We start from the raw sequence: 121,896 nt of genomic DNA on the forward strand, positions 1-121,896 counted from the left end.
TTTCTAGATATACTATCATGTCATCTGGAAACAGGGACAATTTGACTTCCTCTTTTCCTAATTGAATACCCTTGATTTCCTTCTCCTGCCTAATTGCCCTGGCCAGAACTTCCAACACTATGTTGAATAGAAGTGGCAAGAGAGGGCATCCATGTCTTGTGCCAGTTTTCAAAGGGAATGCTTCCAGTTTTTGCCCATTCAGTATGATATTGGCTGTGGGTTTGTCATAAATAGCTCTTATTATTTTGAGATACGTCCCATCAATTCCTAATTTATTGAGAGTTTTTAGCATGAAGGGTTGTTGAATTTTGTCAAAGGCCTTTTCTGCATCTATTGAGATAATCATGTGGTTTTTGTCTTTGGTTCTGTTTATATGCTGGATTACATTTATTGATTTGCGTATATTGAACCAGCCTTGCATCCCAGGGATGAAGCCCACTTGATCATGGTGGATAAGCTTTTTGATGTGCTGCTGGATTCTGTTTGCCAGTATTTTATTGAGGATTTTTGCATCAATGTTCATCAAGGATATTGGTCTAAAATTCTCTTTTTTTGTTGTGTCTCTGCCTGGCTTTGGTATCAGGATGATGCTGGCCTCATAAAATGAGTTAGGGTGGATTCCCTCTTTTTCTATTGATTGGAATAGTTTCAGAAGGAATGGTACCAGCTCCTCCTTGTACCTCTGGTAGAATTCGGCTGTGAATCCATCTGGTCCTGGACTTTTTTTGGTTGGTAAGCTATTGATTATTGCCATAATTTCAGCTCCTGTTATTGGTCTATTCAGAGATTGAAATTCTTCTTGGTTTAGTCTTGGGAGGGTGTATGTGTTGAGGAATTTATCCATTTCTTCTAGATTTTCTAGTTTATTTGCGTAGAGGTGTTTGTAATATTCTCTGATGGTAGTTTGTATTTCTGTGGGATCGGTGGTGATATCCCCTTTATCATTTTTTATTGCATCTATTTGATTCTTCTCTCTTTTTTTCTTTATTAATCTTGCTAGCGGTCTATCAATTTTGTTGATCCTTTCAAAAAACCAGCTCCTGGATTCATTTATTTTTTGAAGGGTTTTTTATGTCTCTATTTCCTTCAGTTCTGCTCTGATTTTAGTTATTTCTTGCCTTCTGCTAGCTTTTGAATGTGTTTGCTCTTGCTTTTCTAGTTCTTTTAATTGTGATGTTAGGGTGTCAATTTTGGATCTTTCCTGCTTTCTCTTGTGGGCATTTAGTGCTATAAATTTCCCTCTACACACTGCTTTGAATGCATCCCAGAGATTCTGGTATGTTGTGTCTTGGTTCTCGTTGGTTTCAATGAACATCTTTATTTCTGCCTTCATTTCGTTATGTACCCAGTAGTCATTCAGGAGCAGGTTGTTCAGTTTCCACGTAGTTGAGCGGTTTTGAGTGAGATTCTTAATCCTGAGTTCTAGCTTGATTGCACTGTGATCTGAGAGACAGTTTGTTACAATTTCTGTTCTTTTACATTTATTGAGGAGAGCTTTACTTCCAAGGATATGGTCAATTTTGGAATAGATGTGGTGTGGTGCTGAAAAAAATGTATATTCTGTTGATTTGGGGTGGAGAGTTCTGTAGATGTCTATTAGGTCTGCTTGGTGCAGAGCTGAGTTCAATTCCTGGGTATCCTTGTTGACTTTCTGTCTCGTTGATCTGTCTAATGTTGACAGTGGGGTGTTAAAGTCTCCCATTATTAATGTGTGGGAGTCTAAGTCTCTTTGTAGGTCACTCAGGACTTGCTTTATGAATCTGGGTGCTCCTGTATTGGGTGCATATATATTTAGGATAGTTAGCTCTTCTTGTTGAATTGATCCCTTTACCATTATGTAATGGCCTTCTTTGTCTCTTTTGATCTTTGTTGGTTTAAAGTCTGTTTTATCAGAGACTAGGATTGCAACCCCTGCCTTTTTTTGTTTTCCATTTGCTTGGTAGATCTTCCTCCATCCTTTTATTTTGAGCCTATGTGTGTCTCTGCACGTGAGATGGGTTTCCTGAATACAGCACACTGATGGGTCTTGACTCTTTATCCAATTTGCCAGTCTGTGTCTTTTAATTGGAGCATTTAGTCCATTTACATTTAAAGTTAATATTGTTATGTGTGAATTTGATCCTGTCATTATGATGTTAGCTCGATGTTTTGCTAGTTAGTTGATGCAGTCTCTTCCTAGTCTCAATGGTCTTTACATTTCGGTATGATTTTGCAGTGGCTGGTACTGGTTGTGCCTTTCCATGTTTAGTGCTTCCTTCAAGAGCTCTTTTAGGGCAGGCCTGGTGGTGACAAAATCTCTCAGCATTTGCTTGTCTGTAAAGTATTTTATTTCTCCTTCACTTACGAAGCTTAGTTTGGCAGGATATGAAATTCTGGGTTGAAAATTCTTTTCTTTAAGAATGTTGAATATTGGCCCCCACTCTCTTCTGGCTTGTACGGTTTCTGCTGAGAGATCTGCTGTTAGTCTGATGGGCTTCCCTTTGATGGTAACCCGTCCTTTCTCTCTGGCTGCCCTTAACATTTTTTCCTTCATTTCAACTTTGGTGAATCTGACAATTATGTGTCTTGGAGTTGCTCTTCTCGAAGAGTATCTTTGTGGCGTTCTCTGTATTTCCTGAATCTGAATGTTGGCCTGCCTTGCTAGATTGGGGAAGTTCTCCTGGATAATATCCTGCAGAGTGTTTTCCAACTTGTTTCCATTCTCCCCATCACTTTCAGGTACACCAATCAGACGTAGATTTGGTCTTTTCACATAGTCCCATATTTCTTGGAGGCTTTGCTCGTTTCTGTTTATTCTTTTTTCTCTAAACTTCCCTTCTCGCTTCATTTCATTCATTTCATCTTCCAGGGCTGATACCCTTTCTTCCATTTGATCGCATCGGCTCCTGAGGCTTCTGCATTCTTCACGTAGTTCTCGAGCCTTGGTTTTCAGCTCCATCAGCTCCTTTAAGCACTTCTCTGTATTGGTTATTCTAGTTATACATTCTTCTAAATTTTTTTCAAAGTTTTCAACTTCTTTGCCTTTGGATTGAATATCCTCCCGTAGCTAGGAGTAATTTGATCGTCTGAAGCCTTCTTCTCTCAGCTCGTCAAAGTCATTCTCCGTCCAGCTTTGTTCTGTTGCTGGTGAGGAACTGCGTTCCTTTGGAGGAGGAGAGGTACTCTGGTTTTTAGAGTTTCCAGTTTTTCTGCTCTGTTTTTTCCCCATCTTTGTGGTTTTATCTACTTTTGGTCTTTGATGATGTTGATGTACAGATGGGTTTTTGGTGTGGATGTCCTTTCTGTTAGTTTTCCTTCTAACAGACAGAACCCTCAGCTGCAGGTCTGTTGGAGTACCTGGCCGGCCGTGTGAGGTGTCAGTCTGCCCCTGCTGGGGGGTGCCTCCCAGTTAGGCTGCTCGGGGGTCAGGGGTCAGGGACCCACTTGAGGAGGCAGTCAGCCCGTTCTCAGATCTCCAGCTGCATGCTGGGAGAACCACTGCTCCCCTCACAGCTGTCAGACAGGGACATTTAAGTCTGCAGAGGTTACTGCTGTCTTTTGGTTTGTCTGTGCCCTGCCCCCAGAGGTGGAGCCTACAGAGGCAGGCAGGCCTCCTTGAGCTGTGGTGGGCTCCACCCAGTTCAAGCTTCCAGGCTGCTTTGTTTACCTAAGCGAGCCTGGACAATGGCGGGCGCCCCTCCCCCAGCCTCGCTGCCGACTTGCTGTTTGATCTCAGACTGCTGTGCTAGCAATCAGCGAGACTCCGTGGGCATAGGACCCTCTGAGCCAGGTGCGGGCTATACTCTCCTGGGGCACCGTTTCCTAAGCCTTTCGGAAAAGCACAGTATTTGGGTGGGAGTGGCCCGAATTTCCAGGCGCAGTCTGTCACCCCTGGAAGGGGAACTCCCTGACCCCTTGTGCTTCCCAAGTGAGGCAATGCCTCTCCCCTGCTTCGGCTGGCGCACGGTGCGCTCTCCCACTGACCTGCGCCCACTGTCTGGCACCCCCTAGTGAGATGAGCACGGTACCTCAGATGGAAATGCAGAAATCACCCGTCTTCTGCGTTGCTCGCGCTGGGAGCTGTAGACGGGAGCTGTTCCTATTCGGCCATCTTGGCTCCTCCCCCCAATAGGGCTTATTTTTATAGCTGTTGTAAATATTTTGTTCTTGAACTTTTCTTTCAGATGGCTCATTCTTAGCATGGAAACATGCTCCTAATTGTGTATGTGAATTTGGTATAATGCCACTTTACTGAATTTTTTTATTAATTCTCAAGATTTTTAGTGTATTATTTAGTTATACTATATAAAAAATCATATGATCTGTGATCAGAGACAATCTGACTTTCTCCTTTTTCATTTCGATGTCTTTTATTTCTTTCTCTTGCAAAATGGTCAGGCTGAGAATTCCAGTACTCTGTTGAATTAAAGTGGTAAAAGTAGACATCATTGTCTTGTTCCAGATCTTATAGGAAAAGCTTTCCTATTTTCCTGTTCAGTGTGATATCAGCTAATGAATTTCATATTTTGCCTTAATTCTTTTCAGCTAGATACCATCTATACCTAATTTGTTCTGTTGTTTTAATCACAAAGTTATGTTAGATTTTTTCCAAATACTTTTTTTGCATCTAGAATAAAAAGTAAAGCTGGCTAGCAGTAAAAACACATTAAAAAGTAAACACTCTCTAAACTATAAATTATAAAACACTTATAAACAAAGTAAAACGTGAAAAATTTGAGAAGTATTTTTGCTCATGAGTTATAAAACATATTGTTAAAGTGGCTTTGCCACTCAAGGGAATCTACAGATGCAATGCAAACTATAAGATGCCAAATGACTTTTTTTTCATGAAATAGGAAAAACAGGCCAAAAATTAATAGAAAAGAAAAGAAAAACTCTCCAAATAGCCAAAGTAATCCTATGAGAAAAGAACAAAGCTAAAAGCATCAAAGTACCTGACTTTAAAATATCCTACAAAGCTATAAGAAGCAAAACGTCATGATACTGGCGTAGAAAACAGACACATAGACCAAAGTATGAGTGATCTCAATAATAAATTCAGAAACCTTGGGCCAAGTAATTTTTAAGTTGTTTAGAATACACATTTAAGAAACAACAATCTTTTCAATGAATGGTGTTAGGAAAATTGATTATTTAAATGAATATAACTAGATGCCAGCTGGTTATAAAAAATGTAAATAAGAACTCAAAAGCATAGGCAGCAAAAGCAAATGGAGGCAAGTGAATTTAACAGAATCTAAAAAAATTACATAGCAAAAATAAATTAACAGAGTAGAGACAACTTACAGTGTGGGAGGATATATTTGCAAGATATACATATGACAAGGGATAATCACACAAAATAGATAACAAACACAAAAGCAAAAACAACACAGATTTTAGTAATACATGAGAGACCTTAAGTGAAATTTCTCCAAAGGAGACATACAAATGGCCAAGTACATGCAAAGATGGACAACACTCTTATTTATTAGAAAAATGCAAATTAAAGCCACAAGAAGATACCAAACTACTCCAGTTTAGATGGATATAATCAGAAATAATACACAAATACCTTCCTGCCACTTTCAAGAGGAGGTATTGTGACATACCTCTGGGCCTATTGTTTAGGTGATATGACTCTCCTCTTCTGCCTGGAAACTGCCCACAAGGGCCATTGTGCCATAGTTAGGCATAGCCCCAAAGTTACGGGACATTTCTGCCAGGAACTTGCCTAAAAAGAGAATATTGGAATATTTCTGCCTCAGCATTTAGGTTATATGGCTGTCATGTCTGTTTCATTACCACAGAGTAAATTTTGACATATGCCTTGACACAGCTCACAGGCATGATAATGACCCATATGTGGACCCCACAAATAGGAGTTAATTTGACTTTTGTAACTTGCTTTAGAAACATGAATGATGTCTTAGATCTCTTTCTGGTAAAAAGGTCACAGAAGATTATAGCAGCCTCAGATATTTTATAAAGCCCATGACTTGTACAGAGAGTGTCTTAGCAGAACCCAGAAGGATGAAATTGTAAGTTTCACATGCACACCCACCTTAAAGTAAGGCCTGTCATATCTCATGTATGTGAAGCCAATTGTCACTCATGAAAACAGGACATGTGTGGTATTGCAAATCTCACCTCCGGTATATTCTACCAGTGTGAATGTGATACAAATATTTGCAAGCATCTGTGTGGTTTGACCCTCTAGATTGGTTTCAGCCCACATATGGGATTGTGATCTCTACCTGGGCCAACTTCTAGATGATATGACTCTCCTCCCTTGGGTGTTCTCTCAGGATTGTGACATATCACTGGATGTAAAACCCAGGTGATGTTACAAATTCTAGATGATGTGACCATCCTGCCTTTGTCATTCTCTAAGGATTGTGAAATATTACCAAATCTAACACCCAGGTGCTGTTACATTCTTGCCTGGGCCATTTCCACAGACATCGTTGTAACATATCACTGTGTCCACCACTTAGGAAATGTAACTCTCCTCTCTGGAAAGGACCCTGAACACAGCAGGTGGTAGTAATACATTGCTAGGCCCAGGCACACAAATGGCGGTACTCTTTTGCCAGGGCTATGTTTCAAACAGGGCATTGTGACATATCTTTTGGCGTATGACTGAAGTGATGTGACTCAAAGCTTGGTCCTCACCCACATAAGACATTATGGCATAAAAGTTGAACCTACACCAAGGTGATGTAACTCTTTCACCTTGATTCTGTCCTAGGGGAGCCTTCCAACATATCTCAGGACCCAACACCTGGGTGATGTGGTCCTTCTACCTGGTTTCTGTCCATGTCTTATACTATGACATATACCTAAAGAAGAATCTGGGTGATAAGACTCTCCTTTTCTGCCTGAGTCCTGCCTAATGGGGACATTGGGACACATCTCTGAGGCCATAACCCAACTGATATGACCCTCTTTCCCTGCCTGGGCCTTTAAAATGGTGGAATTTTGTGACATATTGCTGAGCACAGCATTTAGGTCATGTGACTCTCTTGTTTTTATCTGAACCGTGCCCACAAAGAAAAATTTTGATGTTTTGCACACAGAGGATGTTACACTTCTGCTATGACACTGAATCAACAGGGAATTATTGCACACTGGTGGGCACAGCACACTGATGATGCTACTGTCCTGCCTGTGCCAGAGCCACAGAGAGTACTTTGACATCTCTTCATCCCATTCTGTAGGTGTTTTAGCTCTTATCCCTTGGCTAATTTTTCCTACATGTGAAACTGAGTCACACTGTTGGATCCAGCACCCAGTTAATGTCCACTTGGCCACCTTCAAACCACACTGAGATGGAAACTCGGCTTTTGTGCAGTCCAGCGGTACAGAGAAACAGTAACTCAAAGTCTTGGGTTGGGGTTGCTTGTGCCCAGAGACCACAGCATACCACCTCCTCCGGTATCCTAGTGTGGGAAGGAGGATCAGAACACATGTGCATCAAGCACCCAGTGCCCAGCAATCACTAACACAGGCAGCAGGGAGATGAGGCAGAAAGGGTGAGAAAAGTAGCAGTTGGAATGTGTGTGTGTGCAGAAAAGCTACTAACCCTCTTATTTCAACCACAGTTAGCTCACTGCAAGCAACAGAAATCCACTCTGGGCCACCTAAGCCAAAAGGAAGATAAACTGAAGAACCAGAACACAGAAAGGGAAGAAGGGGGATGGTGGCAGAAGTTACTTTGAGGGAGAGATGAATCTTTTCCAAACATTTTATCTCTGCCTGTTACTTAATCTAGATTGGGTTCTTTGGGAAGAGGGTACGACTGGCCAGGGGAGACCAGGATACCATGAGTGGTAGCTTCCAGGCATCTGTCTACCAACACATGGGAAGGAAGCATGTCCCTCAAAGAAAGCCAGGATGCTGGCACCAGAAAAAAGGTGAAGGATGCTGAGCATGGAGAGGACAGAGATGGCTCTTCTCTCTCTGGGACTGTATCTTGTCACCTGTAAAATGGGGAAAACTGGCTACATTGTGAAAATGTAATGAGATAAAACATCACAGTGTGGCTTATGGGAAGTCCCTAATATATAATAATTTTAAATAATTGTAGCTAAATAATTTTAGCTTATCATCTTAATTTTTGATTCAGCTCTCTCTGAATTTTACATCCTAGCACAGATCAATGATCTTGCAAGTCCAACCACACCATTTTGCAGTTCTGAACCTCTGCCTAAAGAAAGCAGTGGATCTTTATACGTTTGACACATCCGTTCCCTCTAGAGTAATAAAAAATAAACCTAGTTTTGCATAAGTCTTTTTCTGTAGGCTGGGTCTCTGGAGGAAGTGAACCCCATGGACAATCCATCTGAAGTCAAGGTTAATAGGGCCATGATACTAAAGATGTGGTATTAAAGATCTCCCTCTGGTACTGCATTCTTTATCATGCATGGCCAATTTCCCACTAAGGAAGATATTGCAGCCAGAGCAATTTTATCCCAAAAGCATGTCATTTTGTTTTTATTCCCACTGACAAGCACATACCTCTTTAAAAATAAATAAATAAAATAAATAAATAGATAAATAAATAGTAAATAAATAAATAAAAAAGAAAGAAAGTGACTATTGGTCAAAGTTACATTTTGCCCACACACTTTTCAACTCTTGGGATTTTATATTCCAGTCTGGATATGGGCATTAACCAAGACTTTGCCAAATTACATGTTTTTGCTTAGTTTTGACATCTTCTTTCCATCAAACTAGATATTTCTGTGGCTTTGCAATTTTTCTGCACCAAAAGCATGAAATTTGACCAGTTACTTTCTGATAGAGTTATGGAAAGATGAAACTGTGGCAGATTACAAGTTTCAAAATCCATCTCTGGTTAATTTGTTTGAAATAATTGACTATAGGATATGGTAGATATCAATTATATGACAAACATTTTAGGTTTTGTTTAATGTTAAAATTAAAGTGATAATGCTGGCCTTAGCATATTAATTAATGACTTTGGTTTTCATCCTAAGAACAAAGGGAACACATTAATCTTTGGCAGAAGATAAAGTGACCAGATTTGTGTTTTAACAGGTCTCTGTAGCTATTGAAAATGGACTGGAGAAGATGAGTTGGAGTAAGAAGAGACTAACAGAATCAGATAAAAATGTGCCATGTTACTATGAGCAGGAGATGAGGCAGCCTCAACCAATATGGTGCAGAGAGAAGAAAATCGCTTGAGAGAATGGATTAAACTGGGTGGTTAGCACAGATAGAGCTGAATCAAAAATTAAGGTAGTAAGCTAAATAATTTTACAAGCAAAAAGGCAGAGCTGCATTCACAATTGGTCTCTTCAGACTGAATATTACAGTCAAATTATAACAATTGGTGTTGCAATCACTTCCTTTGTGTTTGTACCCAAGGTTAAGAACGTCAGCATCCAGAGGCCCAAATTCTTAATGTTTTTAGAAGATAAAGTTTATTCAAGGTAGACTATCTGTGTTGAATAATTTAGCCTTCTACAAATTTCAAGAAAATATCTGTTGTCCTTCTTCTCCACCACAGACACACTTTAATTGAACATTAAGCATATTTATTAGAGAAACATTCTCCTTGTGCTTTTTCTCCCAAGATAGATGATGGTCTTATTCAGAGTTATAAGTGTCAGAATAAAGAATGCCCATGAGGTTGAATTGCACGGTGTTACAGTAAAGTGAAATAAACATTCTCAAAAACATGATTATGACTTACAAACAAACAAAAACCAACAAACCACTTTCTGTCGAGGAATTATGCTTTTGGGACAGAAACTTCCCTTTAAATTTGAACAGCTGCATGCAGATAAAGAATATGAAAAAGGCGCAACACACCGATTATGAAAACATGACTACACTTTAAGAGGACACAGACTTTTTCCCATCCATCTTAAATCTCAGAAGCTCTAGACCGAGACAGGAATGAGTGCTCTTGTTGCTAAAATCACTCTGATTTGCTTCTTGTTAAACAATTCACTCAGCAACATTACAGATTAGCACACACAAAAAAATTCTTTGTAGGTGAAAAATTATTTGGAAAAGGACACCTTATTAGCCACGCTATCTACTTACAAATAAAAGCCGATTTTTGGCTCTAATCAATGAAAAGAAGTGTAATTGGAGGATATCTGGGGCTTACTAACTTGATTTTAGGCTAGGGGGTCCCAGAACCAGGGAGCTCCTGAAGAGGGCCAGGTCATAGGAACTACCCGATCTGAGCTTCTCCTCAGTCTGAGATGTACCATGGCCACTGCTTGCCTCATGTTTACAGGACTCAGATTCTTCAGGGAAAGTTGAGCCCAAGTGGTAGAGTCTTCTTCCCCAGCTGTGTTCTCACCTCCCAAAGCCCCACACAATGGAAAATCCCTCAGGAGGAGGCAGTCACAGAGAGAAGTGGAGGCCAGGAGGCCTCCAAATGATCAGTGTCATACAGGGCTCCTGTCCACTCTACGGCCACCTCTCAAGTTGTTCTTTCCTAGGTTCATTCTTAAATTTTATAGACTTATCCAAAACAGGTATGAATTCAGATCCTACCAATTTAATATTACAAGAACTCACCCAGGGAAAGGAACGGAGTTTATCAGTAATGTTGAAAAAGGAAAAGGAAGTTTTTAATAAATAAAAGGTATCAATAAAATGGAAGACTGTTTAACTACTTAATTAATTGTTTGGTGACCCAGATGAATTTAATGATAGTCAAACCATCTAAGTAGGTGAGCTACTGGGGCTGAAATTTTGGCTTTCTCTCTCTCTCTGTCTCTTTTTCCTTTTTTTTTTTTTAGAGAGGGTCTTGCTCTGTCATCCAGGCTGGAGTGCAGTGACATGATCAAAGCTCACTGCAGCCTCCAAATCTCAGGCTCCAGCAATCCTCTCATCTCATCCTCTCAGATAGTCGGGACTACAGGTACATGCCACCTTATCTGCAATTTTTTAATTTTTAACTTTTGTAGAGACAGGGGCTCGTTATGTTGTCCCGGCTCAAACTTCTAGCCTCAAGGTATCTTTCCATCAAAGCCACCCATAGTGCTGGGATTACTGGCATGAGCCCCTGTGCCTGGCCTTTCTTTGTTAAAATTTGCCTCTAAGTGGCAGACCTTGAAGTGTATTTCTAAACTGCTGTGAACAATTAAGTTTTATTTAAAAAAAAAAAAGTAAGAAGGGACCCGATTATTCAGACCTTGCACTAATTCAGGCTTTCCTTCCTACCAACCAGCCCCTTTTAACATGGTCTCATGAGTGCGCATCTTCATCAATGTTTCAACAAAAATGACTACCTACATCTGCACAACAGTTTTCAAAATATTTTCAGGTTATAATTCTCTTATCTGGCCCCATCCACATCCTGCTGATTGGTCCATTTTACAGAGAGCCAATTGGTCTGTTTTACAGAGAGCTGATTGGTCCGTTTTGACAGGGTGCTGATTGGTGGGTTTACAATCCCTGAGCTAGACACAAAAGATCTCTACATCCCCACTAGATTAGCTAGATACAGAGTGTCAATTGGTGTATTTACAAATCCTGAGCTAGACACATAGTGCTGATTGGTGCATTTACAAACCTTGAGCTAGATAGAGTGCTGACTGGTACCTTCACAATCCCTTAGCTAGACATAAAGATTTTCCAAGTCCTCACCAGATTAGCTAGACACAGAGCTCTGATTGGTGCATTTACAAACCTTGAGCTAGACACAGAGTGTCGATGGGTGCATTCACAATCCCTTAGCTAGACAAAAAGATTCTCCAAATCCCCACCAGATTAGCTAGATACAGAGTGCCAACTGGTGCATCCACAAACAAACGCTGAGCTAGACACAGGGTGCTGACTGGTGTGTTCGCAAGCCTTGAGCTAGACACAGACTGCTGATTGGTGCACTCACAATCCCTTAGCTAGACACAAAGGTTCTCCAAGTCCCAACTAGACTCAGGAGCCCAGCTGGCCTCACCCAGGGCATCTTACACTGGAGCCAGAGGTGGAGCTGCCCACCAGTCCCTCACTATGCACCCACACTCCTCAGCCCTTGGGTGGTTGATGGGACCGGGCTCCATGGAATAGGGGGTGGTGCTCGTCAGGGGGGCTCAGGCCATGCAGGAGCCCATGGCAGTTGGGGGAGACTCAGGCATGGTGGGCTGCAGTCCCAAGCCCTGCCCCATGGGGAGACAGTTAAGGCCCAGTGAGAAATCGAGCACAGCACCGGTGGGTCAGCACTGTTGTGGGACCTGGTGTAACCTCCATAGCTGCTGTCCTGGGTACTAAGTCCCTCACTGCCCGGGGCTGGCAGGGCTGGCCGGCCACTCCAAGTGCGGGGAACACCAAGTCCACACCCACACAGAACTCTAGCTGGCCCACAAGCACTGCATGCAGCCCTGGCTCCCACCCATGCCTCTCCCTCCACACCTCCCTGCAAGCCAAGTGAGCCAGCTCCAGCCTTGGCCAGCCCAGAGAAGGGCACCAATGGTGCAGTGGCAGGCTGAAGAGCTCCACAAGCATGGCCAGAATGGGCACCAAGGCCGAGGAGGCACCAAGAGTGAGTGAGGGCTGCGAGGGCTGCCAGCATGCTGTCACCTCTCAATCCACCCTCTAAACAGACACCCCAACTGCTGTTGGGAATTTGTCTGATGACCGCTCTAGGTACTTCCTGCTGCATAGGGGCAATGAAGGGGCCCTGCAGTTGTAGTGTCCTCTAGAGAGGAGTTCTCTAGGCCAGTAAAAGTGCCAGAGCGTCAGTCCAGGGGTCCTCAGTAGAAGTTGTTAGTTGAACTCATTTGAGGTTCCATTTGTAAGGCCATCTGTAGCTTGATGTCCTCAATTCTAGAGGAAATAAATTTGACAAGGTTAAAAATACAGGGCCCAAAGTTGAGTAACAGCAAGATGGCTTCCATGGGACCTAGAAAGGGGAGAAGCCATGTTGCCCAAATCCAGAGGTTGGTATAAGAGTTTCAAAGGCGTTCTCTGATTTCAGAAGCCTTTTCCTGTAAATGCCAGGCAGAATCTCATACTATCCCTGACTGGTTAGTGTAAAAACAGCACTCTTCCCCTAAGAAGGTGCAGAGTCTTCCTTTCTCAGCAGTGAGGAGGTCTAGGCCTCAGCAGTTTTGGAGAGTTGCTGTTGCCAAAGAGTCTATTTGGGATTGTAAAGTAAGAATAGATTTCATATAAGGTGTAAGGAAGGGATCCAGTTTTACCTTTCTACATATGGCTAGCCAGCTTTCCCAGCACCAATTATTAAATAGGGAATCCTTTCCCCATTGCTTGTTTTTCTCAGGTTTTTCAAAGATCAGATAGTTGTAGATATGTGGCATTATTTCTGAGGGCTCTGTTCCGTTCCATTGATCTATATCTGTGATATGGTACCATTACCATGCTGTTTTGGTTTCTGTAGCCTTGTATACTTTGAAGTCAGGTAGCATGATGCCTCCAGCTTCGTTCTTTTGGCTTAGGATTGATTTGGCAATGTGGGCTCTTTTTTGGTTCCATATGAACTTTAAAGTAGTTTTTTCCAATTCTGTGAAGAAAGTCATTGGTAGCTTGATGGAGATGCCATTGAATCCATAAATTACCTTGGGCAATATGGCCATTTTCATGATATTGGTTTTTCCCACCCATGAGCATGGAATGTTTTTCCGTTTGTTTCTATCCTCTTATTTCATTGAGCAGTGGTTATAGTTCTCCTTGAAGAGGTCCTTCACGTCCCTGGTAAGTTGGATTCCCAAATATTTTATTCTCTTTGAAGCAACTGAGAATGGGAGTTCACTCATGATTTGGCTCTCTGTTGGTCTGTTATTGGTGTATAAGAATGTTTGTGATTTTTGTACATTGATTTTGTATCCCGAGACTTTGCAGAAGTTGCTTATCAGCTTAAGGAGATTTTGGGCTGAGACAGTCGGGATTTCTAGATATACAATCATGTCATCTGCAAACAGGGAAAATTTGATTTCCTGTTTTCCTAATTGAATACCCTTGATTTCCTTCTCCTGCCTAATTGCCCTGACCAGAACTTCCAACACTATGTTGAATAGGAGTGGTGAGAGAGGGCATCCCTGTCTTGTGCCAGTTTTCAAAGGGAATGCTTCCAGTTTTTGCCCATTCAGTATGACACTGGCTGTGGGTTTGTCATAGATAGCTCTTATTATTTTGAGATACGTCCCATCAATACCTAATTTATTGAGAGTTTTTAGCATGAAGGGTTGTTCAATTTTGTCAATGTCTTTTCTACATATATTGAGATATAATGCACTTTTTGTCTTTGGTTCTGTTTATATGCTAGATTAAAAATTAATTCAAGATGGATTAAAGACTTAAGTGTTAAACCTAAAACCATAGAAACCTTAGAAGAAAACCTAGGTATTACCATTCAGGACATAGGCATGGGCAGGGACTTCATGTCTAAAATACCAAGAGCAATGGCAACAAACGCCAAAATTGAAAAATGGGATCTAATTAAACTTAAAAGCTTCTGCACAGCAAAAGAAACTACCATCAGAGTGAACAGGCAACCTGCAAAATGGGAGAAAACTTTCACAACCTACTCATCTGACAAAGGGCTAACATCCAGAATCTACAATGAACTCGAACAAATTTACAAGAAAAAAGCAAACAACCCCATCAAAAAGGGGGCAAAGGACATGAACAGACACTTCTCAAAAGAAGACATTTATGCAGCCAAAAGACAAACGAAAAAATGCTCATCGTTCCTGGTCATCAGAGAAATGCAAATCAAAACCGAAATGAGATACCATCTCACACCAGTTAGAGTGGCAATCATTAAAAAGTCAGGAAACAACAGGTGCTGGAGAGGATGTGGAGAAATAGGAACAATTTTACAGTGTTGGTGGGACTGTAAACTAGTTCAACCATTGTGGAAGTCAGTGTGGCGATTCCTCAGGGATCTAGAACTAGAAATACCATTTGACCCAGCCATCCCATTACTGGGTATATACCCAAAGGACTATAAATCATGCTGCTATAAAGACACATGCACACGTATGTTTATTGCAGCACTATTCACAATAGCAAAGACTGGAACCAACCCAAATGTCCAATAATGATAGACTGCATTAAGAAAATGTGGCACATATAAACCATGGAATACTGTGCAGCCATAAAGAATGATGAGTTCGTGTCCTTTGTAGGGACATGGATGAAATTGGAAATCATCATTCTCAGTAAACTATCGCAAGGACAAAAAACCAAACACCACATATTCTCACTCATAGATGGGAACTGAACAATGAGAACACATGGACACAGGAAGGGGAACATCACACTCTGGGGACTGTTGTGGGGTTGGGGGAGGGCGGAGGGGAGAGGGATTGTATTAGGAGATATACCTAAGGCTAAATGACGAGTTAATGGGTGCAGCACACCAGCATGGCACATGTATACATATGTAACTAACCTGCACATTGTGCACATGTACCCTAAAACTTACAGTATAATAATAATAAAAAATTTAAAAGAAATAGAAAAAGAAATTATCGGAAATAAAGAATATGTTTTTCTGCTTCAAAAAAAACAAGAATAGATATCGTTATTTCTTGCATACTGTCTGAGAAATCCTTTGAGAGTGTGTGGTAGTAGGATAACGAAGTAGATAAACTGGGTATTCCAGTTCCTGTAGCAGTAGCCATTCTTAACCCTATAAGAAGGGGTATCAGTGGTATGGCTCTGCACTGACAGACCTGAGCTTTGAGGGGTACCGATAAGGTCTGATTTCCTGGGGCAATGTTAATGTTGGGACTTAGAAAGACTAAGGTGTAGGTGCCTGTCAAGTTAGTGGGGAGGCAGATATAGGTCATTGTTCCACATAAGAAGAATATGCCTTGTCTGGGTAGACAGAACTTTGCTCTGGCTTTTAAAGGAATAGGGTACACTGCTTTTTTCTTTACTATTTCTTTCTCTCTCTTTCTCTCTTTGACTCCTTCTTTGTCTCTTCCCCTCTTTTTAAGTCCCTCTTTGACTTTCTGTGTCGGTCCTTCTTTCTCCCTAACTCCTTCTCTTTGTCTCTCTGCTTCTTCCTCTCTCTTTCTCTTTCTCTGACTTTCTTTTTCTCTCCTTCTTGCTGGTCTTTCCCTACCTCTGCCAGTTGCTTATGCTGCTGTTCTCCCCTCTTCTTCCCATTTTGATGGCTGTGGCCGTGTAAGAGTGCCACCTGCTTGTGTTTTTGCATTGCATATAATAACTCCATGATCTCCTTGTGGTATTTAATGGGGGTTCCCCCAGAGGTTAGGAACTCCATCTCTCCATATTGCAGCATGGGCATGCAGGATTAGATAAGCATATTTGCTCTCTGTATACACATTTATTCTTTTTCCCTTTCCCAGTTCTAAGGCTTGGTTAAGTGCCACCAGTTCTGCTAACTCGGCATTGGTCCCCAGGGAAAGAGGCTTACTTTCAAGTATGGATACATCACTAACTATGGCATAACCGGCCCTTCGTATCCTATTCTCCACAAATGAAATTCCATCGGTACGTAGGTTAAGGTCAGGATTAGTTAAGGGGACTTCTAAGAGATCATCTCAGGTGGCATAAGTCTGGACTACAATTTGTTGGCAGTCATGCTTGATTGGTTCCCCTTCCTCTGGGAGAAAAGTGTCAGGGTTGAGCGCCATGCACATGTGTATTTGAAGCACCAGTCCCTCAAGGAGTAATGCCTGGAATCTAAGTAGGTTGTTGTCTGATAGCCACAGACTTCCTTTGGCACCTAGTATGCCATTTACATCATGAGTAGTCCAGACACTGAGATCCTTTCCTTGTATTATTTTGATAGCCTCTGACACTAAGGTAGCCACTGCTGCAACTACCCTTAAGCAGTGAGGGCAGCCTTTTGCTACTACATCAATTTCCTTACTTAGGTATTCCACTGGTTGTGGGGTGGTCCCACGAGTCTCAGTAAGGACTCCAAGAGCTATCCTGGCTCTCTCTGTAAAGTATAAAGAGAAGTTTTTTCTGGTGGGAAGGCTTAAAGCTGGAGCTTGTACTAGGGCCTGCTTTAAGGTTTTGAAGGCTGTTTCTGCCTCTGGTTCCCATTCTACTAGATGAGCATTTGCCTTCTGGGTTTCCTTGATTAGAGTATAGAGGGGCCTGGCTATCTTATTGCATCTGGGGATCCATAGTCAGCAAAAGCCGGTAATTCCAAGGAACCCCGGCAAATGTTTTAACGTTTTAGGGTGAGGATAAGCCATTATACGCTGTATCCATTCCTTGCTGAGGGCCCTGGTCCCTCTGGCTAAGATTAGATCTGGATATTTGACCTGCTGTAGGCAAACCTGGGCCTTCGTCCTAGACAACTTGTACCCTTGATTAGCTAGAAAGTTCAAGAGATCTAGAGCAGCCTGCTGGCATGAGGCTTCCAAACCCATAGGCAAAGTAAATCATCCACATACCAAAGGACCAGAGTGCCTGGACTTGAGAAGTGGCCTAGATCTTGGGCCAGTGCCTGATCAAACAGGTGAGGGCTATCCCTAAACCCTTGGGGCAAGACCGTCCATGTTAAGTTGGGACATGTGGTCTGTGGGATCCTCAAAGGCAAAGAGGAACTGGGAGTCAGAGCACAGGAGAATACAGAAGAAGGCATCCTTGAGGTCCAGAACCATGAAACATTCTGCTCCCCCTGGTATTTGAGAGCTGGGTATAGGGGTTGGGTACAACTGGATATAGAGGAATTACTGCCTCATTGATGAGTCTAAGATCTTACACTAGTCTCCACTGACTGTTCGGTTTTTGTACTCCTAGAATTGGGGTGTTGCAGGGATGGCTGCATTTCCTTACTGAGCCTTGAGCTTTCAAATATTTAACAATATTCTGTAATCTTTTATTAGCGTCATGCCCTAAGGGATATTGTCTTTGATAAGGAAAAGTGGTGGGATCTTTCAACCTGATTTGGACTGTGTGGGCATTTTTTGCCCTTCCAAATTGTCCTTCCACTGCCCAGACTTAAGGGTTGATTCCCTCCTCAAGTAGAGGACAAAAAATGGGTAACTTGTTCCCCATATTCATGTAGATAATAGCTCCAGCCTTGGCTAATATATCCCTCCCTAATAAGGGTGTGGGACTTTCAGGCATAACAAGAAAGGCATGTGAAAAGAGCAAAGTTTCCCAATTCCAACTCAGGAGATGGGAGAAATACCTGTTAACAGGCTGTCCTAGGATTCCTTGGATGGTAATGGACCTTGAGGACAGTCATCCAGTACAGGAGATTAACACTGAGAAGGCCGTGCCAGTGTCCAGGAGTAAGTCAATTTCCGGGCCCTCAATAGTTAAACATACCCGGGGCTCAGTGAGGGTGATGACGAGCTGGCACTTGCCCCAGGCACCCTCAGTCCTGTTGTTGGATCATCTGGTTGGGGGCTTCTGACCCAGGAAACTTTTGTCCTCTGGGGCCGTGCACCTTCCAGTGATTGCCTCGGCATAGTGGACATGGATGAGGGGGCAGCCTGTTTCTCACTGGACAATCTTTTTTAAAGTGTCCTAGCAAGCCACACTGATAACAAGCCCTACTGGTGACTGACCTGCTCCATTTTCTGTCCTCTCTGAACCACCAAGGTTTGTTTATCTCAGGGCCAGGACTAAGGTTGCAGCCTCTCTCTGATCTTGCTTTTCCTTTTCGGTCTGTTCCTCTTGGTACCTATTATAGAACAACGAGGTTGCCAGGTTTCATAGTGCCTCTAGATTTTGTTCAGGGCCCAGGGCTTGCTTTTGGAGCTTTCTCCTGATATCTGTGGCTGATTGGGTATTAAATTTATCTTTTAGAATCAATTGACCCTTGAGGGATTCAGGTGAGAGGGGAGTATATATTCTTAAGGCCTCTCGTAGCCGCTAGAGGAAGGCAGAAGTATTTTCTTCCCTTCCCTGAGTTATGGTGGACATCATTGAATAATTCATGGGTTTTTTTCTAATTCTCCTTAGTCCCTCTAGAACACAGGTCAGCAGATGTTTACGACTCCAGTCCCCATGATCTGAGTCAAGGTCCCAGTGGGGATCCATACTGGGGATGGCTTGCTGACCAGTAGGGAATTTGTTCCTTTCTTCGTCTGTCATTCTGTCATTTACTGACTAAGATACCAGGTATCTCCAAACTCTCAGGCTGCAGCTAAAGCCACATTGTTTTCATTAAAGGCCAGGGTTTGATCTAAGGGTAGCATGACATCTCTTCAAGCAAGGTGAAAGGTTTGCCCTAGATCATGTAGGACATCTATGTACCTATCAGGATCATCTGAAAACTTCCCCAGGTCTGCCCTGATCTGCTTTAAATCAGAGAGGGAGAAGGGGACATGCACCCATGTTTGGCCAAATTTCCCTCCCCCTACAGCTTGAAGGGGACATAACCGATAGCCCAGAGGGGTTTGTGGTCCTTTGGAGATTTCTTTGCTTATTTCCTTCTGGGCAGGGGAGATTAGAGGAGGATTATCACCAATAGGAAGGGGAGCTATAGGGAGGCTAGGATATAGGGGTAAGCTGAGAGGTCCTCCTGTGGGATGTAAATTGTAAGCTTTGCATAGTTGTGTATTCTCCCTCAATGAAAAGAAAGCTTGGGCATAAGGTATTTCACGCCTTCCCTCTTACAGAAAAGGTCAAGCAACAGGATAGTACTGTAATTTCTATTTCCCCCAGGTGGCCATTTTTCCCCATCAGACAGAGAATATTGGGGCCAAGCCATAGTGCAGAAAAACATGAGCCAGCTCTTTTTCAGGGTTTATGGGTTAAATTGGTCCCAATGACTTAGGATGCATTTCAAGGGTGAGCCTGTTGATGCCTGAGTGTTTGCCACCTGAAAGACAAAACTGCCTGTGGTTTTGGCTTGTTTTGTTTCACTCCCTGCCCTAGAACCCACAATGGTCCCTGGACCCTGCTGATCAGAATACTTGCACTCACCAACGCAGCAGCAGAAACCACCCCTGCCCAAGAACCCACAATGCTCCCTGGACCCTGCTGGTCAGAATACTTGTGCTCACCGATGCAGCAGCAGAAACACTAGTTTTCCTCCCAGACCACATGGAGGACCAAGGAAGGTCGGTCCTTACCAACACGTTCTCAAAAACCTGCACCATTGCCTGTCCTCCTAGACCACAAAGAGGACTGACTGAGAAAAATCAGATTTAGTGGCCCCTACCGACACATTCTCAAAAACCTGTTAGAGTCCTAAGCATTCACCTGTTGGTATTGGGACTTTACCCCTGTACTATAAAGATGTTATGCCCCAAAAATGAAGTGGAGGGCCATACTCTGAGGGAGGGAGGGGATCTCCAGGGCTGGAAGAGTGACACCTTTTGTCCTCACTTACATGAATAGGAAGGATACAACTTCTGAGGCTCCCCATATCCTAGCTTCAGGAATAGCTTTGGTTAGGCCTATTAGTCTGAGAAGGAATCCTAAAATTCCAGGTAGTCCCCACTATGATGGGGCTTTGGGCAAAAATTATGTCTTTCCAATTGGTGAGCCTGGGTGCCTAAAGAAAGTAACAGAGTCCTGGAGTTTCTACTAGAAGTCATTCTTATAGGAGAAACTAGAAAAGCACCAGAGACAGGTAACAATTTTTAGAAGCAGGACTAACCTCAGAGAAGAGAGGCAAGAGGAAGTTTGTGTGGCAAGCATTTGGACCCAGGGGGCAAGGGTCAGGATAGATAAGATATATGGGTGAGTCTCCCTTGGGTGACATGCCTTTGAGAGTTCTGCTTATGGCTGCAGGGTCAACCAACATGTTGTCAGGATCCCAGAGCTGTGTGGCTTTCCTCTCTGTTGACCCTCGGCTCAGCCCAGAAGTACAGGAACAGCAGAAGGTTGTTCTAGGCAGACCAACACTCCCAACTCCAAAGAGTTGGGGGTTGCTAGAGAGCCTTTTTCCAAAAAGCCTGACACCCGTGTCTTTAGTCTGGTGGCCGCACTAGTCGCTTTTGGCTGGCCGACAGGTGCCTGGTATTTAGACCCTGAATTCTAAGGAAAATAGGACACAATAGCAAGCAAAAGGTGTCCGATGGTAGTCACTGCTTGGTGACAGGCGATAGTCCCTTGGTGGTCGCCAAAATGTGTCTGGAATTGGTGGGTTCTTGGTCTCACTGACTTCAAGAATAAAGTCGTGGACACTGGCGGTGAGTGTTACAGCTCATAAAGGCAGCATGTCTGGAGTTTGTTCCTTCTGATATTCAGATGTATTTGGAGTTTCTTCCTTCTGGTGTCTTCTTGGTCTCGCTGGCTGAGGAGTGAAGCTGCAGACTTTTGCGGTGAGTGTTACAGCTCTTAAGGCAGCATGTCTGGAGTTGTTCATTCCTCCTGGTGGGTTCGTGGTCTCACTGGCTTCAGGAGTGAAGCTGCAGACCTTCTCAGTGAGTGTTACAGCTCATAAAGGCAGTGTGGGCCCAAAGAGTGAGCAGTAGCAAGATTTATTGCAAAGAGCAAAAGAACAAAGCTTCCACAGTGTGGAAGGGGACCAGAGCAGGTTGCCACTGCAGGCTCAGGCAGCCTACTTTTATCCTCTTATCTGGCCCCACCCACATCCTGCTGATTGGTCCATTTTAGAGAGAGCCAATTGCTCTGTTTTACAGAGAGCTGATTGGTCTGTTTTGACAGGTAATTGGTGCATTTACAATCCCTGATTGGTGCGTTTACAATCCCTGAGCTTGACACAAACCTTCTCCACCTCCCCACTAGGTTAGCTAGATACGGAGTGTCGATTGGTGTATTTGAAAACTCTGAGTTAGACACAGAGTGCTGATTGGTGTATTTACAAACCTTCAGCTAGATACAGAGTGCCTACCAGTGCATTCACAATCTCTTAGCTACACATTAGGATTCTCCAAGTCCCCACCAGATTAGCTAGACACAGAGCTCTGACTGGTGCATTTACAAACCTTGACCTAGACACGGAGTGCCCACTGGTGCATTCACAATCCCTTAGCTCCACATAAAGATTCTCCAAGTCCCCACCAGATTAGCTAGATACAGAGGGCCTGTTGGTGCATCCACAAACCCTGAGCTAGACACAGGGTGCTGATTGGTGTGTTCACAAACTTTGAGCTAGACACAGACTGCTGATTGGTGCACTTACAATCCCTTGGCTAGACACAAAGGTTCTCCAAGTCCCCACTAGACTCAGGAGCCCAGCTGGCCTCACCCAGTGGATTTCACACCAGGAGGCAGGTGGAGTGCCCGCCAGTCCCTCACCATGTGCCCGCACTCCTCAGCCCTTGGGCTGTCAATGGGACCAGGTGCCATGGAAGGCTCAGGCCAGGCAGGAACCCATGGTGGGGAGGGGGGGATGCAGGGGCGGGAGCCATTGTGGGGGGATGGGTCTGTGGGGACAGCGGCTTGGGGGGCGGGTTGGGGGGAAACTGGGGTGGCAGGTGGGGTAGGGACCACTGGGCGGGCGGGGGTAGGGGCCGGGAGACTCAGTCATGGCGGGCTGCAGGTCTGGAGCCCTGCCCCGCAGGGAGGCAGCTAAGGCCGGGCAAGAAATCCAGGGCAGTGCCGGTGGGCCAGCACTGCTGGGGGACCCGACGCACCCTCGCAGTGGCTGGCCTGGGTGCTAAGCCCCTCACTGCCTGGGGCTGGCAGGGCCGGCCGGAGGTTCCGAATGCGGGCCCGCCAAGCCCATGCCACCTGGAACTCTAGCTGGCCAGCAAGCACCCTGCGCAGCCCCAGTTTCCCCTTGTCCCCCCTCCCCCCTCCCCGCCCCCTGCCTCCTTCTCCATACTTACCCACAAGCGGAAGGAGCTGGCTCCAGCCTCGGCCAGCCCAGAGAAGGGCTTCCATGGTGCAGCGGCTGACTGAAGGGCTCCTCAAGTGCGGCCAGAATGAGCGCTGGGGTTGGGGAGGCACCGAGAGCGACCGAGGGCTGCGAGGGCTGCCAGCACGCTGTCACCTCTCACTAAGACAGAGATTCTCAAGTTTTTCCAGATCACAGCTCCCCTAGTAGCTCTGTAATTTTTTCATGGCACATACAGGTCAAAAGAAATACCCCAAAATTTGTTTATGAATTGGGTCCAAATAATTTACCAATTATTTATGTCCTGAAAACACCTTGGCCACTTCAGGAAAAAATAACACAGACGGACTGAAATAAAAATACATTTACTTTATTTTCAAATGATTACAATTTTTTTTTTTTTTTTTTTTGAGATGGAGTCTGGCTCTGTTGCCCAGGATGCAGTGCAGTTGTGTAATCTTGGCTCAGTGCAAGCTCCACCTCCCAGGTTCACACCATTTTCCTGCCTCAGCCTCCCGAGTGGCTGGGACCACAGGTACCCGCCACCACGCATGGCTTTTTTTTTTTTCCTGTATTTTTAGTGCAGACGGGGTTTCACCGTGTTGGCTAGGATGGTCTCGATCTCCTGACCTCATGATCCACCCACCTCGGCCTCCCAAAGGGCTGGGATTACAGGCATGAGCCACCACGCCCGGCCACAATTTCTTAGTAATGCAAGGTGTGTGCCTGTTGGGCACTGAACAGTTACTCAGACCTTGGACTCAGATTGGATACTGCCATTGTCATTTTCTATTTCACACTGATTTTTTTCACAATGCATCTTTTTTATCATAGCAACTATCTGAAACTCAGATAGTGTGCAAAACCATCGAAACCAGTGCTTTTGCACAGTATCTGACAGATGTTAATGAGTTTCCTTCAAAAGGCTAAACTGTCTTGCAGTGTTCCGATGTGTTCACTGAGGCACCTCAGAGAGCCTTAGCACACAATTTGAGAACCATGGCGTACAAGTCACCATGCTATTCCTAGATATGGCTGTTGTGGAGGAGTAATGCCTTCTAACCTCCCTGGCAGCCACTTCCTCTGTCCTTCCCAGGCTCCTGTGTCATGCCAGGAGGACAAAGCGCTGACGATTTGACCAGCAATTTCCCTGCTACCATTCCCCACTCAGGAGGAACCAAGCTTCCCAACATGAAGCAAAACCTAACCCATTTAAAAAGTAAAGTTGATGATGGTAGGCTCCTGCATGTTTCCTGAAATTACCTATATTCCTCTCATCCTGTGCTCACAGGCGTATGACATAGATAAGACTGAAAACTGGATTGGATTGTGAGGAAAGAACAAGTTTCCTCAGCTCCCAAGCATGTTCCATCAGAATACCAAAAACTATGTGTAAATCTTAAACAGCAGGGTGTGGAGGAGAATGCATTCAAATTAGAGTCTCCTGGGGAAGGAGATCTGAACCATCAGGCATCTGCAGAACTGCTTGGTGGCGAGGTAGTGTCGAGGCATTTCAGTGTGGTTAGTGCTACACATAGCCTCCATGCAGATGGGTGAGAAGCCTGATTGTCTTTGACTAAGACTGAATTTGGTTCCACTTCAAACTCTTATTCTACTGCACGGTAGAAGTGAAATAGCAGGCAGTTCAGGCTTTCCAATGATGTTACACAAAACAATGTGAAATTGCTGCTATTTGATCATTTCTAAACTATAAAAATCACAACTACATATGGCCCAGCTGATAATTTATCTCCATCACTCCCAGGGTTTGTGACAGTCATAATCACAGGGGCCACCTGGTTTCCATCACCACCCACTCTGTTGTGCCTCTGAGATGCCCTTGCTCTCCTATGCTCTCCATCATTGGTCCACAAAGACCTCATCTGCCTTAGCCCCATCAGTCAGGGCTTCCTGAGGCTGGAATGAATCATCTCAGCATTTCCCACATCTCCCTTGGGTGCTGCTATGAAAGGTCTGTGGCAGGAATGAGGCACAGTCCCTTTTCTCAGTGACATTTACCAACAGCCAAACTCTCATGGTCCCTAGTCTCTCTTCTCTCCCGCTCTCTGGAGTGAGAAGAACCATCTCTTCCAACTTTATTTACATCTTCCAAGTCAAATGCTTCTGGCATCAACTTAGTACCTGAACTGTAAGGGTCAGGGTTTTAAGCTCCTGCATCTCAAACCTTTGGTGTGGGAACAGGAAACATGAGTGTCTCTTTATAGTCCCCAGCATCCCTCCTTTTAGACAGCACATATCTCCCAGTGTAGCTCCAATGGAAGAAAGCCCTTGGGGTGAAACTAGTGAGGAAATCAGGACCCGCACATCACCTTGGTGTGCAGTGGGTGTCTGGCTCCTCTCATGCCTGGGTCTTGTCCAGGTGTGTGGGATGCACCTGACAGGGAAAGTCCTGACCTCAAATTTCCAAGCTGTGTAACCCTGGGCAAGCCACTGACCTCTCTCCAAACATCAGTTTCCTCGGGCCCTCAGAGTTAGAAAACATACTGCCAGCAGGACCAAGGCTCATCCTGTATGGTCAAATACAGTCAAGCAGAGAGAGAAAAGTCTTCCAGATTCAACAAAAATGCAACAACTTCCTGTTGCATTAGGAGTAGCAAGACTGGATGGCTTTCTAAAAGCTTAGAGATATTATTTTTGAAGCTATCTGTGTATACTTTATTCCCTTTCATATATCCCCTTCTGGCTGACCCAAATGAAAAAAGATATGAAACTCATTTCTGGCCCATCTCTTGCCTGATCAGATGGAATGTGTGGTGATACACCCATTTTTCCGCTCAGTTGTATTCCTGTTTACTCCTGTGAACACATGTTCTCTGTAATTGACAATAATTTTTTTCTTTGGGATATTTACCTTCATTTTATGGGCCAGCCCAGACTCTTGGGTGGATCCGTTTCCCACTGAATTACCAGAAAAGGGCATAATGTGATTGGGAGAACTACGTGGAAGAAAGCTCAGTTCCCAGGCCCTCACACAAGGGACTCTGTGCTCCCATCTATGTCAGAGCCTGGGGGCTGTGAGGAGATTGAAACGGAACATCCTGTCCCCTCCACCAACATTCTTTCCCCACCAAGCAGTGGCATTTTCTTTTCTGTTCTCACACAATTCAGACTAGGTGGAGTAGCCTGTACGGCATGACTGGAATGACCCTACTGAGCAGAAGTGTTCCCCTTCTCCCTTGCCAAAACTGTGGGCTGAGAGAGAGCCTGCCTGATAGCCCCCTGCTTTGGAGGTGTTTCTGTGGTGGTCCTTTTAAAAAGGTGTATTTGGGGCATGGGTTGAAACACCAAGGGGGCATGGGTTGAAACACCAAGCAAGTATAAATCACAGGCTTCACACACTTGGATTTTGGGAGGCAGGTCAGCTCCAAGCTGCAGCAGCTGAGAAAGAATACATAGGGGTCCTTGAGGACAGAGAGCTTTGTCGATGACCAGCCTTAGGGCATAGGAGAAAGAGAAAGGCTGGAGCAGCCACAACCACTTCTCTGTGCCCAGCAGTGTAGCCACCCACCTAACAATGCTCCAGCCATGCAGAATGGGCCTGCCTCCTCTCTGCCCTGTCCTGAGGATGGAGATAACTCTGACCTGGAGGTCCTAGGACTTCACTTCCTAAATGTGTGACCCTAGATAAGTTGCTTAACCTCTACCAGAACCTCAATTTCATCATCTGTAAAACAAGAATAATCAACCCACCTACCTCATAGGGTTGTTTTGATATTTAAATGAGACAAAGCCCATGTCTAAGGGTTTTCTGATTCGTAAAACATCACAGGCATATAAGGATTGTTCTCCTGACTTCTCCTAGGATCTTTTGAAAGAGACCTTCAATAAGAGACCTTCAGTAAGTTCTCTAAGTTCAACCTGTACTATGCAGAATCCTGGACAAAAGGCCATCTACCCTCTGCTTGAATCCTTTCTATTATGGGAAACTTACTACCTTCCTTTGAAGAAAAACTCACTACCACAAAGCCCTATGACTTGAGCTTCCTCTGGTTAAATCACAGCCATCTCACATGAGCTCCAGAGTAAATGGGAAGGCAGAACTTGACTCATCCAGCAATAGCAGAAAGATCATCATGTAGATTGGGTTGTTCAGCTATTTACAGATATTTGTGAAAAACCTGAAGTCAAAGTCATTCCTCTTCCCTTTTGAAGGTTAAGTGTGTTTGTTTTTGTTTTCATGACTGGAAATACATTAAAATTGGATTAGGAGCAATGTTCAGAAAAATTCACAGATGCTCAGTGCAGTGTATTCATTGTATAAACATGGAGTGAAATATTTGTCCCAAGACTATTTCACTTTGTCCCCTTAGAAAGATTTCCTGTGACTTGCATAAATGTGGAAGAAAGCTTCTTCATTTCTTTTTAGCCAGGATAGTTTGATGACATTTTCAAATGTCAGAGAGACTCCTAACTTAAATCTGACCTACAAAGGGCCACTGAGAAGAGTGATGTGTGCCCCCAAAGCGAAAAACTTTGTATAGTTTTAATTTCAGTACAGAGGTAAATCGGCTTTTGCTTTTGGATTTAAGATTTGGCAAGCACGTGAAATTAAATATCACTTAGGGGGACATTTTACAGTGGGAAGCTAGGAGATTATGAGTGTTAGTGCTTACAGTTTTAATCTGCAATTAGCATAAACATGCAAAGGTCACCCTAAAGAGATGCTTGCCCCTGTGATCTGTAGGGGTAGCTGTCAGAAGTAGAAAGAAATGGCACACAGTTTTGCAAACAAATGTGTGGTGAGAATTCAGATTTTCTTGTACATGTTGCATCTGTGGCCTAGAAGATATCAGACACATGGCCTAGCAGAAATCAAGGGTGAGAAATCACCAGCCCACAGAGAAGATATCACTAACCTTGAGGCTAACAGAAGTAAATGACAATTGTGGCAGCAGCTGTTGGTCACCAACTCGACAGTGATTACCTCCTTCTTCTTTGTTAACAGAAAATGATTTCTGTTCAGGAACTGAGCAGCAGGTAGTTTTTAGAATCTGGACTCCATTGAAGTTTCAAGGTGTAAACCTTGATTAGTCTGTGTCCAAAATTGTAGTTCTGTGCCCCTTGTTAGTGATTGGTTTAGGATGAGGCATGTGGCACAATTCTGGTCAATGAGAAGTCTGCTAGAGGTACTTCTAGAAGAGTTTTCCTTACTCTTAAAAAGGAAGAAACCAAAGAGACTTTCTGTTTCTGTCATTTGGATGTTGCTGGGAGATAATATGATGCTTGGAGCTGTTGTAGCCATTTTGCAACCATGAGGGGAGGACCCTGAGGCAAAGGCAACGTGCTTAGGGTAACAGAATAGGAACATTGACAAATCTCGACTCCTGTATTAGGTTGAGCTGCTAAACCAATCAATGCCAGTACTGCCTCTCTGTAGACTTATTACCTGGTCACTCAGAGATGAGACTACGGAGTCAGATTTTCTAGGTTCAAATTCCAACTTTACCACTTACCAGCTGTGTGAGTGTGACTTTGGACTTCTCTGTGTCTGATATTTATGATTTGTATACCTACCCTGTAGTATTCTTGTTATAATTAAATGAATTAATATGTGGAGAATGCTAGAACCATACCTGATCACTCAAACATTTAACATTTTTCATCATTTAAGTCATTTTGAGTTGCATCTTCTAGTTGTTGCTTTTGAAAGTATCCTATGAAACACAGCAACTTTCAGTTAATTTTTTTCCTGTCAAAAAGTTAGGAAACTAACAACAAAAAGACAAACCATCCCTTAAACAATGGAAAAAGGACTTGAGTGGATATTTTTCCAAAGAAGATAGATCATGGCCCACAAACACATGAAAACATGCTCAGCATCATTCATCATTAGGGAAATGCAAATAAAAATGAGGCACCACTGCACACCCATTAGGATGGCAATAATTTTTTAAAAAGAAAACAGAAAACAGCAAGTATTGGGGAGGATGTGGAGAAAATGGAATTTGTCTATTGCTGGTGGGAATGTAATATGGTTCAGCTACTGCAGGAAACAGTTGGTGGTTCCTCAGATGACTCAACACAGAATTATCACAAGACCCTGCAATTCCACTCCCAGCCGTCTGTACCCAAAAGAATTGAAAACAGGGATGCAAGTACATGCATACACATGTTGATAGCAGCACACTAGCCAAAAGGTGGAAGCAAACCACATGTCCATTGATGGATGAGTGGATAAATAAATTGTGATATATACATACAGTGGAATAACATTCAGCCATAATAAATTAGAAAAAAATGATGAGAAATGAGAAAAATATCCCATTTACAAAAGCAACCAACATCATAGAATACTCAGAATCAAACACAGAAGAAATACAAAATGGCCTAAGGACACGGAAGAAGACATGAAATGAAGGGAAACCTCACACATGTGAATGAGAAGTCTCAGGCCTGACAAGATATCAATTATTTCCCAGTCACCCTGTGAATTTAGTCAATCTTTGATTTTTTAACTTAGAAAACTGATTTTTAAATTCTACTCAAAGAATACATTTGTAAAAGTAACTAAATTAATTTTTTTAAAGGAGTCAGGTGTGGTGGTGTGAGCCTGTAGTCCCAGCTACTCTGGAGCCTGAGCTGAGATAGAAGGGTTGCTTGAGCCCAGAAGTTTAAGACCAGCCTGGACAACAGAGTGAGACCCCATTTAAAAAATTAAAGGGGATAGCTCTTACTAGATAGTAAGACATATTTTTAAATTACTCTAATTTAGGAATTTGATACCAACATAGGAATGAGAAAATTGATTACTGAACCATAAATCAGAATTTATCATATACTGATTGGTATTTGCAATCGGCAGGAAAAGGACAGATTAATTAAATAGTCTGGGAACAACTGCCTTGAAACTAATATACTAAAAGAAACTCCATGTGGATTAAATACAAAAATAAAACCACAATAGAACTCAAAGAAAATATAAGAAAATATTTTCCCATTTACCAGAACTCATCCACATGGTTCAATTCAACTGCAGGGGAGGTTTGAAAACGTGTGTGGTTTTTTGGGAGGCACTCACTGTTATTGTCATAGATACATAACCTATTTCTAGGGATGAGGGAAAGGACAAAACAAAGGATTGAAACTGAAGGGCTTTCTGCCTATCCTTATGTTTATCAAAAAATTCCAATACCCAAAATACACCATCCCACAGTTATAATTGGTTGCATAGGCAAAGCTTCTCTTTCTCGTTTGATGATCCTAATATATCTCTATAAGGACCACATCTTAGCTGATACTCCAGCTGCATATTGGAATTACATCTGTTCTCATTCTCATATTCATAATGAAGCTTGATTAATAAATTGCAAGGGCTAACTCTGGAGCTATTGGTTCAAAATTCCTTGCTAGTGAGGAAAACAAAAGAACAAATGTATTTTAAGAGTAGATCCACCATAATAACATGCTGATGGTCAAAACTGATCAGGTGGTCTGGATGAAGCCTCACACCTTCCTACACTTTGCAAAAGAAGTAGCAGGTAAGGAAGGACTAGCCTGAGCTCCTGTTCAGCCCTGGGGAGGAAGCAGGTATGGTGGAGCTGGCAATGTGGTCATTCCTGCTGTGCTCAGCCATTTTGCTTGAACTTGAAACAGAAGTGCTAAACTCATGGTGTGCAAGTTCATCCATCCTCTGCTTTTGTCCTCCTTGGAGGCTTTCAGTGGCACACATTGGGGGAAAAGAAAGGCGCTTGTTCTCTTCTCAGTTGTACAGGGCAGCTGATCAGTGTCTGCAAGAGTTCTTGAACAAAGAATATATTTCAGACCTTCTTATTGCTTGCTTACTTAATTTAACAGATGTCAGTTGTGACACACACATACGACTTTCTCCCTAGGCAATGGATTATGGCAAATTTCATTTTATGCCTGGCATGAAAGCCATGCAATATTGGGTATTGAAAGGGCTTTTTTTTGAGAGAGAGACAGAAAGAGGGGAAAAACCGTTCTGCCTTAAAATCCCTAATAACGCAAGAAAACCAATTTCCACAAAGGCATTGTCCTGGAAAGCTTTGTTGGTTTATGTTGCTACCTAATGGGAATGTGTCAGATTACACAAGGGCTGTTGTGTCAGGTCACACACCCTGTCACAATGAACACACTGGTGGTGTGTGGGTGGGAATGCAATTTATGGGGATGCCTGTGCCGGATGAGATGTTATCTTCACATTCTGTGTCTACTTCTAGTTATTTAACCTTGGGCAAGTCTCTCAACACCTCTTAACTCAAGGATCCTCACCTAAAGGAGGGTTCTGGATGCCAGCTTTGTGAGATTGTTGACAGAACTAGGAAAAGGTGTACTTAACTGGGCTAGGTGGCTCATGCCTGCAATCCCAATGCTTTAGGAGGCTGAAGCAGGAGGATCACTTGGGGCCAGGAGTTAGAGACCAGCCTGAGCAAGATGGCAATATCTCATTTCTTCAAAATAAAAATTAAAAAATTAGCTGGGTGTGGTGGTGTGAGCATGTATTATATGGCATACCTGGATAACAGAGGGACTCTGTCAGGAAAGAAAAGAAAAGAAAAAAGAGAAGAGAGGAGGAGGAAGGAAGGAGAGAAAGGAAGGAAGGGAGGGAGGGAGGGAGGGAGGGAGGGAAGGGAAGGGAAGGGAAGAAGGAAGGAAAGAAGGAAGGAAGGAAGGAATATATTTTAAACTGAGGCATAGCCCAGGGCTTGTCAACTCAGGGTCCTGTGAGTGGATGTAATAAAATCATGAAGCTCTACATATTTTGTTTTTCTTCTTTTGGTATAAGCTTCGGTTTCAGAGGTATGTTTTTTGACACAAGTAAAACTTCCAGCATGGAAATAAACTGCAGTCAATGGCTCCCCGGGAAGTTGGAGAGGTGATAGGAAACTGCATTGAACTGGACTGCATTGAACTGGTTTGACTGGCTGCATTGATAGGCTGCATTGAACTGGACAACACTTATCTGGTCTCAGGTGGATGACTACTGTCAGCCCAGAATGGCCAGGATGTGTGGCAAGATTTTTCTGTTTATCAAAATCGACCAACCACTTGGGATATACTGCTTGTAAATGGTTTTTATCCTGCTTGTAAATTTTTTAAACACTACAGGGGCTAAACAAATCATCCCTGGGGACCAAGTTCAGCTTGTGGATCTCAGCTTGCACTCTGCTGTTCATTGCTATAGTCTTGCAATTAGGTGGGTGCTAGGTGGGGAGCCTACTCTATCTGGGGTACTCTATATGTGGGGAAGGGGGGCTCAATGCTCCATGTCTGTGGGGAGGTTAGTGGGAATCTAGAGACAGAATCAGGATTGGGGACCTGAATTACTATGTTACTGGCCTGACGCCAGAGGCTCAGCCTGGTAGAGGTCTATGTAAGGCCTTCCCTGGTCGTCAATCCTCCTTCCTCGCCACCATGTCTTTCTCTCCTCTTCCTTGGGACAGCTCTCCCTGAAGCCTCCAGGCGTCCCTTGTGAGATCCCCCCAAGAGCTAAACAGTTCCTGGAGACCACTGAGAAGACTGCCAGAATGAGAGTCAGACTTGTGGATACACACTTGCTGTTTGGCCTTGAGCAGGAACCTCCATCCCTCTGAGTCTTTGTTTCCTCATTTGTAAAGTGAGGAGGAAGAGAAAAGCCTTTCCCAGCTTCGTCAGGATGGCACCTGGGTAGAGATCATAGAGATGATGCATGAGGCATGCTTTGTGAACTTGAAAGTGCTGAGCAGTACTTGGTCATTTTAAAACAATGACGTCTTTGAATAATTCTTAAATCCTGGTACAGAATTAAGAAAGGATCATCTATTCAATTAGTCAACTATTTGTTCCAGAAATATGTACTGAGCCTTCATTATGTGCCAGGTACTTCTAAGCAATGACTAAGACAGACATGGATTGCCTGTCGTGAAATGTCAATTCTAGAGTAGGAGGCAGAGAATACGGAAGAAAGGAGGGAAGGAGGAAGAAAGGAAAGGAGGATGTGAGAAGGAAAGGAAGAAAAGGAGGGAAGGACAGAAGAAATGAGGGAGGGAGGAGGAAACACAGGAAGGAGGGCAGAAGTGGAGGAGGGAGGGATGGAGTGAAGGAAAGAAGGCAGCTTAAAATTGGCCATGATGAGTATTTATACTACTAACATTGAAAAACCCAGTTTCTTCAGGGCTGATGATAGGTTGTGTCATTCCACCCATTCTGCACTGACCACCATTTGACTTTGCTACTAATAAATAAGCAAAATATATTTCCCCACCCCTTGATGTGGGGTTTGGCCATATCAGTTGCTTTGGCTGAAAGACTGAGATGAATGGGAGTGACAGGGAACTCGTTATGAGATTTCTGTTTTAAGGGCTTTCCACATTTGCCATTGTCATCTGCCATTGTTTGCCACCAGAGGAGAATGAGAGACACACACTCCAGAGCCAGCCTAGCTAAGCCCTGCCTAGGTCAGCCAAAAAGCAGCTGACCTGCAGACATGTGAGCAATTATAAATGATCATTGCTTTATCCTGCGGAGTCTTGAGGAGGTGTTTGCACAGCAACAGCTGAATGATGCAGGGCCTTACTGTGTGTCCCACAGTGTAGTTTGGCTTTTCCTCATTTGGTGTAAGTAGGGACTTCAATTACTTCTAAATGCTTTCCAAATGGTTGATTACTATTTATTTTGGTAGTACTGAAAGTGCCTTTGCAAAAATTGTATCCGTGAGAAAAATTATAACAGTAAGCTGAGCTAACTAGTTACACGTAGTTAGAGAGGCATGACTGGGGCAAGAGAGAGATCTTCCCCCTCCTACTAGGAATGTTAGGTGATGGTTTGAGAGCTATCACACTGTTTCTGAAAAAAACATACTTTGGGGGTCTAGGCATGGCGGTTCACACCTATAATCCCAACACTTTGGGAGGTGGAGACCAACAGAGAGCTTGACCCCAGGAATTCAAGGCCAGCCTAAGCAACAAGGCAAATCCTGTCTCTACAAAAAATACAGAAATTAGCCAGGTGTGGCAGCACACACCTGTAGTCCTGGCTACTCAGGAGGCTAAGGTGGGAGGATCAATTGAGCCCTGGAGGTTGAGGTTGCAGTGAACCATGATTGCCCCACTGCACGACATCTGGGGTGACTGAGTAAGACCTTGACTCAAAAGAAAAAGAAAAAAAAAAAAAGCTTTTGTTACCATAGGTAGTTAGGCAGACATGAGCAGGGAAGGAGATGGCCCTCTTCACCAGGAATGTCAGGCGACCATAAGGTGATAGTGAGGTGATTGTTAAACTGTCTCTAAAATAATAATTAGTTGCAGCTGGCACCAGGGAAAGTCAGTCTCCCAATAGATAGAAAACACCTGAAACTGATGATCAGCAGCTTCCTGATTAGAGCTCAGGAGTTGGGTGAGTGAACTCAAGCACGCACACTAAGAGGCAAAATGGTGGAATGAACTGGTATATGACCTTCCTTAGGGAATACTCAACCGGTAAGGGAAAAATGTTTCAAGGCAGCCTGCATACAACTTTAGTAAACACACTGCACATGTGGCCCCTACTAAGTGCTGGCAGGCCACTCAAAGGGAAGTATCAGGGGAGAAGGGCACAATCACCCCAGAAGCATAAAAACCCAAGTCAAAGGTCAAACCTTGCACTTGATCTCTCAAGTCACCCGCTTGCCCCTCTTCCAAGTCTACTTCACTTCCTTTCATTCTTGCTCTAAAACTTCTTAATAAACTTTCACTCCTTCCCTTAAACTTGCCTCAGTTTCTCCCTATGCCTTATTCCCTTTGGTTGAATTATTTCTTCTGAAGGAGGTAAGAATTGAGGTTGCTGCAGTCTTGTATGGATTCACCACTGCTAACAAGTAAAATGGTAAATTTTATGTTGTGTATATTTTATCACAATAAAAATTACCAAATAAGAGATAATTGGCTATTTAAACATAAATAATAACCATGTATTATTGGGGTTATGACTTATATAAATTGGAAAACAAACACAATAACATAAAGGCTGGTGGGGGAGAAATAGAAGTATACTCATCTAAGGATGTCATACCACATATGAAGAGGTATAATATCACTCAAAAGTATATTGTGATAAGAAAAGATGTATGCTACCACTAAAATAACAAAACAAAGAGTTATAGCTAATAACTCTATAAAGGAGATAAAATAGATCATAAAAATACTCAACTAATTCAAATCAATCCAGTTAATCTAAATTAATCCAATTAATCTAAAATAAGACAGAGAGGGAGGAAAAAAGGAACAAAGAACAGGTGGAACAAATAAGAAACAAATGCCAATGTGAAAGAGTGAAAGTTAGCCATTACAGATGAAAAGTTTAAATAAAAATAGTCCAAATAGCCCCATTAAAAGGCAGACTGTCAGACTGGATAAAAATGCAAGACAACTTTGTGCTGCCTGCAAGAGATGCACTTTAAAATATAAAGACACAAATGGGTTAAAAGTGAAAAAAAACATTTTTTTTTCTTGAGGCCAGTCTGTTAAACTCCTGCACTCAGGATCCACCTGCCTCAGCCTCCCAAAGTACTGGGATTACAGGCATGAGCCACGGGGCCTGGCCAAATAGTCTTATGTTTTGACAAGGGTATGCTATTGCTGACACTGGTCAAGAGGAAGCTGGAGGGGCTGAGCAGTTTTCTGAGAGACAAAACCCAACGCTGTGTGTGAGTTTTCAGCCATTACAAAGGCCTTATCACAGGGTTTGTTCCATGGGTGCTCCCCACCCAGCCTCGGTGCACAGAGCACACAGTATCCTAAGGGAGTTGTATCCAAGACTCAGTTCCCCCCGCACTTATGTTCTTACACATACCTGCATTCCCAGCCCAGATACTTCCTTGCAGAGGTCCCTGGATCAGGGGGGTCCTGGCAGAGGTCTTTCTTGGCTGCCTCTACTGGAGACCAGCTTTTTGAGGGTAACCTGAACAACATGCTTTTCTCTGTTCTTCTTCTTCTTGTTGTTCTTGTTGTTGTTGTTGTTGTTCTTCTTCTTCTTCTTCGTCTTCCTCTTCTCTTCTTCCCTCCCCCACGCCTCCCCCTCCCCCACCCCCCACTCCCCTCCCCTCCCCCTCCCATTCTTCCTCTTCCTCTTCTTCTTCTGGAGACGGAGTCTCATGCTGTCGCTTAGGATGGAGTGAAGTGGCGCGATCTCGGCTCACTGCAACAACCTCCACCTCCGTGGTTCTCAGTGTTAATTATCTTCCACTGCTAGCCGTCCCCAAACTCCCACCCTTCACCACAGGGTGCATAAATTCCCAGCAAGAACGAAATAGCAGGAGGCTCATGTTTGGCAGCCCCTCTCCCTAAGCCAGGAGATGATCACCCCCATACCCCAAACTCCCCTCCTCTGAGCTGCTCCATGGGGGAAAACATGGAACATTCTGGGAGCTGCCACTTATTCCTTTTTTGCTTCTTGCTTATACTACTGCACAAGTGAATAAAGTCTTGATGGTCTCTTTTTTTTTTTTTTCTTTTTCTTTTAAGTTTGGCCGTTTTCTTAACTGACCACGTTAAAACCTGGCAGCTCAGCTCTCTCTCCAGCTCAGCCCTTGACAGAGGCTTTATTAATATACTAAAAGAAGTCAATCTTAGAGTGAAAAATGTTACTGTAGTCATTTCATCATGACAAATTGGTCAGTTAATGAAAATGTGACAATCCTAAGTGTTTATGTACTTCATAACAATGCTTCAAAATTCGTGAGGCAAAAACTAATAGACTGCAAGGAGAAATAAACACATCCATAATTGTAGTTGGGAATTTCAATAATCCTTTCTCGATAATTAATAGAACAAGTAGACAGAAAATCAGCAAGGGTATAATAGATTTGAACAATACTATCAAACAACTCCTAATTGACATTTTTACAACACTCCATCCAATGGAGGCAGAATACATATTATTTTCAAGTACACATGGGCCATTTACAAAGACCAACTACATTCTGAGCCATAAAACCATTCTCAATATACGTAAAAAGATTCAAGTCATACAAATATGTTCTTTGACTACAGTGAAATTAAATTAGAAATCAATAGAAGAGGGATAACTGAAAAATACCCAAATATCTGGAAACTAAATAACATGCTTCTAAATAACTCATAGTTCAAAGAAGAAATCAAAAGGGAAATTACACAATATTCTGAAGTGAATGAAAATGACAATACAGTATATCAGAATGCATAGGATGCCACTAATATTTGGCACCTAATACTAATACTAATACTAATGGAACTGTATAACACCAAATACCTATTTTACCAAAAAAAAAAAAAAAAAATGATTCCAGACAATGACCTCAGGATCCACATCAAGAAATAAATAATAAAAACAAGAGTTCACATTAAACTCAAAGGAAGCAGACAGTAAGAAATAATAAAGATCAAAAGAGAAATCAATAAAATAGAAGACAAAAATAGAGAAAATCAACAAAAACAAAGTTGGTTTCTTGACAAGAAAAATAAAATGGAGCTGGGCACAGTGGCTCATGCCTGAAATCCCAACGCTTTGGAAGGCCAGGGCAGGTGGATCACCTGAGGTCAGGAGATCTAGATGAGCCTTACCAATATGGTGAAACACCATCTCTACTGAAAAATGCAAAAATTAGCTGGGCTTGGTGGTGCACACCTGTAATCCCGGCTACTCAGGATGTTGACGCAGGAGAATCGCCTGAACCCAGGAGGCAGAAGTTGCCCCATTGAGCCGAGATCGACCCAATGTACTGCAGCCTGGGCAACAAGACTGAATCTCCATCTCAGAAAGGAAAAACAAAAACAAAGCAAAAGAAAATGGATAAGTCTCAAGACAGACTGATTAGGAAAAAGGAGAGATCAAAATTTTTCATATTAGGAATGAGAGAATAGGTATCACTAGTTTCTAAGATATTAAAAAGTATAAAAAGGGAATATCACTTTTAAAATTTTATGCCCATAAATTTTACAATGGAAATGAAATTAACAAATTTCCTAAAACACATAAAATATCAAAGCTCAGTCACAAAGAAACAGATAATAGCCTTATATTAAAAAAAAAAATCAATATAGGGTGTGCACAGTGGCTCATGCCTGTAATCCCAACACACTGGGAGGCTGAGACAGGCGGATCATCTGAGGTCAGAAGTTCGAGACCAGCCTGAGTAACATGGCAAAACCCTGTCTCTACTAAAAATTCAAAAACAATTAGCTGGGCATGGTGGCACACACCTATAATCCCAGCTGCAAGGGAGACTGAGGCAGGAAAATTGCTTGAACCCAGGAGACAGAGGTTGCAGTGAGCTGAGATCGCACCACTGGGCTCCAGCCTAGGTGAGAGAGAGAGATTCCACCTCAGAAAATAAATAAATGTACAAATAAAAATAAATTTAAAAATTTTCAATTTGTAGTTAGAAATCTTCCCACAAAGGAAATTCGAGACCCAGATAGCTTTGCCAGCGAATTCTCCCAAATATTTAACGAAGAAATAATACCAATTCTATACAAACTATCCCAGAGAATTTATGAGATGGGGAATACTTGTAAGAGACCAGAATTACCATGACACAAAAACCTTACTAAGATGTAACAAAAAAGCAAACTATAGGCCAAGATCCTTCATGAATATAGAAGAAAAAAATTAAAATTTTAGCAAGCTGAGTTCAAAATATGTAAAAAGGATACAATATCATGATAAATTGGGATTTTACTTCCCAGGAATTCAGAATGATTTTACACTGAAAATAAATCAATACAATTCTCCATGTTAGCAAAGAGATAAATCACATGATCATCTCAAAAGACACAGAAAAAGCAGGTGATGAAAATCTAACATGTATTATTAAATAAAAACTTTCAGCAAACTAAGCATAGAAAAGCACTTCGTCAAACTGATAAAGGGCATCTGTGATGGTTAATACTGAGTGTTAACTTGACTAGCTTGAAGGATGCAAAGTATTGTTCCTGGGTGTGTCTGTGAGAGTGTTGCCAAAGGAGATTAACATTGGAGTCAGTAGACTGGGAGAGGCAGACCCACCCTCATTCTGGGTGGGCACAATCGAATCAGCGGCCAGCACAGCTAGTATAAAGCAGGCAGAAGAACATGGAAGAACTAGACTTGCTGAGTCTTCCGGCTTTCATCTTTCTCCTGTGCTGGATGCTTCCTGCCCTCAAGCATCGGAGTGCATGTTTTTCAGCTTTGGGAGTCTCAGGCTTAATGCCAGTGGTTTGCTAAGGGCTCTGAGGCCTTCGGCCACAGACTGAAGGTGGCACTGTTGGCTTCCCTACTTTTGAGGTTTTGGGGCTTGGACTGGCTTTCTTGCTCGTCAGCTTGTAGACGGCCTATCATGGGACTTCACCTTGTGATCAGGTGAGTCAGTACTCCTTAATAAACTCCCTTTCATACACACATCTCTCCTATTAGTTCTGCCCCTCTGGAGACTCTTGAATAATACAGCATCTATGAAAAATCTATAGCTAAAAACATACTTCATGATAAAAGACTGAATGCATTTCGTCTGTGATCAGGACTAAGACAAGGATGTCTGCTCTCACCACTTGTATTCAACCTTGTGCTGGAGATACTGGAACATATAATCAGACATGAAAAAAATGCATCCAGAATGGAAGAAATAAAACTGTCTTTATATATAGTCAACATGACCATCTATGTAGAAAATCTAACAGAAACACAAAAAAGTTAGAAGTAACAATTGGTTTTAGCTAAGGTTTTAGGATAAAATATCAATAAAAAATCAATTGTATTTCTACAGACTAGCAAAGAACAATCACAAGTTGAAATTTTAAAAATACTTTGAATAACGTAAAACTATGAAATACATAGGGATAAATCTGACATAAAATGTGAAAGACCTGTACACTATAAATTATAATACATTGCCAAGAGAAATTAAAGACCTATATAAATGGATAGATAGACCATGTTTATGTATTAAAAGACTCATTATTATGAATATGCCAATTATCTCCAAATTATGGTTTTGATGGACTCACAATCAAAACCCTAGCAGACATTTTATAGAAATTGACAAGCTGACTCTATGATTTATGTGGAAACGAAAAGGACCTATACTAGACAAAAGAATAAACAATTTGGGAAAAGAAGAACTAAGCAGATTAACACTATCTCACTTCAAGACTTATTACTAAGCTATGGTAACCAAAATAGTGGGTATTGACATCACAATAGACAAGGGATATCATTAAAAAATACAGAGAGCCCAGAAAGAGACCTACATATATATGGAGTGTGTGTGTGTCTGTGTGTGCATGTGTGTGTGTGTGTTTACAAAGTGCAAATGTAATTAAGTGGAGAAAGGACAGTCTTTTCAACAAATGGTGCTAGAATAATTGGTTACCATATGCAAAGTCCATACTTCACACTATACCTAGAAATGAACTGAAAAATGGGTCACAGGCCTAAGTTAGAAACCAAAAACGATAACATTTCTAAAAGAAAATCTTTGTGACTTTGCATTGGGCAAAGATTTCTTAGCTATAACACCAAAAGCATGATCCATAAAAGAAGAAACTGATAAATTGGATTTCATCAAAATTTAAAACTTCTGTTCTTCAGATGATGCTATTAAGAGAATGAGAAAACAAGCCAAACTGGGAGAAAATATTTGCACAGACTATGTCTGATAACAGCCTTCATCCAGAATGTTTAAGTACTCTCAAAACTGAGTTAGAAAAACAGTAAAACAGTGGGCAAAATACTTGAACAGACACTTCCACAAAGAAGATACAGGGATGCGAAATAAGCATATGAAAAGATGTTCAAAATCATTAGTAGTTAGGAAAATACAAATTAAAAGCACTATGTGCCTGCTAGAATAGCTAAATTTAAAAAGATTGACAATACCAAATGTTGTCAAGGAGGTGGAGGAATTGGAACTGATATACTGTTGGAAACAAAAAATGGAAAACTGTTTGGCAGTATCCTTAGGTTCTCATCACAGTATTGGGCACAGAGATCAGATGTTAAACCCCCAGAAGTTAAGCAGCCTTCTCATAAAAGTGGCAAAGTGTGTTGAGTGAGTTATGCTACAAATAAAGAAAATAGTCCTAAAAGGTTAATATGTTGGAGATGAAAAAGAATCAAGCTAGTTCAACATCTATATTGTCTTTAGATAAAAATGGCTATTGAGGGGGTGGGAAACGAATAAAATAGTAACTCAATTCCAAAAAAAAAAAAGTCAGACGTATTCCTGCTACATGATCCAGCACTTGCACATCCAAGAGAACTAAAAGCGTATCATAAAATGACTCATATATAAATGTTTATAGCAGCTTTATTTGTAAAAGTCCCACACTGAAAACAACCCAAATGTCCATAACAGGTAACTAGGTAAAGAAACGTTGGTGTATTCATACAAAAAAAAGAAGGGTCTATGGATACATATAACAACATGAATGAATGTTAAAGTAATTATGCTGAATAAAAGAAGCCACACCAAAACAAACTACTTATTGTATTATTAAATTTGTGTATGCCTCTAGAAAATTAAAACCAATCTGTGTGACAGAAAGGAGATCAGTGGTTGCCTGAGAAGAGGGTACATAGAGAGAGACAGGAAGGAGAGATTACAAAGGAGCACAAAGATACCTTTTGGGGTGATGTTTATGTTCACTGTATTGATCGGCTTCATGGGTATATACATACGTCAAAATTTATCCAATTGTACACTAGATATATATGCTGCTTATTTTATGTCACTTATACTTCAAAATGCTGTTAAAACCGTCACCAAATTAGGTATGGAAGGAATGTTCCTCAACAGAAAAAACAGAATATTTGACAAGCCCACAGCCAACATCATACCCGATGGTAAAAAGCAGAAAGCTTTCCTTCTGTGATCAGGAACAAGGGTGCCCACACTCACCACTTCTATTGTGCATAGTACTACAAGTGCTACCTAGAGCAGTTAGGCAAGAAAAAGAAATTAAAAATGTCCAAATCAGAAAGGAAGAAGCAAAATTGTCTCTGTAGATGACATGACCTTGTATATAGAAACTCCACCAAAAAACTGTTAGACCTAAAAAAAAATTCAGTAAAGTTTCAGAATACCAAAACCAACATTAAAAATGAATTGCACTTCTTTTATTATTATTATTATTATTATTATTATACTTTAAGTTTTAGGGTACATGTGCACAACGTGCAGGTTTGTTACATATGTATGCATGTGCCATGTTGGTGTGCTGCACCCATTAACTCCAACAATGATAGACTGGATTAAGAAAATGTGGCACATATACACCATGGAATAGTATGCAGCCATAAAAAATGATGAGTTCATGTCCTTTGTAGAGACGTGGATGAAGCTGGAAACCATCATTCTCAGCAAACTATCGCAAGGACAAAAACCCCAACACCACATCTGAAAAAGAAAGAAAGAAAACAATCCTACTTACAATAGCATCAAGCACAATAAAAATACTTAGGAATACATTTAATCAAGAAGTTTAAATATCAGTATATAAAACACTGAGAAAATAAATTGAAGATGACACAAATAAAAAGAAAGATATCACATGTTCATGTATCAGAATTAATATTATTAAAATGTCCATACTACCCAAGGTGATCTATAGGTTCATTGCAAACTCTATCAAAATTCCAATGGCAGCATTCTTCGCAGATAGAGAAAAAATAATTCTAAGATTCATACGGAACCACAAAAAAACCTGAACAGAGCAATCTTGACAAAGAAGAGCAAAGCTGGAGGCATCATATTTCCTGATTACAAACTACGTTACAAAGCTATATTAATCTAAAGATTATGGTACTGGCATAAAAACAAACACATAGACTAATAGAACATCATGAGTTTGAATGGTACAGGTCCTCTTTATGTGAATTTTCTTCTGTTTCTGCCACATCTGAGACAGCAAGGCCAATCCTCCTCTTCCTTCTCTTCCTCAGTTCTACCCAATAGGAAGACAAGGATCATGAAGACCTCTCTGCTTTGACTTAAGGAATAGTAAATATATTTTCTTTTCCTTATGATTTTCTTAATAAAACTGTCTTTTCTATAGTTTACTTTAGCGTAAGAATACAGTATATAATACATATACAACATACATGTTAATCAACTGTTTATGTTATTGGTAAGGCTACCGGTCAATAGTAGGCTATTAGTAGTTAAGTTTTTGGAGAATCAAGTTTTATGCAAGAGCTGGTCAAAGTGGAACACGCCTGTAGTCCTAGCTACTCAGGAGCCTCAGGCAGAAGGATCCCTAAAACCCAGTAATTCAAGGCCAATCTGGGCAACATAGTGAGACCCCATGTCTTAAGAAAAAGTTACATGCTGATTTGTGACTATGCAGGGGTCAGTGCTCAAATTCCATGCTGTTCAAGGGTCAACAGTATATTATATGCAGAATATATGAGAGTTGAACTCATCAAAACATACAGTACAATGGCAGTTGCCAGGGAATGGGGGTGGGGGAAATGGGTAGATTTTGACCAAAGGGCACAAACTTTCAGTTATAAGATGGGCAATTTCTGAGAATCTAATGTATAGCATGAGTGATAATGTATGTATTAATTAATTTGATTGTAGTAATTATACAATGTATTAGGTTGGTGCAACCTAATTGCATGTGCACAACTAATTGCACCAACCTAATTTAGGTATATCAAATAATTACATTGTACACCTTGAGTATATACAATCTTCATCCATTAAATAAACAAAAATAAAAATGGTCAGATGAGTTTAATAATTAAGGATCTGAAAGAGGGAAAAGTCAGTTAAAATTTTGCTTGTAGTTACAGAATAGAGCCAAATATGTGAAATTTCCTTGTTCAATTAAAAATCACTAAAAAACTAACACTAATATGAATGTATGCTAATTGAGCAATGGTTTTGTACAGTACGGTAATCTGCAAGTTCAAATGCTATGCAAGTATTCAAAAAACTATTGTGAAAATGTTTATAGTCTAATGCTAAGTGAGTAAAGGAGACTGAAAAATTGTGCCTGAACCTATGGGTGACAACTTTCCTTCTCACCATTAAAACTTGTTTCCAGCAATAATTTGTAATAAAATAGGAATGGAAACATTTTAAGGCTATTAATTTTTAATCAATGACTTAAAGACAGTCACTTTTTTTTTTTCTAAATGATTCAAAACCTAAACAGGTGGTATGGAGGAAAGCCCTGCACTTTTTGAAGAGTTTGAATAATCAGGCAATTGACCGCATCAAACAAATTAATCTCTAGGGAGAGGTTGAAAATCCCTCTTCCAAAATGCTTGAAACCAGAAGTGTTTCGGATTTGGTGGGTTTTTTTGTTTGTTTGTTTTTGATTTTGATTTTGGTTTTGGAATATTTGCATATATATATAATGAGATATCTGGGAGTGAGACCCAAATCTAAACATGGAATTCATTTATGTTTCATATATACCTTAGGCACACAGTTTGAAAGTAATTTTATACAACACTTTAAATAATTTTGTGTATGAAACAATGTTTTTGTACACTGAACCATCTGAAAGCAAAGGTTTCACTATCTCATGTTAGCACTGAAAAACTTTCAGATTCAGGGGCATTTTTGGATTTGGGATTTTTGTATTAGGATGCACATCCTGTACTGATTTTAAAAGAAGGCTTTCCTGGGAATGATGCAGCCCAATAGAAAAGGCAACTGCCATCAAAATCAAAAAGCTAGATTGAAATATTATCAGAATAAGTTGCCACATCACTGATTATTCACTAAAACACTTCTATTCAAAAGGCCCAATTTTTGTAGATTCCTGAAGTAGGACTTGACACCAGGTATCACAAATTTACAAACTTACCACTTCAGCGTTTTAAAACTTTCTTACCAGGATCCCTGGACTTCCGGGTGCCATGGCAACTCCAACTAGAAAAAAAAAAAAAAAAAAAAAAGAAAAGAAATTCCCCTCAGCTGGAAACTCTGTTCATGTCATTCCTGAGCCCCCCTAGGTGTCTAATGTAGATTATATAAGCTACAGTTGACAAATGCACTTTGCATTTGTTCCACAAACCCTGCTGAACACCCGTTTTGTAGGAGGTTCCACATGCTGGGCAAAGAAGAATGAATATAACACAGTCTCTGCCCTGGAAGAATTTACAAAGAAATAGTGGTACTACAGGTGCTGTGGAACAGCAAACAGTGTGTAAGTGTTAGCTTAATGGTATCTTTCTAACATCAAACTTTTTTATGTCTTCTGTTTTCACACTCTCATTGCAAAAAACTCAAATAATTCAGAAAAGAATAAAGAAGAAAATTTAAGACTCTTTGAAATCCTACCATCAAGTAATAAGCATTGCTAACATCTGATGAATATCTTTCTTAAGCAGTCATGTATTAAAAAAATGAGAATTATACTCTAAATGCTATTTTTATAAAATCAGTGCTATGTTTCAACATTCCTTTTCCTAATCAGGAGCATGCAGTAGATCTCATGAGATGTTGCATCTTTTTTTTAATGTGATGTCAGCTATTATCATTTATATGCATTGGCCTGACATAAAATTCTGCAGAATCTAACTCAGGCCACCTATGTTCATTCACCTCTACCTTATCTTGTAGGTGCTGCCTCTTGTCCCAGTGTGGAAGGAACCCTGACCTTGCAATTGAAAGGCCTTTCTTCTGGTGCTGACCATGTTCTGACTCTCGGCCATCCCTTAAACCTCCCTAAATTCCAATGTTCTCTTCCATAAAATGAGGGTTGTAAATATTTGCCCTGCCTGCCTTCTTCCTACCGGCTATTCCCTCTACCAAAAACTGGGCTAGTTGACCTCCAGGAATCTACAGGCCAGTGGGGGATACAGGTAAGAAAAAACAAAATTGCAAAACACTGTCAAGGGCTACCTCTACCCTAATACCCTAACAGTTTGTTCTCAACTCAGTATCTAGAGTGACTCCTTAAATACATAAATCAAATCTTGCCACTTGTATTAGTGTGTTCTCATGCTGCTAATAAAGACTGGATGATTTATAAAGAAACAGAGGTTTAATGGACTCACAGTTCCACCTGGCTGGGAAGGCCTCACAATCATGGTGGAAGGCAAAGGAGGAGCAAAGGCATTTCTTACATGGTGGCAGGCAAGACATTGTGTGCCGGGGAACTTCCCTTTATAAAACCATCATATCCCATGAGACTCATTCACTATCACGAGAACAGCATGGCAACCACCACCCACCCCCACCATGATTCAATTACCTCCCACCAGATCCCTCTCATGACATGTGGGGATTACGGAAGCTACATTTCAAGATGAGATTTAGGTGGAGACACAGACAAACAATATCAATACTGCTCTATTCAAAAATATTTCAGTGGCTAAGAACTCATTCGGAGTTAAAAACAATGTCCTCACTATGATCTCTGAGGGCCTTTGTGATCTGGCCACCCATTACCAATCTGTCCTCACTCCTGCCACTGTGTTCTTCCCTCACTCCACTTCAGCCACACCAAAAAATCAACAGACTTGCTGTTCCTGAAGATCACTAGGCATGCTTTTCCCTCAGACCCTATGCACTAGCTGTCCCCACTGTCTGCAATGCTCTTCCCCAAGATATCAGTATGATTTCCTACTTGACCTCTTTCAAGTATTTGCTCATTTGTAACTTTCTGAGTAAGGCCTGCTGCCACCATTCTATTTAAAATGGAAATCTCACTCTGCTGAAGCCATGTGGATCTCCCTTGCCACCTTGCTCTATTACTACTTGTTAACCTTGCATATGTGTCACTGCTTATTCTCCTTATCATCTTTCTCCTTCACTAGAACATACGCGCTATAAGGGCAAACATTTTCATATGCTTTGTTTCCTGATATTTCTGTCTAGAACAATGTCTAGTGTAGTAGATGCCAAACAAATGCTTGTTGAATTAACTGGATAGAGCTGAACAGAGAACGGGAGGTGGGAAGACTGCCTCATCACACAACTCTGGGGGCATCCTTCACATTGTAGTCCACGTGATGGCATCTCCTTGAATTGTGCAACTACACAGGCTTCACAGCTGTGCGGCAACCCCAACAACAACCATGGAAGTACTTTGTCAAAGAGTATGAATTATTAAATAAAAATATTTTTTCTAGTAATGAAAAAATGTGAAAACAAAAAAAGGAAAAAAAATCATCTCAAATTCTTCAACCTAGTGATAATATCTTCATTAATATTTGCTGAACATCCTTTGGACACTTCTGTACTGATATATATACGTACCAATCTTCATTTTGCATAAGTGACATCGTACCATAAATGCTATACTGATATCTACTTTTGTTTTTACCCAATAGTATGTTACAATCAGCTCTCTTTGTCAGTAAATACAAATCCATATCCTCTCTATAAACCAGGGGTCTGCAAATTAAGGCTCACAAGCCAATTCCACCTGGGTTTTTTTTTTTTTTTTTTTTTGTAAATAAACAAAGTTTTATCAGAACATGAATGTGCTGATTCCTTTATGTACTATCTATCACCATTTCTGGGCTACAATAGCAGAATTGATTATTTCTGACAGAAACTACATGGCCCACAAATCTACAATACTTACTATCTATTCTTTTCCAGAAAAGTTTGCCAGCCCTGCTTCATAGCTGACTATTAAATGGTATGAAAATACTCTATTTGAATTATTCCTCTATTAGAACATATTTAGCTTCTTCCAATTTTTGTTGATGAATACGTTGTATACACATCTTTCAACTCATGTCCAGTATATCACCTTAAGATAACTTCCCAGAAGTGGATTGGCTGGGCCAGACATGAACTCTATAAAGGTTCTTGATACACATGATTAAAATGTCCATGGCATGGAACCCTCATCTATTTCTGTGCTTTTGTATTTTCTGTGCGTATATCAGTTTTGTTTAGTTGGCTCAAGTAAAATTAGTTCCTTTCGTTCAGCTTGTATGAACTCAACTAAGGGTACCAGGAATTTCCATCCACAACCCAGCCAGGAGTTTGCCAGAGGCCAGGAGAGCTCCTGTCCAGGCAGCTCCAAAGAGGCCCGGGGTCCAGTGAGGAATGGAGAAGAGCAAGACTGAAAACTTAGAAGACAGCAGCCAGGGACTGATGCCAGATCCTTTGACCCTGTCAAAAGATCTGAACTCTGGCCCACATTTGTCCTTTTGACCCCATCAAGTTAACCAAGAGTTTAGCCATCCATGCTCCACACAACTGTAGCTTTTCTTCTTCTTCTGAGCACCTATAACTCTGTCTCATTAGGTTGCTCTGAATTTTGTTACTGATTATCTAGGAAATAAATACAACCAACTTTTTGCCTATTTCCCAATTGTTGCAGCTGGTAGAAATAATCAGCATAAAATAAAACTGACAACAGGTGATACCATACATGGCAACAGTGCTATTGATTAAAAATGGAAAGAAGGCTCACATCCTTTCAATAAAATTCATTCAAATTTTATTTTTTGTTTTGTTTTTACTTTTTATTTTGATAGCTTTAGGGGTACACGTGGTTTTTTGTTACATGGATGAATTGTGTAGTGGCGAAATGTGAAATTTTAGTGCACCCATCACCTGAGTAGTGTATATCGTACCCAAAATGTAGTTTTTAGCCCTCATGCCTCACCCACCTTCTCCCCCTTTTTGAGTCTCTGATGTCCATTGTAGAACTCTGAATGTCTTTGTGTCTTTATAGCTTAGCTCTCACTTGTAACTGAGAACACATGGTTTCTGGATCTCCATTCTTAAGTTACTTCATTTAGAATAATGGCCTCCAGTTACATCCAAGTTGCTGCAAAAGACATTTTCTTTTAGAAAGACATTTAGACTTGCAACATTTGATGTCAGGGAGATTTGGATTTGGAAAACAAAAGCAAAAATTGCAGTGGTTGAAACTAAATAAGGAAAAATTAATGTGATACAGAAAACTGATCAATGAATCTAATTTGTGTAAAACCAATGGAAATAAGGAAAGAATTGCAGTGAAAAGAAAGTTCAACGAAATAAAAATGAACACAGCAAACATGGAAACTGTCTTTGCTGCACGGTACAGAATACAATCAAGGGATTAAATTGGCTTGAGATTGTGCTGGAAAATATTTTCTTGATGAAAAGCCACCTATGTTGGGGATGAAATTTCTTTAAACCAACAGCTAGACAAATAACTTTCTACACATTATTGGACTTCTTTAGTCAATTTTTCACAAGAATGTTGGGGTCTCTGAAATCACTAAAGCCCCAGTAAAAAGGAAAATGGAATCTCCTATCAGTTGCTGTATGTAGAACCTCTTTTGTAAGCAAGTGGCAGCCAATGTTAACACTTCTCACACTGACCTTAACAGTTCTTAGAATATTAAAAAAATTCTGCACAGAAATTAAGTATTATGTACTTATTTCTAATAATTCCAAGGAGGTAAACATTATTGTACAATTTCAAAGTCTTTTTATAGTGCACATTTAATAGCAAATAAGAGAATATTTTACAGTTTGATTACATAATTTTACATGTGAGTTTTGTAGGGTTTATAGGCCATATTATTTTTTACCCATCTACTATACTTATTTAATAGGCTTCTGGAGAGGATTTTATAATGTTACACTAATTTGTCTTATTTTTATTAGAATACGCTTTTTATTGAAGATTTCCTATATCAAAGAAACAAAGGAGAAAAATAAAATACAAAAATTAGAAATCAGCCATAGCCTCTATGGAGTGCAGTCACCAATATGCCAATTCCAGAGGCAAAGTATTTTTGTTTTATTTATATTGTTATGGCTCATGTGGTGACTTCATTTAAAGACACTGTTCCCAAAGCTGAATTATGTATGAAAGCAAATACGGGAGACAGGAAGCAGGGAAGGAAAAGAGTAAAATCAAGAAAGCAACATCTCAAATACCATGAATGATCCCGTTACTTTTTCCCCCTCATCAGGACTGACTCAAGGCCAGGGCTGCAAAATACTGAGAAAGACCAATTAAAAACTAAACTGTCTGAAATGACTGTGGTCACACAGGTGAAATTTTGTTTTCTTAAGAGAAAAAAGAAATTTGTCAGCTTCTTGAGGGCAGAAATATTGTTGTAGATCTCTATGTTGCCGACACTTAGTAAAGAGCTAGTATAGTTCTTTTTGAATAAATGAATGGGTAAGAAAAAAATGATGCACAAATGAAAATATGTCATTATTTAAATACCTGGGACTTGTCTGTCTAGTCTTGCTCAGTGGTTCTCGGTGGTTCTCAACATTGACTGCACATTACAATCGTTTAGAGAGTTATTTTTTCTTCACTTTGTACTATGTATTATAAACAGAGAAGTACACATTTCTAGGGGAGCTTTTAGAAACCGCTAATGACCCCTATAATGGTTTAAATTTAAAATACTGACAATATTGGTGTTGTGGCAAAAATGTAGGACAACTGAACACTCACACATCACTGGTGGATGTGCGAAACAGTACAACTACTTTGAAAAATGGTTTGGTGGTTAGGCACAGTGGCTCGTGGCTGTAATCCCAGCACTGTGGTAGGCCGGAGAGGGTAGATTATGAGGTTAGGAGTTGGAGACCAGCCTGGCCAACATGGTGAAACCAACGCCTCTACTAAAAACACAAACATTACCTGGGCATGGTGGCATGTGCCTGTAATCCCAGCTATTCAGAAGACTGAGGCAGGAGAATTGCTTGAACCTGGGAGGCCGAGGTTGCAGTGAACCGAGATCACGCCATTGCACTCTAGTCTGGGAGAAAGAGCAAGACTCTGTCTTGGAAAAAAAGAAAAATGATTTGTAAGTTTCTTATAAAGTTAAACAGACACTTACCATAAGACTCAGCAATTCTACTCCTACACATTTACCCAAGAGAAATGAAAACATATCTCCACACAAAGACTTATATGAACGTACACAGAAGCTCTATTCATGACAGTCAACACGTGGAAACAGCCCAGATATCCATCAACAGGTGAATGGATAAACAAAATGTGGTACCTCCATACAATGAAATACTAATCAGTAGTGAAAAAGAATAAACTATGGACATATGTAACTATATGATGACTCCGAGCCAGACTGTTAGATTCTGTGTATACAAAATTCTCAAATAATCACCATTAATCTATAGTAACAAGCCAGATCAGGGGTTGCCTGAGGTGAAATGTGGGGTATTTGAAGATGATGGAAATATTGTATACTTGATTAGAGTGGTGTTTATACGGAGGATATATACTTGTCAAAACTCATTGAACTGTACACTTAAAATAAATGCATTTTGTTGTATGTAAATCACTACCTTTGAAAGATTGATTTAAGAAAAAAAAAAAAAAAACAAAAAACTATTGACACCCAGACTCCACCTCAGACCAATTAAATTAAAATCTCTAATGGAATCCAGACATTAGACCTTATTTAAAAGAGCTTCCTGAGTAGTCTGATGTGTAGGAAGAGTTGAGAACTAGTGGCCTTAACTTTAAGAGAATACTGGAGAGAAAATAAAACAACAAAATAATTTTTTAAAGAGTGACATGAAGGATCATGGATGATTTTTATTTTCTTCTTTAAGCTACTCTTTATTTTTGGATTTGTTTCCATCATGAATTACGTGCATAATTTTCAAAGACAGTGTTATTTTATTTATTTACCTATTCTACTCCTTTCATCCTCTCCAATTTTGCCCTCTCATTCATTTTGGTTCAGATAAGCCATTATCTGACATTCGTTCATCCAAAGCTGATTAGCCATCCTTTTATGCAAAGGACTGTTTTAGGAATTGAAGGTGCAAAAAAGAACAAATAAATCTACTCCAGGCAATCAAACGCATGGGCGACAAAGATGTACACATTTATTTTTAAAAGAACCTCCAAATATTACAGTAGCAACAAAGATGACAAGAGATAAGATTATGTTAATTTATTCTTGTGTGTTTCCAGAAAACAGTGTGGAAATTTCTTTAAAAACTTAAAATGCACCTAACATAGGACCTTGCTGTTCAATTCCTGGGTGTTTGCCCAGAAGAAATAAAAGCATACATCTACACAAAGACTTACACACTAATGTTAGTAGCAACTTTATTTGCAATAGCCCCAAACTTGAAATAGCCCAAATGCCCATCAGCATAAGAATGGAAGCACAAGTTGTGTAAAATCCTTATTATGAAATACTACTCAGCAATAAAAATGAAGAAACTATTGATACATGCAACAACACAGACAAATCTAAAAATCATTATGAGAAATGAAAGAAGTCACAGATCAAAGGGTATATACTGTATGATTCCATTTATATAAACTTCTAGAAAGCTTGAAGTAATTCACAGTGACAGAAAACAGATTATTAGTTGAGGGTGGGTTGGAGAATGAATTACAATGAGATGATGGGAATGTTTCTTATCTTCACTGTTGTGATGGTTTCACAGTTGTATACATATGTCAAAACTCAGCAAGGTGTACAATTTTAATATGTGCAGTTTATGTACTGCACATATTAAATAACAGCAATGAAGCTGTTAAAATTAAAAGGAGGAAGGAAGAAAAAGTGAAACCAACAAGGCTGTGAATGGGCCTGAATGAGACCCATGGCATCCAATTTGTATCCTTGCTAACAACAAAGAACCATTTCGTGGGTCTGGACTAGGGAGAAGAATCTGGTGACTTCCTAAACTTTAGAGTCTGTTACTAATAGGAGAAGCAGCCAGTGGAGAGGAGGACACTTGGGATGGGCCTTCTTTGAACCTTGAGAAGAACCTGCATGGATGACAGACATATCAAGAAAACATGGGGCAGAGTCCCAGCCCTTCCTTGTCTCATTGATTCTTTGGATTAAGCTAAAGTGATTTCAATCACTATTCAACAAACAAAAAGGTACCAAGACCTTTTAGTGGGGGAAAGAATTGTTTTTAATGATGCTGGGACCACTGAATATCCAAATGCAAAAGAAGGAAGACAAGACCCTACTTCATACTATATAAAACGTTAACTCAAGATGAATCAATAACCTAAATATAAAAGCTAAAACTATACCCCTTAGAAGAAACCATAGGTGTAAATCTTCTTGAAAGTGGATTTAGCAATAGATTATTACATATGACACCAAAAGCATGAAAACAAAAATAGATAAATTATATTTTGTCAAAATTTTAAAATTTTATGCATCAAAGCAAGGACATTACCAAGAAAGTAAAAATCCAGCCTACAAAATGGGTGAAAATAATTGCGAATCACATTTTTGATAAAGATCTGGTATTGAGAACATACATATAAACAACTTTTAACAACTCAACTACAAAAATACCTAACAATCCAATTTAAAAATGAGCAAAGGACTGAATAGGTATTTCTATAAAGAATATATACAAATGGCAAACAAACATGATTTACAAATGTTCAATATCATTAGTCATTAGGGAAATGCAAATAAAAGCCACAACAAAGTATCATTTCACAGCCTCTAGGATAGCCATACTTTTTTTAAACGGAAAATTAACAAGTGCTGGTGAGAAATTAGAACTTGTACATTGCTGGTTATAATGCAATATGGTTCGGCTGCTGTGGAAAGCAGTTTGGCAATCTCTCAAAGGATTAAACACAGAATTACCATGTGACCCCCCAAGTTCATTTCTGTGTATACACCCAGGAGAATTAAAAATCAGAACTCAACAAAAAATAATAGATGCTAGTGAGGTTGCAGAGAAAAGGGAACCCTTATACACCATTGGTGGAGCGTAAATTCATTCAACCCTTATGAAAAGCGGTATGGCAATTCCTCAAACAGCTAAAAGCGGAACTATCATTCCACCCAACAATCCTATTACTGGGTATATACCCAGAGGAATACAAATCATTCTGCCTTAAAGACAAATGCACACAAATGTTCATTGCAGCACTATTCACAATAGCAACAACAAGGAATCAACCTAAATGCCCATCAATGACAAATTGGATAAAGCAAATGCGGTACACATACACTATCAAATACTATGTAGCCATACGAAAAGAACAAGATCATGTCTTTTGCAGGAACGTGGATGGAGCTGGAAGCCATTATCCTCAGCAAACTAGTGCAGGAACAGAAAACCAAATACTGCATATTCTCACTTATAAGTGGGAGCTAAATGATGAGGACTTATGAATACAAAGAAGGAAACAACAGGCACTGAGGGGCACTTGAGGCAGGAGGGTGGGAGGAGAGAGAGGAGCAGAAAAGGTAACTGTTGGCTACTGGGTTTAACTCCTGGGTGACGAAATAATCTGTACAACAAACACTCCCATGACACGAGTTTATCTATGTAACACACCTTCACATGTGCCACCAAGCCTAAAATAAAAGTATTAAAAAAGAAGAAAATAGGGACTCATAAATAAGTACATGTGCACACATGTTTATAGCAGCACTATTTACAATAATCAAAAAGTAGAAACAACCCAAAAGTCCAGCAGGGGGAATGGATAAACATAATGTGATATATTCATAGAAAGGAATGTTATTCAACCATGAAAAGGAATGAAGTATTTGATACCTGCTACAATGTATGCTAAGTGAACAAAACATACTAAGTGAAAGCAGATAAAAGGTCACATACTGCATGATTCAATTTATACAACATATCCAGAAAAGGTAAGAGTGCACATTGGTGGTTTCCAATGATTGCAGTTGTAGTGGGATGGGGAAAAATTGCTTAAAGGTATTTTTACTTTGGCATGATGAAAACATTTTAGAACTAAGATAGAGGTGCTGTTTGTATGACATTATGAATCTACTTAGTGCTACTTTAAAATGGTTAATTTCATTATTTTAATTTCACCTCAACAAATTAATTTTTAAAAAGATTCTCCATATTCTAAACAAATCAGATCTGTTCTATGTAAACCACTGCCTTCTAAGAAAAGGGCATGGAGTGAGAAAGGATTGAAGTTTAAGTGACAGAGGAATTTAGGGTGGTAAACTGGGGGGCTCTGCAGTCAGACCCCTGACTCTGTAGCTAACTACCTCTGTGACATCAGCTAAGATATTTTATAGTATAAGTATTTGTGTTCTCACATACAAAAAATAAGAATAATATCTAACTTCACTAGGGTGTTGTAAGGATTAAATGAGGGGAGTTACTGAACGCAATTTCGTACAGAGCCTGCTGACACATGGTAAATTTTAGCTCAACCTATTCTAAGTAAATTTTTTTCTCCCTCAAATTTTAAGTTGCCCATTTCACATTATAGTCCTGGTTATAGCTTTTATAAAGCCCAGTCAAAAATATTTCTGTCTCTTGGATTAATTAAGAGCAAGGCTGACTAGAAGCCCCTAGAGCTTGTCTCCACCACAGATGCCAGAAAGACTAAAAAAACACGACATTTTAATGAGAGTAACTGAAGGAGAGTTCCAGAGAAACTCAGAGGAATAGCAGGAACCCTGATGAGCACAGAAACACGACATTTTAATGAGAGTAACTGAAGGAGAGTTCCAGAGAAACTCAGAGGAATAGCAGGAACCCTGATGAGCACAGAAACAGAACAGCCACAAAGAGAATGGAAGGAAATGCCAAGCCTTCACCACTCCATCCCCAAATTGAGATAAGCTAGGAACAAAGAGGAACTTCTTCATACAGTGAGGAGGTAAGCAAGAGAACACCAGCAACCCCGATCAACACCTTGGACATCCACAGACCTCACCATGGCAGAGGTGCCCTACGGTCCTCACAGGCACTACCTAAGCCCACCTGAAGGAGCTGTCTAGAGTTCACAAAGCTGTGCTCCCTTCAGAGAAGTAGCTAAAACTATGTTCTCCTCTGTGGCCCACATGTCTACTGTGCTATATACCATCTTGCAGCTAGACCTACAGCTGGAGTGTGTTGTGCTCAGGGTTCAAGTAGGCACAGGTCCCCTTCACCCCTGAGGCTAAACTGCCACCACAACACCCCCAGCCTAGTGACTGAACATCCCCAAGGTGAGCTATAAGCAGCTGTTACACACTTCTCCTGGGGCCAAGTGGAGGTGGAGCTGATCCACCTACTCTTCCCCTGACTCCTCAGGCCAGATCTGAAACAGTACCCTGTCTCCAAGAAAACAATACCTTAGTCACTTTGAGCAGTCATGCCTCCCTGTGCCTAAGTTTTAGCAGTGCCCTGTGTCCCAGAAAATGGTGTCTGGGCCACCTGGGGAATCAGTGCCCTGGCCAAGCTGAACTAAACTGCTGTAGTACCTTGCATCCCAGAGAAGCAAAACCGTGGCTGAACTGAGACAGTCAGACCTACAGGCCAGACAACTCTAGTATCCTAATTCCCTGGAGAGCTGGACTAGCCACCTAGAGCTGGAGCTGCTGAGACACCCCTCTCCCTAGAAAGTAAAATCATCACGGTGCTGTTTCCTGCCTAACACGGCCCAAAGGACAGCTGTGCTCCACTTGCTACTTGCTACTGCTACACCTGGCCTCAGGGTACTTGCTACTGCTACACCTGGCCTCAGAGAATCTGGAATACTGCTGACTCCACCATCACAATGTCTAGAGTCACTACTACTGCCACTACAACAACTACTACTACTACTACAACTACAACTACAACTACAACTACTACTACAACTACTTCTACGACAGCTACAACTACTACCACTACTACTACTACTACTACTACTACTACTACAATGGGACCCACATTGCCACTGATACCTATTGGCTTAGGTTCCCGAATTGCAGCACTACCCTGCCATCCCTAGGTCCAAACATCCAGAGCACCCCTTCTTCACCAGAGTTCGTCCAGTGCTGCTCCCTGGCCACTAGGGATAGAATCACAGCTGCAACCCAAATCCCTGTAAACAAGCTGCTAGGGGGTACCTCAGAGTCACACATCTTTGGGCAACCTGCATTCAACCTCACCACAGAGAATAAACAAGCACCCCAAGATCCAAGTGCCACAAACAGTTCATGAGACCTTGAGCCTAGGAACCTAGCACCATAGCCATTTGGAACACCTAAACCTGGAACCCAGCACTGCTATAGCTACTTAAAGGCCATGTCAGACTTGAATCCAGAAAGGATACTCTAGTCTAAATCTACCCAGTGTGTGGAAAATGAGAATGAAGAAAACCCCCAAAGCCTTTGATATGGAGGATATTAACAACTTATGCCACCATCACTACCACAGATTTTTATGGTCTAGGCAACTGAGGTACCCACAGCTACTGCTGATATTGAATGAAGCCAAAGAAGCTGCATGAGGCCATACCATTTCACCTATCTTGAAAAAGAGTCACTACAACCTTCTCAACTGGCACACTAAAACTCAGATGCACATGAAAGTCTTTCTCTACAAACGCAAGAGAAAAGCATCAAGTCACATTTAAGGGAATCTCCATTAGACTAGCAGTGGATTTCTCTGCAGAAATCTTACAGGCCAGGAGAAAATGAGATGATATAACTCAAAGTGCTAAAAAAAAAAAAAATCAGTCAAGAATGCTATTCCCAGCAAAGCAATCCTTCATAAATGAGGGAGAAATAAAGTCTGCGTAAGGCAAGCAAAAACTGAGGGAGTCCATCACTGCTAGATTGGCCTTACAAGAAATGGTTAAGGAAGTCCTACATCTGGAAGTAAAAAGATGTGTCACTATTTTTTTTTCTGTTTTTTTGTTTTGTTTTGTTTATTATTATTATTATTATTATTATTATAGAGACATAGACAAGTGTAAAGATCATTGGTAGAGCAGATATACAAAAAAAGGAATAATAATCAAATCTTATCACTATGGAAATGACCAAACTGCAATGATAAACAATGAGACAGAAATAAATGAACAAAGGATATACAAAACAACCAGAAAATAATTAACAAAATGACAGGAGTAAGTCCTCACCTGTCAGTAATACCTTGAATGTAAGGAGATTAAATTCCTCACATAAAAGACTTAGGCTAGCAGAATGGACGGAGAAAAAAAAAAAAATGACCCAACCGGATGCTGCCTACAAGTAACTGACTTCATCTGTAAAGACACTTGTGTGATTACATAGACTGAAAGTGAAGGAACAGAAAAAGATATTCCATGTGAACAAAAACCAAAAGTGAATTAGAGTAGCTATGCGTATCAGATGAAACAGACTTAAAGTCAAAAACTGTAAAAAGAGACCAAAAAGGTCATTATGTAATGATAAAGGGTCCAGTTGAACCAGAAGATATAACAATTGTGAATATATATTCACCCAACATCAGAGCACCCAGATATATAAAAACCAAATATTATTAAATCTAAAGGGTGAGACAGACTTCAATATAGTAATTGTTGGGGACTTCAACACTCACTCTCTGCATTAGACAGATATATATATACAGAAACCAACAAAGAAATGTTGAACAGGAAATGAATCTCAGACCAGACAGACCTAACAGACATTTCTAGAACATTTCATCCTATAGTTGCAGAATACACATGCTTTTCATCAGTAAATTCTGCACATGGAATGTTCTTGAGGATAGACCACATGTTCATCCACAAAATGAAGTTTCAACAAATTTAAATAAACTGAAAACATGGTAAGTATCTTCTCTTACCACAATGGAATAAAACTAGAAATTGATAACAAGAGTAACTTTTGAAATTATACAAATACATGGAAATTAAACAGCATGCTCCTGAATGAGAAGTAAGTCAATGAAAAAATTAAAAAGCTAATTTAAAAATTTCTGGAAACAGATGAAAATAGCAACATCTGAAAACCTACGCCATACAACAAAGCCATTTTAGGAGGGAAACTTACAGCAATAAATACCTATATCTGAAAAGTGGAAATAAAATTAAAAACCTAACAATGTATATCAAGGAACTAGAAAAGTAAGAGCAAACCATGACCAAAATTAGTAGAAGAAAAAAATAATGAAGATCAGAGCAGAAATAAAATGGGAGCTACAAAAATACAAAAGATCAACAAAAGAAAAAGTTGGTTTTGTGAAAAGATAAAATTTGCAAATGGTTAGCTACACAAACCAAGAATAAAAGAGAAAAACACCCAAATAAATAAAATCAGAAATGAAATAGGAGACTACCAGAGAAATATAAAGGATCATTAGAGACTATTCTGAACAACTATACACCGAAAAGTTAGAAAACCTAGCAGAAAGAAATAGACAAATTCCTGGACACATAAAACCTACCAAGATTGAACCAGTGAGAAATAGAAAACCTGGGCCGGGCGCGGTGGCTCATGGCTCTAATCCCAGCACTTTGAGAGGCCGAGGCGGGCGGATAATGAGGTCACGAAATCGAGACCTTCCTGGCTAACATGGTGAAACCGCATCTCTACTAAAACTACATAAAATTAGCTGGGCATCGTGACAGGTGCCTGTAGTCCCAGCTGCTCAGGAGGCTGAGGCAAGAGAATGGCATGAACCTGGGAGGAGGAGTTTGCAGTGAGCCAAGATCGCACCACTGCACTCCAGCCTGGGTGACAGAGAGAGACTCCGTCTCAAAGAAAGAAATAGAAAACCTGAACAGACCAATTATGAGTAACAAGACTGAATCTGTAATAAACAGCCTCTCATCAAATAACTGAGGAGCTGAGGGCTTCAATGCTGAATTACACCACAAATTTAAATCAATAATAGCAATTCTTCTCAAACCCTTCCAGAAAGTTGAAGAGGAGAGAATTCTTCAAAGTTCATTATTTCAGGTCAGCATTACTCTAATACCAAATCCAGACAAGGACACAACAAAAAAACAAAACTATAGACCAGTATCTCTGATTAACATAAACGCAAAAAACCTCAACCAAATACTAAGAAACTGAAACCAAATACTAAGCACATTAAAAAGATCATTCCCCATGACCTCAAGTGGGATTTATCCCAGAGATGCAAGGGATTCATCCCAATAGAGCAGATATACAAGGGAGAAAGGAAAAAGAATCAAACTTTGTCACCACAGGAAAATACTAAACTGCAATGATAAACAATAAGAAAGAAATCAACAAACGTTATACAAAACAACCAGAAAATAATTAACAAAATGACAGGATATTTCAACATATGCAAGCCACCTTAAATATGATACATCACATTGACAGAGTGAAGAACAAAAACCATTTGATCATCTCAATAGATGCAGAAAATGCATTTGATAAAATTCAACAGGACTTCATGATAAAAACTCTCCACAGGTCAGAGGTAAAAGGAATATATCTGAACACAATAAAGGCCATATATAACAAACCCACAACCAACATCACACTGAACAGGGAAAAATTCAAAGGTTTTCCTCTAACATATGGAACAGACAAAAATATCCACTTTCACAACTTTTATTCAGCATAGTACCAGAAGTTCTAGCCACAGCAATTAGGCAAGGGGGAAAAAAAAAGAGCATCCAAATTGGAAAGGAAGAAGTCAAATTGTCCCTGTTTGCAGATGACATTATCTTATACACACAAAACCCTTAAAACTCTACCAAAAAACTTTCAGAGGTGATAAATGAATTCTGTAAATTTGCAGTACACAAAATTAATATACAAAACCAGTAGAATTTCTGTGTACCAACAACAAGCCAGCAGGAAAAAATAATCAAGAAAGCGATCCCATTTACAATAGGTACAAAAAATAAAATAAAGTATCTGGGAATAAATTTAACCAATGAGATAAAAACCTCTACAAGGAAAACTATTAAAAAAACTTATGAAATAAATTAAAGATTACACAAAAAAGTAGAAAGACACCCCAACCTCATGTTCACAGGTTGGAAGAATTAATATTGTTAAAATAACCAATTCTGCCAAAAGTGATCTACAGATTTCATGCAATCCCCATGAAAATACCAAATACTTCTTCATAGAAATTAGAACAAAAAAAAACTCATAAAATTCTATGGAACCACAAAAGACTCCAAGCAGTGAAAGCGATCCTGAGTCAAAAGAATAAAGCTGAAGGCATCACACTAGCAAATTTCAAAATGTACTGCAAAACTGTAGGAGTAACCAAAACAGCATGGCGTGTTGAAGGGATCTCTGCACTCTCATGTTCATTGCAGTACTATTCACAATATCCAAGATTTGGAACCAACCTAAGTATCCATCAACAGATGAATGGATAAAGAAAATGTGGTACATCTACACAATGGAGTACGACTGAGCCATTAAAAAGGATGAGATCCTGTCATTTGCAGCAACATGAATGGAACCGAGGACATTATTTTAAGAGAAATAAACCAGGCACAGAAAGACAAATGTCGTTATTCTCACACATATGTGGGAGCCAAAATAGTTGATCTCATGGAGGTAAAGTGTAGAACAGTAGTTAACAGAGCCTATAGAGAGGGAGTGTTGGGGTTGGGGGAGGGGAATTAAGAGAGGTTGTTTACTGGATACAAAAATACAGTTAGAAGGAATAAGTTCTAGTGTTTGACAGCACAGGAGGGTGACTATAGTTAACAATAATTTATTGTGTAGTTCCAAATAGGTAGAAAATGCTCCCCACACAAAGAAATGATAAACATTTGAGGTGATGGATATCCCAATTACCCTGTTTTGATCACCACACATTGTATGGAAGTATGAGATTGTCAGAGATATCCCATAAATGTGTATAATTATTATGTATTAGTGAAAATATTTCTGTATTTTGATTTGGAGAGTCTGCTATCTATGAGATAGTATAAAAAGCAATGGCCCAGATGTAAAGTCTCAGTTTCTTATTGTATAAAAAGCAATGGCCCAGATGTAAAGTCTCAGTTTCTTATTTATCTAAATCCCAGGGTGTGCACATTTAAGAAAATCACACCTAAAACCTAGACATGTCAAGCACTTCAAAGGAGTTGATGAAGACTGAACAAAATCATATATATGAAGCAGCTCTGAAAACCCTAAAATCCTATACAAATATCAGGGAGTATGCATGTGATGAGAAGAATGGGATATGAAATCCTGCCTGCCACCTCCAGCATTCCATGAAGGAAAAACAGAAATTGTGCTTAGGGAATGCTGGCCTATGTACCATTATTTCACTCATTTGTTAGTGTTCTACTCATTCAAGGCCCTCTCAGAAAAAGGGAACTATTCTAGAAAATATCCTGAAGAGCCTAGCATAATGAGCTGCTTCCTACCACCAAAGAAGATACACAAAAGACTACATTTCAGGACACAGTCATTCACCAAACCATGGCTGCTCTGTACATAGACCACTTGTGAAGTTCTAGTTACTGAAATGTAAAGGCTACAGAAAACTTAGGTGGGTTTGAGTGGGAGGCAGGTGGGTAGATTTGTGGATGGGAAGCTAACCACATTGATGCGTTGCCCAATATAATCTCATAGTAACACTATAAAGTAGATATTAGTATCGTTGTTTTAAAAAGGAGGAAACCAAGACTCAGTGAGAAGCTCATCCAAGCTTACTCAGGAAGTATTTGGGGCTGGGATTTAAAGTTCACTCTTTATTGTGACATTCAAGTACCTAAGTGATCAGAGGCATTTAACAATGTTCGTAGGAGCATAGTTTGTAACAGCAGTCAACGAATCAACACAATTTACATTTAAAATTTTAAAATGAAGAATAAAATTCAATTGTCCCCCAGCAAGGGAAATAATAAGCCATAAAATATTCAACTGATACAACTAAAAAGCAGTGAAAATAAATACAACCTCCAAGTCAACACGGATGAGTCTAACAATGTGCCAAAAAAAAAAAAAAAATTCAGTATATGTTCTCTTAAAGTTCAAAATCTTGTGAAAAGAAACATTTTATTCAGTAGATGATTAAACCAAAATTCAATTTAGTGGTTTCTTCTTCTTGGGGAGGAAGAGGGTGTGATCAGGGAGGGCACTTTTTTTAATTAATGAAATTTTCTATTTCTCAAGCCAACTTGGGTATTTATTATTCTTTAAATAAATATTTTTATACTTTTGAGTGAATTTAATGTGAAATTTTAAAACACAAAGACACATACAAAAAGAATATGGGTATCAAATGCCTAAGGCTGTCTCTGGAACTTGATCTCAACATATTTTTTGATATTGATTTGTTATTATCATTCTTGCTTAAAGACGTAAAAGGTAGTAGTAAATTCCACAGCAGGAAAAGGAGCAATGACATGCCATACTTTTCTAAGAACCATGGGTAATACTATTTGTGAAGTTTGTCAAGTGAGTCAAAGGCATAGTTCTTCACTCCAGGAGGCAAACAGTGTTTCTGTCCTCACGATATCCACTCTGCCCCCTCCCACTGGAGCCTAGTCCCTCACCCTTGGCTTGCCTGCTCTTGGCCTTGGAACCCAGCTTTGCCTCTGTAGTCACTCCCTCCTGTCACTGATTTCTGGCCACAAGTCTTGGTTTTCAAACTTTTTGTTCCATCTATTTCAGCCCACTCATGAATTACTCTTGCCTGTGGACAGATGGCATTCCCAGGCACGGGCTTGGCAGGGAAAGATGAATTCGGTGAATTAAGCCAACGGAATCCTTTCTGAAAGTCATAATTGACCTGACAGGGCCGTTTCTATCCTAAATCCAGGGGTAGCTTGAGATGATATAATGAGAGCTCCACAACTGAGGCCATATTTCTCAAAGTATGTTACACTGGTCAGAATCACCTGGGGCACATGTTAAAAATGCAGATTACTGGGCCCATCCAGAGCATTAGCACAGGAGCATCTGAGAATGGGGCCCAGGATTTGGCCTCTGAAAAACACCCCTTATGATAGCTCTGATGCTCTTTGACTTCCCTGTAAAATTGGTATCCTGAGGAAACCTGCCCTATCAAATATTGAACTGATCTAAACATGGACACAACTTTGGATGCTGAGCATATGGGTTTGTGAAAGACACATCACCAACCAAAATGATGAGCAACCACCAAGTCATGTTCAGGGGGGGAAAAAAAAAGTGCAGGTCACGCTTTTCTCAATATAGCCATTTTACTGCTTAAACACTGTTCAGATTTTACTCACAGTGAAGCTGCTCCAACACTAGGTAGGGGATCAGCATAGGTAAAAACGAAGAGAAAATGTCCTCTGCCTTTTAAATTACCTCTCTCCATTCTTATTGGCCTAGTCAGATTTATGGAGGGTGTGAAGGAGGTGGGGAGAGTCATATCAAAATTTTTACACAAATGTAGAAGGGCAGAGGGGACATGTCCACTTAAACAGCTGGCCTGGTTGTATCATTATCAACTGCCTTTCTTCTGAAGTTTCATCTAAGATTGAGCCAGAACAGAGTGTGTGTCTATCCATTTTATTTTGGGCAAAGATAATAGATGTGATTAGAACCTTAGTGTATTTTTGCTAGATTTTTCTATAAAAAGATCTGATTGAGGATTATGAAACCTCCAGTTTTCCAAAGTGCTTAAAATGTTATACTATTGCTTCAAATTTATAAGGAGTGTTCATGACCTGATTATCCCAGTCATGCAAGTATTTCTTCTATTGTTAAAGACCTAGTGAACTGGTTGGTATCTTGAAGTTTCATGTGGAAAAAGGCACATTCCTGGCATACAGCATTAATGAAGGTGCACATAAGATACAAAGCCTTGTCTTGGGAAAACGAACTAGAGACTTTAACTAGAAAACTGTTTCAGATCAGTTAAAAATGTAAAATATAGCGACCATAGAGTTTAATTGTACAGTGGTAGTTTCAACTTCTGTACCAAGAGACAATTTTTTTTTTTTTTTTTGCATTTTCTTGGGATTGGCCCACAGCTACAGCCATATTGGACAGATGTTTTTAACTCTAAATGCAATGTTGAATTACCTATTATTTATTTGCTATGCAGATTGAATATTTTGCATGAGCATTCAAAAACATCTGTTCGTAGTTTGAACTTATGTCTATTGTTTTCTACTACAAAATGTACTGTCTAAAGATGGAAAGTCCTGTCTTTAATGAGTGGTAAGGAATTGCTCACAACCACCAGTTACATACAGAGACATACTACCCATGTTGGGAAGGGATAGATTACAGTTATCAAAATATGTACATGCTACTTTTCTCTCCCTTATGTTTCCCCACTTTCTCTATTGGCATCTTTGTGAAAGCAGGGTGGCATGCTGCCTTATCGTTGCTGCTCCTTATTACCCTCAACTGACAGCAAGGAAAGTAGGCAAGGCGATTAAGCAATGTGGCAGCCCATTTTTATCAGTTTACCTTTAAAAAAAGCCAAGAAAAATTTCGTGAAGAAGGGCTAGAGGTGCTTTATAACGAGGGAAGTGCTGTGGAGTATTTATTTTTAAGAGTCAATGACTTCCCTGCAAGACAGGTACTATCAATTTTGAAGTTATTTTGAATTAAAGGTAATCTGATTTTACATGAAGAAAAAACCAACATGCAGAATACACTCTTGGAGGTGACCAACCTTTTTAGAGCTGCTTGATTTCGCCATAACTTGAACTTTTTACAAAAAAGTGCTCAACTGTTATTTTTCAATTCCAAAGATTTTTGTGTTAATAATTTAATACGAAACTAGAAACAAGCTGGTGTAAAGCAACTATCTTAACGCATATGTAATCTAGTTTTGGGGTCTGAAAATACTGAAAACTTACTAGCTTCATCAGCTAGAACCAAATATTCTGGATAATCGGTAGTATGTATGTAACCACAGATATATGCAATCATAGATATATGCATATATAGACACATGTATACATATAGACACATATGCACATAAAAGAATTACCAATTTTTAGCCTATTATTGGACACTAAACATCACAATTTAATCTTTGGTGATGCACAAAGCACTGTTTGCTATCCTGCAGATCCTTGGAGTCAACTTTATGGTTATGAATCAGCAAGCTTACTAAGTAATGAAATACGAGAGTGTCTGAGGAGAGTTTCCTCTCCATTGGACTCAGCTTATAGAACTGAGTACCAACACTAGAGCTAGAAGAAGTGGTACTGATTTTTTTGATTGTATCCACATGAAGTACATGCAATATAAAAAATTTAAGCTCCATTAGGCAACTGCAATACCCCGAAATAAATGATCTAGAGACTAGGCCCAAAGTGTACAGTAGACAAAATGCTTCATAGCATCCAAAATGTGAGGGACCTTAGCCGTGAGATAGCAGAGTTGGATGTGTTCATCGGCATTCCTATTCCGCACTGCTGTGGATGCACCTCTTAAATTTATCTTTGTACCTACATTTGATTTTATGGGCTAACTCAGACAGATTAGTAAATTGAACTTTATACTTCTGCATTTTAAGAATTTAAGCTTGTTATACGAATTTAAACCTTGTTACACAGTTCCCACACAACTCCCCACCATTTTAGATTATTACATCAGAAAGCCAGAAACACTTTTGAAGAAAAAAAGTTTATTTTTATTCATTTATGCAAAGACAGTATCAGCAACAGGTAGCAGAAACATTTTTCTAAGTTCAGAATTAATTTTCCATTTTGAAAGGTTTAGGACTTAGTATCTCTTTTACCTTACGCTTTTAAATACTTCACTCCAACAAAGACAAAAATTTATTCCCTTACTTTTCCTTAAGGTCATATCGGAATAATCCGAATTAGCTCTTTAGAATATAGGTATCATTTATAGAAATCTGGAGATTTAATCACAGAATGATGTACATCAGAATGTTAAAGCACTAAAAAAACTATGGGTGATTTTTAATGGACAAATTCATGGTGCTTTTGATTTCTGAGGTGTAATAAAGCCCTCTTGAGAATTCTAAAGTTAAAATACTCTCTCCTTCAGATTCAGAATGAAAATTTTGAGAAATCATAGACCCCAGTGGGCATTACTAATATGGCCCATAGTAACTACATTAACTTAAGAGTCTCCATGTTTTAGGGAAGAAGCCATTGAAAGAAGGGCCAGAAAGCCACTTTAAACTCATGTCCATGGCAGATCAAATGATACTGATACAAATGTTTCCCTCAGAAAGGTATTATATCCCATTGCTACCATTCCACGGCTTGGCCCTTGAACTGCTCATACAGCTACTTCCATTCTTTACATCACCAGTCCTAAGAGCAAACTTCCTGAAAGACTAGTAAAAGAGGCTGGGAAAAAAAGACTGTGCGTATAGCAAAAGGGCTCTGGTGCTCTAGCTGTGTGGTCACAATATAAAATGAGGACACTACCTAATCTAGAAACAACGTTAACTTTAACTCTAGCAGATTCTTAAGATATACTTACTAAACAACTTTCGTGATTTAGAAATATCAAAACTACCTATTTTGTCTCCTCTGGACATATTTTATTTTACAAAATGAAATATAACAGGCTAAACAACAAAAATAAAAATCTATAGCAAGTAACTAATACTTCAATGTTTTTATAAAAGCAATTCCTGATTAATCTTTGAGTGACATAAAAAAGTTGCAGCGTTCTTTAATACCAGTTATTTTGCAAATTTCACATACAGCCATTAAGTTTAGCATTTCAAGGAACAAATTTTTTTTTTAATAAAAACGAAGAATGGTAACTCATTGAGAAGGTTATATACCTAGTAAAGTTTAGTTTGTCTCGGATTCTTTAAAAACGTAGGCCCAGAATTTTAGTTACCTAATTACTATCCCAATCGAATTGGATATATATATATATGGATTCTAGATAAAAGATAACATACTTTGAACAAACATTATGATTCACTGACTGGACTGTTTGCTTAGAATCTGTTTTACTGGGTTTGGATAAGAAGACTTCAATAAAGCTAATTATACATTGAGTTCCACTGATTAAAAATGCAGTTTTAAAAATTCTGCTTTTCAGGTAAATTTCTAGATAAATCATAAATGCAAAGCTCAATACTGAAATACTGTACTGTTCACAGGTACTTCTTGGAGAAGTGAAATGCTTGTGTTCGGACTATCAAAATTCTTAGCTTTCAAATCAGGTTTTAAAAACTTGTTTTTGAAAATCAGTATTTGCTTTTAAACACTTAAAATGCAAATTTCATTTTTTTAAAAATCCTTGCAGATAAATCTTAACATTCTTTCAGTCTCAATTATTTTTTACTTTAAACTATATATTAAACACAGAACCAGGTTCTAAATAAACATCTAAGGAAGAACAGTTTCAATGTAAGATAAAACTAGAGAGTCTAATAATACAACTTATACAGAAAGTTTCAGTGTGATTTACCAAAATTCAGAATTTCTGGAACAGTGGAAAACTTTTAGCTTAATATTCAAAACCACCAACTTCCCACAAAACTAGACAGCTGAGAGGATCAAACAGATTTAAATACTGTCAAACTTCTTCTGAAGCGATGCACTCTTTTATCCTGGAAAAGACAGAAATAGTCCTTTTATTTTACCGAAAATTTCTGATGACTACTATGGGTCTGAAAGTCGTCAAAACTTAAACCGTTTGTTTTGAGTTTAAACATTACAAATAATAAGAAAAAAAGATGATTCTTTTCAGGAAGCATATTTGAACACTGGGATGATAAATGTACCAAGATGGCTAGTTTTATTAAACAGTTAAAAAAGAAATCAATAATTAAAGAAAACAAATTCCAGTAAACTCAGAAATAACAGGACTTAAACTCAGTATCATTTTATGTACTTCTTAGTTAATAATTTTGCAGTGATGTCCCAAAGACAGCTGGTAGAAAATGTAATTGTAAAAAATCCTTTTTTTCACTAATTGAACTGCATTTAATAGCAACTACAGCTTGCGAACAGCTCTCCAATCTGAAAGTTCATGTTTTTAGATTAAAATATGTAAGTTTTGGCATTTAAAGACGTATCATTAACCTGTGAAGACATGCCATTCTTTAGAAAGGAAGATAAAACTTCAAAATACATGCAAAACTTTATTTTCACTCTATGTTGCCTACAGACATGCAAAGAGAAGTGAGAGGCCTTACAAGGAGGAATGGGAATGAGTAAACGAGTAATAACATTTCCTTTTCTACAAAGCTGTGCCCTTTTTTTAAGACTTCAGTTTCATTTTCAGCCTTCATTTTTAAGGCTTCAGTTTCATTTCAAGCCATAAAAGTGGCTTCTGGAAGTTACCTCATCTGTCAAAAGAGTGATAATCTATTTAGGTTAAAATCTAGAAAACTGGACACCAACATGTATCTTCAGAGGTCATGTAGGAAGCAAGATTGTGAAAGGGCTGGATAATTAAGACAATGAAGAGTGAAATCAGCTATGGAAATTGTAAATACATTCAAAAATATCTCAGGCATTCTAATTCAATATAACAACATGCAGTCAATCAAAATAGGTCTAGATGTTAGACAACTGCAGGATACCAACTTCTGATTCCTCTCCCAAATAAGCAGAAAACTCTGCAAGTTTCAAAGGGAGTCTTTTGTCTAACACCAGACTTGAGTTCTCAAGTTTCAAACTTGAGAACTCAAGTTTAAAAAAATATTTTCTGGGCCGGACATGGTGGCACACGCCTGTAATCCCAGCACTTCGGGAGGCTGAGGCAGGAGGATCACTTGAGCCCAGGAGTTGGGCACGGTGGCTCACGCCTGTAATCCCAGCACTTTGGGAGGCCAAGGCAGGCATGTCACAAGGTCAGAAGATCGAGACCATCCCGGCTAACAGGATGGAACCCCATCTTTACTAAAAACACAAAAAATTAGTTGGGCGTGGTGGCAGGTCCTTGTAGTCCCAGCTACTCGCGAGCCTGAGGCAGGAGAACGGCATGAACCTGGGAGGGAGCAGAGTTTGCAGTGAGCCAAGATCGCACCACTGCACTCCAGCCTGGGTGACAGAGTGGGACTCTATCTCAAAAACAAAAACAAACAAACAAAAAAAAACTTTTTAACTAGCTAAGTGTGGTGGTGCATGTCTGTAGTCCTAACTATTCGGGACGCTGAGGCAGAAGGATCCCTTGAGTGCAGGAGTTTGAGGTTGTAGTAAGCTGTGATTGCGACACTGCACTCCAGCCTGGATGACCAAATGAGGTCACCTCAAAAAAAAAACCAAAAAAACAAAACAAAACAAAAACACACGAAAGACTGTCTTCTGCTTTGAACATAATTTAAGTACTACTGCAGACACCAATGTAATCAGAACTTTGGGCAAGGTAAGCTGATGTACAATTCCAGTTCTTTCTTTTCTAAATTATACTATCTATGTAGAATGAAGCAACAAGAGAACAAATGTCAAATTTAAATATGTTTACTCCCTGTTGCAAAGATGTTAAGAACTTAATTCTGCTATGTGCCTCTACTCTTCTACATTATACAGATGATCCACAATACAACCTTTTAAAAAGTCTTAAGCTTCATCCCATATCCATTCACAGATGAAAAAAAGCTGGTTGTGTTTTAAGACACAAAGCGATGGTTAAACATTTTCTTTCTAATGTAAAGTGTGTAGCCAGTTTTGACAAATCCGGCAGTTCCACTAAAGGTTGAATATGACTTAGCAATTCCATTCCCAAGTATGTACGCAAGAGAAGCACGCACGTATGTCCACACAATAACTTGTACGTGAATGTTCACAGCATTATTTATAACAGCTAAAAAATGGAAATAATCCAAATGTCTTTAACAGATGAATGCATAAACAGAATAAAGTAATATCTACAAATGAAAAGAAATGATGAAGTTCTGATAAGTGCTAGAATACTGATGAACCTTACAAACATTATGCTGAGTGAAAACATCCAGTCACAAAATGCCACATCATTATGTGTGATTCCATATACAAGAAATGTCCGCCACAGGAAAATCCTTAGAGGAAAAAAGTAAATTAGTGGTTGCCTGGGGATACACAAGTTCTGGGAAAATAGCAGGTGACTGCTAAGGTAGTGGGGTGATTTTTGGGGTGATTTAAATATTCTAAAATTGATTGTGGACATGGTTGCACAACCTTGAATATACGAAAAAACAGTGAAGTGCACACTTTAAATACATAAATTGTATTACTGCTATTATTTCAATAAAATTGTTACTTAAAAAACACCTTCCCTTTATTAACCATAGTATTTTTCTCCCACTGGGCTGACCAGGTTAGTTCTTTTTCATATTTATAGACTTAAAACCACAAGAACCCAGAAACCTTTAGTCCTGTACCTTCTCATTCTAGACTTGTAAAAACTAGAACCTTAATAAAAGATTTGTCTATCCAACATGGATAGAAAGTGGGATCAGAAATCAGATCTTTCTGGAATTCAACTAGCCACATTCTCTTCCACTTCACCAACTCTGAATCAACCTTTCTTTCTTTCTACTGAACTTTTTACTGCTTCATTTTACCCCTTTTCTCCCTTCACACTGTTCAGGTGTATCATCTGAATAAACCATTTCTTTTCTTCTCTTTAGTCCAATACGCATGTATTAAGTTCTACTTTTCTTCTCTTTTTTTTATTTTTATTTTTTTTGAGAGAAAGGTCTCTCACTCTGTTGCCCAGGCTGGACTACAATGGCACGATCACGGCTCGGTGCAGCCTCAACTTTCCAGGCTCAAGCAATCCTCCTGCCTCAGACTCCTCTGGAGTAGTTGGGACTACAGGCATGTACTATCACAACTGGATGATTTTTGTATTTTTTTGTAGAGATGGTGTTTTGCCATGTTACCCAGGGTGGTCTCAAACTCCTGAGCTCAAGCAATCCACCCACCTCAGCCCCCAAGTGTTGGGATTACAGGCGTGAGCCACTGTACCCGGCCAAGATCTGCTTTCTGCATCTAAAATTTTCTTTTACTATTTGGTCATGGTAGTCAACTAACTCTCTTCTCTAGTAAACCCTTTCAATTACAAATTTCTGCTGCAGGGTTCTTCCCTAAATTCGACTACATATATATATCAAGGTTTGGCAGCAGAAAATATACTGCCAAGTAAAACCCACACTGGTTTATTGGGTTACAGTCAAATGCCAACAGTTCAATTAAATGCTCTAGGCCGAGCGCGGTGGCTCACGCCTGTAATCCCAGCACTTTGGGAGGCTGAGGCGGGCAGATCACGAGGTCAGGAGATAGAGAACATCCTGGCTAACATGGTGAAACCCCGTCTCTACTAAAAATAGAAAAAATTAGCTGGGCGTGGTGGTGGGCGCCTGTAGCCCCAGCTACTTGGAAGGCTGAGGCAGGAGAATGGCATTAAGTAAACCCACGAGGTTGAGCTTGCAGCTTGCAGTGAGCCTAGATGGTGCCACCGCACTCCAGCCTGGGTGACAGAACGAGACTCCGTCTCAAAAAAAAAAAAAAAAAAAAAAAAAATTCCTCTAAGAAATCTCAAAATACATGTACCACAAGGAAAACAGCTAACTTGAGAGGGAACAAGTGGGCTTTTTAATTATGCATACCATTCCTTTCATACCTTGAAGTAGTCATCTTGAGTAACAACAGAATTTATCAGTCTGCTCTCTGGATTAAACAGACAAGATACCACCATCTGTATGCTTCGGTCCACAGATTTCTGAAACACACAAGTTTTCAGTAATGTAAAGACAACTCGTTCTTTCACTCGCTCTTAATAAGGGTGTGTGTTTCTTTTATTTTGATGGTTTACTGAACATATTAGTTTATTTCTAAAGAAACGCAAAAAATGCTAAAAGAGGCTGGCAACAGTGGCTCACACCTGTAATGCCAGCATTTTGGGAGGCCGAGGCAGACAGATCACCTGAGATCAGGAGTTCAAGACCATCCTGGCCAACACGGCGAAACCCCTTCTCCACTAAAAAATACAAAAATTAGCTGGGTGGCGGGCGCCTGTAATTCCACCTATTCAGGAGGCTGAGGTAGGGAGAATTACTGGAACCGAGGAGACGGAAGTTGCAGTGAGCCGAGATCACACCACTGCACTCCCAGCCTGGGTGACACCGGAAGACCCTGTCTCAAAAAAAAAAAAAAAAAAAAAAATTCATAAAAATGTGATTTGTAATTCCTACCACATATCCTCAGTATGTAAGTTTTCTGACAAATCAAAGAATTATTTTAGAAACTTAGCGATACAATACTGGTTTAAAAAGCTCAGTTTGTTAAATCCCTAAGTGAACTCCAATGTTTCAAGAAAAAAAAAAAAAAAACAAAAATCAGGACAAAATCTGCCAATTACACTGTAAGAGTATGTTTTAATATTTATTCACTATTTAAAATCCAATATCAAATCAAGGAATTTACACTCCAATGGGATTTCTTGGGTATTATACCTATTACCAGTACATCAACTACTTCCACACTCCCACCTATTTAACAGAACATATGTGATGCAAGAGTGACAGTACTGTTATTACAGAAATTTGCAGTAATGATAAAAAACAGAAACAACGCTGTCTATTTCAGTATTTGAATAATTACTCCTGACTTCACCACTGTTGGAAACTTCTGCCACATATAATGTTATGGAGAGAATGCTTATTTAAATAATATTTTTCACTGCTTAAGATCAAAACTGTGGTAAAAGAAAAGGGACATATAATTCATACGAATTCTTCTTTTGAGTAGAATTCTAGAGGAAACCCTCCCATAGCATTCTTCCAAATCATATTAATACAGTATTTATTAAAGAATGGCTTTTGAAAATTAGTGGAACTGAAATACAGGAAACGACTGCTGAATCAGAACCTTTATGTATATACTGAATATTTGGGGTATCTGAAATTTCAACAACCTTCACATTAACTTCTGAGTATCGGTCCATTATTTAAGCTCCATGATTTATGGCTAACATCTTAAAATTTGGGCAAAAATTTTTGCTTCTCAAAAAAAGTTGTTAAAACTAGAAAAAAACACAAAATACATATTTTAAAAAAATTCAAAGTTAGATGTTTGCCTTCTGTGGGCCATTTCCAGAGGGTGTGGTAGCTTCATGAATTGAGCATTCATTTGGCACAACATCACCTCCTGTATCAACTTCTCCACAGTGATAGTTAAGAGCTGAATAAGGCCTATATTTAAAATAATGAAAGTGTAATTAAACAGATACACAGATACGTTTAAAAGCTACTTATTTATTCCTCAAAAAGGTGAGCTGGTATCAAAAGTTTCAACGTAGGTTGTGTTGAAACTCAATTGTGCTACTTCAGAAACCTTGTTTTAAACGAAAAGTCGAAATACATTAAGGCAGCCTTTGGTTTTAAAATCTCTTCCAGGCATCAACATAATCAGAGGTAGAAGGATTCTAAGAAACAAAGGTAGTACGGGAGTGTTTGAGAATTTTAACACTTATTATATCCTTCAAATATCCAGTCGTGATGTAAGACAGCAGCTCTGGTGTATTCGAGGTAATACTCTAATTCCTCTTTAAGAGGAATTAATAGCAAAACATTTTATTCCGATTCCTCTTTAAGAGAAATTAATAGCAAAACATTTCGGTTTCTCTTCAACAAATTTTTTATGGCTAGTAAAGCCAGAGGCATATTCTAGGCAGATACATGCCAATTCTAAAGCCAAGTTAATACTACCATTCCTGGATTATATGGTCTATCAACAAGTAACTGAACACTTATCATTATGTGGACCAGCTACTGTTTCAGCACACAAAAACCTGAGAGACAAAAAGGCACTGTTGCTCCCATGGGAGTTTACAATTGGGTTAAAGTAACAAAACATAAAACATTAATATAAAGAACCATTTAAAAATATCTATAGGCATATATGGCATAGAAAAATAAGTCAAGAAAGATGAGGAAGTATATGTTTCATTAATTTCACTTTACTCCATAACCCCTTTTGCTCCCCAACAGGCCACTGTGGTGGCATCTTAAAAAAAAAAAAAAAAAAAAAAAAGAAGGAAACCAAAACTATTAAAATATTCTTACACATTTTAAAACACTCATGAGATACACAATATTGAAGCACTTATCATGCTGGCTCCTTTGTTACTAAAATGAAAGAAACAGAGTAGAAAAAAGAAGTACTTTATGTTTCTAACCCCTGACGTTCTTGTTACCTTTTATATGTAAAACCTCGCCATTTTCCCAATTTTCTGGAGTTGGCATTGTGGAAATCTCAAGGATACGAGTTCTTTCAATTTATTACTTATCACCATAGATATGATTATGGGTCACAGATATAGTCACATCTATGAAAAGAGGCCCAGAGAACTACTATCATGAAGCAGCAAGCTAAAATAGAAATATAATTGGAATTCTGTGCTCTAAGAATGGGATGATAATTTTATTTCACTCTATCTCCCTAAACAATTGATGAAAGTCAGTCTGGATGTTTCAGCTATTTGACAGTGAAGATGAAAAACTACATGCTGAAATACAGAAGGGGACAATGAATCTCAGAAAACTGTTTCACAGAGAATCTCAGAAAACTGTTTTACAGAAAAGTTATCGCTAACTATATTCCTGTCACAATGTTAATCCATTACTTCTAAATAATACAGAGGGCTTCATTCTAGACCAATTGCAAGTGTTTTCCTAAATTTTAGGTACACTTCACTAGTTTAAAATGACACACTATTCAGGAAATTTGTATAAACAACTTAAAGGGCTCAACAGTATCTGAAAATAAATCATTTTACTCCCTCTTCAGTTACCTGATAATTATATACAGGCAACTGATACCCAGTGGTGACCTGACCTGGTGAATCTGGGTAAGATATGTCTGAAAGTAAGTTTACAGAAAGAATGAATACGGTAAAACATCTTTTTAAATTAGAAAGAAATATTATTCCCAAAATTTAAAAAAAAATGAAAAACTTTAAAATATTTGTTACTTTTCTAAATACAACAATGCGGAATTCTAAATGAATGAATCACTTTAGGAAGAAAGAAATATTCTCTATCAAGTGCTAAGCCCCTTTGGGTGGGGCAGGGGAACACACAAATGACAAAAGTAGTGACTATTTCACCAGGCAAAGTTTACCTAACTTACACTGTGTACTTACGCCCACCCAGAAGTTATTTCTTACGCTGCTGATAAGGCTCCATTAAGACAGATGTCAATGTAAGTTAAGTTAATACATTTGCTATTTCTTTGTCAATATACTTCCAGATAGTTTTGTTGTTTGACAATACTACACGGTAATATGTAGTTCTCCTACAGATGTTATGTTTTTTTCTGTACTTCATTTCAAAAAACTAAGGGCAGTATACAATCCAAAACTGGAGAAGGACAGTACAATGTCTTATATGTTTCAATAAATACTTATTGTTTGAAAACATACAGGAAGCAGCATACATGAATACACCCAGATTCAGTAACGGCTCACTGTAAATGTTAGAAACAAGTAGGGCTTTTTCTCTAGCCATTGTTCAGAGAAGAAAAAAGAAGAAGAGGTATAATCCTACACATTTCAAGTACATGCAGAATGTCAATAAATGAGAGACACTGAAGAACTATTTCACTACTATTTTGTTACTTTATTTTCCATCAAAGAAAATGTCTTTTCAACTAACACATAAAGAGAATGGACTAAGAAGAAAATAAACGTTATTTATCACCAATAAGTGATAGAGTATGTCAAATCCTACTTTAAATATCAAAGTAATCAGGATCGGAGAAATTACATGCCAGAAATTCACAGGATTTATAGGTATAGTAAACGACATCAGAAATCTATACATTCCAGAACCAGAATATACCCAGAAGTCAGCAGTTTATATGAGGTGGCATCTGGAAATCATTGCAAGTAAAGAAGAGCTAGATTAATCGCTATCCTTAAAGAATAAACTAGGCAGAAACATCAGAACAGCTGCTTTCTAATATTTTCGGAACTAGGTATAAGGGGGGAAAGAAGCTCAGGTGTTTTAGAGGTAATACTCTTTTTTATTCCTACTCTTATTTAAGAGTAATTAACAGCAAAACATTTCTGTTTCTCTTCAACAAGTTTTTTGTGGCTGGTAAAGCCAGAGGCAGACCCTAGGCAGATACACGCTAATTCTAAAGTAACATTAATACTATCTTTCTTAGATTACACAGTCTATCAACAAGTAACTGAACACTTATTATGTGGACCAGCCACTGCTTAAGCACACAAAAACCTGAGAGAGAAAAAGGCACTGTTGTGCCCATGGGAGACTGCAACTGGGTTAAAAAGAAAGTAACAAAATGTAACACATTAATATAAAGAACCATTTAAAAATACTTATAGGCATATATGATATGGAAAATAATCCAGAAAGAACAGGAAGTGCATGGTAGGCTAATTCACTTTACCCGAGGTACAACCTACCTCCTTTGCTCCGCAACAGGCCACTGCAGTGGCATCTTAAAAAAAAAAAAACAAAAAAAACAAAACAAAAAAAAAACAGGAAATCAAAATTACTCAAATATTCCTAAACATTTTCAAAAACACATGATATATATAATATTGAAGTACTTATACTGGCTCCTTTGTTATTATAATAAAAGACACGGAATGGAAAAAAGAAGTGCTTTATGGTTCTAATCCCTGATATTCTTGTTACTTCCACATATAAATATAAAACCTCACCTTTTCCCCAATTTTTTGGATTTGGCATTGTGGAAATCTCAAAGATGTTACTACTTTCAATTTATTATGACAGATATGATTATTGGTCATAGATAGAGTCCTATCTACTATGAAAAGAGAACCAGACAACAACTGTGGTGAAGCAGCCTGCTAAAATGAAACTATAATTTGAATTACGTGCTCTAAGAATTGGGTAATAATTTTATTCACTCTATATCCCTAAAAAATTCATGAAAGTCATTCTGGATGTTTCATTCAGCTATTTGACAGCAAAGATGAAAACTATATCCTGAAATATAGAAGGGCCAAATCTCAGAAAACTCTTCTACAGAAAAGTTATTGCCAAGTATAGTCCTGTCAAAATATTATTCCATTACTTCTAAGTAATACATAGGTCTTCATTCTAGACTTATTCTAAGTGTTTTCTTAAATTTTACCTATACTTCACTAGTTTAAAATGACAAACTATTCAGGAAATTTGTATCAACAACTTTAAGCCCTCGATAATATCTGAAAGCAAATATTTTACTCCTTACATTACTTGATAATTATATACAGGCAACTGATATCCAGTGGTGACCTGAATTGGTGAATTTGGATAAGCAGGAAATGCCTGAAAATAAAGGTTACAGAAAAAAATGAATACGGTAAACCGTTTTTTAAAATTAGAAAGAAATACAATTCCCAATATAACAAAAATATGAAAAACTTTGAAACAGTAATTGTTTTTCTACGTACAGCAATGCAGATTTCTAAATGACTGACTTTATGAAGAAATAAAAATTCTCTTGTCAAGTGCTACCCTTTGGGTGGGGAGGGGGAAGAGACAAATGACAAAAGAAGTGACTATTTCACCAGCCAAAGTTTACCTTATATATACCGGGTACTTATGCCCACCCAGAAGTTATTTCTTACACTGGTGATAAGGCTCCACTTAGACAGATTGCAATGTAAGTTAAATTAACACATTTGCTATCTCCCTGTAAAAATATTGCTAGACTGTTTTGTATTAGACAATATTATAGGGTAACATGTAGTTCTATAGATGTTATGGCTTTTATTGTACTTCATTCCGAAAAACTAAGTGCAGTCTATAATCCAATAGTGCAGAAGAGAAAGGATGTCTTGTATGTTTCAATAAATTCTTATTGTTTGAAAACATACAGGCAGCAGCATACATGAATACACCCAGATTCAGTAATGGCTCACAGTCAATGACACAAACAAGTAGGGCTTTTTTTCTAGCCACTGTTCAGAGAAGGAAAAAGAAGAGGTATACCATACATGTTTCAAGCACGTGGAAAATGTCAACAAATTAGAGACACTGCACAACTGGTTCACTATTATTTTGTTACTTTATTTTCCATCAAAGAATATGTCTTTTAAACTAACACATAAATAAAATAGACTAAGAAGAATACAAACGCTATTTATCAACAGTAAGTGATAGAGTATGTCAAATCCTACTTTAAATATCAATGTAAGCAGGATCAGAGAAATCAGATGCCAGAAGCTCACGCGATTTATATACATATATCAAACCACATCGGAAATCTACCCATTCCAGAACCAGAATATATCCAGAAGTCAGCAATTTACATGAGGAGGCATCTGGAAATCATTTCAAATAAAGAGTAGCTAGATGAACTGCTAAACTTACGGAAGAATAAAGTGGGCAGACACGTAAGGAGAGCTGCTTTCATGCACTTTAGGAACTGGTTATAAGGGGGGAAAGCAGCTCAGGTGGTTTAGAGGTAATACTCTTGTTTATTCCTATTCTTATTTAAGAGTAATTAACAGCAAAGCATTTCTGTTTCTCTTCTACAAATGTTCTATTGCTGGTAAAGCCAGAGGCAGATTCTACGCAGATACATACTAATTCTAAAGCCACGTGAATACTACCTTTCTTTGATTATATAGTCTATCACTATGTGGACCTGCCATTGCTTAAGCACATAAAAACCTGAGAGCAAAAAAGGCACTGTTGCTCCCATTGGAGTTTATAATCGGGTTAACAAGAAAGTAAAAAAACAAATAAATAAAACATTAATATAAAGAATCATTTAAACATATTTATAGGCACACATGACATGGAAAAAAATCAAGAATGAACAGGAAGTGTACGTTTGGCTAATTCACTTAATGTCAAGTACAACACAATCCCTTTGCTCTCCAACAGGCCACTATGGTGGCATCTTTAAAAAAAAACAAACAAACAAACAAAAAAAACGGACACCAAAACTATTAAAATATTCCTACACATTTTCAAAAACACATGAGAAACACAATATTGAAGTACTTATCCTGCTGTCTCCTTTTTCATTATAATAAAAGTAACACAATGGAAAACTTAAGTACTTTATGTTTTTAGTCCATGATGTTCTTGTTACTTTTATATATGAAACTTCACCTTTCTCCAAATTTTCTGGAGTTGGCAATGTGGAAACTTCAAAGATAGTAGCTCTTTCAGTTTATCACCATAGATATAATTATGGGTCATAGACATAGTCCTATCTATGAAAAGAGATCCAGAGAATTACCACCGTGAAACAGCCAGCTAAAATGAAAATATAATTGGAATTCTGTGCTCTAAAAAGTGGATCATAATTTTACTTCACTCTATCTCCCTAACAAAATTCAGCAAAGTCAACTTTGGATGTTTCATTCAGTTATTTGACAGCAAAGATGAAAACTACAATCCAGAAATGAAGAAGGGGACACCAAATCTCAGAAATCTGTTCTACAGAAAAGTTACTGCCAAGTAAAATATTACTTCATTACTTCTAAATAAGACAGAGGTCTTCATTCTACTCTAATTCTAAGTGTCGCCTTAAATTTTAGGTACACTTCACTAGTTTAAAATGACAAATTATTCAGGAAATTTGTATAAACAAGTTAAAGGCCTCTATAATATCGGAAAGCAAATCATTTTACTTCCTCTTACATTACCTGATAATTATATACAGGCGACTGATATCTAGTGATGACCTGAACTGGTGCATTTGGATAAGTACGATATGCCTGAAAATAAATTATACAGAAAGAATGAATTAATAAGGTAAAACTTTTTTTTAATTAGAAAGAAATATTCCCAGTAGAACAAAAATATGAAAAACATTGAAATACTAATTATTTTTCTATATACAACAATGCAGAATTGCATATGACTGACTGAGTTATGAAGAATGTATTATTCTCGGTCAAGTCCTACGGTTGGGCGTGGAGGGGGAACAGCAAATGACAAAAGAACTGGCTATTTCACCAGGCAAACTTAACCTTACTTATATTGTGTACTTATGCCCACCCAGAAGTTATTTCTTACACTGGTGATAAGGCTACATTAAGACAGAGTTCAATGTAAGTTAAATTAATACATTTGCTATTTCCCTGTAAAAATGCTTCCGGACTGATTTGTGTTTGACAATATTATAAGGTAATATGTAGTTCTACAGAATTTATGGCGTTTTCTGTACTTTATGTTGAAAAACTAAGTGCAGTATATAATCCAATACTGGAAAAGAGACAGTATAAAGTCTCATATGTTTCAATAAATACTAATTGTTTGAATACATATAGGTACGCAGCAGGCATGAATACACCCAGATTCGGTAATGGCTCACAGTAAATGTTAAAAGTAGGGCCTTTATTCTAGCCATTGTTCAGAGAAGGAAAAACAAGATGAGGTATACCGTATGTGTTTCAAGCACAGGGAAAACGTCAACAAATGAGAAACACTGAATAACTATTTCACTACTATTCTGTTACTTTATTTTCCATCAAAGAAAATGTCTTTTCAACTAAGATATAAATAAAATGAACTAAGAAGGAAATAAGCGTTATTTATCACCAATAAGTGACAGAATATGTCAAATCTACTTTAAATAGCAAAGTAACAAGGATCAGAGACACTACCCGCTAGAAACTGATGGGATTTACAGATATCTAAAACTATCAGAAATCTACCCATTCCAGAATCAGAATATATCCAGAAGTCAGCAATTTATATGCAGAGGCATCTGGAAATCATTTCAAATAAAGAATAGCTGGATTAATTGCTAAACTTAGAGAAGAATAAAGTAGGCAGACACATGAGAAGAACTGCTTTCAAATATTTTAGTTACATGGGGGAAAGCAGCTCAGGTGTTATAGAGGTAATGCTCTTTTTAATCCTACTCTTCTTTAAGAGTAATTAACAGAAAAACATTTCTGTTTCTCTTTATCAAATTTTTTATGCTTGGTAAATCCAGACGCAGATTCTAATCAGATACATGCTCTTCTAAAGCCAAATTAATACTACCGTTCTTAGGTAAAGCCACATTAGGACTACCTTTCTTACATTAAATAATCTACCAACAAGTAACTGAACACTTGTCATTACGTGGATAAGCCATTGCTTAAGCATACAAAACCTGAGAGAGAAAAAGGCACTGTTGCTGCCATGGCAGGTTAAAAAGAAAGTAACAAAACGTAACACATTAATATAAAGGATGATTTAAAATATTTATAGGCACATATGACACACAAAAAATCAAGAAAGAAGAGGAAGTATATGTTTCACTAATTCGCTTTACCAGAGGAACAACATAACTCCTTTGCGCCCCAACAGGCCAGTGCAGTGGAATCTTTTTTTTTTAAAAAGAAAAAGTAACCAAAATTATGTAAATACTCCTACACATTTTCAAAAACCCGTGAGTTACATAATATTGAAGTATTTATCATGATGGCTCCTTTGTTATAATGAAAGAAACAGAATAGAAAAAAAGAAGTACTTTAGGTTTCTAATCCCTGAAAGTTCTTGTTGTTACTTCTACATGGAAAACCTCAATCTTCCCAATTTTCTGGAAATAGAATTGTAGCATCCTCAAAGATATTAATTCTTTGTATTTGTTACCACACATATGATTACGGGTCATAGATAAGAGTTGTATCGTTGAAAACAGACCCAGAGAACTACTACCATGAAGCAGCAAGCTAAAATAAAAATACAATTGGAATTCTGTGCTCTAAGAATTGGGTAAAGCTTTTATTTCACTTTATATCTCTGCAAGATTCATGAAAGTCAGCCTGGATGTTTCAGCTCTTTGACAGCAAAGATAACAAAATACATGCTGAAACAAAGACGGAAACACAAATCTCAGAAATTGTTCTACACAAAAGTTATTGCTGAGTACACTCCTGTCAAAATCTTATTTCATCACTTCTAAGTAACACAGAGGTCCTCATTACACGAATTCTAAGTGATTTCTTAAATTTTAGGTACATTTCACTACTTTAAAATGACAAACTATTCAAGCAATTTGTATAAACAAGTTGAAGGCCTCAATAGTAGCTGAAGGTAAAACATTTTACTCCCTCTTCAATTACCTGATAATTATATACAGGCAACTGATATCCAGGGATGACGGAATTTATAGATATAAATTGATCTGGTGAATCTGGATAAGTAGAATAAGCCTGAAAATAAAGTTGACAGAAAGAATGGATTAATACGGTAAAACATTTTTTTTAATAGAAAGAAATATCATACCCAATATAACAAAAATATGAAAAACTTTGAAACAGTAATTGTTTTTCTACGTACAGCAATGCAGATTTCTAAATGACTGACTTTATGAAGAAATAAAAATTCTCTGTCAAGTGCTACCCTTTGGGTGCGGAGGGAGAAGAGACAAATGACAAAAGAAGTGACTATTTCACCAGCCAAAGTTTACCTTATATATACCGGGTACTTATGCCCACCCAGAAGTTATTTCTTACACTGGTGATAAGGCTCCACTTAGACAGATTGCAATGTAAGTTAAATTAACACATTTGCTATTTCTTTGGCAAAATACTTCTAGATTGTTTGGTATTTGACAACATTATAGGGTAATACTGTAGTTCTTCGACAGATGTTACGGCTTTCTCTATACTTCATTTCCACAAATTAAGGGCAGTATATAGCCGTAACTGGAAAAGAGACAGTATAACGTCTTCTACGTTTCAATAAATTCTTACTGATTAAAAACATACAGGTAGCAGCATTCATGAATATACCCAGATTCAGTAATGGCTCACCGTAAATGCTAGAAACACGTAGGGCTTTTCTTCTAGTCATTGCTCAGAGAAGGAAAAAAGAAGAAGAGGTGTACCCTACACGTTTCAACTACATGGAAAATGTCAACATATGAGAGACACTGAAGAACTATTTCACTACTATTTTGTTACTTTATTTTCCATCAAAGAAAAGGTGTTTTAAACACACACTGAAATAAGAGGAACGAAGAACAAAATAAATGTTATTTATCACCAGTAAGTGACAAACGATGTCAAATCTCACTTTAAACATCAAAGCAACCAGCATCAGAGAAATGACATGCCAGAAACTCACGGGATTTACAGATAGAGTAAAAGAGATCAGAAATCTACCCATCCCAGAACCAGAATATATCCAGCAGTCAGCAATTTATATGACGAGGCATCTGGAAAGCACTGCAAGTAAAGAATAGCTAGGTTAACCGCTAACCTTAGAGAACAATAAACTAGGCAGACACATAAGGAGAGCTGCTTCCAAATACTTTAGCAACTAGTTACATAGGGTGAAAAAGGAAGAGACAGGAAGAGATTTGTTCATGTGTCTAAAGAGGTCATTTCTGAGAGAAAGCCTTGCAAAGTATATAGAAGATTTTTAGCTCAAATAACCAACACTAAGAGTAAGAAATTTCTAACAAAAGTAACAAATTTCCCATTACTCACACTGTTTAAACAGGGATTCCATTGCCACTTACTATGGAAAGTGTAGATACAATTCCACAGACGCAAGGATGACTACAATAAACAAGAGAACAGGACCATAAGCACTTCTTACCTGAACATACTGAGTTATAGGATTCAGCGTGATTAGGGGCTGCAGGCAAGTTTCAGTGTTTGCATTCCTCCAGGTGTTCTGAAACTGTGGTGGAGGAGGAGGATTTAATACCAAAGGACGTGGCTGCACAAGACGAGCGCCTTTTTGAAAAGCAAGAAGAAAAAAGCCTATTTTTAGTTATTTGAAAAGCTACCCGGGTCAAAAAAGAACAATTTCTTTTCCTACTCACAGAACTTTTGTTTCCTGATTGCAGTGCCCAGCTTCAGCTTTTTACCCTGGAGATGTATCTGTGACTGAAAAGAGAACAGTAACAAAACTAGAATCCATTTTCAAGTCTTAGCTTCCAAGACTTGGGTAAACACCTAAAGCTTTCTAAGGTTCCTATCATCATAGACGATCAGTGACAACTACGCACCAAATTAAATGTTGTCATCATGAAGCCACCTTATTTACCCTTGCCACTCTAATCAGTGTCAAGAGGCATCAAGTGAAAGTTGATCAAAAACTTTTCATCACCCTGTCTCCAACCTTTCCTGTCTGTAGTTCATGAACCTAGGTGTGCACTCAAAAATAAACATGATCTATCAAGTTATGGGAGGTTACTCTGAGTTTGGATTTTGCACAGGAAGTCTAACTTTCTCAAAATTTTACACAAGTCTGAGTATATCACTAACACTAAACGTCGTATCAGTAAGATAAATAAGAGACTTTTCCATTGAATTACTTACCTCTACTATCTTCTGGACATCCACGTCATCAACAAATGAAACAAATCCATAGCTATAAAGGCAGACAAATGAAGCATAAAATCACCATCATACAGTACATGGTTCAGAACTTCTACTATTCTATATACAGACGTGATCATGACCAAAGATGAATAATATACCATGATAAGTATTTGCTAACATGCACATGACAGATCCTCTACAAATACTACTTTTTCTTAAGTAGAACTATGTCAAAATGTGCTAGGATTAGGGTACTGTGAAAACTTCACTGATTAACAAAGAATTCACATCTGTGAACCTGAATTTAACTTACTATCTAAGACAAGGTGGTTAAAATTAAAGATGCTGTGCAGTGTATGAAGAAAACAACTATTTGAGAAAACTGATTAACTCATCTGTATGAAATAAAAATTGCAGACATTTCAAAACAAACATTAGAAAAATGATTAAATAAAAGAACTGGTAATAACCTTTTATCCCCTACGTGAAAGAAATTAACACCGCAAACAGTTTCATTTATACAAGGGTCAGAATATCAGTTTTGAAGTCTTGTCTCATACCTATAGAACAGGGGACTAGAGTTCAGATATTTTTGATAAAATTACTCACCCTTTGGACACACCACTTCGATTTGTGATTATCTTCACGTCTTTCACTGAACCGTATCTACCAAAGCAGCTTCTGATCTCAGTTTCATCCGTCTATGGAACAGAATGGAACGTCAGAGTAAAAATTCAGCATTCAAAAATTTCAACTTTACTACAATTTTACTACCATGAGAGGGAAATTTCTTCCCCATTTATCCCCAAATGACCAGTAGCTCTTTGTCAAAGATATTTTTAGTACCTATGGTTCAAACCTGAAAGCAATTCTAAACCTCCATGAAGTACAAAAACACATTAAGTTTGTAACAGGGCCCAAATCCCACTGTTCATGATGTACTTTAAGGTAACAATGAGGTATGAATACAATACCCTATCATCAATTCCACCAACAAAAACAGTGTTTGGCATGATTTTGCCTTCTGGTAAAACCCAGCCTTGGCTAGCCGCAGCTGATGAAGACTGGGTGCTGGCCTCTCTGCAGATGGTTGAGTTGGGAGTCTCAGGATTTGCAGCAGACTGTAATTTGGAAAGTAGACATCATAATTACGTATGCAGGCAAAACCCATACACAATGTGAAATATCATTTTTGTATTTTAAGTATAATATATTTTATATAAGTTATTTTCATTGGAAATTAGTCACCAGTGCAGCTCAGTTCAGGCTCAGGATTTAAACTAATCAGAGGACATCAGCATGGAATTTTAACCAAAGGATATACTACTTTCTTAAACCTAGTGTCGCTCATCACCGTGTCTTGTATAATGCTGTGGAAGAATACTCATTCAGTATTTGTGAAAATACTCTGTGAAGTAGTTAAAAAAGACACCCAAAACTAGAAAGTTTAGATTTGTAAAAATTAAAGTTTTAAAATCATCCTGTTCTACATTCATAAGCAACTTTTCACTTTACTGAGTAGACTAAAGATAAACCTTAAAAAAAAAAAAAAGAAGCCGCACCAAAAACAAAATAAACCTCAATGTTTTAAACCAATTTCTTATAATCTTCTTCCCTAACGCTAGGGTGTTCAAAGCATCTTCTGAAATAACATTTTTCTTCCTGAGTAACACGAAATCAGTCCAAGTGATAATTCTAATTTTCACAGTGGCCTGATAGATATAAATGAGTGAATTCATTTTGTACGTATAAAGTGGTAAAAGTGGAAAAGTGGTATGCCAATGTAAGTTAGTGTCCTGTTATTTGAATTTATTTTCAGCAGATTTGTTTTCAAGTTTCTTTTCTGGCTCCACTATTTAGCTGACTTATTTTGAAAAAAAGTTTAATTAAGAACTAATCGAAACACCAGGAAACTATGACACATCATTAATTTAAAAATCACTGGTGAAGTGCTGTTGACTCTGAAAGCACAAAAAGCTGCCTAAGAGAAAGCTATTACACATACAGCTGTCTGAAAGAAAACAAAAGACGAAAGAAACTGTGTATCTTTTTGAACAACACAATAACCTTATAGTAGTAAGAAAGGAGTTCCTACTTTGTTAATTAGATGCTAGAAGTTACTGATTCTACACAGCTTTACTATACATGAAATCTAAATTGTGAAATCAACTGAAGCCGAGGTTACTGCACTTCTCTTTTCTTTCCTGCCTGTACTTGCTATTTTGGGTTTGTAACTAATGCCTAATGCTTTCCTTTAACAGCTTTATTTCATGACAGTGTTGTGGAAGAAAAATTTAAAACACTATTTTTAAGTTTTTCCTTTCTAAAAATGTCTTCCATTATTGTTTTTTCCAAATGACATTAAGCTGCATTATCTTGAACTATTAGGAACCTGATTAGATTTCCCTTCCCTATACACAATTCACCAATTCCTTCTCAGTTCATTCAGAAATCCCAAACAGAATAAAACAAAAGAAATTCTGAAATTCTTGTAGTTCTTCTCTTTTTCAATTCCCCCTTGATTTGTGGATGAACTTTGGCTATGTTTTTCTTTGATAAACAAGCTACATTACAGTATTGTCTCTGCACCATAGTGTTTGGATGTATTTTAATTTAGAAATCTAACATCTGGCAGAAACCTGTATCAGATTATGAGAGGTTATGGAAATGCACTGATTCTCAACTGGGCAAGATTTTTGAGCCCCAGGGGCATTTAGCGACGTTTAGAGATTGGCTGTCACAGCTAAGATGTATTCCTGCAATCTGATGGGCTGAAGCCCAGCCATGCTACTGCACATCCTACAATGCAAAGACAGCCTCCTACAATAAAGAATTATTTGGTGCCAAATTTGCAAAGGGTCTGGTTAAGAAACCTTGTGACAGTGACACAAGAATTGAAGAGGAAAATTCTTGTTTGGGAAGAACCTGATTTCCATTGCTCACGAAAGTGAATCTTTTCATGACCTCAGTTTCAGTTTCCTTGCTTCAAAACAAATGGCTGGAAAAGATCTCTGGCGCCTCTTCTGATTCTCATACTCATTTGGATACCCGAAACAACCGTAGTTTGGTAAAGAAGAAAAAAAAGGCATTTGGTTTTATAAGAAGTTTGACTTTAGCTTGGATCTTATAAACTGGCTGCCTGCTTAACTGGAATCGTACATATAAAATTCACCGAATCTCTTTAATAGAGTCATCATATTTTAAATTAAGGAAGTAATGATCATGTCCTAGTCCTCGGCCAGCGGGTGGCGATCAAAGCAAACAAAGTAAGCAATGTACTTCATTTTTTGCAATGTACTTCATTTTTGCCATGGCTCGATTAGCAGGGATTGTTCAATTCCCACTGTGTGTGTATTTATACATAATTATATAATGTATATGTAAGAATCCACAATCAACAGACAACCTTTGGTTACTTCTAAACTATGGCCAAAAATATAAATCAATGCTTAGGATAAGAAAAGTTTAAGTTTAAAGAAAGTGCCAACGTAACCGTCAATGGCATCCTGAAAACAAACTGCATTAAAGAAGTAATTTTCTTAATCATATCTTCAAGCGAGTTGTTGAATTTTGAAATGAGAAATGTTGGAATAGTAAACAGGAGTGAGCTTCAAGACCATCATATACACAACTCTCATTGCCACATAGAGCAAATACATTCCTTGTTACATGTGGACAACCAAGTGACGACGACAGCTAAAAGCTGCAAAAAAATTATCGTTATTTAAACTCCTGGGAGGTCAGCTCCTTTGCCAGTATTATCTAATTCAATTACTGTGTCAACATGTAAGCAAACTGGTATTTATATAAACTGACCAGGAAAAAGCCTATCATCTGTAGTCAGCAAAGTTACATTGGCAGCAAAAGAGGAGGAGCAAATAAAGAGAGTGATAAAATTTAGAAAATACGACGTGAAAATCAGAATGAAAACTTTAGTAAATCAAAGCGCAGATTCTCGGGGAGTGGTGCGTGGGGAGGATGAAATTCAAGCAATAAACAATCCTGGCAAAACAAAGCAAGAAAACACAAGAAAGCAAAAGTATATATGAGACCTGAAAAATGGGTTGTGGCCACAGATAATAAAAGAATGCTATGCCGAAACTCTGTTTTCAAAGAGGAAGAAAGTATTTCTCAAAGCATTTTACAAAGCTAAAAGCATATAAGCAACAAAGCCTCACCCAGATGATCCATCCCTGCCCTCAACACAAATGGGAAATTCCAGCAGTATATAAAGAGTCTAAGTTTATATTGGGAATGCAAGAATACTCAATTTGCAGGACACATTACTTTAATTCATCACTGAAAATCATTTGACAAAATACAGCACTCATTTTTAAATTTTTTTAAAACCCAAGTAAAATAGAGATAAAGGAATCTTCTTTTCGATCAATCTCATTCTACCCTATCATCAAGCTTACAAGTGAACTAGTTGAGTCAACTGAACTGAAAACAGGAATAAGGTAAGGGCACCAGGGCACCTCCTTATTACTCCTATATATTTTTTCCACTATGTATGACAAAAGTGAATACCAATACAAAGTCTTCTATGAATCAGTAAGAAAAATGAAATTAAAAACCTAATTTAAAAAGCTAAAGATCAATGATCAACTTCAATGATGATTTTAAAAAGTGGGCATCAACACAATGTAATATTTTCCAGCTATTAGGCTGACAATTTAAAAAATACTAGTAACTTTCACTGGAATGGGTGTGGAAAAGAGAGCGCTCTACACACCGTCAATGAGAAAATACCAATACGTGATTTACCAAGAGTACTGTGGAAAAGGTGCATCATGATTTGATAAGCGGGGATACTCACCAGTATACTAAAAAGGAGAAGTAGTTATAAAATCATTATAAAAGGGGCAAAGTGCTTTCACCTAGCTATTTCACTGATAGCAATTCATCTCAAGAAATTAATAGCAGAAGCGTGCCAAGATATTTACACAAAGATATTCATGGCATCGCTTTTTTTAAGACTGAGTCTCTCTTTGCTGCCTAGGCTGGAGTGCAGTGGCACAATCTCAGCTCACAGCAACCTGCGTCCCAGGATCAAGTGATTCTGCTGCCTCAGCCTCCCGAGTAGTTGGGATTACAAGTGTGCGCCACCACGCCTGGCTAATCTTTTTGTGTTTTTAGTAGAGACAGGAAACAAAAATCATTCAAATATTCCTTCACATTTTCAAAAATACATGAGATAACACAATATTGAAGTACATACGCTGGCTCCTTTAATTTGTTATTATAATAAAAGAAACGGAACAGAAAAAAGAATTACTTTAGGTTTCTAATCTCTGACGTTCTTGTTGTTAACTCTATTATGTAAAACCTCAACTTTTTCCCAATTTTCTGGGGTTGGTATTGTGGAAATCTCAAGGATATTAGTTCTTGGAATTTATTACCACAGATATGATTATGGGTCATATACACAGTCATATCTATGAAAAGAGACGCAGAGGACTATTATTGTGAAGCAGCCAGCTAAAATACAAATATAATTCAAATTCTGTGCTCTAAAAGGTGGGTAGTAATTTTATTTCACTCTGTCTTTCTAAAAAATTGATAAAAGTCCGTCTGAATGTTTCAGCTATTTGACGGCAAAGATGAAAAAAAACCATGCTACAATATAGAAGGGGACACCAAGTCTCAAAAAACTGTTCTACAGTGAAGTTTTTGCGAAGTACATTCCTGTCAAAATATTATGCAATTACTTCTAAATAATACGGAGGCCTTCATTCTAGACTAATTCTAAGTGTTGTCTTAAATTTTAGGTACATTTCACTACTTTAAAATGGCAAACTATTCAAGCAATTTGTATAACAAAGGGCTCAATAATATCTGAAAGTAAATGATTTTACTCCCTCTTAAATTACCTGACAATTATATACAAGCAAATGACATCCAGTGATGACGTGAACTGCTGAATTTGGATAAGTAGGATAGGCCTATAAATAAAGTTTACAGCAAGAATGTATGAATACGGTAAAACATTTTGTTAATTAGAAATACTATTCCCAATATAAAAAACTATGAAAAAGTTTTAAAACATTACTTTTCTATATACAGCACCGCAGATTCTAAATGAGTGACTGATTTTATGAAGAAAGAAATATTCTGTCAAGTGAGGCCCTTTGGCTGGGGAGGAGGAACAGACTAATGAAAAAAGAAGTGACTATTTCACCAGACAAGTTGACCTTATTTATACTGTGTACTTATGCCCACCCAGAAGTTATTTCTTATTCTGGTGATAAGGCTCTATTAAGACAGACTTCAATGTAAGTTAAATTAATGCATTTGCTTTCTTTCTTTCTTAAAATACTTCCAAAGGGTTTTGTATTTGACAAGACCACAGGGTAATATGAAGTTCTCCTATAAATGTTACGGCTTTTTCTGTACTTCATTTCAAAAAACTAAGGGCGGTATATAATCCGCAACTGGAAAAGAGACAGTATAATGTCTTCTACGATTCAATAAATACTTAGTGATTGAAAACATATACATAGCATCACACATGAATACACCCAGATTACGTAATGGCTCACAGTAAATGTGAGAAACAGGGCTTTTTTTCTAGCCATCGTTCACAGGACGAAAAAGAAGCAGAGGTATACCCTACCCGTTTCAAGTACATGGAAAATGTCAACAAACGAGAGACACTGAAGAACTATTTCACCACTATTTTCTTACTTTATTTTCCATCAAAGAAAATGTCTTTTAAACTAAGACATAAATAAAACAAACTAAAAAGAAAATAAACGTTAGTTATCACCAGTAAGTGACAGAGGATGTCAAATCCTACTTTAAATATCAAGGTAACCAGGATCAGAGAAATTACATGCCAGACACTCACGGGATTTATAAATATAGTAAAACACATCAGAAATCTCCCCATTCCAGAACCAGAATATACCCAGAAGTCAGCAATCTATATGAGGAGGCATCTGGAAAACACTGCAAGTAAAGAATAGCTGGATGAATTGCTAACCTTAGAGAAGAATAAACTAGGCAGACACATGAAGACAGCTGCTTTCAAATACTTTTGGAACTAGTTATTTGGCGGGAAAGCAGTTCGGGTGTTTTAGAGGTAGTATTCTTTTTTCTTCCTATTCTTATTTAAGAGTAATTAATAGCAAAACATTTCTGTTTCTCTTGAACACATTTTTTTTTTTTTTTTTACGGAGGGTAAGGCCAGAGGCAGATTCCAGGCAGATACACGCTCATTCTAAGGCCACATTAATATTACCTTTCATGGACTGTATAGTCAATCAAAAAGTAACTGAATTCTTATCATTATGTGGACCAGCCATTGCTTAAGCATGCAAAAACCTGGGAGAGAAAAAGGCACTGTTGCTCCCATAGGAGTTTAAAATTGGGTTAAAAAGAAAGTAACAAAATGTGCCACATTAATACAAAGAACGATTTAAAAAAACTACAGGCACGTATGAAATAGAAAAAAATCAAGAAAGAACAGGGAGTGTACGTTTGGCGCATTCACTTTACCTGAGGTACAGCATAACTCCTTTGCTCCCCAACAGGCCGCTGTGGTGGCATCTTGGGGGGGGAAAAAAAAAAAAAAAAGGAAACCAAAATTATTCAAACATTACTACACATTTTCAAAAACACGTGAGACAGACAACATCGAAGTACTTCTCATGCTGGCTCCTTGGTTAATAGAACAAAAGAAACAGAATAGAAAAAATAAGTACTTTAGGTTTCTAATCCCTCAACTTCTTGTTCTTCCTTCTACATAGAAAATCTCACCTTTTTCCCAATTTTCTGCAAATCGCATTGTGAAACTCTCAAAGATACTAATTCTTTGAATTTGGTACCACACATATGATTATCGGTCACAGATATAGTTGTATCATTGAAAAGAGACCCAGAGAACTACTATCATGAAGCAGCAAGCTAAAATAAGAACACAATTGGAATTCTGTGCTCTAAGAATTGGGTAAAGCTTTTACTTCACTCTGTATCTCTAAATTCATGAAAGACAGTCTGCATGTTTCAGCTCTTTGACGGCAAACATAACAAAATACATGCTAAAACAAAGATGGGAACACCAAATCTCAGAAATTGTTCTACAGAAAAGTTATTGCCAAGTACCCTCCTGTCAAAATATTATTTCATCACTTCTAAATACTACAGAGGCCTTCATTACGCTAATTCTAAGCGTTTTCTAAAATTTCAGGTACACTTCACTAGTTTAAAATGACAACCCATTCAGGCAATTTGTATAAACAAGTAGAAGGCCTCAATGGTAGCTGAAAGTAAATCATTTTACTCCCTGTTCAATTAACTGATTATTATATAAAGGCAACTGATATCGAGTGATGACCTGACCTGGTGAATTTGGGTAAGTAGAATAAGCCTGAAAATAAAGTTTACAGAAAGAATGGATTAATACGGTAAAACACTGTTATTTTAATTAGAAGGAAGTATCATTCCCAACGTGACAAAAATAGGAAGAACATTGAAATAGTAATTGTTTCTCTACCTACAGCAATGCAGATTTCTAAATGAATGACAGACGTTAGGAAGAAACAAATATTCTCTGTCAAGTGCTACCCTTTGGGTGGGGAAGGGGAAGAGACAAATGACAAAAGAAGTGCCTATTGCACCAGCCAAAGTTTACCTTATTTACACTGTCTACCTATGCCCACCCAGAAGTAATTTCTGACACTGGTGATAAGGCTCTATTAAGACAGATTTCAACGTAAGTTAAATTAATATATTTGCTATTTCTTTGGCAAAATACTTCCAGACTGTTTTGTATTTGACAATATTATAAGGTAATACTGTAGTTCTTCGACAGATGTTACGGCTTTCTCGGTACTTCATTTACACATATTAAGGGCAGTATATAAGCCACAAATGGAAAAGAGACAGTATAATGTCTTCGACGTTTCAATGAATACTTACTAATTAAAAACATACAGGTAGCAGCATTCATGAATACACCCATATTCAGTAATGGCTCACCGTAAATGCCAGAAACAAGCAGGGCTTTTATTCTAGCCATTGCTCAGAGAAGGAAAAAGAAGAGGAGGTGTACCCTACACGTTTCAAGGACATGGAAAATGTCAACAAATGAGAGACACTGAAGAACTATTTCACTACTATTTTGTTACTTTATATTCCATCAAACAAAAGGTCTTTTAAACACACACAGAAATGAAAGGAACGAACAACGAAATAAACGTTATTTATCACCAGTAAGTGACAGAGGATGTCAAATCCTACTTTAAATATCAAAGCAACCAGCATCAGAGAAATGACATGCCAGAAACTCACGGGATTTATAGACAGAGTAAAAGAGATCAGAAATCTACCCATCTCAGAACCAGAATATATCCAGAAGTCAGCAATTTATATGAGGAGGCATCTGGAAAGCATTGCAAGTAAAGAAGAGCTACAGAAATCTACCCATCCAAGAACCAGAATATATCCAGAAGTCAGCAATTTATACGAGGAGGCATCTGGAAATCATTGCAAGCAAAGAATAGCTAGGTTAACTGCTAACCTTAGAGAACAATAAGCTAGGCAGACACATAAGGAGAGCGGCTTCCAAATACTTTAGGAACTAGTTATATGGGGTGAAAAAGGAAGAGATAGGAAGAGATTTGTTCATATGTCTACAGAGATCATTTCTGAGAGAAAGTCTCACAAAGTATATAGAAGATTTTTAGCTCAAATAACCAACACTAAGAGTAAGAAATTTCTAACAAAAGTAACAAATTTCCCATTACTCACACTGTTCAAACAGGGATTCCATTGCCACTTACTATGGAAAGTGTAGATACAATTCCACAGACGCAAGGATGACTACAATAAACAAGAGAACAGGAACATAAGCAGTTCTTACCTGAACGTACTGAGTTACAGGATTCAGCGTGATTAGGGGCTGCAGGCAAGTTTCAGTGTTTGGATTCCTCCAGACGTTCTGAAACTGTGGTGGAGGAGGAGGACTAACTACCAAAGGACGCGGCTGCACATGATGAGCACCTTTTTGAAAAGCAAGAAGAAAAACGCCTACTTTTAGTTATTTAAAAAGCTACCCGGGTCAAAAAAGAACAATTTCTTTTCCTACTCACAGAACTTTTGTTTCCTGATTGCAGGGCCCAGCTTCAGCTTTTTACCCTGGAGATGTATCTGTGACTGAAAAGAGAACAGTAACAAAACTAGAATCCATTTTCAAGTCTTAGCTTCCAAGACTTGGGTAAACACCTAAAGTCTTCTAAAGTGCCTATCATCATAGACGATCAGTGACAACTACGCACCAAATTAAAATTTGTCATCATGAAGCTACCTTACTTACCCTTGCCACTCTAATCAGTGTCAACAGGCATCAAGTGAAAGTTGATCAAAAACTTTTCATCACCCTGTCTCCAACCTTTCCTGTCTGTAGTTCGTGAACCTAGGTGTCCACTCAGAAATAAACAGGATCTATCAAGTTATGGGAGGTGACTCTGAGTTTGGATTTTGAACAGGAAGTCTAACTTCCTCCAAATTTTACACAAGTCTGAGTATATCTCTAACACTAAACGTCGTAGCAGTAAGATAAGAAAGAGATTTTTCTATTACTTACCTCTACTATCTTCTGGACATCCACATCATCAACAAATGAAACAAATCCATAGCTATAAAGGCAGACAAATGAAGCATAAAATCACCATCATACAGTACATGGTTCAGAACTTCTACTATTCTATATACAGACGTGATCATGACCAAAGATGAATAATATACCATGATAAGTATGTGCTAACATGCACATGACAGATCCTCTACAAATACTACTTTTTCTTAAGCAGTACTATGTCAAAATGTGCTAGGATTAGGGCAGTGTGAAAACTTCATTGATTAACAAAGAATTCACATCTGTGAACCTGAATTTAACTTACTATCTAAGACAAGGTGGTTAAAATTAAAGATGCGGTGCAGTCTATGAAGAAAACAATTATTTGAGAAAACTGATTAACTCATCTGTATGAAATAAAAATTGCAGACATTTCAAAACAAACATTAGAAAAATGATTAAATAAAAGAACTGGTAATAACCTTTTATCCCCTACGTGAAAGAAATTAACACCGCAAACAATTTCATTTATACAAGGGTCAGAATATCAGTTTTGAAGTCTTGTCTCATACCTATAGAACAGGGGACTAGAGTTCAGATATTTTTGATAAAATTACTCACCCTTTGGACACACCACTTCGATTCGTGATTATCTTCACGTCTTTCACTGAACCATATCTACCAAAGCAGCTTCTGATCTCAGTTTCATCCGTCTATGGAACAGAATGGAACGTCAGAGTAAAAATTCGGCATTCAAAAATTTCAATTTTACTACAATTTTACTACCATGAGGGGGAAAATTTCTTCCCCATTTATCCCCAAAATGACCAGTAGCTCTTTGTCAAAGATATTTTTAGTACCTATGGGTCAAACCTAAAAGCAATTCTAAACCTCCATGAAGTACAAAAACACATTAAGTTTGTAACAGGGCCCAAATCCCATTGTTCATAATGTATTTTAAGGTAACAATGAGGTATGAATACAATACCCTATCATCAATTCCACCAACAAAAACAGTGTTTGGCATGATTTTGCCTTCTGGTAAGACCCAGCCTTGGCTAGCCGCAGCTGATGAAGACTGGGTGCTGGCCTCTCTGCAGGTGGTTGAGTTGGGAGTCTCAGGATTTGCAGCAGACTGTAATTTGGAAAGTAGACATCATAATTACGTATGCAGGCAAAACCCATACACAATGTGAAATATCATTTTGTATTTTACGTATATTTTATATAAATTACTTTCATTGTAAATTAGTCACCAGTGCAGCTCAGTTCAGGCTCAGGATTTAAACTAATCAGAGGACATCAGCATGGAATTTTAACCAAAGGATATAGTACTTTCTTAAACCTACTGCCGCTCATCACCGAGTCTTGTATAATGCTGTGGAAGAATACTCATTTAGTATTTGTGAAAATACTCTGTGAAGTAGTTAAAAAAGACACCCAAAACTAGAAAGTTTAGACTGGTAAAAATTAAAGTTATTAAAATCATCCTGAGTTGAAAATTTAGGGGAGGAGCCAAGATGGCCGAATAGGAATAGCTCCGGTCTACAGCTCCCAGCGTGAGCGATGCAGTAGACGGGTGATTTCTGCATTTCCACCTGAGGTACTGGGTTCATCTCACTAGGGAGTGCCAGAGAGTGGGCGCAGGTCAGTGGGTGCGCGCGCTGTGCGCGAGCTGAAGAAGGGCGAGGCACTGCCTCACTCGGGAAGCGCAACGGGTCATGGAGTTCCCTTTCGTAGTCAAAGAAAGGGGTGACAGACGGCACCTGGAAAATTGGGTCACTCCCACCCGAATACTGCGCTTTTCCGGCAGGCTTAAAAAACGGCGCACCAGGAGATTATACCCCGCACCTGGCTCAGAGGGTCCTACGCCCACGGAGTCTCGCTGATTGCTAGCACAGCAGTCTGAGATCAAACTGCAAGGCGGCAGCGAGGCTGGGGGAGGGGCGCCCACCATTGCCCAGGCTTGCTTAGGTAAACACAGCAGCTGGGAAGCTCGAACTGGGTGGAGCCCACCACAGCTCAAGGAGGCCTGCCTGCCTCTGTAGGCTCCACCTCTGGGGGCAGGGCACAGACAAACAAAAAGACAGCAGTAACTTCTGCAGACCTAAATGTCCCTGTCTGACAGCTCTGAAGAGAGCAGTGGTTCTCCCAGCATGCAGCTGGAGATCTGAGAACGGGCAGACTGCCTCCTCAAGTGGGTCCCTGACCCCTGACCCCCGGTCAGCCTAACTGGGAGGCACCCCCCAGCAGGGGCAGACTGACACCTCACACGGCCGGGTACTCCAACAGACCTGCAGCTGAGGGTCCTGCCTGTTAGAAGGAAAACTAACAAACAGAAAGGACATCCACACCAAAAACCCATCTGTACATCACCATCATCAAAGACCAAAAGTAGACAAAACCATAAAGATGGGGAAAAAACAGAGCAGAAAAACTGGAAACTCTAAAAAGCAGAGGGCCTCTCCTCCTCCTCCAAAGGAACGCAGTTGCTCACCAGCAACGGAACAAAGCTGGACGGAGAATGACTTTGACGAGCTGAGAGAAGGCGGCTTCAGACGATCAAATTACTCTGAGCTACGGGAGGATATTCAAACCAAAGGCAAAGAAGCTGAAGCCTTTGAAAAAAATTTAGAAGAATGTATAACTGGAATAACCAATATAGAGAAGTGCTTAAAGGAGCTGATGGAGCTGAAAACCAAGGCTCGAGAACTACGTGAAGAATGCAGAAGCCTCAGGAGCCGATGCGATCAAATGGAAGAAAGGGTATCAGCGATGGAAGATGAAGTGAATGAAATGAAGCGAGAAGGGAAGTTTAGAGAAAAAAGAATAAACAGAAACGAGCAAAGCCTCCAAGAAATATGGGACTATGTGAAAAGACCAAATCTACGTCTGATTGGTGTACCTGAAAGTGACGGGGAGAATGGAACCAAGTTGGAAAACACTCTGCAGGATATTATCCAGGAGAACTTCCCCAATCTAGCAAGGCAGGCCAACATTCAGATTCAGGAAATACAGAGAACGCCACAAAGATACTCCTCGAGAAGAGCAACTAACTCCAAGACACATAATTGTCAGATTCACCAAAGTTGAAATGAAGGAAAAAATGTTAAGGGCAGCCAGAGAGAAAGGTCGGGTTACTCTCAAAGGGAGGCCCATGAGACTAACAGCGGATCTCTCGGCAGAAACTCTACAAGCCAGAAGAGAGTGGGGGCCAATATTCAACATTCTTAAAGAAAAGAATTTTCAGCCCCGAATTTCATATCCAGCCAAACTAAGCTTCCTAAGTGAAGGAGAAATAAAATACTTTACAGACAAGTAACTGCTGAGAGATTTTGTCACCACCAGGCCTGCCCAAAAAGAGCTCCTGAAGGAAGTGCGAAACGTGGAAAGGAACAACCGGTACCAGCCGCTGCAAAATCATGCCAAAATGTAAAGACCATCGAGACTAAGAAGAGACTGCATCAACTAACGAGCAAAATAACCAGCTAACATCATAATGACAGGATCAAATTCACACATAACAATATTAACTTTAAATGTAAATGGACGAAATGCTCCAATTAAAAGACACAAGACTGGCAAATTGGATAAAGAGTCAAGACCCATCAGTGTGCTGTATTCAGGAAACCCATCTCACGTGCAGAGACACACACAGACTCAAAATAAAAGGATGGAGGAAGATCTACCAAGCAAATGGAAAACAAAAAAAGGCAGGGGTTGCAATCCTAGTCTCTGATAAAACAGACTTTAAACCGACAAAGATCAAAAGAGACAACGAAGGCTATTACGTAATGGTAAAGGGATCAATTCAACAAGAAGAGCTAACTATCCTAAATATATATGCACCCAATACAGGAGCACCCAGATTCATAAAGCAAGTCCTGAGTGACCTACAAAGAGACTTAGACTCCCACACATTAATAATGGGAGACTTTAACACCCCACTGTCAACATTAGACACATCAACGAGACAGAAAGTCAACAAGGATACCCAGGAATTGAACTCAGCTCTGCACCAAGCGGACCTAATAGACATCTACAGAACTCTCCACCCCAAATCAACAGAATATACCTTTTTTTCAGCACCACACCACACCTATTCCAAAATTGACCACATACTTGGAAGTAAAGCTCTCCTCAGTAAATGTAAAAGAACAGAAATTATAACAAACTATCTCTCAGATCACAGTGCAATCAAGCTAGAACTCAGGATTAAGAATCTCACTCAAAACCGCTCAACTACATGGAAACTGAACAACCTGCTCCTGAATGACTACTGGGTACATAACAAAATGAAGGCAGAAATAAAGATGTTCTTTGAAACCAACGAGAACCAAGACACAACATACCAGAATCTCTGGGATGCATTCAAAGCAGTGTGTAGAGGCAAATTTATAGCACTAAATGCCCCCAAAAGAAAGCAGGAAAGATCCAAAATTGACACCCTAACATCACAATTAAAAGAACTAGAAAAGCAAGAGCAAACACATTCAAAGGCTAGCAGAAGGCAAGAAATAACTAAATTCAGAGCAGAACTGAAGGAAATAGAGACACAAAAAAACCCTTCAAAAAATTAATGAATCCAGGAGCTGGTTTTTTGAAAGGATCAACAAAATTGACAGAGAAGAATCAGATAGATGCAATAAAAAAATGATAAAGGGGATATCACCACCGATCCCACAGAAATACAAAAGGAATTTGTATTTCAATTCCTAGAAATTTCAAAAGAAATTTGAAAGGATCAACAAAATCGACAGAGAAGAATCAAATAGATGCAATAAAAAATGATAAAGGGGGTATCACCACCGATCCCACAGAAATACAAACTACCATCAGAGAATACTACAAACAGCTCTACACAAATAAACTAGAAAATCTAGAAGAAATGGATAAATTCCTCGACACATACACTGTCCCAAGACTAAACCAGGAAGAAGTTGAATCTCTGAATAGACCAATAACAGGATCTGAAATTGTGGTAATAATCAATACCTTACCAACCAAAAAGAGTCCAGGACCAGATGGATTCACAGCCAAATTCTACCGGAGGTACAAGGAGGAACTGGTACCATTCCTTCTGAAACTATTCCAACCAATAGAAAAAGAGGGAATCCTCCCTAACTCATTTTATGAGGCCAGCATCATCCTGATACCAAAGCCGGGCAGAGACACAACCAAAAAAGAGAATTTTAGAACAATCTCCTTGATGAACATTGATGCAAAAATCCTCAATAAAATACTGGCAAACCGAATCCAGCAGCACATCAAAAAGCTTATCCACCATGATCAAGTGGGCTTCACCCCTGGGATGCAAGGCTGGTTCAATATACGCAAATCAATAAATGTAATCCAGCATATAAACAGAACCAAAGACAAAAACCACATGATTATCTCAATAGATGCAGAAAAGGCCTTTGACAAAATTCAACAACCCTTCATGCTAAAAACTCTCAATAAATTAGGTATTGATGGGACGTATCTCAAAATCATAAGAGCTATCTATGACAATATTGACCCACAGCCAATATCATACTGAATGGGCAAAAACTGGAAGCATTCCCTTTGAAAACTGGCACAAGACAGGGATGCCCTCTCTCACCACTCCTATTCAACATAGTGTTGGAAGTTCTGGCCAGGGCAATTAGGCAGGAGAAGGAAATAAAGGATATTCAATTAGGAAAAGAGGAAGTCAAATTGTCCCTGTTTGCAGACGACATGATTGTATATCTAGAAAACCCCACTGTCTCAGCCCAAAATCTCCTTAAGCTGATAAGCAACTTCAGCAAAGTCTCAGGATACAAAATCAATGTACAAAAATCACAAGCATTCTTATACACCAACAACAGACAAACAGAGAACCAAATCATGAAGGAACTCCCATTCACAATTGCTTCAAAGAGAATAAAATACCTAGGAATCCAACTTACAAGGGACGTGAAGGACCTCTTCAAGGAGAACTACAAACCACTGCTCAAGGAAATAAAAGAGGATACAAACAAATGGAAGAACATTCCATGCTCATGGGTAGGAAGAATCAATATCATGAAAATGGCCATACTGCCCAAGGTAATTTACAGATTCAATGCCATCCCCATCAAGCTACCAATGACTTTCCTCACAGAACTGGAAAAAACTACTTTAAAGTTCATATGGAACCAGAAAAGAGCCCGCATCACCAAGTCAAAAGAACAAAGCTGGAGGCATCACACTACCTGACTTCAAACTATACTACAAGGCTACAGTAACCAAAACAGCATGGTACTGGTACCAAAACAGAGACATAGATCAATGGAATAGAACAGAGCCCTCAGAAATAACGCCGCATATCTACAACTATCTGATCTTTGACAAACCTGAGAAAAACAAGCAATGGGGAAAGGATTCCCTATTTAATACATGGTGCTGGGAAAACTGGCTAGCCATATGTAGAAAGCTGAAACTGGATCCCTTCCTTACACCTTACACAAAAATCAATTCAAGATGGATTAAAGACTTAAACATTAGACCTAAAACCATCAAAACCCTAGAAGAAAACCTAGGCATTACCATTCAGGACATAGGCATGGGCAAGGACTTCATGTCTAAAACACCAAAAGCAATGGCAACAAAAGCCAAAATTGACAAACGGGATCTAATTAAACTAAAGAGCTTCTGCACAGCAAGAGAAACTACCATCAGAGTGAACAGACAACCTACAAAATGGGAGAAAATTTTCGCAGCCTACTCATCTGACAAAGGGCTAATATCCAGAATCTACAATGAACCCAAACAAATTTACAAGAAAAAAACAAACAACCCCATCAAAAAGCGGGCGAAGGACATGAACAGACACTTCTCAAAAGAAGACATTTATGCAGCCAAAAAACACATGAAACAATGCTCACCATCACTGGCCATCAGAGAAATGCAAATCAAAACCACAATGAGATACCATCTCACACCAGTTAGAATGGCAATCATTAAGAAGTCAGGAAACAACAGGAGCTGGAGAGGATGTGGAGAAATAGGAAAACTTTTCCACTGTTGGTGGGACTGTAAACTAGTTCAACCCTTGTGGAAGTCAGTGTGGCGATTCCTCAGGGATCTAGAACTAGAAATTCCATTTGACCCAGCCATCCCATTACTGGGTATACACCCAAAGGACTATAAATCATGCTGCTATAAAGACACAAGCACGTGTCTGCTTATGGTGGCATTATTCACAATAGCAAAGACTTGGAACCAACCCAAATGTCCAACAAGGATAGACTGGATTAAGAAAATGTGGCACATATACACCATGGAATATTATGCAGCCATAAAAAATGATGAGTTCATGTCCTTTGTAGGGACATGGATGAAATTGGAAATCATCATTCTCAGTAAACTATCGCCAAGAACAAAAAACCAAAATCCGCATATTCTCACTCATAGGTGGGAATTGAACAATGAGAACACATGGAAACAGGAAGGGGAACATCAGACTCTGGGGACTCTTGTGGGGTCGGGGGAGTGGGGAGGCATAGCATTGGGAGATATACCTAATGCTAGATGACGAGTTAGTGGGTGCAGCGCACCAGCATGGCACAAGTATACATATGTAACTAACCTGCACATTGCGCACATGTACCCTAAAACCTAAAGTATAATAATAATAAATAAATGAATAAATAAATTTTTTAAAAAAACATCCTGTTCTACATTCATAAACAACTTTTCACTTTACTGAGTATACTGAAGATAAACCTTAAAAAAAAAAAAAAAGGCCGCACCAAAAAGAAAATAAGCCTCAATGTGTTAAATCAATTTCTTATAATCCTCTTCGCTAACGCTAGGGTGTTCAAAGCATCTTTTGAAATAACACTTTTCTTCCTGAGTAACACGGAATCAGTCCGACTGATAATTCTAGTTTTCAAAGTGGGCTGATAGATATAAATCATACCATCTTTATTTTCAGATCAAAAAAACACATACATATAACTCATTCATTTTCTAGATTCTGATCAGAACTGTCTTTATTCTTTCCACTGTTGACTCTAAGGTTAATGTAAAATTTTCTGAAGTAGTATTCATAACTAATATATATGTTGGACAAACAATATAGCACAGTGAAACAAAAATTAATTTAGTCAGGAGATCTAGGTTTATGTCCCTTACAGGTAAGTGGTTATAAGCCACCTACTTACTTACCAGCTATGTATCTGTGGGCAAACTGCTTTGAGAATGAAATGAGATAACCTCTGTGAATTCATTTTGTATGTATAAAGTGGTAAAAGTGGTAATGCCAATGTAAGTTAGTGTCCTGTTATTTGAATTTCTTTTCAGCCGATTTGTTTTCAAGTTTCTTTTTTGGCTTCACTATTTAGCTGACTTATTTTGAAAAAAATTTTAATTAAGAACTAATTGAAACAACATCAGGAAACTATGACACATCATTAACTTAAAAATCATTGATGAAGTGCTGTTGACTTTAAAAGGTAAGTACAAAAAGCTGCAAAAGACAAAACTATTACACATACACCTGTCTGAAAGAAAACAAAAGACGAAAGAAACTGTGTATCTTTTTGAACAACACAATAATGTTATCGAAGTTAATAAGAAAAGTGGGTTCCTGCTTTGCTAATTAGATGCTAGAAGTTACTGAGTCTAATTAGATGCTAGAAGTTACTGATTCTACGCAGCTTTACTACACACGAAATCTAAATTGTCACATCAACTAAAGCCGAGGTTACTGCATTTCTCTATTCTTTTGTGCTTGTACCTGCTATTTTGGGTTTGCAACTCATTCCTAATTCTTTCCTTTAACAGCGTTATTTCATGACAATGATGTGGAAGAAAAATTTACAACACTATTTTTAAAGTTTTTCCTTTCTAAAAATGTCTTCCATTATTGTTTTTTCCAAATGACATTAAGCTGCATTATCTTGAACTACTGGGAACCTGCTTAGATTGCCCTTCCCTATAGACAATTTACCGATTCCTTCTCACTTCATTCAGAAATCCCAAACAGAATAAAACAAAACAAAACAAAAGAAATTCTGAAATTCTTGTAGTTTCTTTTTCTCCTTTTCAACTCCCCCTTGATTTGTGGATGAACTTTGGATATGTTTTTCTTTGATAAGCAAGCTATATTACGGTATTGTCTCTGCACCACAGTGTTTGGATGTATTTTAATTTAGAAATGTAACATCTGGCAGAAACCTGCGTCAGATCATGACAGGTTATGGAAATGCACTGATTCTCAACTGGGCAAGATTTTTGAGCCCCAGGGGCATTCAGCGACGTTTAGAGATTGGCTGTCACAACTGAGATGTATTCCTGGAATCTGATGGGCTGAAGGCCAGGCATACTACTGCACATCCTACAATGCAAAGACAGCCTCCTACAATAAGGAATTATTTGGTGCCAAATTTGCAAAGGGTCTGGTTAAGAAACCTTGTGACAGTGACACAAGAATTGAAGAGGAAAATTCTTGTTTGGGAAGAACCTGATTTCCATTGCTCACGAAAGTGAATCTTTTCATGACCTCAGTTTCAGTTTCCTTGCTTGAAAACGAAATGGCCGGAAAAGGCCTCGGGTGTCTCTTCTGATTCTCATACTCTATACACAAATAGTAAAATGGATACTTAGTTTGGTAAAGAGGAAAAAAGGCATTTGATTTTATAAGAAGTTTGACGTTAGCTTGGATCTTACAAACTGGCTGCCTGCTTAACTGGAACCGTACATATAAAATTCACTGAATCTCTTTAACAGCGTGGTAACATTTTAAATTAAGCAAGTCACCATCACGTCCTAGTCCTCAGCGAGCAGGTGGCGCTCAAAGCTAACAAAGTAAGCCACGTACTTCATTTTTTGCAATGTACCTCATTTTTACCATGGCTTGACTAGCAGGGATTGTTCAATTCCGACTCTGTGTGTATTTATACATAATTATGTAAGGTATATATATCTATATAAATATTATATATCTATACAAATATTATGTATATATAAATATTATATATATATCTATAATTATATATATTATACAAATGTTATATATAAATATTATATAAATGTTATATATATTTTATATAAATGTTATATATATAAATATTTTCTACATCTATTTTTATATATAATATATTTATTTATATATAAATATATTTTATATATATATATGTATATATATAAATCCACAATCAATAGATAGCCTTTGGTTATTTCTAAACTATGGCCAAAAATATAAAGGAATGCTTAGGATAAGCTAAAGTTTAATTTTAAAGAAAGTACCATCGTAACTGTCAATAGCATCCCGCAAACCAACTGCATTAAAGGAGTAATTTTCTTAATCATACCTTCAAGTGAGTTGGTGAATTTTGAAGTGAGAAATGTTGGAATAGTAAACGGGTGAGCTTCAAAACCATCATATACACAACTCTCACTGCGATTTCTAGCAAGCGTATTCCTTGTTATATGCAGACAATCAAGTGACAAAGACAGCTAAAAGCTGGAGAAAATTATCATTAAACTCCAGCGATGTCAGCTCCTTTGCCAGTATTATCTAATGCAATTACTAAGTGAACATGTAAGCAAATTGATATTTACATAAACTGGCCAGGAAAAAGGCTAGAATTTGTAGTCATCAAAGTTACATTCACAGCAACAGGAAGAGGAGCAAATAAAGACAATGCTAAAATTAAGAAAATATGACGGGAAAATCAGAAGTTAATGCAGCAGCAGATTCTTGGGGAGTGCTGCGTGGGAAGGACGAAATTCAAGCAATACGCAATCCTTGCAAAACTATGCAAGAAAAAGCAAAAATATATACGAGACCTGAAAAATGAGTCACGGCCAGCTGTTACAAAAGAATGCTACGTGCAATCTCTATAGGAATAAATTTATATTATATATATTATTTTTCTATAGGAATAAATATTTACATAAACTGATCAGGAAAAAGCCTATCATCTGTAGTCAGCAAAGTTACATTCACAGCAATAGGAAGAGGAGCAAATAAAGAGAGTGATAAAATTAAGAAAATATGACGTGAAAATCGGAATGAAAACCTTAAGTAAATCCAAGAGCAGATTCTCGGGGAGTGGTGCGTGGGGAGGATGAAATTCGAGCAACAAACAATCCTGGCAAAACAAAGCAAGAAAACACAAGAAAGCAAAAGTATATATGAGACCTGAAAAATGGGTTGTGGCCACAGATAATAAAAGAGTGCTATGCAGAAACTCTGTTTTCAAAGAGGAAGAAAGTATTTCTCAACGCATTTTACAAAGCTAGAAGCATATAAGTAACAAAGCCTCATCCAGATGATCCATCCCTGCCCTCAACACAAATGGGAAATTCCAGCCGTATATAAAGAGTCTAAGTTTATATTGGGAATGCAAGAATACTCCATTTGCAGGATACATTACTTTAATTCACCACTGAAAATCAATTGATAAAATACAGCACTCATTTTTAAATTTTTTAAAACCCCAAGTCAAATTTCAGAGAAAGAGGAATCTTCTTTTCGATCAATCTCATTCTACCCTATCATCAAGCTTACAAGTGAACTAGTTGAGTCAACTCAATTGAAATTAGGGATAAGGTAAGGGCACCAGGTCACCTTATCACTCCTATATGTTTTCTCCACTATGTATAACTAAGAGTGAATACTATTAGTATTAGAATAGTGAATACTAACAAAAAGCTTTTTATGAATCAGTAAGAAAAATAAAATTAAGAAGGTAATTTAAAAAGCTAAACATCAATGACCAACTTCAACGATGATTTTAAAAAGTGCCCATCAACATAATGTAGTATTTTCCAGCTATTAGGCTGACAATTTAAAAAATACTAATAACTTTCACTGGAATGGGTGTGGAAAAGACAGCATTCTACACACCATCAGTGAGAAAACACTAATACGTGATTTACCAAGAGTACTTTGGAAAAGGTGTATCATAATTTGATAAGCGGGGATACTCACCAGTATACTAAAAAGGAGAATTAGTTATAAAATTGTTATAAAAGGGGCAAAGTGCTTTCACCTAGCAATTCCACTGATAGCAATTCATCTCAAGAAATTAATAGTACAAGCGTGCCAAGATATTTCCACAAAGATATTCATAGCATCTTTTTTTTTTTTTTTGAGACTGAGTCTCTCTTTGCAGCCTAGGCTGGAGTGCAGTGGCACAATCCCACCTCACAGCAATCTGCATCCCAGGATCAAGTGATTCTGCTGCCTCAGCCTCCAGAGTAGCTGGGATTACAAGTGTGCGCCACCACGCCTGGCTAATTTTTTTGTACTTTTAGTAGAGACAGGAAACAAAAATCATTCAAATATGCCTTCACATTTTCAAAAACACATAAGATACACAATATTGAAGAACAGATGCTGGCTCCTTTAATTTGTTCTTCTAATAAAAGAAACAGAACGGAAAAAAGAATTACTTTAGGTTTCTAATCCCTGACGTTTTTGATGTTACCTCTGTATGTAAAACCTCAACTTTTTCCCAATTTTCTGGGGTTGGTATTGTGGAAATCTCAAGGATATTAGTTCTTGGAATTGATTACCATAGATATGATTATGGGTCATATATACAGTCACGGCTATGAAAAGAGACCCAGAGGACGACTAATGTGAAGCAGCCAGCTAAAATACAAATATAATTCAAATTCTGTGCTCTAAAAGGTGGGTAGTAATTTTATTTCACTCTGTCTGTCTAAAAAATTGATAAAAGTCAGTCTGGATGTTTCAGCTATTTGACAGCAAGATGAAAATAAACATGCTACAATATAGAAAGGGACACCACATCTCAAAAACCTGTTCTACAGTAAAGTTTTTGCTAAGTACATTCCTGTCAAAATGTAACGCAATTACTTCTAAATAATACAGAGGCCTTCATTCTAGACTAATTCTAAGTGTTGTCGTAAATTTTAGGTACATTTCACTACTTTAAAATGGCAAACTATTCAAGCAATTTGTACAAAAAAAGGGCTCAATAGTATCTGAAAGTAAATCATTTTACTCCCTCTTAAATTACCTGATAATTATACACAGGCAAATGATATCCAGTGATGACGTGAACTGCTGAATTTGGGTAAGTAGGATGTGCCTAAAAATAAAGTTTACAGTAAGAATGAACGAATATGATAAAACATTTTGTTAATTAGAAATACTATTCCCAATATAAAAAACTATGAAATAGTTTTAAAACATTATTTTTCTACATACAGCGTTGCAGAATTCTAAATGAGTGACTGATTTTATGAAGAAAGAAAGAGTCTGTCAAGTGCTGCCCTTTGGGTGGGGAGGGGGAACAGACAAATGACAAAAGAAGTGACTATTTCACCAGACAGGTTTACCTTATTTATACTGTGTACTTATGCCCACCCAGAAGTTATTTTTTACGCTGGTGATAAGGCTCTATTAAGACAGACTTCAATGTAAGTTAAATTAATGCATTTGCTGTTTCTTTGTTAAAATACTTCTAAAGGGTTTCGTATCTGACAATATTATAGGGAATTATGAAGTTCTCCTACAAACGTTATGGCTTTTTCTGTACTTCATTTCAAAAAACTAAGGGCAGTATATAATCCGCAACTGGAAAAGAGACAGTATACTGTCTTCTACGTTTCAATAAATACTTACTGACTGAAAACACATACGCAGCATGACACATGAATACACCCAGATTACAGAATGGCTCACAGTAAATGTGAGAAACAGGGCTTTTTTTCTAGCCATCGCTCAGAGGACGAAAAAGAGGCAGAGGTATACCCTACCTGTTTCAAGTACATGGAAAATGTCAACAAACGAGAGACACTGAAGAACTATTTCACCACTATTTTCTTACTTTATTTTCCATCAAAGAAAATGTCTTTTAAACTAAGACATGAATAAAACAAACTAAAAAGAAAATAAACGTTACTTATCACCAGTAAGTGACAGAGTATGTCAAATCCTACTTTACATATCAAGGTAACCAGGATCAGAGAAATTACATGCCAGACACTCACGGGATTTATAAATATAGTAAAACACATTAGAAATCTACCCATTCCAGAACCAGAATATATCCAGAAGTCAGCAATCTCCATGAGGAGGCATCTGGATATCACTGCAAGTAAAGAATAGCTGGATGAACTGCTAACCTTAGAGAAGAATAAACTAGGCAGACACATGAGGACAGCTGCTTTCAAATATTTTCGGAACTAGTTATATGGGGGGAAAGCAGTTCGGCTGTTTTAGAGGTAATACTCTTTTTTCTTCCTATTCTTATTTAAGAGTAATTAATAGCAAAACATTCTGTTTCTCTTTAACAGATTTTTCTTACGGAGGGTAAAGCCAGAGGCAGATTCCAGGCAGATACATGCTCATTCTAAAGCCACATTAATACTACCTTTCATAGATTGTATAGTCTATCAAAAAGTAACTGAATTCTTATCCTTATGTGGACCAGCCACTGCTTAAGCATGCAAAAACCTGGGAGAGAAAAAGGCACTGTTGCTCCCATAGGAGTTTATAATTGGTTTAAAAGAAAGTAACAAAACGTGCCACTTTAATACAAAGAATGATTAAAAAAATTTACAGGCATATATGACATAGAAAAAAATCAAGGAAGAACAGGGAGTATACGTTTGGCGCATTCACTTCACCTGATGTACAGCATAACTCCTTTGCTCCCCAAAAGGCCACTGTGGTGGCATCTTGGGGAAAAAAAAAAAAAAAAAAAGAAAGCAAAAAAAAAGGAAACCAAAATTATTCAAATATTCCTGTACATTTTCAAAAACACATGAGATACACAATATTGAAGTACTTCTCATGCTGGCTCCTTGGATAATAGAACAAAAGAAACAGAATACAAAAAAGAAGTACTTTAGGTTTCTAATCCCTGAAGTTTCTTGTGGTTACTTCTACATACAAAACCTCACCTTTTCCCCAATTTTCTGGAAATGGCATTGTGGAACTCTCAAAGATATTAATTCTTTGAATTTGTTACCACACATATGATTATGGGTCACAGATATAGTCGTATCGTTGAAACGACACCCAGAGAACTACTAACATGAAGCAGCAAGCTAAAATAAAAATACAACTGGAATTCTGTGCTCTAAGAATTGGGTAAAGCTTTTATTTCACTCTGTATCTCTATAAAATTCAGCAAAGTCAGTCTGTATGTTTCAGCTCTTAGACAGCAAACAGAACAAAATACATGCTGAAACAAAGACGGAAACACAAATCTCAGAAATTGTTCTACAGAAAAGTTATCGCTAGGTACCCTCAACAGCAAACATAACAAAATACATGCTGAAACAAAGACGGAAACACAAATCTCAGAAATTGTTCTACAGAAAAGTTATTGCTAAGTACCCTCCTGTCACAATACTCTTTCATCACTTCTAAACGATACAGAGGGCTTCATTACGCTAATTCTAAGTGTTTTCTTAAATTTTAGGTACATTTCACTAGTTTAAAATGACAAACTATTCAGGCAATTTGTATAAACAAGTGGGAGGCCTCAATAGTAGCTGAAAGTAAATCGTTTTACTCCCTCTTCAATTACCTGATAATTATATACAAGCAACTGATATCCAGTGATGACCTGACCTGCTGAATTTGGGTAAGCAGGATAAGCCTGAAAATAAAGTTTACAGAAAGAATGGATTAATACGGTAAAACATTTTTTTTTAATTAGAAAGAATTATCATTCCCAATATAACAAAAATACGAAAAACTTTGAAATAGTAATTACTTTTCTATACACAGCAATGTAGAATTCTAAAAGAATGACTGACTTCATGAAGAAACAAACATTCTCTGTCAAGCGATACCCTTTGGGTGGGGAGGAGGAAGAGACAAATGACAAAAGAAGTGACTATTGCACCAGCCAAAGTTTACTTTATTTATACTGCGTACTTATGCCCACCCAGAAGTTATTTCTTACACTGGTGATAAGGCTCTATTAAGACAGATTTCAACCTAAGTTAAGTTAATACATTTGCTACTTCTTTGGCAAAATACTTCCAGACTGTTTTGTATTTGACAATACTATAGGGTAATACTGTAGTTCTTCGACAGATGTTACGGCTTTCTCTGTACTTCATTTCCTAAAAGTAAGGGCAGTATATACACCACAAATGGAAAAGAGACAGTATAAGGTCCTCGACGTTTCAATAAATACTTACTAATTAAAAACACACAGGTAGCAGCATTCATGAATACACCCACATTCAGTAATGGCTCACCGTAAATGCTAGAAACAAGTAGGGCTTTTCTTCTAGCCACTGCTCCGAGAAGGAAAAAGAAGAAGACGTGTACCCTACACGTTTCAAGTACACGGAAAATATCAACAAATGAGAGACACTGAAGAACTATTTCACTACTATTTTGTTACTTTATTTTCCGTCAAAGAAAAGGTCTTTTAAACACACACAGAAATGAAAGGAACGCAGAACAAAATAAACCTTATTTATCACCACTAAGTGACAGAGGATGTCAAATCCCACTTTAAATATCAAAGCAACCAGCATCAGAGAAATGACATGCCAGAAACTCATGGGATTTATAAATAGAGTAAAAGAGATCAGAAATCTACCCATCCCAGAACCAGAATATATCCAGAAGTCAGCAATTTATATGACGAGGCATCTGGAAAGCATTGCAAGCAAAGAATAGCTGGGTTAACTTCTAACCTTAGAGAACAATAAATTAGGCAGACACATAAGGAGAGCGGCTTCCAAATACTTTAGGAACTAGTTATATGGGGTGAAAAAGGAAGAGATAGGAAGAGATTTGTTCATGTGTCTAAAGAGGTCATTTCTGAGAGAAAGCCTTGCCAATATATACTTGGCAAGATTTTTAGCTCAAATAACCAACACTAAGAATAAGAAATTTCTAACAGAAGTAACAAATTTCCCATTACTCACACTGTTCAAACAGGGATTCCATTGCCACTTACTATGGAAAGTGTAGATACAATTCCACAGACGCAAGGATGACTACAATAAACAAGAGAACAGGAACATAAGCAGTTCTTACCTGAACGTACTGAGTTACAGGATTCAGCGTGATTAGGGGCTGCAGGCGAGTTTCAGTGTTTGGATTCCTCCAGACGTTCTGAAACTGTGGTGGAGGAGGAGGATTAAATACCAAAGGACATGGCTGCACATGACGAGCACCTTTTTGAAAAGCAAGAAGAAAAAAGCCTACTTTTAGTTATTTGAAAAGCTACACGGGTCAAAAAAGAACAATTTCTTTTCCTACTCACAGAACTTTTGTTTCCTGATTGCAGGGCCCAGCTTCAGCTTTTTACCCTGGAGATGTATCTGTGACTGAAAAGAGAACAGTAACAAAACTAGAATCCATTTTCAAGTCTTAGCTTCCAAGACTTGGGTAAACACCTAAAGTCTTCTAAAGTGCCTATCATCATAGACGATCAGTGACAACTACGCACCAAATTAAAATTTGTCATCATGAAGCTACCTTACTTACCCTTGCCACTCTAATCAGTGTCAACAGGCATCAAGTGAAAGTTGATCAAAAACTTTTCATCACCCTGACTCCAACCCTTCCTGTCTGTAGTTCGTGAACCTAGGTGTCCAGTCAAAAATAAACAGCATCTATCAAGTTATGGGAGGTTACTCTGAGTTTGGATTTTGAACAGGAAGTCTAACTTGCTCCAAATTTTACACAAGTCTGAGTATATCACTAACACTCAACGTCGTATCAATAAGATAAATAAGAGATTCTTCTATTAGACTACTTACTTCTACTATCTTCTGGACATCCACGTCATCAACAAATGAAACAAATCCATAGCTATAAAGGCAGATAAATGAAGCATAAAATCACCATCATACAGTACATGGTTCAGAACTTCTACTATTCTATATACAGAAGTGATCATGACCAAAGTTGAATAATATACCATGATGAGTATTTGCTAACATGCACATGACAGATCCTCTACAAATACTACTTTTTCTTAAGCAGAACTATGTCAAAATGTGCTAGATTAGGGCAGTGTGAAAACTTCATTGATTAACAAAGAGTTCACATCTGTGAACCTGAATTTAACTTACTATCTAAGACAAGGTGGTTAAAATTTAAGATGCGGTGCAGCGTATGAAGAAAACAATTATGTGAGAAAACTGATTAACTCATCTGTATGAAATAAAAATTGCAGACATTTCAAAGCAAACATTAGAAAAATGATTAAATAAAAGAACTGGTAATAACCTTTTATCCCCTACGTGAAAGAAATTAACACCGCAACAATTTCATTTATACAAGGGTCAGAATATCAGTTTTGAAGTCTTGTCTCATACCTATAGAACAGGGGACTAGAGTTCAGATATTTTTGATAAAATTACTCACCCTTTGGACACACCACTTCGATTCGTGATCATCTTCACTTCTTTCACTGAACCGTATCTACCAAAGCAGCTTCTGATCTCAGCTTCATCCGTCTATGGAACAGAATTGAACGTCAGAGTAAAAATTCAGCATTCAAAAATTTCAACTTTACTACAATTTTACTACCATGAGGGGGAAATTTCTTCCCCATTTATCCCCAAAATGACCAGTAGCTCTTTGTCAAAGATATTTTTAGTACCTATGGGTCAAACCTAAAAGCAATTCTAAACCTCCATGAAGTACAAAAAACACATTAAGTTTGTAACAGGGCCCAAATCCCATTGTTCATAATGTATTTTAAGGTAAAAATGAGGTATGAATACAATACCCTATCATCAATTCCACCAACAAAAACACTGTTTGGCATGATTTTGCCTTCTGGTAAGACCCAGCCTTGGCTAGCCGCAGCTGATGAAGACTGGGTGCTGGCCTCTCTGCAGATGGTTGAGTTGGGAGTCTCAGGATTTGCAGCAGACTGTAATTTGGAAAGTAGACATCATAATTACATATGCAGGCAAAACCCATACACAATGTGAAATATCATTTTTGTATTTTAAGTATATTTTATATAAATTACTTTCATTGTAAATTAGTCACCAGTGCAGCTCAGTGCAGGCTCAGGATTTAAACTAATCAGAGGACATCAGCATGGAATTTTAACCAAAGGATATAGTACTTTCTTAAACCTACTGCCGCTCATCACCGAGTCTTGTATAATGCTATGGAAGAATACTCAGTTAGTATTTGTGAAAATACTCTGTGAAGTAGTTAAAAAAGACACCCTAAACTAGAAAGTTTAGATTTGTAAAAGTTAAAGTTATTAAAATCATCTTGTTCTATATTCATGAACAACTTTTCACTTTACTGAGTAGACTAAAGATAAACCTTACAAAAACAAAACAAACAAACAAACAAAAAAAGCCGCACCAGAAAGAAAATAAGCCTCAATGTTTTAAACCAATTTCTTATAATCCTCTTCCCTAACGCTAGGGTGTTCAAAGCGTCTTTTGAAATAACATTTTTCTTCCTGAGTAACACGAAATCAGTCCATCTGATAATTCTAATTTTCACAGTGGGCTGATAGATATAAATCATGCCATCTTTATTTTCAGATAAAAAAACACATACATATAACTCATTCATTTTCTAGATTCTGATCAGAACTGTCTTTATTCTTTCCACTGTTGACTCTAAGGTTAAGGTAAAATTTTCTGAAGTAGTATTCGTAAGTAATATATATGTTGGACAAACAATATAGCACAGTGAAACAAAAATTAATTTAGTCAGGAGATCTAGGTTTATGTCCCTTACAGGTAAGTGGTTATAAGCCACCTATTTGCCAACTGCGTATCTGTGGGCAAACTGCTTTGAGAATGAAATGAGATAACATCTGCGAATTCATTTTGTACGTATAAAGTGGTAAAAGTGGTAATGCCAATGTAAGTTAGTGTCCTGTTATTTGAATTTCTTTTCAGCCGATTTGTTTTCAAGTTTCTTTTTTGGCTTCACTATTTAGCTGACTTATTTTGAAAAAAATTTTAATTAAGAACTAATTGAAACATCAGGAAACTATGACACATCATTAACTTAAAAATCACTGATGAAGTGCTGTTGACTTTAAAAGGTAAGTACAAAAAGCTGCGAAAGACAAAACTATTACACATACACCTGTCTGAAAGAAAACAAAAGACGAAAGAAACTGTACATCTTTTTGAACACCACAGTAATGTTACAGAAGTTAATAAGAAAGGTGGGTTCCTGCTTCGCTAATTAGATGCTAGAAGTTACTGAGTCTACACAGCTTTACTACACATGAAATCTAAATTGTCACATCAACTAAAGCCGAGGTTACTGCATTTCTCTATTCTTTCGTGCTTGTACCTGCTATTTTGGGTTTGCAACTCATTCCTAATTCTTTCCTTTAACAGCGTTATTTCATGACAATGATGTGGAAGAAAAATTTACAACACTATTTTTAAAGTTTTTCCTTTCTAAAAATGTCTTCCATTATTGTTTTTTCCAAATGACATTAAGCTGCATTATCTTGAACTACTGGGAACCTGCTTAGATTGCCCTTCCCTGTAGACAATTTACCGATTCCTTCTCACTTCATTCAGAAATCCCAAACAGAATAAAACAAAACAAAACAAAAGAAATTGTGAAACTCTTGTAGTTTCTTTCTCTCCTTTTCAACTCCCCCTTGATTTGTGGATGAACTTTGGATATGTTTTTCTTTGATAAGCAAGCTATATTACGGTATTGTCTCTGCACCACAGTGTTTGGATGTATTTTGATTTAGAAATGTAACATCTGGCAGAAACCTGCGTCAGATCATGACAGGTTATGGAAATGCACTGATTCTCAACTGGGCAAGATTTTTGAGCCCCAGGGGCATTCAGCGACGTTTAGAGATTGGCTGTCACAACTGAGATGTATTCCTGGAATCTGATGGGCTGAAGGCCAGGCATACTACTGCACATCCTACAATGCAAAGACAGCCTCCTACAATAAAGAATTATTTGGTGCCAAATTTGCAAAGGGTCTGGTTAAGAAACCTTGTGACAGTGACACAAGAATTGAAGAGGAAAATTCTTGTTTGGGAAGAACCTGATTTCCATTGCTCACGAAAGTGAATCTTTTCATGACCTCAGTTTCAGTTTCCTTGCTTGAAAACGAAATGGCCGGAAAAGGCCTCGGGTGTCTCTTCTGATTCTCATACTCTATACATAATTAGTAAAATGGATACTCAGTTTGGGAAAGAGGAAAAAAGGCATTTGACTTTATAAGAAGTTTGACTTTAGCTTGGATCTTACAAACTGGCTGCCTGCTTAACTGGAATCGTACATATAAAATTCACTGAATCTCTTTAACAGCGTGGCAACATTTTAAATTAAGCAAGTCACCATCACGTCCTAGTCCTCAGCGAGCAGGTGGCGCTCAAAGCTAACAAAGTAAGCCATGTACTTCATTTTTGGCAATGTACCTCATTTTTACCATGGCTTGACTAGCAGGGATTGTTCAATTCCGACTCTGTGTGTATTTATACATAATTATATAATGTACATATATATATATATTAAAAAAAAACACAATCAATAGATAGCCTTTGCTTATTTCTAAACTATGGTCAAAAATATAAAGGAATGCTTAGGATAAGCTAAAGTTTAATTTTAAAGAAAGTACCATCATAACCGTCAATAGCATCCTGCCAACAAACTGCTTTAAAGAAGTAATTTTCTTAATCATACCTTCAAGTGAGTTGGTGAATTTTGAAATGAGAATTGTTGGAATAGTAAACAGGGGTAAGCTTCAAGACCATCATATACACAACTCTCATTGCAAATTTCTAGCAAGCACATTTCTTGTTATATGCGGACGGACAATCAAGTGACAAAGACAGCTAAAAGCTGGAAAAAATTATCATTAAACTCCTGCGACGTCAGCTCCTTTGCCAGTATTATCTAATGCAATTACTATGTGAACATGTAAGCAAACTGATATTTACATAAACCGGCCAGGAAAAAGCCCATCATTTGCAGTCATCAAAGTTACATTCACAACAATAGGAAGAGGAACAAATAAAGAGAATGCTAAAATTAAGAAAATACGACGTGAAAATCAGAAGTTAATCCAAGAGCAGATTCTCAGGGAGTGCTGGGTGGGAAGGATGAAATTCAAGCAATAAACAATCCTTGCAAAACTAAGCAAGAAAAAGCAAACATATATATTGAGACCTGAAAAATGGGTTGTGGCCCGTGGTCATTAAAGAATGTTATGCACAAACTCTATAGGGATAAATTTTGAAATCAACGACATGGTCAACTTGTACAGAAATTTTAATTTTTCCCAAACAATCTTGAAAAAGAACACCCAATGGTATTTGGCTTAGTTTCCCTGGGAGTTTTTTCAACTTGTGAAGAAACAGGCAACTTGGGTGTATGTGGTGTTTCAGAGAGAGGTGCACACAGATACCAGAAACCTGAAGTAAAGATAGAAGACACAGAAGAAGAGATTAAGAAATTTAAACTCTTTTCTTCAATTTTCAAAGAGGAAAAAAGTACTTCTCAATGCATTTTACAAAGGTCAACAGCATATAAGCAACAAAGCCTCATCAAGATGGTCCAACCCTCTCCTCAACACAAATGCAAAACTCCAGTAGTAAAGAATACAGTTTATATTGGCAATGCAAGAATACTCCATTCGCAGGATACGCTACTTTAATTCATCATTGAAAAAGTATTTAATAAAATACAGCATTCATTTTTCAATTTTTTAAAAACCTAAGTAAAATAGAAATAGAGGATTCTTATTTTCTATCAATCTAATTCTACCCTATCGTTAAGCTTACAGTGAAATACTACAGCCATCTCCGCTGAAAATAGGAATAAGGTAAGGGCACCACGGCTCCTCATCGTTACTACTATATGTATTTTCCCACTATGTATGACAACTGCGAATATTAATACAGAGTTTTTATGAGTCAATAAGGGAAATAAAATTAAAAAGGAAATTTAAAAAGCTAATGATCAATGATCAACTTCATTGATGATTTAAAAAAGTGCACATCAACATAGTGTAATATTATCCAGCTATTAGGTTGACAATGTAAAAAATCCTAATACCGTTCATTAGAAAGGGTGTGGAACAGAGATCACTCTACCCACCATCAGTGGGAAAATACTGACACATGCTTTACCAAGAGTACCTTGGAAAAGGTGTATCATAATTTGATAGGGGGATACTCACCACTATACTAATGAGGAGCATAATTTAAAATTGTTATGAAATGGCAAAGCACTTCCACCCAGCAATGCCACTTACAGCAATTCATCTCAAGGAATTAATAGTACAAGTGTGCCAAGATTAATTTACACAACGACATTCACAACATTTTTTTTTTCTTTTTTTTTTTTGAGACTGAGTCTCCCTTTCTTGCCTAGGCTGGAATGCAGTGGCACCATCTCAGCTCACTGCAACCTGCTTCCCAGGTTCAAATGATTCTCCTGCCTCAGCCTCCCGAGTAGCTGGGATTACAAGTGCACGCCACCATGCCTGGCTAATTTTTCGTATTTTTAGTACCGATGGGGTTTCACCATGTTAATCAGGCTGTTCTCGAAATCCTGACCTCCAGTGATCTGCCCACCTCAGTCTCCCAAAGTGTTGGGAATACAGGCGTGAGCCACGGCGCCCAGCCCATGATAGTTTCAATACTGAAAAAGTATTCATCATAAGGGAATTCAGTAAAACAACAGCATAATTTTTAACATGATATACTGAAAGTTATCTTCAGAATAATACCCACATTAACTGAAAGCTGCAAGTTGTAAAATAGTATTAAGCAGTACTATGTGACTTTTGTAAAAGTTGGCCTATCTATATGCAATCGCAATACACGCACAAAAATAAGCTGGAAGGGCATTCATGCATCAAAATTTAACTGTGGTTTTATGTGTTGGTATTAAGATGGACTGCTATTTTCTTACTGTGACTGTTTTCAAATGAGTAAATATACTACTTTTATAATCAGGAAAAAAACCTAATGAAACTGTAAGCATTTCTTCCCTTTACCTCTAAAAATGAAAAGTATTATTGTAAATAATTGTAACTTATAAATCAAGGTGACTTTTTATTAGCATGGATAACATGTTGCACACTTATGACACATAATAGTTGCTTATATATATTTAATGTTTATACATGGTAATATAAACCGTGTGTAAAACTCCTTTTATCTCTAAAAATGAAAAGACAGAATTATCAATGCAGACACACACACACAGAGCATGTAACACGTGTGTTTGACTCAGTGTTTGGTCAGCGTATTCAGAGCCACATCTGTGACGGCGCTCAACGAACGCTGGGCATTTACCAAACTCGCAGGAATGCACACCCAACATTATCTACCAATTGGACATTTTGTCAAAGATTCCTGGTTTATCTAGAAGGGAAAAATTGTGCCTGGAGTTTAAAAATTCTAAAATTCTCAACGGTAACTACTGAAGCCAACCTCTTGCCACAAAGATAGCGTCGAGTGAGCTTTTGTGCCTGTCGCCGCCGCAGGAGGGAGCCGCCATCAGCAAGTCCCCAGCAGCCGCTAGCCGCGAAAGGACCAGAGGCACTTCCCACCCAGCCCCCTCAGCTAGTGGGCCATGCCTTCAGGCCCCCACAAACCCCACCAACCCACCCCACCCAGTACAAGCACACTCAGGCCCCCACAAACCCCACCAACCCACCCCACCCAGTACAAGCACCAGGAGGGAACCACTTCCTGAAGAAGTTCCGGCCCTCCCAATTGAAGGGAGCCAAGTCCCTCAGCAGGCCCGCGGCCATCTTGCAGAGCCACCGGGAGAGCGTCAGAAACGAAGTTGGCGGGGTGGGGGCGCATGGGAGTGGGGGAGGGGGAAAGGGCGCCTAGGAGTGGAGGTGGGGACGCGTGGGGGTGGGGAACCCACACCCCAAATCGCTACCAGGAGAGAACCTGGGGCAGGAAATGGGTTCTGCACGAAGGCTGTGGCCCTTGCAAGCGAACTGTGAGGCAGCGCGTCCTGGGGACCCACGCCATGCTCGCTGTCCCGCCACTTCTGTGCCTGCCTCTCTCTGTGTGTGGGCCGCACTGCTGCCAGGCCGCCTCGCCCCACCCTGCGGGTCACGGCTCCTAATGCGTCCAGGCGGGTGGCCCCGAAACAGGAAAACCGAGGATAAGGCGCAGCCTGGTTTCACCCACCGGTGAAAACCCCACAGGCCTCGCCCCTCAGGTCTTTCCTTCAACTCACCATGATGGCGGCAGGCAGCAGCTCCCCACAGGCTCAAGGAGGAACAGAGGCTGTGTTTCACCCACCACTTCTGGGTCCGCTGGTGAAGTCCGCTGGAACCCGCTGTGGGGCTTCGAGTGGTCAAAGGAGCCAAAGGCGAAGGTGTAAGGAAAACCAAGGGCGGGTGAACCCTCGGAGGTAGAACCGCCAGGCTGAGGCGCGCAGGCCGACTGAGGCGTGGACCGGGGGTCTCTGGGAGGTGGCTCCTGTGCCGGGTATCGGGGCGCGTGGTATCGGCCTCAGCCAATGGGTGGCAGCGCTCACGCCCCCTGGAGGGTGGAGGCCTGCGGGGGATGACGGCGTCCCCCACGCTGTGGGTGGGTAGAGGACGCAGGGTACGCAGTGCGTGTGTGCTGGTCCCAGGCAGGCACCGCCCTCACGTAGACCGACAGGCACACGCATCGCCTCCAAAACACCCTTGAAATAAGTATGCATACTGAAATATATGGTGTAGTTTTAAAAAACGAGAATGTGTCTGGGCTGTAGTTTCAAAATGGCTTCTGGAATGCACAGGTTTAGCACAATCACTGTTAGCGTCACACCCACCCCAAAATCTTTTAAAGTACCTACAGAAATAAATAGTAGCAAGTCTGTGGAAAAGGGAGGGAGACATCAACAGGCCAGAAACTTGGACTCCTTTCTGTCAAGTTTGAGATACAAGGGATTGGATGGGAGGAAATGCCAGTTTTGACATTCAGGGTGTTCGTTCTTTCAAGAAGTAGTTACTGAGTGCTTGTGATTACCAGCTACTGCAGATGCAGGAGTGAACAGAATAAAATAGTGTCTCTTTGCTCAGGGATTTTACATTTTGATGGGAGAATTCACCTTCTAGGACTTACAGGAAGACGCTAGGCCTGCCTAGAGACTTATAGAACATTCTCAAGATCAGAGCAAGGGCCTAGAGCGGGAGCAAGCTGTGGGGCAGGTGGTGGAGCCAATCACATAACTTTGGGGACCACTCCAGCACCCTGTTATACACACAGGGCTAAGTGGCTATGACCTTTATCCTCAAACTTCACTTCTGTACTGACGGAAAGAATTGAAACGTGACGTTTTGAACTGGCAAAATGCTGGACTTCTATAACGTGGGAAGTGTCTCACTACTGACATCTAGTAATGCGGGATAAAAAAAAATAATAACGTTTTGTTTCCAATAGGCAGATAAACCCATAAAAAAAAGGAGGGAAATTCCAAGTACCAAAAATAAACTGAAAACTAGAGCAATGAATTGTTCAACTGATTCTTCTCCTGCCCTGGATATGGGGGCTGGGTTGTAGGGCAGCCGGTCATACTGGTTTGCCCAGGACTTACTGGTTTTAGCACTGAGAAATTCCTGCGTCCCTAAGGAAACCAGAAGGATTGGTCGTCCTAGGTGTGGGCAAAATGTTACTCTCTCTAAGTTGAGTTCTGGATGTTTAGGGGCAGGAGGTTAAGGGCTCAAGGTGGGAGCTGGAGCTGAGTACTCTGCGAAAAGCCGTTGTCCCTAAAATCCTTAGGAAAAGGATAGAGTGGGGAAAATGTAAATCATCACATGAACGAGCAGATGAGGAAGCTTGCCCCATCTCTGGATGAAGAAAATACGTATTTAACTCTCATTAAATTTTGAAACCCTAGACCTGCATTTCATCAAAGTTTGGGGTTTAAATCTATAACGTGTTATTGGAATCTGCAAGCCAAGAAATGGGTCCTCCTACACCATCACCCT

At 38.7% G+C, this 121,896-nt stretch overlaps 1 protein-coding gene across 1 annotated transcript; it reads right to left on the bottom strand.

The window, feature by feature from the left end:
* Positions 1-71,811: 71,811 nt before the first annotated feature.
* On the bottom strand, positions 71,812-120,363 carry LOC129053200 (deleted in azoospermia protein 3-like). Its single transcript, XM_063721476.1, has 16 exons — positions 120,153-120,363; positions 113,708-113,854; positions 113,341-113,432; positions 112,731-112,782; positions 112,232-112,295; positions 112,003-112,142; positions 110,528-110,599; positions 108,005-108,076; positions 92,732-92,795; positions 82,211-82,308; positions 79,796-79,867; positions 77,383-77,459; positions 76,586-76,620; positions 74,948-75,015; positions 74,126-74,160; positions 71,812-71,875 (listed from the first exon to the last, which is right to left on the bottom strand). The coding sequence occupies exons 1-16, from the start codon at positions 120,153-120,155 to the stop codon at positions 71,812-71,814; spliced, it is 1,155 nt and encodes a 384-aa protein (XP_063577546.1). The 5' UTR covers positions 120,156-120,363.
* Positions 120,364-121,896: the final 1,533 nt, after the last annotated feature.

The sequence above is a fragment of the Pongo abelii genome, chromosome Y (genome assembly GCF_028885655.2).
Source record: "Pongo abelii isolate AG06213 chromosome Y, NHGRI_mPonAbe1-v2.0_pri, whole genome shotgun sequence".
Lineage (NCBI taxonomy): Eukaryota > Metazoa > Chordata > Mammalia > Primates > Hominidae > Pongo > Pongo abelii.

What these genes read in the sequence shown, in the direction of transcription:
- LOC129053200 (XM_063721476.1), bottom strand. An exon ending in CGAAGTGGTGTGTCCAAAGG is followed by an intron (nt 112,783 to 113,340) that starts GTGAGTAATTTT and finishes CTGCCTTTATAG; the next exon opens with CTATGGATTTGTTTCATTTG. An exon ending in GTATATAATTATCAAGTAAT is followed by an intron (nt 76,621 to 77,382) that starts GTAAGGAGTAAA and finishes TTTTTTTTTAAG; the next exon opens with ATGCCACTGCAGTGGCCTGT.